The sequence below is a fragment of the Dermacentor silvarum genome, chromosome 5 (genome assembly GCF_013339745.2).
Source record: "Dermacentor silvarum isolate Dsil-2018 chromosome 5, BIME_Dsil_1.4, whole genome shotgun sequence".
In the NCBI taxonomy this organism is placed as follows: domain Eukaryota; kingdom Metazoa; phylum Arthropoda; class Arachnida; order Ixodida; family Ixodidae; genus Dermacentor; species Dermacentor silvarum.
This window is the reverse complement of record NC_051158.1, coordinates 31,143,038-31,278,492: the sequence shown is the minus strand read 5'-3', so window position 1 is coordinate 31,278,492 and position 135,455 is coordinate 31,143,038. Positions and strand designations below refer to the sequence as shown.

General features: G+C 46.7%; 2 protein-coding genes across 2 annotated transcripts; both read right to left on the bottom strand.

The window, feature by feature from the left end:
* Positions 1-3,721: 3,721 nt before the first annotated feature.
* On the bottom strand, positions 3,722-10,351 carry LOC119453225 (NHP2-like protein 1 homolog). The gene is made up of 5 exons (XM_037715249.2): positions 10,192-10,351; positions 9,233-9,350; positions 8,163-8,266; positions 7,409-7,442; positions 3,722-4,074 (listed from the first exon to the last, which is right to left on the bottom strand). The coding sequence occupies exons 1-5, from the start codon at positions 10,192-10,194 to the stop codon at positions 3,950-3,952; spliced, it is 384 nt and encodes a 127-aa protein (XP_037571177.1). The 5' UTR covers positions 10,195-10,351; the 3' UTR covers positions 3,722-3,949.
* A 14,397-nt stretch (positions 10,352-24,748) lies between these two features.
* Positions 24,749-116,577, bottom strand: LOC119454044 (uncharacterized). Its single transcript, XM_049667646.1, has 3 exons — positions 116,180-116,577; positions 73,046-73,391; positions 24,749-29,956 (listed from the first exon to the last, which is right to left on the bottom strand). The coding sequence occupies exons 1-3, from the start codon at positions 116,185-116,187 to the stop codon at positions 29,795-29,797; spliced, it is 516 nt and encodes a 171-aa protein (XP_049523603.1). The 5' UTR covers positions 116,188-116,577; the 3' UTR covers positions 24,749-29,794.
* Between the last annotated feature and the right edge of the window lie 18,878 nt (positions 116,578-135,455).

The following is a 135,455-nucleotide window of genomic DNA, read 5'->3' as shown; positions in this document are numbered from 1 at the left end:
ACAAAGCTGCGACGAGCCCGATGCTATTTCGGATTAAACAACATATATATCTGTCAGTCTGTCAGCCCTGGTGGTTTTGTTGCAATTTTATTGTCCTGCAAGATCAAGAGCAAGGTTAAAGAAAAGAAATTGTCTGCATGCTGGCCTTCTTGAAATTGTCTGCAAGTTCAGTCCAAGATATATGTTCCTTCTGTGTTGATAGAAGAGTGGAGGATTGTTCGAGAGTACAAGGGGTTAGCAGTTAAATTGAAAGGGGTCAAGACACGGTCGTCCAACTATTCTCCATTTATTATTGTAATTCAGGGTAGTGCGCTAATGTGGCTATGTATAGTTGGGAGCAAAGTCTAGCGACCACGTGCAATGACAAAAGTTTAAAATTTATTCTAGCACCGCCCTGCAATGCGAAATTGCCTCAATGCATTACACTGCTGTACATAGGCTCTACTGCTCGATTTCAGCCTGCATGCCTAGGCTACAAAGAAAAAAAAAAAAAAAACATTTCTCACGGAATCTGTGGTCTTCAGATTTCTGCTTGGGACAGTACAGAAAAAGTGGGCTCGCAATGTGCACTTTAACCTGAAATTTCACTTTGAAACCACTGCCTCCAAGCCCCTCCCACAAATGGCGACCACCATTTTGGCATGGCTTATGTGATGTCAAGAAGTGTGGGGCCAGTATTGGGTTTTCCGCTCTGAAACACTTAGAAACCATTTGCGCACCGTGCTAAGAAAGGTGCATGCCCACTGCTGTGCGAGTGCTTCACCAGAAACCATTGACCGCCGAGAAGTACGTGTGAAACAGAAACCACACATATACTGTGCACATAGGTGCCGTCCAAAACACGGTGACCATAGGTATGTTTGATGCACCTGCACCACTGTGAGCCAGTTCATGGCAGGGCACGAGATGTTCAAAAATTGTGCAGCTCTATTTCAGTTGTACAAGCACAATGCAACGTCGAAAACAAATTCCGAGGTTCCAATGTGGTGCAGGCCTTATGCGTTGTCTGCCTAATGTGTGCTGTCTACTTAAGTTTGAGAGAGGTCCCTAAACACAGGTATGGTCGGTTTTTGAGGTGTAAACAACACACCCTACATTGTGAACACAGCCAGACGCATGTAAGCAAAGTTTCAATGGCACCTGCGCTTGCGTGTTGGCGTCGTCTGTTGCACTCCCGCTTGGCACCTGCACGTCTGCAGCAAGTCGACACCGTCAGTAAGGAGCGTGCACAAAAACTATGAAGCAGCCCTGCACCTTTTGAAACAAACGGCGTGGTTCAAAGGACACCATTGCTGCACCGACGAAATGAATGTCTTGTTTTGGGGTGACCTAGAAGAAGTGGAGCCAGAAATCGGACAAAGAATTGATAACTCAATAAGATCATGGCAAACCCCATCACAAACATCACAAAGCCGCAACGAGCCTGGTTCAAAATCAGTCCGCCCGATCCGCTGGAGCCACACTTGTCGCTGGGCTGCATTATCTGGTCCCCGCAGAATTGAAGAGGTTCTTTCCGCTAGTGTGCCTATTTTTGCTACCACTAGCACAGCAGGTCGGGATCCCGAAACGTGCACAGCCACCGTGCTAACAGATTCAGACAGGTTCAACAAAACTAAGGAAGACGCCATGCCCTGATCAAGGGGGAAAAAAAATAACTGACGGACACTCAAGGTGGCGCTTTCTCGACTTTCTGAAAACATAGTGCGTAATGTTTGAAACTGTGCGATTTCTCAGCGCCGCCGTACTTACCCGGATGTCCATTTCCAGTGCAGTGGTGCTGCCTTCAGTAGCATCAACGCTGAGCGTGTCTGCACGCAAACGCATTCACGTCCGGCCCTGCTTGTTTGCTGGGATGGTTTTTCTCAGTACAAGCGCTTACTTGACTTAAATCTTCTATCACGCACTTCCATGACACGGTGTACCTCTAAAATAGTGAACAAGTCGTAACCGCACTGTCGGCAGAAACTTCAGTTTAAAGAGCCTAAAAAATACCTTTCTTTTTAACGGGTTTTATGTCATGCATCTAAAGACAATGCAAGTACTTCTGCTTATTGACTGATTGAATACCGTATATTCTTACACTTTCAGGCACGACGCAAATCACACCCCTTGTTTCTACGTACATTCCATTGCCGTACTCGACGTTACCTTTTTGCATTTTTCCTTCTCTTGAACCTCTCCCGATACACCTCTGCGAACCACACCGCCCTGCTGTGCCCTAGCGGGATCATTGCACAAGCCCATCTATCCGGCCAAGCACCACTCTCGACGAGCTTTGCACCTAAACTAACTTCGTTTACAATCTACAGAACGCACGTGAGAGGAGGTGCCTGCACATGTACATGAATGGCGCTACTTTAGTTTTTTTTCCAGGGGCTTTACTGGGGTGTGGATTTGCACACCACCTATCGACCATGTAGAATGCACTTTATTTATTCACCTGTTAGTGTTCAACAGCAATATAAAAAAAAATTATATACTGCATTGATTGTGCTCAAGTTTTGTCAGCTTACTGTGGGATTGACACGCAATGCATCATTCAAGCTAGAAAATTTGGTGTCGCGGCCAGAAACATCTAGAATTCTAGATTATCGTGGCAAGAACAGGAGAGCCATCGAAACTACATTCCACAGCTCAGCGTTTTTGGAGCAAGGTGTGCCCCCACAATATGTAAATGGCTTCAAAGAGCACTTTGCACAACTTACGTACCGCTGAGACAGGAATGCACGTGCACGCACCGCCAGACACTGAACAAGCCAGGTAGAGGTACGACTGATGAAAATAAAAGCTTTCCCCCAGCTTATTTGTAGTGTGGTGCACTCTTGATGGGAACACCTAAAGCCCAGACCACACGTACGCTTGCGGACGCGCGCAAGCTCGCGTTTACGCGCCTTGCGCCTAGCGAGGAATGGCGGTTTGCATCCACAAATACGCGCGCCCACTGGCCTCACTCGTTGACGCCTTGGCAGACGCCACTTCGTACTTTGTTATTGACAGTGTTTCGAAATGCTTCGATATCTATAAATGTAATTGTTATATCTTTAGAGCTGTTAGATCAGCACAAAAAGTGAAGAAGCAGCACTTTCTTGCATGGTATAAATCTGCTTAACTGATGAGAGTTGAATGTACTGCGCCGTCGCTGCGTAGCCAGGCGCACCGACGCGAGGCAGCTCAAGCACGCAATATCAGAGAGGAGCTGATCACCGAGATCGCACCGCGTTTCGATGCGTGGGCGCGCAGACGCGAGCTTGCGCGTGTCCGCAAGCGTACATGTGGTCTGGCCTTAATTGGTACTGAAACTGAACATGTCAGCTTCACGAAAAAAAAAGAAAAAAAGTGCTTGATGTAATGCATTGGGTGCATCTGTAGTGGCAAAAAATTGTTGCCAAGGCCTTTATGGAAGAGCTGAACTGTAATCTGTTCACAATGCTAATGTGGAGTTCCCTTTAATAGTCACCCACAATGTTCATGTCTGAGGGCGCCACTTTCCAACCACATAAGTAGAAGTGCCAACAGCCCATAGAAAATAGCTTGTACTGCACACCCAATGCACGGTACCTGGGTGTTCTTACATTTCATCCCCACCAAAATGTGGCCGCCGTGGCCGAGATTTGATCCCGTGCCCTTGGGCTAAGTAGCGTAATGCCACACGCCACCATGGCGGATAGCTACTTGCATCTTGAAAGCAATGCTAGGCAATTAAGCAAGACATACACAGCCGGGAGTGTATTAAACGTTTATTTTTAGACCCCCCGGTCACTTGTAGAATAAAAAAATAAAGAGGGTTTTCAACAGCTCATGGGAGCACTGTCTCGAAGCACACGGCAATGAGCAAAAACAGAACGGTGTGGATAATGTACAACAAGCGAAAGCACGCTTCAACTATGGAAAAAAAAAAAAAAAGAAGGATGAGGTGCAGAGAAGTTCATTTCTGTCTCATTCGTTTCACTCAGACGAGCAGCTTTTCAATCTCTTGCTGGAGACTCTGTATCTGAGGCTTCAGCTGCGACCCCTCGTTGACCGTGACCGAACACGCGACGACTGGCCGAGAAACTCCACATGCTCGTCCCAGGGCTGCGAAAAGAAGAAGCAGAAAGGAAACCCGGTTGCTATGAACACCCAGCCACTGGTTGCACGCTGCTGGCAGCCAGCTGGAAAGACTTGGGAATAACGACTGTGCTATCGTGGATGAATGAAACATGAATTGCAATAAGGCACCACTCCAAACTGATGCGTACAATCTGTAAATCACGCTGACAGCACTGCAGCCAAAGCAGTCTGCTTCTAAGCTGGCCCTAACCTGTTTGAATTTTGTTTGTCTACAGTAGTACAGAGGCTTAAGTGAACTCAACAAATGATATATAAACAATAGACTTTCATTGACACCCCAGTAGCACTTGCAAGTGGTTCGAAGAAACAAATGCATTTGGAATTTGCCTGAAATTAACAGGAGTTCCTTGGTAAATGCGGTCTAACATCCGATTTGCATTCAAAACTGTCGATTGCCCTGGGAAGTTATGGCTTCTTGCAATCTCTCAACAAAACGGCGTTTTGTATCCCCGAATCCACAACTTGGCTAAGGAAGGTGCTACAACCATCTGGTGTTTCTTTACGTGCACTCACAGCTTCAGGCAGACAAGCATTTTTGTGTGCAACACTCATTGAAATGCAGCGGTGATGGCTGGGAATTGAGCCCACAAACTCATAGTGCTCAGCAAGAAAGCACTGTAAAACACAGGGCTGATGCGGCAGCGACTATTGCGCCGGTAAAAAACGAAGTAGAACACCTTGTACAACCTTGTACACTTAGCGCGTGAAAAATATGGGGGATCTTAGGGGCTTGATTCTTATTAGCCAGAACCATATAAAGAAACAATGAATCCATGTTTATTTGAAATGTGTAAATAATATTTTTGTCTTCTCTACAACTTGGCTACTTTTGACATACTTCATGTATTGCATAGAGCAGTTAGTTTTTTTTTTGCCCTGCACACTAATAAATATTTGTCTCTGAGGCTACTTAAAATGTACTACTACATCCGCACTCGAGTCAATGACTGAAGTTTGTCTGTCACATCCACACTGACGGACTCTTATTACTGTGGTGCTGACCACTTCGTTGCAGCTTGGCTACGTTTGGGATTTCTTTTTAGCTATTTATTGAGCTTGGGACTTGTATTCATACCGACAGCGATAATCGATAATCAACTGCACACGATGCAGCAAAGGCCATTGGAGCCGATCAGCAATTTGAGCTGACTTGTGTTCCAGAGAAGGGGTCATCCATAGTATACTATTGATCCTTCCGTGTTAAATGAGGCACTACAGAGGAACACTAAATGAATATAGACTGATAAAGTATTATTCTGTCAGGAAAGCTATCTTTGTTAATTTCATGGTAGGAGATTTATTATTAATAGAGAAAGTGAAGGTCAAAGTTCCACTTTATGAATTTTACGCCAAAACACCAGCACCGCTACGTCAGTGCGACGTCCTGGTTTTCTTTCGTATTTGAACCGTTGTGGCATAGTAATTGAAACTTGCCAAGTTCAATGTCTGGTATCTTTACGAATACAGTAGAACCCCGCTGTTACGTTCCCGGGTGCTGCATTTTCCCGGCTGTTACGTCGTTTTCGGCCGGTCCCGGCACAGCTCCCATAGAACCCAATGCATTGGTAACCCCGCTGTTACGTTGCAACTGTGGGACCGTTCCCGCATCATACATTGCGAACTGCCACACCGCGCCGGCCCGAGCGGCCATTTTGACTTTTCATGTCGCTTGGCTTGGTTGCTTGACGATGGCATTGGCCGCCCAAAGTGCTGGGGGTGACATTTATTACGTATTTTCGGTTTCCGCCAGCAAAAGTATGGCCTTTGATATCCGCTTTTGCTATCTAAAGATGATGTCTATGACGCGTTGCGGCCCTAAAATTGGTTTTGGCTCATGGATGTTCTGTATAAAGTCCAAGGGTGATAACGCCGTCGCCGCGCGCCGTATGCTGTATGTGCGAGTGAAAGCGTGCGAGGGGAGCCGACGATCGCGTCTCGCGCGCGAAAGAAAAGCAGGGAGGAAGCGCGCCTCCTTCCGTTGCGCTCGAGGCACCAGCGAGGGAGCGAGGGAGGAGGATAGCGGGCAGCGTTGTGCTCTGACATCATACTGCGTGGCGGCGCGCCGTCCCGCGGGCCGTATCTTGAAAGCGATCTGCGTGGGGGCAGATTCTACGCAGTGTAGGTGCGTCGGCGGCTCGTGGCTTTGTGCGTGCTGCGTGTTCTCGGCACTCAGTTTGGGTTGAAGCGATAGACAACAGCACGAAGGTCACTTCGCTCGCTTCCTCAGCGGCGCTTAACTGCGCGTGTCCGCGCTCATCGAGTGTAATGTGTTCATGTTTGCCTGTGGGCGCTGACACCATGTTTGTTAATTAGTTAATAACCGAATGTTTACAAGTTTATACAGACGATAAAACTACTATTCTTACTTTGTATAGCTCATCGCAATCGATACTTCGGCTGTCGGGCGAAACTACTTTTTTTGTCGCACGTAAGAATTAAAATAATATTGTGTGCAGTTCAACACTACTCCCATTTCTCACTTTTTCCTGTTTCCTGGCTCTTGCGTTTCTCGGCTCTTACGTTTTTTTTTACGGTCCCGTGAAAAACGTAACAGCGGGGTTCTACTGTAACAATCGAACTAGGTCCGAGCGTGGACCACCGCACAAAATCTATGACGTCAGGGTCAAGCTGGTGTGAGAATTGCAAGGGAGCGTTGTCACCAGTCCTCTGCTTCTTTCCTGGCTGATACAAAGTGCCTTCTCACGGTAAGAGTGACTTTGGCATTGTACAAGGTGTAATTTACTGACACAGCTCAAATCACACTTCTTGTTGATGTGCTTCGAAACTTGCATTGAGTCAGTGTTGCGTGCAGGGTCATAAGGATGACATGATCAGAGGCAGACCAAAGAGGACCCCCGTCTTCTGGTTAGCAGACACAAACTCTTAGCTTTTGCTTCAATGCACAAAGCTGGCAAGACGGAGTGTAGCCCCATCTATCTGAAATCCAACCAAGTTTCCCAGTAAAAGAGCCATGGGTTCCTTCTGGAGCTCTCGAACACAGCTAAAGGCAACGCAATTCACCAGGTGCCCTTGCCTTGGCAATCGAGTCAACAAGAAGTACTGCTGGCTGGATTGCTTTGACAATAAAAATTGTTCCGCTATGCAAAGTAGTAGAAAACACCTGGAAAGAAAGACTCACGTGATAACAGGTAATCTGTTGAGTTACTTGTCACTGTTAGTTAAAGCAAATGTCCTGCAAAGCATGGTGTTGGGCTGGATGGTGCATGGGAGTCAGTGTTTGTGGCGCAAAAGGTAACCGAAACAAAGAAAGTCCTGGTTCAGGCAAAGTACTACTCACCGTGCTTAGACCGCACAAACACGTATGGCACATTCTGCAAGGAGAAAACAGACACTGCAATTAGCATGGAAATGCATATAAACGGAGAGAGAAATGTAAACTACATCCATCTCTGTACATTCGCTGGTGGGGAAGTCAGGTAAGTCTGCACTTTATTTAGGCCTCAATTTGGTTGCGCTTTCTGCACTAGTTCAGGGAGTGCAGCACTCTCGTCCTCGATTTGACAGCGTAGTGCATGCCACCTGCACTCCACTCCTTGATATCATGTTGTGCAGGAACAAGTTGTGCATGAGTCCTAGATGTTTTCACACTCGCTGATTTGGAAGCACAGGCTGTGCAGACGTGCGAGCTCTTTGTAGCAGCAAACGACATAGAGCTTTTTTTGTGCTTTAATCAAAGTAGTCCATCCAGCTAATGGAATGAGCTGATTATATGTAAGAGCTTAGAAGGTTGTGCCAAGACAGGTTTGTAAAGATTATAGCATGCTGACTTGCGTCCATTTGAGCAGTTTCGCGTTAGGTTTAGAGTGACAAGGGAAAACGTGCTTCGCATTGCTGCGTGCATCCACGATAGATGCTCAATCGTTCGCAGCAGACGACGCAGCTCAATTGTCACTGCACTTTCATCCGCAATTTCATGCAAGTGTTGGAGAGCTCTCGCACAGTGTGAACTCAGTCTCACGAACTAACGCCAAATTTAGGAGACCTCCTGTTACCACGTAACACATTACTGCATGAAGCAAAGTAAAACCTACCTTGTCTTCACAAAGAAGTGGCAGGTGTAGAACGATTTCCAGGGGCGTCGCGTCGGCAGCCATGACAATGATTTCGGCGAGCCCACGGTTCAAAGCCTTCGTGGCTGAAAAATAGGCACATACAAGTTATGCAAATAAAAAATCTTTATCAACTTCCATCTCATGACAGTAAACTGCTAGAAAGATCTGGTGGTTCTAAGATATGCATTGTTTCCTTATGCTGCTGAACTGCAACGCATCAACAAGTGCTAGAAAGATCAAATTATTGCACTGGAGAAATCACTCGTGTGAAAGTCCACCTCGCCTTCACCACAAACACATTACATACTGTTCTGCCTTTGGACGATTACAAAGCTGTGTGCCATATCTAATCTCATGAATCAGCCTTGAAAATCCTGCCTACTTAGGCCGGTTGCACTTTCAAACATTAGGTCTTTTTGAATAACCACGGGAGGCCTTTGACACATCTATAACCATGAAGATTGAACCAACCGCAGACAATGACTCCTTAAAATTTTTCTTTTTTTTTTTTTCAGTCTCATAAATGCAACAATCATTCGGACTATCAAAAAAAAAAAAAAAAAGAAAGGCTAGGAGGGCAGCCATCACTAAAAAGTCTGTTTCAGTGTGATAAACACCGACAGCAACTGATGTCAGAATGCCACAGTAGGTAATAAAACGGATAGTGTCGATCAACATTAACGCAACAAAAGTAACTCCTTTGTGAAAGTAAAAAAAAATTGTCATCCACCCGACTGTAACACGAAGCTACCAAGGAAACCCGCACGGTTTCTCTTCTGAAAGAAAGCACCGCACTTCAATAATAATTCGTCCTGGCCCAGGGATCCGAAACCGGGGTCAACGTCTTCTCCCCCACCTCGCGGGCTTCTGCAGAACTGATTTGCCATAACTCGATTCAAGAAGAGTCAACTTTAAGGAAGCCGCAGCAATGCTCAAAACTACTTCGTTCACGAAGGGCTCGAATTCTTTCGAAAACGAAATTGACGCCTCCAACAGGCAGGCAAACAAACGCGCCACACAGTATCTGAAACGTCGGTAGAGCCGCTCACCTTCGTTTGCACCTTTCCTCATCTGCTTGTAGTTGGTGGCCTGCTGAACGATGTTCAGGATCTTCGCCGTCAGCTCAGGATCGGCCAGCGGGTAAGCCTTTGGGTTGACTTCGTCGGTCTGGGGTTAGACATACAACGAAAAGCGATAATAAATTGAAGAAAATCAAACAAGCCGGTGCGCGTCATTCTATCAGGAGGTCTGTCTGCTTTAGGGATATCTAGAAGCCGAAGCTGCATTATGTGTAGAAGCTTTACGTCGCGATTTAGTGGTTAATCACGCAGAACCGGCACTACTTGTTTGGTTGGTGCCTTGTGCTATGGCTCAACTCGCTACGGGGCACTGACACTACTTTGTCGTGTCGAAATTCCGCGATATACAAGCCGCGGCAACCGGTGGAACGTACCAGAATGATGTAGCCGAAATATCGGAAATCAAAGCAGGGAATTCATATAATGCGCTACTTGAAGGTAGCGCATTATATGAGCGCTACCTTCAAGCGGACACGTTTCCAGGTTTTACGTCGCGATTTCTTATTTTGCTTACGAATAACAAAGTCGTGCTGACTCGCACTACTCAGTCGCTCGAGTTCGACCATACTACCCGGCTCACCGTACGATTGCACTCAACAAATAGAGCGCAATAATGCATCGCATTGAAATACGCGAGTGGCGCCAAAGAACACGCGGTGCATGTCACGGCATCGCTCCGACGACTTGACGTTTAGCGGCAACAAAAGTACGTCGTGAGGTCGCAGCCGATCGAGACTACACAAGACAAAATAAAAGTTGCAACCAAGGCGGCTTTACGCGTCACTGTTGCAGTTTCATTTAGCGACAAATTAAAACGCTACAAGCAGCAACCGGTGCCCAGCGGCAATGCGCATGTAGGCTTACGGCACCGGACACCGGGATTTCGCGTAGTTGGTTTAACTGCGGGTGCGGTTCCGCTGAGAACTCACCATTTTGGAAGTTTGTAGTGGCTCCGAGCCGTCTGTTTCGAATAGCAGAATTGACGTCAATGCGAAAATTGGAAATAACTTTGATCAACGTCTCGTGGTTCCCCGGTGGCACCCACGTGTTGTTTGTTAGCGTCGCATTCGTGGCGCCGCGCCCTCTTCTAGCGGCAAATCAAAGAACTATGATTTTGGTGGCTAGATTTCTATAGGTTAATGCTATATTTAGCTAAGCTCTCCAAGTGATGAAAACTAATCTTAAAGGCTATACTTTTGTAAACTGCAAAAGCAAAAAATATGTTTAAAACATGGCGCTCATTACGTATTTTAGTCGAATGCAACGCCAGAGCAACAAAAACAGATCTCAAAGGCGATGCTTCTGTAAGCCGCGCAGCCGCAATGTTTTGAGCACTCTATAAGCCTATAGAAAAAAAAAAAGACGGTCTTTACGATTAGATTTTTTACTTCATATTTACCTGCGCTATCAAAGGAGGTTTAAAAAATTTGTTTTAAACCTCCTTGGTGCTATATTGTGCGGTGGCCATGACGTCAGTGGTAGTTTTTGGCTCTTGCAGTATGCAAACACATGGCCTTCGAGATCTGTTTTTTTTGTTGTGTCGTTTCTAGAATTTGCTTCGCAAGTACGTTATTTCTGGAGCGTAGTATTGGTGGTAGCTCTGGTATTTTACTGTGGCTAGAGTGTACAAAATAGGTTGAGTGAGTACAGCACGTGGTTCAGCGGGAGCTCCCCGCTAAGGCGTTTTTTTTTTTTTTTTCTAAATTAAAATGTTGGTGGTGCCACCGTCGCTTTCACCTGAACGGTCCCGCACTTCCCCGTGCGCCGGCCGGAGGTCGCAGACCGTACCGCAGCTGCATGGAGCTTGGAAAGGCTACGGTGGCTAGAAGGGGTAGAAAGGCGTTTTCCTTGCTGTATCTCGTTTTGCTACCCGGTGGCGGAAACAGTGATTTTTTCCCCAGCGAAGTTTACAGAGAAAACGGAGAAAGAGCGGCGGAAACGACGCTAGAACGATGGTGCGTCGAGCAGACGACAGCGACTCGGCCCGCGAGCTAATGGGCGTAGCCAAATCAGCTGGAGCTCCAGGGGAGGTATTCTGTAAGAGTCCGCCTAGTGGACATGTCCATTTCCTCTACTGCTGAAGTGATCATTGGCTGTCGCGCGTGGCGCGTGCTAATGCACCACCAGCCCAGCCAATCACAACTTCAACAGCAGACGAAATGGACATGTCCACTAGGGGGACTCTTAAATACCTCCCCAGATGCAATTTTTTAAGGCGAAAGCCTTAAATCTCTGTTTCAAGGTCACGCTGTGAGGTACAGAAAGTCACGTGACCCAAGGAAGGTCAGAAGCAAAGCAAAGCATGTCCAGTCGTGTATAAGAGATGATTAATGATTAGCAAAGTTAATTAATGATGGATGAGTGGTTGGATTAAGGTGGATTAGGGTGCATTAAGGTGGATCAAGGTCGATGAAGGAGGATTAGGCTGGATTAAGGAGGATTACGATGGATTAAGGTGAATTACAATAGGCTTTACAAGGCTTTCGCCTTCGCATCTCTGAGGCGATAGCTAAAGACACCTGCATGGATGATAGATGGATTGATGATATGAGCGTCCCCTTTGAAACGGAGCTGTGGGTTGCGCCACCAAGCCCTTTTTCTTAGTTTGCTGAATCTCTTGCCTACCTTATATTCTTTTTTTTTTACTAAATTTTTGCAGCATCGAACTTTCTGAGCCATTTTCAGGAACTTTGTTATTGTACGCCTCCGTTGTTTGTGGTCTCCCTACTTTTCTGCCTCTAAGGCTCTGACCGCCTTTTACTAATCTCTATTGCGGCGATGTTTACTTTTTTCCTGCTATCCATATAAAAGCTAAAACTCAAGGGCTTCAAGGAAGCCAACAGAGCCTAACTACCAGCTGGTAGTTACATTCTAATAAAATCCTACATCTTACAATCTTACAAGTTACATCTTCACATTCTAATAAAACATGTTCCGTCGTTTCCCTAGCTTTACCGCATCAAGCACAGCCGTAATTTCAGCGTTTCTGGTGTCACTCTCGGCGCTTGCCGTTGCCCCATTCTAGTACGCTCTGCCGTGGCTGGTTTTTAGGCCTAGGCTGCGCACAACTTGTCCCCCCCCCCGTTTCTACTTTATGCGATACAGTCGAACCAACGGATATACCTAACCCAGATATAACGAATTACTACTGCGTATAACCAAACAGCTGTAAAATCCAATCGCAAATTTTTGTATAAAATCTGTATTTTATATATCGAATTACTTATATATCAAACTTTCTTGTGATCCCCTTGAGATTCGATATATCCGGGTTCGTCTGTCTTGTCTTTGGAAAGTGGGCTTCACTAAACGGTGATGCGCTTTGCAGTGAAGATCGCTCGCTGCTCTGAGCGTTAAGGCTTTATGGGCATCCGTCGAAATGGGGTGTCTTGGGAACAGCTTTCGTGTATTTAGACCGGAGCTTCCGAGCTAAAGCTTCCTCTGATGGTGCAGCGTAATCCGTGCTCTTCAGCTTAGTCGAATTTAAGAGGAGGCTGTGTATTCCATAAGAGAAATACACGGGAGTGGAGAAATCACTTTTCTCGGCAACCACAGTACCGAATTTGAAGTTTGTTGCATTTAAGAGAGAAAGTTAGACTCTGATGACTGTAGGAAGCAACTCTGTAAACTGCATCTGGTACACGTACAGCTGACAAATTTGACGTATTTACACCGCTTTGAATTATGTCATTAATTGCTTAAGAGGATTTCTGCGAAACCTTTGCGAACAGTGTAACATTTTCGCCTGAGCTGTAAATTCATATATCAAATTTGTCCGCTTTAGGTGCTCTAGCGGATGCAGTTTACTGAACTGCGATATCTGTGTTTGGTGCATAGTTACTGATTTGTGAACTTCATGCTCTCATTATATATATTTTACTTGCCGAATGTCGGCAATTCTTGCAAAAATTATTCCAGTCTCTGCGTAGAAATTCTGCTTCCTACAGCAACTAGAATTTAACTTTCTCAACTGCAACACATTTTATTCAAATCGCTCCTGGGGTTGCCTCATAAAAGCATTTCTTGCATTTTACATGCGTTTGAATATGCGGCATCGAAGTTGGCATCGCAGCTTCTTTGTAAGTCCTAGATTTCTTTAGAATGAAGCGCAGTCCTTCCTTGTCGATACATAAATTACAAGTAGACCCAATCAGATGCTATCGAAATTCCTGACTTCGTCTGCGCTACTTCTGTCCTTTCTTTTGTCTCTCGCGATCGTTTGTCTGCATACACGATAAAGTTTCACAACGCTGAACCAATATCGCCTCTTGTAATGATCTTAGCCAGGTTAAGTAAAAAAGTTAAGTTAAAAGGCATCAGCAGAGAGCGATTTTCATCAGGTTTCGACTCAGCGTAATGCGGCAGTCGCAAATTCTGCATGAATAGATATTGTTACGCGAACGAAGGATTGAGTACTGGAGACTATTTACAAAATATATTTACACAGGATAGCTGCAGCGCTGGCCAGTTCAGCCGACAGCTCGAGAGCCAAACGCAATTCGTCTTCTTCGTCTGGGCGCCCGCGCGCATCGTCCATAAGAAACACGCAATATGCATGTATCATTATCCCCGGCGGCAGAAGCACCGTCCCGGTGCATCTAAATGTCAGAGGGTACAGGAGGGTAATATGGTTTTAGGCGTGCGACATGCACAACGTCAGTGGAAGTCGGGGCAGATGGGGCACTGGTACTGACTGGGGCGATTTCATACGTAACTGGAGTCACGGCACGCAGCACTCGATATGGGCCTGTGTACCGAGACAGGAGTTTTTCAGACAGGCCAACGTGACGAGTCGGTGACCACAGGAGTACCAGAGATCCAGGCGAAAAGTGAACGTCTCTGTGATGTCGATCGTACAAACGCCGCTGGTTCGCTTGGGAGGTCAGGAGGCGAGCGCGGGCAATTTCGCGAGCTTGGGCAGCCCTGGTGATGGCGTCAAGTGCATATTCGCTGGTCTCTGCTGCGGCGGTTGGAAGGGATGTGTCCAGTGGCAATGTGGGTTCTCGGCCAAACAACAGAAAGAACGGGGAATAGCCGGCAGTGTCGTGGCGCGAAGAGTTATATGCAAATGTGACATACGGTAGGACGAGGTCCCAATCAGTATGGTCAGACGAGACATACTTTGCAAGCATGTCTGTCAGGGTTCGATTGAGACGCTCCGTGAGACCATTGGTCTGTGGATGGTAAGACGTAGTCAGCTTGTGCCTGGTTGAGCAGGACTGCAGTATGTCGGCGATGACTTTTGAAAGGAATGTCCGACCACGGTCAGTGAGCAGTTGGTGTGGAGCTCCATGCTGCAGAATCACGTCGCGTAAAAGAAAATCGGCGACATCTGTGGCACAGCTTGTTGGAAGCGCTCTGGTGATGGCGTAGCGCGTGGCGTAATCTGTCGCCACAGCGACCCACTTGTTGCCAGACGTTGATAGAGGGAAAGGGCCAAGTAAGTCCAAGCCAACGCGAAAGAACGGCTCCAAAGGAATGTCGAGCGGTTGAAGGCACCCGGCAGGGAGCGTCGATGGTGTTTTCCGCCGCTGGCATTTATCACACGCCGCAACGTATTTCCGTACGGAGCGGGCGAGGCCTGGCCAAAAGAAGCGTCGGCGAATCCGGTCGTAGGTGCGGGAGACGCCGAGGTGACCTGCCGTTGGAAAGTCATGAAGTTCTTGGAGAACAGCTGACCGGAGGTGCCGAGGAATGACGAGGAGTAGGGCAGGACCGTCGGGGCGGACGTTGTGGCGGTATAATACACCATCCCGGAGAACAAACAAATGAAGGGACGAATCAGAAGGCGAAGATTCCAAACGATCAATGATGGCGCGCAAGGAGGCATCACGGCGTTGCTCGTCGGCGACTTGTGGCAGCCGAGAAACCGAGAAAACGCAAGCGTCGGCATCGGTGTCAGGGTCGGCGGGTGGTTCGTCCACTGGATAGCGTGATAAGCAGTCGGCGTCTTGATGTAGGCGGCCCGACTTGTAGACTACCGCATAGGAAAATTCTTGTAGCCGCAGAGCCCAGCGACCAAGCCGGCCGGTAGGATCCTTGAGTGAGGAAAGCCAGCAGAGCGCGTGGTGGTCCGTGATTACAGAGAAATGCGTGCCATACAAGTACGGGCGGAATTTAGAAACCGCCCAGACGAGGGCCAGGCATTCACGCTCTGTAATCGAATAGTTGCGCTCCGCTGCTGTGAGGAGGCGGCTAGCGTAGGCGATAACACGATCGCGTCCCTGGTGGCGTTGGGCTAAGACGGCTCCGATACCGTGACCACTGGCATCGGTACGGACCTCTGTAGGGCAGGACGGGTCAAAGTGGGCCAGAATAGGCGGCGTGGTGAGAATGTTGGTCAGGTGGGAAAACGCGGCAGTTTGAGCGGGACCCCAGGTAAACGGCACGTCCTTCTTCAGAATATCCGTAAGTGGTCGGGCAATCGCTGCGAAGTCTTTAATGAACCGTCGGAAGTAGGAGCAGAGTCCTACAAAACTTCGGACGTCTTTGACAGACTGAGGTACAGGAAAAGACGTGACAGCACGAATTTTCTCCGGGTCTGGTTTAATACCGGAAGCGTCGACGAGGTGGCCCAGCACTGTAATCTGCCGACGACCAAAGTGACACTTCGAGGAATTTAGTTGGAGCCCAGCCTCGCGAAAGACTTGAAGAACAGCTGATAAGTGCTCGAGGTGTGTCTCAAACGTAGGTGAAAATACGAGAACGTCGTCGAGGTAGCAAAGGCATGTTGTCCATTTGAACCCTTGAAGCAAAGAGTCCATCATACGCTCGAATGTGGCTGGGGCGTTGCACAGACCGAATGGCATAACTTTGAATTGATAAAGACCATCAGGGGTGACAAATGCGGTCTTCTCTCGGTCCCTTTCATCCACAGAAATTTGCCAATAACCAGACCGAAGGTCTATTGATGAGAAGTAGTTGGCACCGTGGAGACAATCGAGGGCGTCGTCAATGCGAGGCAAGGGATAGACGTCTTTTTTAGTAATTCGGTTTAGATGACGATAATCTACGCAGAAGCGCCACGTGCCATCTTTCTTTTTAACAAGCACAACGGGCGACGCCCAAGGGCTCGACGAGGGTTCAACAATGCCTTTGGCAAGCATCTTGTGCACTTCATCTTGAATAACCTTACGCTCTGAAAGAGAAACGCGATATGGCCGGCGATGAATAGGACTGGCATCACCAGTATTTATGTGGTGCTTAACATTTGAAGTCTGGCCCAACTGTCGATTGTTGAGGTCGAAGATGTCGTGGTACGAAACCAAAAGGCGACACAGAGCTGCTGCTTGTTCAGGCAATAGGTCCGCAGCAATCATGGGACTAAAGGTTTCGTCACGGCAAATAGCATCCTGTGGACATGGTGAAGACTCGGAGCAGCCGTCGACGGAAAACGCCGTGACGAGGTCATCTCCTATAGCGCGCAGCGTTGCAACCGATATGCCTTGGGGTAGAACTTGCTTTGTTAGTCCAAAATTGACGACGGGAAGGCATGTCCGGTTATCGGCGACGGTTACGACGGAGTGGGGCACAGTGATATCGCGCATCAAAAGGACATCAGGAACAGGAGTAGCGACGTAATCACCATCGGGCACAGGGAAAGATGATAGCAAATCGACGAAAGTCAAGGTTTTAGGCGGCAGGCGGACGAAGGCGGTCGGACTAAAGTTGTTCGGCAGTTCAGCACGAATATGCGCGAGTAGAGGAAGTTCGAGGCAAAGGGTATCGGCAGAACAGTCGATCAAAGCTGAATGCGCCGTAAGGAAGTCTAGTCCGAAGATTAGGTCATAGGGACAATTGGTCAGCACTGTAAAAAGAACGGGAATGTGGCGGTCGGCGATACTGATCCGGGAAGTACACATTCCAGTGACGGCAACAGCGCAGCCATCGGCGACGCGTACGGCTCGTGTAGTAGCAGGCGTGAGAACCTTTTTCAATCGACGACGGAGGTTATTACTCATGATGGACACCTGGGCTCCAGTATCGATTAACGCCGTCAAAGGGACACCGTCGACGTGGACATCAAGTAAGTTCTGGTTCGTTGGGAGCGTCAATGGGGGATTTTGACACGACGAAGATAATGCAGCGCTACCCCCAGGAGCTGCATGGTCTAGTGTTCCGTCCGGGAAGACCCATAATTGGTCGGCGACGAATAGCGGCGTGGCTGGGGCGACGGGGACCGACGGCGCAGAGGTGACGGTGAGCGAGCGGGACGACTGTCATCGATGGATACGTCAGAGGTAGAAGGCATACGGCGAGGCGAGTAGCGGCGAGGGTCGGCATAAGGGCGCGGAGACGGGGAGAAGTAGCTCGAATACGGCGAGATCCAGGAGGTGCGGCAGTGGCGAGCGACGTGGCCAATGCGGTGACAACGGAAGCAAATGGGCTTGTCATCCGGAGTTCTCCACTCTGTAGGGTTGCGGTATCTGGGAGGGGAATACAGATTGGTGCTAGGCGCAGCTGTCGGCACCAGTCGGGCGTCAGGTCGCGAGACGGAGCAGGCAGCAGGAAAACCGAGGTTGGCAAATTCTTGCCGCACAACTTCCTGAATGAGGGAGATCGCCGGGGCTGGTTGGTCAAAGGTGGGGTCAACTGGGCGTGGATGGAACGGGGCAGGACTTACAGCCTCGAGCTCGCGGCGAACAATACGTGTGACGGTCTCATTGGACGGGGGTGAAGCGGTAATGGCGACGCAGGAGGACGTCGCAGCCGTGTTAGGGAGCCGGGAGAACTGCGGAATGACGCGGCGGCTTTTGGCGAGCTCAAAGCGGCGGCATTCCTTGATAATGACGTCGATGGTGGACACATTGTTGAATATCAACAAGTTGAACGCATCGTCCGCGATCCCTTTGAGAACGTGGCCTACCTTGTCAACTTCGACCATGTTCGCGTCGACTTTTCGGCAAAGAGCGAGCACGTCCTGTATGTACGAGACATACGATTCAGTAGAAGACTGCACTCGAGTAGCAAGCTCTTTCTTTGCAGCCAGCTGCCGACCGGTCGGATTGCCAAAAAGGTCGCGGAGCTTCTCCTTGAAAGCATCCCAGCTAGAGATCTCCTCCTCGTGTGTCCGGAACCAGACACGAGGTGTTCCGTCCAAGTAGAAGAGGACGTTCGCGAGCATTATGGTAGGGTCCCAGTGGTTGTTGCGGCAAACAAGCTCATACATGCCGAGCCAGTCATCAACGTCGACATTATCTTGACCGGAGAATATGCCAGGATCGCGGGGAGTGGCAACCGTGACGTACGTTGTGGTTGGAGTCGGAGTAGTAGGAGCAGACGAGGTCTCGTCAGCGGGAGCCATGGTGGAAAGCTGGACGGTGCGGCCGCTGCGGAGCTCCGTGGCGAGGACGGGGAACGGCACGCTCCACCAAAATGTTACGCGAACGAAGGATTGAGTACTGGAGACTATTTACAAAATATATTTACACAGGATAGCTGCAGCGCTGGCCAGTTCAGCCGACAGCTCGAGAGCCAAACGCAATTCGTCTTCTTCGTCTGGGCGCCCGCGCGCATCGTCCATAAGAAACACGCAATATGCATGTATCAATATAAAAAGACCAGACGGATGGCTTGTTCATTCGTAGAGGTTCTGGAAGGTGGCGTGAGGTAAAAATACACTGTGCAGACAATGTATAGTTAATCGTGTATGTAGTCGTTCCGTTCCACTGGTTGTGGAAAACATGTATTGCGCTTTTCGATGTTACGTTAGTGCAGTGAAAGCATTGTAGCAAACTATATTGCGTGAGCCAATCAGAGTGAATCAATGCGCACAAGTCTGTGACGTATCACTCCGCGTCTGGGATGCTTTCTCCGCCCTAGTTCGGCGGACCTGCGCAGCGGTCAAGACCAACGGGGTCCCGGAATGAGGGACTCCATCCAGTATTGCAAGGGGCGCGACCCACTAGAGTAGGCAGCCTACATGCAAGCGCTGTTCTAAAACAGCGCTTGCATGTATAGGCTCCGTACACTAGAGGCCTCTCCCCGAGCGCCTCTCTGTATATATAGCCCAATAAATGCTTTTCACCACAACGACCTCCTCCTCGGAGAACGGAGCAGACGACACGGCAAACAAATAGTGCGCTTGATCGTCCGCGGTAGCGTTTGTCACGACGGACGTGCTCAAATAATTAGCGCATGTGCAGCGTCGAATCAGTGCTGAGACTCTCTCCAAGCTCCTATCTCAATCCATAAAGCACGCTCAGCGCTATCTGCCTTGTTGGACTCGGATAGGAAGAAGGTTAAGAGCGAAAATGCGGAAAGCCGACGAACGCCATCGCAGCAGAGGCGAGTAAACCACAGAGTAAGCGCGGTTTCTGCTCATCTGAAAGGGACACATCATGAAACGCCGGTCGGTAAGCCCACAACGCGTTCACGGCGCGGCACAGATTGATACTTCCCAATACAGACGCTCGGACGTAGAAGATGAGTATGAGCTAGGTGAGTGTTTGCTCATCTCCAAGAATGTGAGTATGAGTGTTGAGCAATTTCGTGCACACTGAATTTTTTTCGTCTGGTTGTATTGGCTTTGATTGCTTGCAGAAAAACAAAGAAACCTCATTTTTGTTTGTTTGTTACTACGCGTGGAATTTTCGCGTTTGGTTGCTGCCCGATCGAGACACCGGATGTGTAGCAGACGACAGAATGCGCGAGCGCCGTCCGGCTGGCTGCGCGCCACATTTTCGCAGCGAGGCTAAAGTGTTCTAAAGTGAACACTTTAGCGAGGCTGTTAGTCTCTAGTTGGTCGGGAGTTTTCGTGGCGTTCTCTCTCCCCCCCCCCCCCCCCTCACTCCCACAAAAAAGAAGAAAGAAAAAAAAAAGAAAAAAAGAAAACGGTAGCTGGAAAAGGGCTTTGTCTTTCAGTTACCGCGTAGCAGATTTATATTTCCTCGTATATATTCGAATAACAGTCAGAAGTTATCACGTCTGGAGCAATTGTGTGCAAGTCGTACGTATACTCATACGCCTTTTCCGACGCAATTTACTTTTAAACATTGATGTAGTTCAATGAGGCACATTGCGCTTGGCGGACGGTCTAGAAGAATGATGATGTGTACTGCATTTCGGCACACATGCGTCGCACGGGTGACGTATGTCGCGTATTGTGGTGGTGCCTGTGTAACGTCGTCTGACGTCGGTCGGGGTGGAGGTACTTGTCTAACGTCCGCACCAACTTCGCTGTACATCCTCTTTCACAGGGTGGAATGAAGGCACATTTTTTTCTTTTTTTTTTGAATGCGTTACCATTACGAGTGTGGAAAAAAAAAGTGTACGTGTGTGAAGTGCGGCAAGCCGGTCACGTGGTATAGAGGTAGAAAGCTTAGAAGAGCGTGTATGTGTGCATACATATACTACATTACAACTGACGGTGGTCGAATCCTAATGCATTTCTATCACATTTGGTGCAAAATTGCCACTGATCTTTTTGCTTTCTTTATTTTTTTCTTGCGTTTTTTTTTGCTAGGCAAAAGCGTAGTGACAACCGCAGCGCAATTCCAGCTCAGTACTCCGCGTCGCAGCAAAGTATAGTCCGCGACCTGACTTATTTATTAAGCTGTGATTTAAGAAGCTCTGCAAATATTTATGTAGCGCTTGACAGTAAAACCTAAATGTCTCTGCCGTATAACCGAGGCCAGAAGCACGGAACTACATTCTATTGCGCAAGCTGTGCACGCGGATCACGTGCCGGTGCCTTAGCACGCCTCGTAGCTTTTTGCTGTATAAGTTGATTTTGAGCCGGAATATAGTCTACTAATATAGTCTACTTTGTCTGTTATTTGATCCTAATCATCGACAAAGTTCTGTCTACACGGACACCAAGTGGTCGGTGGTGTCCGTAGGCAAACACGTGGGAGGCGCGTGCAGCGTGCGCCGCTGGTTTCCTTGCAGCACCAGCAGATGGCGCTCGCCTCCGTGCACCGCCAGAAGACGCCACCTTATCACGCGCCCTGGGATTTCGCTCAGCCGACGATGCCGCACCAGACAACGGGGACGAGGCGCTGCTGGCTGCTGTGATGGTGACGAAAAGACGACTCTCCGAGTGGTGGACTCTAGTGCGCCGCTAGTGAACCTTTTTATTTTACAACGTTGTCCTCTTTTTTTTTTCTTTTTTTCCCTTATTTTTTTTTTGGCCTGAGTATGTTTGAATACTGCTCACCCATTACAAAGGGTACGGCCACAAGTTCAGTTCAGTTCAGTTCAGCGGCGTTGCCGGCCGTGCTAGGAAAGAAAAAAAAAAGAACCAGAAAGCTCGCCTCCGCGCGTAGCCTTCACTGCAAATGTTTCCTGTTAAAGATTACGGTTGCATAAGTTGGAGTTTCTAACTTCTATAACTAGCGATGAAGTTAGAAGGGCATTGCAAGACATGACCAGAAGAAAAGCTGCTGGAGAAGATGGAGTAACAGTCAATTTAATCAAATATGGAGGAGATATCATGCTCGAAAAGCTTGCGGCCCTTTGTACGCAATGCCTCACGACTTTAGGCGTAACAGATAGCTGGAAGAACGCCAACATTATACTAATCCATAAGAAGGGAGACGTTAAAGAACTGAAGAATTATAGACCCATTAGCTTGCTTTCAGTATTGTATAAAATATTCACCAAGATAATTTCCAATAGAATCAGGGTAACACTTGACTTCAGTCAACCAAGAGAGCAGGCTGGCTTCAGGAAGGGATATTATAGGATGGATCATATCCATGTCATCAATCAGGTAATAGAGAAATGTGCGGAGTACAATCAACCTCTCTACATGGCTTTCATAGATTATGAAAAGGCATTTGATTCAGTAGAGGTACCAGCAGTCATAGAGGCATTGCGGAATCAAGGAGTACAGGAGGCATACGTGAATATCTTAGCAAACATCTACAAGGATTCCACAGCTACCTTGGTTCTCCACAAGAAAAGTAGAAAGATACCAATCAAGAAAGGGGTCAGACAAGGAGACACAATCTCTTCAATGCTATTCACTGCATGCTTAGAAGTATTCAAGCTCTTAGACTGGGAAGGCTTACGAGTGAGGATCAACGGCGAATATCTCAGCAACCTTCGGTTTGCAGATGACATTGTCCTATTCAGCGACAATGGGGACGAATTACAACAAATTATTGAGGGCTTTAACCGAGAAAGTGTAAGAGTGGGGTTGAAGATTAATACGCAGAAGACAAAGAATGTTCAATAGCCTGGCAAGGGAACAAGAATTCAGAATCGCCAGTCAGCCTCTAGAGCGTGTAAAGGAGTACGTTTATCTGGGTCAAGTACTCACATGGGGCCCTGATCATGAGAAGGAAGTTTACAGAAGAATAAAATTGGGTTTGAGTGCACACGGCAGGCATTGCAAAATCCCGACTGGGAGCTTACCACTGTCGTTGAAAAGAAAAGTGTACAATAATTGCATTCTACCGGGGCTAACACATGGGGGAGAAACTTGGAGGTTAACAAAGAAGCTCGAGAACAAGTTAAGGATCGCACAAAGAGCGATGGAACGAAAAATGTTAGGCCTAACGTTAAGAGACAGGAAGAGAGCTGTGTGGATCAGAGACCAAACGGAGATAGCCGATATTCTAGTTGTCATTAAGCGGAAGAAGTGGAGCTGGGCAGGCCATGTAATGCGAGGGACGGATAACCGGCGGACCATTAGAATTATAGAATGGATACCAAGAGAAGGGAAGCGCAGTCGAGGACGGCAGAAAACCAGGTGGAGTGATGGAGTTGAGAAATTTGCAGACGCAAGCTGGAATCCGCTAGCGCAAGACTGGGGTGATTGGAGATCGCAGGGAGAGGCCCTCGTCCTGCAGTGGATATAAATATAGGCCGATGATGATGAAGCTGCAGTTGCCGTGAACCTGCAACTGTAGCATACGAAGTAGGGAGTGACGTAACTAAACTTTCGTATGTAAAAGAAGAAGGCGCATAGCAAATGATTTGTGTTGTGACAGTGCTGTGGGAAGGCCACCACGTATAGTGAGGACTCCGGAAGAGCAGCGTGCATACGGTGCACGGCGAATGTGCGGTTAAGTGTATTTCTCTTGTCTCTGGTCTACTCTTTGTCTATAGGTGCACGAAGTAGCGGCGCAAGCCAAGTCGCAGGCCGTTGAAACGTCTTAGGCTAATAATTAGGTAAAGTGCACGTGAATGTTGCCATGTGAATAATTTAAGCTACGTCGCAATAGGTATAATCGTTCTAGTTGTCGTTTACAGCTTCGCTGTCCAACCACCTTCACAGCATGGATTTGAGACCAAATATTTTGCTAAACATGGTATGCTTAGTGACGTCAAGTCACCTGACGTTTTTGGTATAATAAGCTCTAGCTCTGGGAGCCGGGCCTACTGTACGAGTAGAGCTATGGTCTCTACACCCATTACTAATCTTTCAGGATCTCGTCTGGGGAGTGAGAATTTGTTCTGAGCACCTCCAAGATGGTTTGGACAACATCGGAGGAAATTCTTAAAGATAAGAGACTACTTTCGAAGTGTGCTGAATGAGTCTAACGGCCGGAGGGAACTATGGAGCTAGACGTTTTTTCTTCTGCCTTTTTAACAGCGGAGCTGTTTAAGCCTGCCGTAAGTTGTGCCGCGAGCCGCAAAACATCGCTGAGCGATGAGTCAGCTAGGTTGCCTAGCAACCACCTCGCGGAGCGGCGTGCACCTCGCCTCCTCTTCGTGCCGTGCACATGTTGCCTTGACAAATGAGACGTTAAGGAGAGGGAAGGAGAGCATGCGCGCGGCGTGCGCTATGCTCGGGAAAGGGAAAGAGAAAATGAGAGAGAGAGAGAGAGGGGGAGGAAGAAATTGTAGCAGCCCCAACGAGGCAACGCACACAGCTGCTGCCGACGCCGCCCGCGTTTCCCCGTTTCCCGCGTTCGCGCCGAACGCGCGCGGTGTCCTTGACTGCAGCAGGCGCCTCTGGCGGCGGCTCGGCAGGTTTCGACCAGCCACGCCCCGGCAAGTGTGGACGCGCATCTTGGCCGTGACGTCACCGGGGAGATGAAGCTCGGACGGAGCCGCCGCGACGGCGGCAGAACTCTCGTTTATTCTATGGCGACTTCATGTACCCTTGACATGGGACTACCACAGAAGATCTGGTCACCCGAAAACGAAGCCGCTCATCTTGAAGCGCAGCCAAGGGAGGGAGCCGATTCGGAATACCGTGCCAAGCAGCACTCAGCATTTCTTAGCAAAACTTAGCCAAGCCTAGTAAAACCTGGAAGAAAAGCTAGGTCAATCACCAGCTCTGCTGTTAACTCCAGCCTTGCACCACTAGTGCAAGCTGTCCACGTTTTTTTTTCTCCTTGCTTTATGAAGTAGCTTTCGTCTTCAAAGCCAGTTCTTAAGCGAGCCTGGAATGAGTGGGCCGGCTTAAGGATCCCATGGAGGCGAAGATGCTTATGCATCTATTGCTTTCATAAAAAAAAAAAACACGTACATTCGAGGAGTTACTGTGAATAGCCGCATCTGCGGCATACACGCGTACGTTATGCACGAAAATAAAAAGAAAACATTTTTTTATTGCGCAGAAAAAAATGTCTACAAACGAAAAAAAAAAAAGAACGATGGCAGAAAAGTCACAAAGCGCGCAGGTCTGTACTTGGCGCGGTCGACAGTAGTACCGCTATACAATATGAACACAACGCGATGCACACAATAAAAGCGAATAAAAAAATAATGAAATAAAAAAAGCACTGCTATTTCACTGGCAAAACTCAAAACAGCTTGTGGCTCGCAAGTGTTCCTTCTTGTAGAACTCGTGTCGTGATCCATCTTGGTTCTTGCGTGCAGTCGTAAAAAAAAAAGAACAGAAAAAAAAAACACCGAGAGAACAATACTGCAGATCCAACAGGTCAACGATCGGAAATCATGCGAGAGGCAAAACCATTTTTACGACGGCCACATATGTAAGCGTCCAAGACCACTGGCAACAACCACACAATCACACTAGCATGAATCATACACAGCAAAAAAACACTTTCAGAGTGCAAGTATGTGAAACGTTGATGACAGCACCTTTCTTTGTTTTTTTTTTGTTACAAACAATCTCACAAGCATCCCTCTGTCTTTCATTAACCAACCATTTATACGCAATCACTACTGTCACAATAACACAAATGCCGACAGGTTTGAAAATCCGGGAGGCGTAACATAGTGAACTTCCAGTTTTAGTGAAAAACTTCGCAGTTCAGTGAAAAACTGAGACAATTCAGTTTAAGTTCTTACATAAATTTGCTTGAGAATTTATGTAAGAATTGAGAATTCGCTTGAGTGGGCACAAATAATTGTACGGTAATCGTCAACCTGTTACATAATTAGGCAAAACTCACCAACTTAAAACTTTTGTTTTCACTTTTGTTAAAAAAAATACTAAATATAACGCACACGTTGAAATTGGCAAATCGGGAATTGAGTGAGTGCTCGAGGCTTGTCAGTATTAGCAGGAATTCTGATACTAACACTACACATTGAACACGGTAATGTTTATAAATGTGCATATCGGCAGTCTTAGGCCCAAATAATGGTAATGTTATCTGGGCAATGATAATGTTCTCTAAATAATACTAATACGAGGCCTAAGGTAATGTAAGGCATAATTTTACACCAGTCTGAGCACAAGTTTGCAGAAGCCAAAATTACGTAACTGTGGCGCTATGTGCAAGTTACACCTAGTTACACCGCTGTATACATGTACAGGTATAAAATGACCCCTTGAGTTGATGTTTGGTGTATATAGTTTCGGCAGATTTTAATTGCGTTGATGGTCCCTTTAGACCTATCGAGAAATAACTGAAATGTTAAAGCCCACGCTGCTCTTTGTGTCATTTACGGTAAATAGCACAGTTTACTTATAAAAATATAAAAATTTACATGTTTAATAAAAGTTACAGTGCTTATTGTGCATAGTTTCGAAATAGGCCTTCTCCAAAGTCGTAGGCGAATAGATTGGCGTTTGAAGTACCATTTTGCCACAAACAGCCTTCGTTAACGAAGTGTGGGCTAAAACTACGTGAAGCATCGATACGTGTATTTCGCGGCTGGGATGGGGAAAACGAGTATTTCAAGAATGGTCTCGAGAAATCAACTCGAGTCGCCTTGAGCAATCGACAGCTTCGATTCGACAGTTGAATATGCGTTCGAGTCACTCATTTGAAAATGAATTACTGAATCTTAGTTAGAGAGCTTACTCGTGGATTATCACACAATTCTTGACGCCTACCACCACGAATGACTACAGAAAAGAAAACCAATTACACGCAATCGTACTGCTTTTCACAACCATACCTAAAAGCGTTCGGCTGAAACAGCAAGCCATATAAATTTTCTAAAATTTATTTTCACTCCCGGGGCAAGCATCTACGTCTCGAAATGCGAAAAACCCCGTTACGATTTCCCCTTGAATTCACATTTATATACAGTGCATGGATGTTGTAAATGCGTGATAGTCGGAACAATCCTTGAACCCTCAACTACGCCACGGCTCCGAAACATTCACAACATTCGCACAGCCGTTAGATTATGAACCACCGACCACTGGCAACAAAATCCCCATAAAAAGCGGGCAAATGAAACCGTCGTAACACCTGCATTCTTTTTTGTTTGCTCTTCCATAATTGTTATAGCCTAACCAGTTAACGCTTTTGTAATTGCCTTTTGTAATCATGGGCAACACACTGAGGTCAACTTTAACAGCGATAAAGTTAGCCTAATGACAGACCTACTTTTAAAGTTGTTGTTTTTCTGTTTGTGGCACAATCACATAATTGTTAAGTTACCGTAAGCTAAATGCAGAGATTTTACAAAGTAATACTGTAATGACGTTATCGGCATTACGGCGACACCTGCGCTAACAAAACAAAATACGCCTGCACCCTTACACTCTTATAATGTATATCGTGTGAAAGTACGCCTTTCCTACACCCTTGAACAACTTAAGGGTACGACATGGGTGTTTGGTTCGTAATTACACCCTACTGAATACGCATCCATAGTTAAGGGTGTGCCGAGGAAATTTTGCTCTACACTCTGCCCATAAGGTGTAAATTATTTTTCTGCACAGAATTCACAACTCGAGACTGCCTCAGTCTAGCACCACAATAACTCTGTATGTGCGAGTTTGCGATATCGTACAAAGCTTTCAGCCAGACTCGGAATCTTGGCATTGATGTTCGTACTCAGCACATCGCAAATATTTGAGCTATAAATGCTGTGCCCGATGCTTGATGTCGCCACGGCTGCTCCAAGTTCACCTGGTTAAAGGCACACCGCAGAGAAATTTCGCATCGCTGTAAAAAAATAACTGTATTGATATAGTGTGGCAGCATAGTATAACGCTCAATGCAAAAGGTGTGCGAAATGCCAACGAGTGCATCATCGGAAACAAACGCCCCAAAAAGTCCATGTTTTTCGTGCCTAAACTGAAAAAAAAAAGCGCCGCCATTGCAGCTCGCAGGAAGTGACGCAGAACCCAGACACGGCCTGACCCGAGGTGTCGTAGGTATTGTCCAGATCGCATCCCCCGTGAAGGCTTTCCCGGAGTAATGGACTCCGATCTCAAAGGCCATGCGTTTGTGCACTACTAGCGCCGGAAGCAATCGTGGGAGCCGGAAACACGACATGACTGCCATGTTTTGGACACCACACATTCTGAACACTCTCAAATTCCGCCATATTGTGGAACTCTACAGTGGCGGCGCTTTCAACCAATCAGAGAAGCCATGTAGCAGAGTTCTGAGCAAATAACGTCCGAGAAGATGGCGAATTCGCCACTATGACCGAATTTGCCAATGTGCAGCACTAGCATACAATGCAATAGCACTTACTCATACTGACTTGCCCATTCTATTCTGAACATGTGTATAATATACCTTACGTGCGACTGCAATGGAAAAACGCCTTACACGTATAAAAAAGAAAAAAGCAGCTCGCAGCGTTTGCTTGTGATTCTGGGGCTGACGTCATAACCGCTTCGCGTGGCACACCGCTAGGGGGGGTCTGTCGTCTGCTATACGCGACAACGAAATCTGCGCAACAGATATAACCTTGTCGTTTTGGCCGCCATTACATTGGCGACACCTACGATCCGCGTTTAACAAATTGAGCTCAAGTGGGATTTTGTTGCAGCTAGTCTTTGAGTGCATAAAAAAAAAAAAAAAAAAAAAAAAAAAAAAAAAAAAAACAGGGCGACGTCGGGGCACTTTGTTATTTTCCTTGCAACAGCTGCCTCAATATGGACGGAAAGCCGGGAATAGAGTTATACCCTGTTCAGATTTGTGCAACGGAATGAACTCAACGAAAGCGTAATGCAACAAAGAAATAATGTCTTTCCAATGACCGGCAGAAAAGCAAATGCGATGTATGCCATACGAGAAGTCTGTAGCGGGTGGAAATATATTCTCGACACAGTCGAAATTCGCTTATGTTGAGTCCTCTGAGTGAGCCAGTCAGAGAGGGCATGACAGCCTTCTGAGCCAATCAGAGCATGCAAAATGACGGAATGACAAAAAAAAAAAAACGCGAATATCGTCAGTATGCATGATGACAGTCCTATCATGGGTGGTGACACGGAATGTAAAGAGACAATGCTCGAAAAAAAAATAGCGAAGAAACGCTTGCAGCGGTAAGTCAGGTTTGGACGGATCATAGTCTCTTAGCTGAGTGCGCCGCTCAATGACACAACCTATGACCTTTAGGCAGTATCTCTGAAGTGCTTACCCGGTAGCGAGCAATAACTTGTGACATCGAACCGTTGCTTTCTATCGTACAGAGGGCAGCACAATTTGCATAAGAGCGTTATAGCTTTGTAAAGAAACATGGCGTGGTCGTAGGCAATATGAGAGAACTAGCGCTCCACGATTTAAACGTAAAACTAATTGAAAGAAAGCCTTGGTTTGAAAAGAAAGCTCATTATTCACATCGGCTCTGTCTTGTTTTATTAATTGTCGTTTGACTTGCATTCCACGGCTTAAGTAGCATCACGTGATGGTAATCAAAGGCGGCTGGCAACTTTCAGTGTCTTCATGAGGTCCGTGGTGTTTAAATCCTACCGTTCCAACCACGAAAGCCGTGACATCATTTAATTATGCGCAGCACAATCGCAGCTCGTAAGCCTCCGGAGCCGAATCTTCAGTCGGAGTCACCCAGATGGCGCCACCACCGCCAAGGGAGTATCTACGCCATCGTCGGTTCAATGACGTCACAGCGCGGCGTGTGCTGATGCGCCTTTTGTATACCGCCATTCGCTTTATCAGACGAAGAAAAAAAAAAGAAAGCACTTTCACAAGAGAGGAAAAAAACAAGCGCAACAAAAATGAAAGATAACACACACGCACATATCCGCATTGCAAATACGTTTTCACTGCGGTCCGGCCATGTCGCTACCGACGGCCCGCTGATGACGTCACGAAGGGCCCACCTCGCAGTGAACCAGTCCAGTTGTTCACGTCACAACTTGCGGGTGAGTCCAAGACACTCGGGCGAAATCACTAGTGACGCGTGAATGCTGCGTCGTTGTCGTCTTTTTCTCTTCGTGCGTGGTGTCCTTGTCTATATCCGGAAGTAGTGGGGTGGAGTCTTGATGACGACGCGTCGGCGCGGCTTCCCATTGGCCAAGAACTTGATGGGCATGAGGATCATCTTGGAGGCCTGGTAGAGCGACTGTTTCCGGTAGGGCTTGGAGTAGGGCGGCTTTCGGATACCCTTCACCACCTGCGCAAGAAAAAAAGGCAGAGAAAAAGAAATTCGTGAGCCATTACACTCTGTGAAGGCGGATGACCAGCGGAGCTGTTTAGCGCACGACACAGAGGTGAGACAGAATTTTGAACAAAGGTACGAACATATTTATTGTCCTCATCGGTGGTCATCGTGACGATAAGTATGCACACACATACGCGTATCACCTCTGTTATTAAACTTGTCCGTCACGTAAGACGGACATACCCCCTTAGGCAGTGGCTCATACGCCCGTAAACGCGGCCTCCCCATTACGACAGAAGAAAAGTGAAATTATACGCTGGAATGATGAGCGGCAACGGAGACGACGGCGACGAACGCGTGAGCAGTGGCACGAGCGCGTTCGCGCGGTTGCGCCGAGGGGCGCAAACCCTTTCCCCTTGGTCGCTTTATCAGGCGCACTCTACGTCACGCACTACGTCATACATTTACAGGGACACAGCGTTTTAGACACAGGTGGCCGTTAAACCGAGGTCCGACGCGAACGGCGATATGCGTTAGCTGTCGTTGTTTCACTCTTCCTTTTCACTTCGTTTCACTCTCCCTTTTTAGGAGATAATTTTTCCGCGCGGACCCCATAAAATCCCGGATCCTAGCCACAGACAGCTTCGCTGTAAAAGATGGTCGTCACGTAATGATATCGAGCCATAAATTTGTAATGCCACAAATGAAGTTCGAGAGGGGCTTGTTGGTGTCTGTTCCTATTTCCTTCTTGCATCACGCACGAAATAACGGATTGAAAAAAACAATGCATTGAAATATGTGACGTCGCACTGACGTCAAGAGAAGTTCAGTTTGCGTTCTCTTCGTTGGACATCAACCATTCAATATATAGGGCACGAAAACAGAGTTTCGAGGAAACACATTTGCATATATGCCTGTCCGCATTGACATGGCAACCGCCATGGTGACTAAGTGGATTGAGCACAAGAACGAATTCGATCCAAGAACGAGGCGGCCACGTTCCAGTCAGGTCGATCAAGCGTGAAAACACTCGTGTACTGCATTTTGCTTGCACCTTCAAAGGTGTGCCGCAGAAGAAAAAAAAAAAAAAACAAAGTCGAGCTAGATTGATAGATTACTCGTCTATAAGCCTGTCTTCGTTTTCTGTGTGCCAATATATATCACTTCGAATTCGTTGCGTGGAAAATTGCCACCGAAGGTCCCGCTGCTGGTCCTCGATTTGAACCGCCCGCGCCAAGACGGACGAAAGACGTAATCTACACGTGACCTCCTTCTATGCCGCTGTCTGCGAATCAGCCAGAGCTGACGTCACGTGAGAAGTACCATATAATCCATAACAGGTGGCGCCACTCTGATTTTTCCTTTTCCGTCATTTTTGTCGCTTACAAAAGCGCTGTTCTCGGTGTACGAATGACGAATTCATGATTAGAGAAGCCTAATCTGTCTATCTAGTTCGGTTTAATATTTTGCTTTGCTGTTCCTTTAAAGAATCCCAAGGTGACGTCATTCGATGCGATTGTGGCATTGGTCGTACGCCGTAGCCGCTAAGTCTGACAAGAATGGCGCAGCCTTATCGTAAAACGCAACTCGATCGGCCTGCTTTATCGCTGCTGATAGGACCCGCCGTCCATTGATTTTGGTCATTTAAGGAAACGCCTACCAAGAAAGATAGGACTACATCTTGAAAGCAACTGCAAAGAAAAAGCCGATCCCACTAAAATTCAGGCTAGCAGGAAAATGCCCTCGTCAAAGTTTTTCACCTTTTACTCAAGAAAATACATAGCGTAACCTACGATCTCATGATCATATGAGATGTTACACATATATTACTGGATGCGGGGTGTCGAAGCGTATGATATATTGTTTATGCGATTCCATTTTGACAATAATTAATGAATTTATTTAAGGTACCCTCAGGGTGTCCGCATTACAGAGGGGAGGGTCACTGTGCAACACATAAGCAAGAACAATGACAATAAGAGCAACATTAGAAATAACATAAATAAAAAACATTATTAAAATTAACAATTAATGTGGGGCAGTTAGGATAAAATGAAGATTGCAGAACAAAGCACAACACACTAAAAACTAACTGTAGTATAGATAGAGAGCGCACGACAAAAATTAAAAAATTAGTATGGGACATCATGGCCACTAATTTAGCTGTGAAATGGAAGTCAGTAGATTTCAGGCAATAAACCACAAGGGTGCCAATTACGTCATTCATTCCTGTAAAGTGATGCCGGTAAAGTTTTCTGGTGTAACCAAGCTTAATGTTACGGTCAGACTGGCATAACTGAGAGCACACAGATGTGATATACACTGTAAAATAATGCACACCCTTAAAAGTAAATTAGAGTGTAAATCGGTTTATAAGTCGCACCCTTATGCCCAAAGAGGGTTTAATTGTGTGAGTTTTACACTGATTTAACCGTTATTTACTTTTAAGGGTGCACATAATTTTACAGTGTACACAAATTTCGCCTAATTATTCCTTGTCTAGTCCGAGCAAGAATGTGTCAATACATTTCGCCGCGGAGAACCGCCTCACTTCGACTACCGTTACTCGTAAAACGAGTCACGTCACCTGCAATGAAAACACGTGACAAAAAAAAAAGGGGGGAAAAAAGAAAAACGTCAGCTTCAAGCTCTGGTGACGAAGATAATATGCGGAGCCTTGCGAAACGGCGTGATTGGTTAGTCCGGCTTCAGGGGCGACAGATCCGCCATAGAGACGATGGGAGGGAGTCTTGTCTTGTCTTGTCTCGTCTCGTCTCCTAATACTGGCTCCCGACGCATTCCGTCGCAAAGGAACGCGGATCCGGCTATAGCGCGCGGATCCGAATCCAGGCGGATTCCGGATAGCAGCAGCTATACCTCATCGATTCTGACTCATTCTGACAGACAAAATTACCGGAGACGAAAGAAAAAAAAGAAGAAAGCCTTGGCTCGGGCGCGAATACCGCAACATGCGTACCGGCTCAGCGCCAATGACCGCCGACGATTGGAAAGCAATCATCTGACAATCAGCAGCCGGTTACGTCAGGTGAACGATTAGGACGTAGCTGTTTGCGCGGACTCTGAGTCACGGAGTGGGCATTTATATCCGCAACGAGCGTTTTGCCTTCCTTCGTAGTGAGTCATCCGCATAGTGTATAATATATATATATATATATATATATATATATATATATGCCCAAGGACTATCGGCGACGATCCTCTATGTACGCGAATAGTCGAACGCTTCTAGAAATCTATTCGCTTTGTTAAAGGCACGACGTGCTTGAAGGCGTATATTTGTAGCAGTAAGGATATTTTGGCAGCGACTGTCGTTTCGTTGCCTAATTCCGCAGATAAGAGAACCGTTAACCAGAACACCTGAAGCGGTAGGGCGATGCCGATTCGATAACTTTTGTGTTGTCTCCCGCGCCTGAGGAGAGGAGGATGGCAGACGCCATCCTCCTCTCTCACAGCCGCCGCAGGGGCTGCGGGCTGAGGTGGCAATGATGAAGGTTGATTGAGGATATTTGATCGGCCATTTCTCGTTATACAGCTTTTTAAATCTGTCTCACGCTACTTTTGTAGCGCTGCTAAAGCGCATCCGAAAAGACCAGTCGAATTTCGAACCATGAAGTCGCCGGCCACTTTTTATTTGTGTCCGGGGATATACACTGTAAAATAATTTACGCCTTCAAAGAGTGAATAAGGGTGTAAGTCTGTCCATAATTCACACCTTAGCACCCGGAAATGGTGTAGAGGTACGAGTAATAGAGAGTCATACAGCATTACTCACCTTTAAGGGTGTAGATTGGTTATAAGGTCGAGAGTTGCAGATCGATTGACACCATTATACATTTGAAGGGTGTGAACTACGTTACAGTGTGAACCCCCGGACACAAATGAAACGTGGCCGGCGACTGTTTCGATCTTCGATTGGTTGTTTTGGAGCGCGCTTTGGCAGTGTTACGAAAGTCGCGCGAGACAGATTTAAAGCCAATCACCCTTACACCGAAAAAGGGTGTAAAGGTGTGAATTATAGATTAATGTATACCCCTATTCACTTTCAAGGGCGTAAATTATTTTATAGTGGTAGTACAGTCGAACCCGGATATACCGAACCCACATATAGCGAATTATTGCGTATAACGAACGGCTGTAAAACTCCCTTGAAAATTTTTGTATAAAAATCTGTATTTTATAATCGAATTACCTTACACATGAAACTGCTGTGATCCCCTTCAAATTCGATATATCCGGGTTCAACTGTATATACGATATCGAAAGGACATTTTTGGATGCTGCCGGTCTATAGCTGCGTCGCGGACGCTTTATGAAATGGTTTATGATTATCTATTACTGTTTGAGTGCAGAATCTGCAAAATAACAAAGGGACACGAACGGGACATTCTGCGCTAAAACAGCAATAAGTATGGATTACCGTAGCTCGAACCAACGGTTTGCTCTGTGATTATTTGACTGGTCACGAAGAGTTGACTCGGAAACTGGGTTTGCTGCGTCCCGTTTGCCTTTTCATTTGAGGCGTCGTCGTGTTTATCCTGTCGCCGTTGCCAACACACCTTGTACTGAGCTGCACCTTCTCCCACAGGACCCAAAAAAAAAGAAGAAAAAAAGAAGAAAAGAAAAAGTTTGCCCACCGCCAACATTGTACTTCGTAATTATTAGAAGGAACTCTATGCGTAATTACGTATTAGAGGGAACTCTATGGTACGGTCGATATACAAACTGTCGGGAGAAAAGGAATTGCCGAGGTGGGCTTCTCCGTACGAGTGCTCTTATTGTGGGGAAGCCTGAGTTGACGAACGGTTAGAAAAAAAAAAAAAAACGTGAAACCAACGACCGCATGGTAGCCTCTTACGACCCTCTGTGTTTCTCAGTTCAGTGTCGTTAATACTGTATTTCTTAATTGTAAGATCCAAGCGCGACGCTTTTGAAGTGTTCGCGAACTAACCAGCCATAAACAGTTCTAAGCCGCTCGACGCTGTTTGTGTCGTGTACCGAGGGTCATTCGTGTGGAGTCTCACGTCACTATATACAAAAAAAAGATTAAAAAAATCAGATATAAAGGTGCCATACCCGCGGGTTGGCCAAGTATTTTGCGCGCTGATCTTCTGTTATCCAGCCTTTTGAGAAACACCCACACACAACACAACACACACCACACACACACACACTATATATATATTATATATATATGTCTATATAAGTATATGAACAGGAGAAAGGGCAACCGAGTTGGGCCGATTTTATTATCATTCATAGGAAGCCAACAAAAACAAAGGGAAAAACAAACGGAAATTACTGCGCTTACTAATTGAATTAAGAACTGATAAATTAATGCGAACAATGAAAATGGATGAAAAAACAACTGGCCGCAGGTGGGGAACAATCCCACGTCTTCGCATTACGCGCGCGATGCTCTTACCGTTGAGCTACCGCGGCGCCGTTTTCCCATCCACTTTCTGGGGTATTTATGTTGTACTACTATATAAAAAAAGTTATAGAACTAACCCAATTAAACTTGCCCGATTTTTTTTTCAGCAGACTAATTATAGTCCGTTCGCAATGCTGCACCGGCTTCTTTAGGTACCAATGAATAGCAAATATTTCATCCGTATAGCATCAAGGATATAACTACCTTCCATTTTGTGATGTTAGATTAAAAGATTATTTTAATTTTGCAATTACCTTGCGCTTACAAGTCTACAATGTCAGTGCGAATAACCTAACATATATATTGAGAGAAGAATTAATGTAGTTGCCAGAGCAAATGAGGAGGCTTTCAAAGGTATCTCATGTCTTCTGTGACTAGAAACTTTGGCTCCACTGGTAGTGGTCGCTGCAATTGCTGGCCGAATGAATTTCAAGGAGGCTATAGTGCCCACACTACCGTATTCTTAAACGAGCCGTCCAAGGAGGTTACATAGAAAACTTGCAGCCCCAGCCGCCGCCTACGGGAGCTGAGCGAGTTAAGCCGGCGGACGGCCATATTGCTAAAGGCAAAAGAGCACCGTTCCAGCATAGCGCTCGCTTTGTTTACCGTCCCGCGATGAAAAATGAAAAAAAAAAACAATTGTCCGCTATCCCGCCCTGCGAAACGTGAATGTCCAGCGAAGCTGTATCAAACACCACACATGGTCGAGCATTGTACTACTAGAACTAACTCTGGGAGTGGGAGTGGCGGCGCTGGCTAACACTCCCAGAGTTACTTCTAGTAGCAAAAACATAAATGCCTCAGAAAGTGGATGGGAAAACGGCGCCGCGTTAGCTCAGTGGTAAGAGCATCGCACGCGTAATGCGAAGACGTGGGATCGTTCCACACCTGCGGCAAGTTGTTTTTTTTTTTTTCATCCACTTTAAATTCCAGTATTCATCATTTCTTTAATTCAATTAGTGAGTACAAGTAATTTACCCTATGTTGTCCTTGGTGTCCATGTTTGTTGGCTTCCTATGATATATATATATATATATATATAATTGAGGAGGTCCTAAACAAGGCCCCGAGACGGGAACCCACCTACCAACCACAATATGCCGGAGATGGTGTGGCGCACTGAGTTCGCTTCGCCTCAGCGCAGCAACCACATGCAGTGAAGCTTGAGTACACGACGGCGGCCAATAAAGAATTTTTTCCTTTTATTTTTTTTTAGTTTCGTGAGAGAGAGAGAGAGAGAGAGAGAGAGAGCAACTTTATTTAAAAATAGACCCCAGTCCGGGCCACTAGTTTCGTGAGGATTCCCTCTTACTTGTGCATCGTTCACTAGGCACTGCAGTGCAGCCTAATTTATACCGGTTTTGTGCCAGGTGGTGTCGTTTCTCTTCGGCTAGCTCTGGTAGCGCGCTCGTTTATTACCCGTCATTAATTACGTCGACTGTGCAGTTATTACTGTGGCCCTCTTCGCTGCAATGCTTTACCAGTCCCCATGACCAGCAGTCAACTCCTCTATGCCTAGTACCAGGTCGCAGGTTCGGTGACCAACCGAGTTCTGACGGAAGATGTTTCGCAGAAGAGGTCGTGCCTTAATTTTATTGTTAGCTGCCCGTTAAGAAAACTTTGGGCTGTCGAAACACTGTAGTTATATAGCACAAAATCACTATAGCTCGTGAAGCTGTGCGTTACGTTACGTCCGCGATATATCCGATTACTCTTTGTTTTTTTTCAATATAAATCCTTGTATTTCGGCTGTCATTTTTTTGTCACTCTTACAGTTCGCCAAAGGAGATGTCGAGACACGTTTTAACACGTAAACACCTTGTGTCTACGTTTATTGTCGTTTGTCTTTATTGTGGCTCCAGTCGAACCCGGATACATTGAACCCGCATATAACGAATTATTGGGTATAACGAACAGCAGTAAAATCCCATCGAAAATGTTTGCATAAAGTTTTTATTTTATATATCGAATTACCTATATATCTAACTTTTTTGCGATCCCCTTCAGATTTGACATATTCGGGTTCGACTGTATAGATTTATGCAAGCACCGAGAATCCCGAGCTTGTTCCTGGGGCCACTTACTAACCCGTGATTCGATTGTTTGTTGTTGCTTTGGAATTTGCGGACCGGATAAACCAGTGGTCTATTGAAGCAATAACAGAAGTGGCGCCAAGAAAAGGGAAGCGCAGTCGAGGACGGCAGATAACAGTATAGGTGGCGTGATAAAATTAAGAACGTAGCAGGCATAGGATGAGGGGGTCGGCTGACGCAAGACCCGTCAAAGTTGCCCAGTCGCTTTGGCGTCATGCAGCCGCGCACGAGGCCTCGACTCCCGTCCGCGGCGGCCGCATTTTGATGGTAAAAAATTAAGCCGGAGTCCCCCACTACCGCGTACCTCATGAGAGTGCAGTTTCGGGACGTTACGCCCCGCAACTTCCCCTAATTTTTTTTTTGCCAGGAGAGGCCCTCGTCTCGCAGTGGACATAAAATAGTAGACTGGTGATGTTAATTATCACAATGGCCATGATCATGATTGTGTCCAGAGCGTTCCAACGACGACACTTCCAGCTCGTTTCTATAGGTGCTTACCAAAGCACCCATGTTTCGGTCGACGCATTTATGAGTTAATCGATCAATTACTAGCGCAGTTTTCATCATCATCGGCATCAGCATCGCAATCAACCAGCAAAGCGCCGTCGAAGATAACGCGCTGAATCGGATGTGGGTTACGTCGGACGCCGCGAGGGCCGACGCACCGTCCCACTCTTTTTTTTTTTCTGGCACGCCGGCGAACGTCCTTGGCACGCGTCTGAGACACGCAAGGCCCATCTTTTCTGGAGGACCAACTGTTACGCTCGCATACGCGTCTCTGTTGTGTACGCACCTAGCGCGCAGCACCACCACGCCAATAACCTAAACAATAACCCGCAGCCAATGGAGGAGGAGGGTCTATACGTGGTAGGCGGTGGCAAACGGCCTGCGGTGGTCATTGTTGGCTCAGACAAAAAAAAAAAAAAAAAAAAAAAAAAAAAAAAAAAAAAAAAAAAAACAACTCCCTTTGTCCGGACCGCCGCGCCTCTGTTGCACGTGTCTGTACGTGTGTGTACAAACGTCAGAAAGAAAGAAAGAAAGAAAGAAAGAAAGAAAGAAAGAAAGAAAGAAAGAAAGAAAGAAAGAAAGAAAGAAAGAAAGAAAGAAAGAAAGAAAGATCGCCTGAGGAATTCGGTCTTGCCTATGATGCCGAGGCCGTTGTTCGTTTTTCTTGGCCCACCAGTGGTCAGCGAGGCGGAAACGCCGCTCGGCGGTGGCTGGCGCGCTCTGACTCGTGGAAAGAAAAAAAAAAATTATGTAATAAGACGTGCAGCGTCGTGAAGGGTACGAAGCGGTGTGCCGAGAAGATTCCTCCGTGTGTGCAGAATAGACCAGTAATGCCTGGTTTCGGACAGACTTTGCGCTGCGCACACCTTTGCCTGTTAAACGCGATGGCTTTATCGGAGCGCTGTTAACGCGGTGTCCCGGATACCATGCACCAAGAAGAAGAAGAAGAAGAAGAAGAAGAAGAAGAAGAAGAAGAAGAAGAAGAAGAAGAAGAAGAAGAAGAAGAAGAAAAAAGCGAGACCTATTACATGTGGATGAAAACAAATGTTATGTTCTTCCTAATTACTTCTTTTGCAATAGCGACACATTTGCAGTCTTTGACTTTGGGACCCTCGTCTGTATATTATCTGTAACCGATTTCACTGTATGTTAACCGAGTAGTGAACAGAAGTTGAATTGTTTTCGGAGCGTTATCTCTTGCGTGGCTTCTTTTTGCGCGTTTTAAAGAAAGCCCGTAAAATAGAGAAGCAGCCGACCCGGATTCTCACGACCGCGCCTCAGCAGCGATAACCTTTGGCTGATTACTAGATGGGTGTTCACTATCATAGAGCATGGTCAAGCACCGACAATGGGCTTTTTTTTTTCATATGCACTTTTCGTTCACTGCACCGGAAGAAATGGTTGAACTTGGGGCGTCAAGCATCATCGTCAGCAGACCAATAATGTTATCTCACTTTCACCGATAGTATATCTATAGTGCACTATACCGACAGGGAAGGTTGTGAACGTTCATAAGAACTACGGTATCTCCAATGGGTCACTCGAAGGTAAAAAAAATTTCCAGGAGTGCCTTCACTGTCTTGCGGTGTGACAAGACAGTCACACCACCATTTACCTTTACCCTTCCTCCAGTATACAGGGTAGCAAACCAGAATCTCGTCCGGTTAACCTCCCTGTCTTTCCCATCCCGTTTATTTCTCTCTTCGACTTTCGCCGACGACATTACGATACTTCGGCATTCACAGAACCCCGTAACAAACCGGACCCTGGCATCCTCCCCCGATTAGATTGGTACGGTACAGCCCGAGCTCGCCTGTGCTAAACTTATGCGTCACACTCAGCCACCATTGTCATCTGCCATTGGAACAGACTGCCAACTGAACTCGCTTCCGAGAACAATCACGACGCATTTGCATACTGATACGTAACAAGATGTTGAGGAATTTATTGATATTCTCCTGTTTCACGGTTAAAGTACACTGCTTTCTTTTGCGTGTTCTCATCTTTCCCTCGTATGGCTGTGTTTTCAGTTCATCAGTACACCAGGATTGTTTCCTTCTTGTTTGCGTACGGTGCTATGTATCTATATGTTCACTTTATTGTTTATTTTTTCTCAACCATCTATGTAAAGTCCGTAAAGGGCTTTTATGCTACACGAATAAAAAATGTATTTATTGACGTAGGACTGTACGTGTTCATTTACTTATTGTGGAGTAAGCACATTTGCACACAGTGAGGTAAATGTCTGCACACTTGTCTATAGTGTCGTCATAAAGGTAACATATCACTATATACGAATATTCTTTCTCATAGCTAAGGGACTTGACTGTATACATAGTCACAAACGTCTGCTCGAAGAGCAAGGCTGCTTCCTGAGTAAGGTCAAGCTGCTGTACCTTACAGCTACATTTTCCTTTATTGATGAAGGAAAGTAAACTTAACTCTTTTGGGGACAGTGAAGAGCTAAAAGTTTAAATCCAAGCTTTAGCACTCGTAGGGAGACTGCTGCGCGTTCTTGTTCATAATGGACCAGGCTGTACGTGGCCTCGCGCTAATTCTCGAACTGTGACGCCGCTTTCGCAGGAAGTGAATGACAAAACTTGGAGCCCGAACTTCAATGTCAGTCCCTGGATCGATTCTAGGTAAGCGTTCTTTTTTACAATGAGCAAGCTTGTACGTGGTTCACATGCTCATTCTCGAAGAGCGAATCTATAGTTCCGAAACTTAGTAAAAACAGGAACGTTTCAACCCGAACTAGAGGAACAGTCGGTGGTAATATATCAGTGGTAAGCGTCTTCTTTTCGTTATTTGACAGGGCTGTAATTGCACATTAGATTTCAAGAAGCGAAACTAGCACCATTAGACAAGGAAACAACAACGATAGCACGGAAACTTCAGGGACAGGTGTTAGATGTATACCAGGTAAGTGTCTCTTTTCATAATGTACCCGACTGCACAGAGCACTCCAGAATAACTTCTTCCTGGGCGATTTGTGTTTGCTTAACATGATACCTTGTAGCGCAAAATCTCGAAATAAAAGATAACAGTGAGAGCGCTCGTCTGTCTTTCCTCTCGCATCTCACTGTTATCTTTTATTTCGAGTTTTTGCGCTACAAAGTATCATGTTATGCATGGAGCAACACGTCTAATCTCGTAACAGCAAAGCTAGTTCCGCAGGCAGCGAAACAACAAACGGTTCAATCCAGACTCCAGGAATGCTCGCTGAATGAATCCAAGGGAAGTGTATCATTTAACAATGGGGAGGACCGCATGCGGTCACGTGCTTATTTTCGAAGAGCCCGACTATAGCTCTTTAGACATCGAAGCAGAAATGTTTGAACCGGAATTTCAGGAACTCTCGCTGGGCCAGCGCGAAGACTAGTGTTCTATTCCGTAATGTTCAAGACTGTACGTGGTCGCACACTTGCTATCAGAGCGGCCAACTATAGTTCCGCAGACAAAGCAAGAGGAATGTTTGAACGCAAACTTGATGAAGAGCTCTCGCTGAATTCAATCCAAGGTAGGTGCAACCCCTTCTGTATGTACAAAACTGTGTGTGATCGCACACTATAGGAGAGCCCAACTAGTTCCGCAGATAGCGGAACAGGAGGTTTGAAGCTAAACTTAAGGAACAGTAGCAACTGGTTCCGCGGATAGCCGAAATAGGAGTTTTGAAGCTAAACTTAAGGAACATTAGCTGGATCCTAACGCAAGGCTAGTGTTCCCTTCCACACACAAGGAACCGGACCGCGTACGTGGCCGTGGAAGAGCACAGTACATCGCTTTCCTTCCGATTGGCTGACTTCCGAGCTTTGTGCAGCTTCGGCACGCACTGCATCGTATTAGGTAGACGACAAACGCGTAATGCACTTCGTGTTTGTACGCGGCGCGTCACACTCTTCTCCGCTGTGCGGTTTCTGGCGCGGGATACGTGCATCCTGCTTGTGGACCGTCGTCTCTCCCTCTTTCTGCGTCACGGTTACGTCGTGTTGGCTGATTGCCTCCACCTTTTTGGCGGCTCCTTGTCCTCGGGACGGAGACGGATGCCCGCATGTTTGCTCAGAGGGTTTGCCAGTGGCGGTGATTCTGTTTTCCTTTTAGATGTATTGGCAGTGTGCATGCCGCAAGGCCTTGTATTTGGGTAGGAAGAGAGTGTGTGTGTTGAGGGGGGGAGGGGTCAAGGGTGTATGGTGTTTGGAGGTAGGTTCTTTCTTTCTTTCTTTCTTTCTTTCTTTCTTTCTTTCTTTCTTTCTTTCTTTCTTTCTTTCTTTCTTTCTTTCTTTCTTTCTTTCTTTCTTTCTTTCTTTCTTTGTGCCAGGAAGGAAGGGACGGAGTTATGGTTCTTTCTCGCGTGTAGCTTGTTTTGCGGGGAGTTAACGCAATACACGGGATAGGTGCTGGTGGTGGTGGGGAGGGGGTAGGTTGACGGAGGAGTGCATTGTGCGTACATGTTAGTGGTACATATGGCGGTCGTTGCGTTTGGTACAAACGGACGTACAAGCCAGAGGAAACGGACAACAAAATAAAGCGGAAATTTCTTAGCCACACAACGCCGTTAACGACGCGTAACTTTACATTAGATATACTTAGAGTCGCTCAGGAGCCCCTCTACAGGGTCCTCCCCGTTAAACAACCACTGATTTCATTTGTGGTCTTTTTGACAACGTTCGATTCTGTGTGCACAGAAAAGCCACGTGGAACATGCCCCCCTCCACCTTCTGCACTGCTACTTTCTTCTTTTGTTTGTTTGTTTGCTGTGGAACGAGCCACGAATGTTTGTAAATGCCGTGCTCTCTTTCCTAATGTCGGGGTCTGTATGTACACAGCTGACGAGCGTGCAGGCGCTCGCGTTAGAATGTGGTCTCGGCCTTTCATTTTTTTTTCTTTCGATGTCCGGATGTACGTCAAACGGATGCGTAGAGCACGATGTTGGTTTTAAGTGCGGGTCTCCAAGCACGAGGACCTGCGGAATCTTCTTCGCTACGGCCGTTTCTTCTTCTTAATAGTTGATATGCGAAATGCCCGTAAGCAGGCTTTCCTACACGTTTATCCAGCCCTTACCAAGATGGCTCCGTTCCCGCTGGTTCCGCGGTTAAAGGTGACACGCGCTTTTTTGAAAGCTTGGATGGTGCAGGGCATGACATGGAGGAATGAAAAAAGATAGGAGGGACCACCTTGGGAGGGAGCATCGTGCAACACAATTGAAGCCAATAGTGTCGTCCAAACACGTGGTGAAAACGTCAGAGCACGGAGGATACGTCAGAGCGCGCGGTGGGTTTTAGTATTCCCGGTTGATTTTTTTTTCGATACCCATTCGCATTTTCCTTCCTCTATGCCCCTTCGAAACCAAATGTTTCGTCAAATTTCGATTCTTGCTCCGTGATCTCGACGCAAGAGGTCACGTGTTGGGCCGACGTTGTGCAGAGGGACTGGCGTCACGGAGCGTTCGCTTGCCAAGGCTGGATGCGTGACGTAATGCTCTCTGCCAACTTTTAAATGCGCAAGCATTTCTATGGTTACCCAACCAGAAAAGTATCCGTGCATCCGTCCTTCACCTATAAGACGATCCCTTTCAAGATGGAGCCAGCAGCAATGTTTTCGCCAACTGTGGAAGGAGACGACGACGAACGCGCGAGCAGTGGCTCTAGCGCGTCTCTGAGACCACGTGACGTGTGCAATCAGGCACGCAATAGGCACACATTTAGCGCAAGCCATAACTGTGGAGCAGCCGTGGCTTCGGATCGGAACGTCATCAGCGCGCCTTGCGCCACCACCTGCAGTATAGTTTGCTTGCCTCATCAGTTCACGTTGCGCCGCCTTCCGCAGCAGTTCGTGTCGCTGCAGCGCTGTTGCATGTACCGTAATGGCGTCAAGACGACCGCAGCCGCTGAGCAGTGCTAGGATTACCAGCAGTGTTGAGTTTGAGCACTCAATACCCCATCGTTACTACGAAATGCTGACGCATCGTTCAGATACCTCCCTGAGGAGATTCTACGTAAACTTTTTCCTTCCTCCATAGTGCGGTGACCCAAGGCGGCAGGAATGACGTCACCAATGACGTCACCAATGACGTCACCGACCAGCACGTTGACACCTCACTTGCGATCCCGTACAAAAATGACTGTTGATTTTCTATTGACGTATTGTTGGGGTATTGTTGAATCAACGGACTTTCAACAAAGTCTCTAAAGTCTTTGAGTTCGCTCAACAGTTGCCCAATGATATTACCATTGAGAGCTTCTCAATAAATAATTTATTGAGTAATTTGTGTTGATTTTCGTAGTTGTTTTTTTGTTGTGTAGCAGTTGAGCTTAGCATATACTAATTAGGACTCGCATATGAAGGCGACATTTCAAAACTTTATTAAGAAGCAATCTTTGCCTCATTTTTGTCACTTTGCGGTAGGTAGGTAGGTTCTAGTTTGGGTTCGCTTTCGTAAAAAGAAAACAGTGTGTGACCGACTTTGGCACCGAACGTTGACCTTCGAGCGCAGCAGCCCGGTGCTCTAACCTTTGGCCACGAGCGCACGCGTACGTCTCTCGTTGCGAAACCAGTAAGCGTTTTGAATGCTCGGCGAGCGCGCCCCATGTAACTTCCTCGTCTTGCGACAGCTCGCGCTTTGAGGCGCCATGTTAGACTGTACTATGTCCGGGACCAACCCGCTTTCGTAGCCGTTTACGCTACGTAGAAACTGCGACGTTGAACCATCTTCATGATCGCCCACGAGTGACTTGCTCGCCGGCGTACAAATGCCATCGTCGTTTTAACATACAACATATGGCATAGCCATAGGTGCGATCCAAAATGCGCACGTTTTAGGGAGCAAAAGAATGTGAAATTCACTTGCAAACACGGTGACTGCGTGCATGGGGAGTTCCCCAAAAGTAGACACGGCGGCAGCGCGGATGGTGGCGATAAGGCAGGCGCCGACAAGCGACGACGCTACCTTTGAGCATCGGACGCGCTGTGCGAGCCGTAGGATGCAAGCGCGCACAGGCTGTAAACATACACTTCAGAGGTCTTAGAATTTCCTGTGCCACACCCTGTGTCTCGAAAGCATAATACATTTTTTTATCCAACGGCCGTGGTACTAGATATCAAACAACGAACGCGCTTTGAGAGCACAGCGCGTTGAAAGAGTTTCGGATTCAGCAACAGCCGCAACATTACGCAGCTAATCGCTGTCTCAGCAGCTGCTCCCGACACTCGCCTTGCAGAAGCATGCGATAAAATTCTTGCCATGGAAGCCTCCCAAGCCTGCAGCTCTCCTATGTTCAGTGAAACAAACGAAGGCCAAAGAGAAATGAAAGAAATCAAACAACAGTTACGCGCCCACGTTATACCTTACTGTTTACCGCGTCATCTTCAAAGACGCTGCAAACTACTTAAACAAGTTGTTGTTCATACAAATAAAGATATTAGTAATAACTTTTACTCACAGGTGACGCAATAAACGCCAAACCAGTGTTTGAGCATGAGTGTTTAAGTGTGTGCGTGCGTGCGTGACTTTATTGTGAGCAGTCTTTTGCAACGGTATCCAGTGTGCCGTTAGCTTCGTAGTCGCAATCTTGTTAATCGTATTATTTATTTTTTACTCCACAAATTAAGTTTTCCTTCAAAATTTATTATGTTTTTTATGAACAAAAATTATTAATTATTATTTATGGATTTTAGTGGTTATATTTAGTAGGAACGATTTTATTAACTTAATACGATACTGAGGCTGTGTGACCGCTTTTCGACTCTGTCACTCGTCTGAACTTGTGCGGTGGTTCGTGCCGCGCGCGCTTTGTTGGAAGCATTTTTCTTTTGTTTTTGGACATCATGACGCAAGTTTTAGTGAAATTGCTCTATGATGATAAGTGGGATGTTTATCCGTTGAAGACGTTTGCTGACGCAGCTACTGGTCTTCGGGTGATGTTCGAGCCTGGCAGTTTTGATGAGTTGCGCGGCAGAATTCATGATGGAAGGAAGGCGAACAAAGCCGCAGTCTGACTTCTGCACACAGGTAAGTGATTTCGTTTTCTTGAGCACATAGCCGCGTTTCTTTTCTTTTTTTTTTTTTCACTTGGACGATCGTCAGATGTTAAGCACACCGTTCACTTTCTGCAGGCAAACCGCATGCCCTGGAGCGAAAGCGCGCGAAGCTAGCGCTTGCTGCCGCCGCGCACATTTTCTCGCGTAGTCGTTAACTGCGCCACTATTTGCGTTGTGGCTAATGTCGCGGTGTGCTGCAAAATATATTTCGCCTTTTCGGTATGTGCGGAGAACAGCCTACCGATAAGTCCTGCATCGGCGCAATGATTACACGGATACACATCGTAAATGAACAGTGGCGTGGTGGCGACGTCGGCAAAGCCGCCGACGGGCTTGCCTTATCACACATCGCCACCCCAACCGCAGTAAGCATATTTATCAAACGTGAAACGTGACGTGTTGCCGTTTAAGGCGTACTGCACGCTTTTAATAGGCGATAAGTCAAACGCGCCGCCGTTCTCTGATACCTCTTTGAGCTGGGCCGACTCGAATGTGCGTTGCTTGCAGAAACGAAAGGAACAAAGACGGCTCATCGGCGCCTCAAGCTAAGCGCCGCACTCGAGCACCGTTAGCGCGGCGAGGAATGGCACGTTCATGAAGATAGCTCACTGCACAGACGCAAGCGTGCAATGCGCACAGGACGCGTACGCAACGCGCGGCACACAAATCGCGCGGAATGTTCTTAGCCACGCAGCAGCGGATACTAAGCTTCAAAGAAGCGGTGCCGGTTCTCACTAGCACGCTCGCGCGCGCATTGCTCTCGGCGAATTTTTAGGTCTGCCCTGCTGCTCCCGAAGATTCGGACTGCTGCTTGGTATCGGCTGTGTCTTTCGTGTTGTGAGAGAGCCGGGAATATATTTCACCGGTGTGAAACAAACATCGGTGTGCGTATCTTTGGTAACATTTACTGTAACAATCCATTTCATCATTTTCGCGACCGCCCTCTTGAAAGAGACGCTAATTTTTAATTGCCAGTGTAGTGCGTACTAATATTTAGTGCGTGGTTATGTATATTGTGTGAGATTTTTAATTTGCATTATCTAATTCTGTCTACATTCCCTTCTCTACAGGTTACACATGCACCAAATGCCCAGGTGCTAACGTGTCGTTCGTCAAGAACAGCTTGGCGTCGTTTCTCGCAAGAGACATCCATTGATCTGCGGCTGATTCACCAGGAAGCTCGCATCTCTGTTGCCACTCTGCGTCAAGTGGGATTTTTAACTATTTTTTATTCTGCCCTGTGGTGTACGCTGTGACTCTGTGAAGACTTACTTTCATGGACGCTGTGAAGGCTTACTTTCGATGTGTTCTGCCTTTTAGTTGTAAAGAATTGGCTACCTTGTGAGTGGAGGTAGTTCCTTTTTCTTGTGAGAATGTTTATCAGCCTAACCAAGTGGTACATGCGTACTTGAAACAGCAGCACAGACGAGGATAATGAAATAAGTAGGAACACATACAAGCGCCGACTCAACTAGAAGTTTATTCTTGAAGACAGGTTGTAAACACATTGGAACTTGACAAAGATAAGAAACCATGTATGCGTGGCCTTTGTGATTAAACAAAATTGTGTTTTGTGCTGTAAGGGGTAGAACGAACAATTGTTTCATCACAAAGACCAGAACACAAGAGAAATTATGGAAGCCTTATTTATTGATTGCAAAGAAGACAAATGCATAAGCTATCTGTTGTTCTTAATGGGAAAGAGTTGGGATTTTTAAAAGGAGCTCTCCTTGTTTGGTGGTATCACTTATAGGACATCTTTCACTGTTTTTTTTACCTGCATATTTATACTACAAAACATGTCTTTCGTTCCTTTTTTTGTTGCACTGGGCTGTGTGTCACGCATGCATGGCTATTTCTTTGTCAAGTTGGCCAGTGTGCTTAATATCTTTGTCGTCACGAACAAACTTCTAGTTGAGTCAGCATTATTGTGTGTTTCTACCTTATTTCACCATTCTCATCTTTGTTTGAGCTGTTTGTAAAGTATGTACACACACCAAATTACCAAAGTATCCGTAAAATTGAGATACATGAAGTTATTTGCACTATTCATTTCTGCAAGAATGGTATAGCTTCTCATCTCGTTTGTTCTTAACGTGGTTGTACAATTTTTGTAATATATAGCTTGGAAGGACGTTTTCTGTCAGATTAAATATGCATGTATGTAACTTTCGATATTTTTTTTCAACATGGGTAGTGCAGCTCCTTCCGTCTTTCAGTTACTGCTTTGTCGCAACTTTTATATATTTTATGCAGCGAAATGCTGGTGGAATTATATATATTTATGTGCGCAAGTGTGGTAAATGGTGTTTTGTATGTGCATTTATTTGCGTTTTTTACTAGCTCTCTAATCTGGCTGTACAGTTATTGAAACCTTTTCTCATGCTTTATAATGAGTCGTTCTAGGCTCTTTGATGATGCAGGTGACCATTTATTTCACTGTTGGGAATTGCGTTAGCTGTGTGTCACTCCAGTTGTCTGTGTATTTTATGTCACTTCATTATATCATTGAAAGTGTTAGCCTTGCATTAGCTTTTTATTGACCGAGGTACCAGTCAGTTGCTGTGTAGGGTGAAAAAGGCCCAAAGGGAAATGATTTCATTAGCGTTGTTCAAGTCCAGAAAAAAATTCACTGATGAGCTCACTAAATTAGAAAATGCCACCAGGAAACTCTTTCGCACCCAAAAGTAACACATGAAATTAAATACTGTTCACACTCGAGAGGGAAACGGCGCGAAAAAACTCGACAAGAAGGGAGACACACACCAGCGCTTCTTGTCCCTTCTTGTCGTCTTGTGTTTATTTGCGCTGTGTCTCTCTCGAGTATGCACTGACTAGCCCAAGCCTCTACTGTCTTGAAATACTGTGCAGTTCTTGACTTATGCCAGGGAGGTAAGCTGCTTTTACAGCACAAATGTTTTAGAAGTTTACCTCTGAAAAACACGATTCAGGTGCTTTGTATATATATATATATACATGAAGTCATTTGTTTCCAGTTTACTTGTTATTTTGCCTACTCACAGGTAGCCGTAAATCCTTCTGTGAGTGTTTACTGGGTGTGTGAAGCATTTTACTGTACGGTATCCAGTGGTCTTCATTTTTGTATTTATGCATGCAAGCCAAGAGTTCATGTGTTCAAAGTTAGTTACAAGGGTATGCTTAAGGTCTGCCGTTGAGTCACTTGACTGTTGTTTTTACAAAATATTTTTTTCTGCTGTAATTGTGAAATATAATTCTTTCTGCTGTAATAAACTTCAAGTTGAGTGAGCATTCGTGTGTATTCTTATCTTAATTCAGCGTTCGCATCTCTGTTTGAGCTGCTGTTTGTCAAGTCTGTACATACACGAAATTGCCAAAGTGCTCGCAAAATTGTGACACATAAGGCTATTTGCATTGTTTATTCCTGCAAGAAGGCTATAGGTTTCCATCTTCCGTTTGTTTTTAACATTGCTGTACATCTTTGTAGATCAAGTTGAACGAGTCCCTTAGGTAGCCAATAAGAGTGATAACTTTGTAAAATTTATCAATTTCATCCATCATCATCGTAGTTTTAAACCCACTAAGTTCTACTTTTCAGTTCTCATGACCCTGCTTTGTGCTGGGCTGTACAGGCACAGGAAGCTTTTTTTATGCTGTAAGTGCAGGTGGTGTTGTATATCTTCCAGAAAAAATTGTTGCGAGTTTAACTAGGCATGTGTACGCTTTTGCTACATTTTTTCAGCATGTGTGCTATATTTCTGCTCCCTTACACTTAATAGCACTGTAGGCACTAGCGTATGTCTTCAGGTTTCATACAGTTGTGCCTGATATACTGTAATAATGTGTCATGTGCACGCTATATTACATATTAGGGTACATGAAATATGTCAGTCGCTCCTTTGCTTCCGTTCGGATTAGGGAAAGTTATGTGAAGAGGCACCGGGGCATGCAAGTGCAAATAGCAAAGCAATTTCAAAATTAAGTGCACTAAAATGCCACAAGCCCAACAAAATATCAATGATATTTCAGTGGCAATTTTCGAAATATCAATGCCATCTCAACAGGCGCACAATGTACTTTTCAATGCTGTGTCAATAATCACTCAACAAATTGTCAACAGAACAATCACAACAGCATTTCAAGACTGCATCAATGGAAACCCAACAGAAATTCACCAGAAATTACACTATGATATGTCTAAGCACAATGTGCTTTCAATACTAACTCAACAACTATTCAACATTGACTTGCCCAATTGTGTTTCAATAAAATTTCAGTGGCCAATATTCAAGAGCCCTCAACACTTTGCTCAATGATATCCCAACAAACTCCCAATGAATGCTCAATACGATACTCAACATTGACCAATGATATTTCAATGCATTCTCAACAAAAATTTTTGTAAGGGATTCTAGCTCGAGGTCCGCCATATTGGTTAGGTCAGACAAGGTTTGTGGGGAAGCGCCGCTTGCAGAATTTCGCACATCACCCTCGTCAACTTCGTCTTTCTTGTCATATTCGCCTTTTGTTATCGCGAATATAATTATCGTTTATTATCATCATAATCATTTGCACCACCACCATAACCACCACTACCAATATCACCATCATCATTCCTAATCTTAACCACCACCAACATCATTACAAACTACACACCCGTCAAAATCATCATCCCCATTAAAGGGGCCCTGAACCACTTTGGAAAAGACATTTGAAGTGAAGATAGGCTATTTCAGAGATACTTTGCCGCAAAAGTACTTCAATACGTTCAGCAAAAGCGGAGTTATTGGCAATTAAACACGGCCTCTGCTGTGCTCCCGTTCCTACTTCAATGCCTTTCACTGCGAAGGCTACGGCGGAGTGGGGCGTGGCCAAAACGCTCCCCATTCGAAATGTCACCGTGGCGCGCAGTTCAGATTTCATTTTGGATGTTAACGTAGACGCCACGACTTCCGATTTTGGTGCCTACGACGCGCTAAACGTACGCCAAACGCGGTTGTCCTCAGCGAGCCGCAGTGCGCTTGGCCAGTGGACTCGTGGCGGCACCCCGCGGCGGCCGCGGTATCTACGCTACGTAGCCGACCGCAGCTACCAATAGCAGCCGCATGCGGGAATGCGCTTTATTCCGAAATAAAGCGCCCAGAAGAGAGTGAGGAACATTGCTTCTGTTTGAAAAAAGAGCGTTTGAGAGAAAGGTGACTTCGCGCTCCGCTTGCGAGCATGGAGCAACGCGTATGCGACAGCAAACCTTGGCTGATATGTTCGCAGCAGCGTATATGCTACCCGCGGACTCTGTTATTTCACCAAGCCCGAAGGGGGTGGTTCAGGGCCCCTTTAAATCCTTCTTCCCGCTGTCATCCTCCGGCAAAACGAGTCGTGAAAAGCGATGCTTTGCCGGATTCGTCGCGCCCCTTGGTTGCGGTGTCCACGGAGGTTTCACCGGTTAAACGTTCGTAATCAGCGGCGTGACTATTTGTTGGCGCGCCGGTTACTATGATTAGTTTTTTTTTTGGTTGACGCAACGATTCCCCACCTGCGTGCCAGGCAGGACGTAAATAAACGAACAGAAAGCGTCACGCCGGGTTCGGCCGTGTCCAAACGGTTCGACGCGGTTAGGCGAAGGACCCCCCGTCCGGTGATTTCACGCCTGCGCGGCTCTGGTTTTCTTGCTTTTTCTCTCTCTCACATCTACGTACCTTTACCAGACGTTTACTAAACCACCTGACTGGTTGACGCTTAAGGCCCCTCCATACTACTACTGCCGCTGTCAGTTGATGCGTAAGCTCATGAAGAAGCCTTAAGTTCACGCTAAGAGCCTGCAGAAGAAACTTGTGTAAAGAGAGAAAAAAAAAATCTACGAGATCGTTCGTTTTCGAGAGCGAATGAGATGTAATGGCGCGATATAGCCGAAGCGAGTTGAGCCGCGTTTTCTGTGATAAATGTGTTTACATAAGCAGCTGACGACGCCTCATTTACAACCTGTTGACACGATAGAGAGTAGACAGTTTTAGCTTGTTCGTAAGCGTATTATTGTTTGCGGAGTGCCAGGTTACCGGAGATGTATGCGGATGCAATACAGACACTGATAGCGCCATCCTGTGGCGGGAAGTTCAACCAGAGAGCGCCAAAGGTGATAATGCCGTGACCTATACCATATTCTACTTAAATGCACTGAAATACACAAGTGCAATGCAATCCGTTATTTCTTAACGGATTGCATTGCCCTTGTGGTCTAGCTCTGTGAACTTGGATTGCGAACCAGTAGTTTTTGCGTCACGAGTTGTGAACGACTAGCGAGAACTCGTTTTTGAGTGCTTTTGCATTGCTCTATAGATTTGTTATCCGAACAGTGTGCATCTCTTTATTGCACGTCTCTTTAATGCATAGATTTTGTGATGACATAGTGACCGTCCGACCGACCGTAGGCGCTACCCAAATACCCGTTCTCGATCTGTATAATGGCTGTCGCAGTTAAAGAATAAAAAAAAAATGTGCAGAAACCATCGACGATGACTCTCAATTTGTAAGCGAATAGCCCAAACGAAATAATTATCTTTTTCTTGCGGAATCCGACCATGGACCAACCACGAAAACTGGCAAAAGAGGCAAAGACAGCTATTCGCTTTAAAGAGAACAAGAAGAGGCTCGTGAAGGTTTTGCATAGTGACGTAGGTTAATCGTTCTGTACGTCGACAGAAGGGGTTTAGAACGCGGCGAGAAAGGTGTAGCATTGGAACAAGCACACCGACAGACTAAAAAGAAGTGCGCAGCACTTTCGACAAACTCTAAAACAAGTCGGAACGCGACGGCTTCTCGTCGTCATCACCTTTATGTCCAGTTCCGGGCGAAAGCCCCTACTAGCGATCTCCGAGTGCATTCGCTGATTCCATTCAAAGCGCAGATGTTTTCTAATACGTTCCCCAAGTTTTCTAATCTTCTGGCGTCCCTCACTGCCTTTCGGTTATCTCTCGAAAACCGCTCTACACTACTATAACAGACCATCGCATAACTTCTCCACGCCATCACATGACTTGCTTAACTCAACTTCCTTCTCCTAATCTCAACTATTTATGACGTAGTTTATTTTACTTCAAGCCTGCGGACCACCGCCACGTTGAAGATCCTCCTGGTTATCGATCGATAGGAGCGTTGTAACTGACCACTACACTCGCGTTGTCACGATGCCCACAGTCTTCATCTACCGCGTAGCGGCTAATCCCATATCTCCACTCCAGCTCGGGCCCACGTCAGCGCGCCGACTGGTGGAGGGGCAATGCAAATTAAGTGATCCACAACAAGGGAGAAAGAAGCGAGACAATCGCGTCGGCAATCACACCCTCGAAGACTTCTCCGCAAGCGGATGTTATATAGGATGGAGTACCTCGTCGACCGCAGGCAGGTGCATATGCAAGCGTACGACGATTAGAGAGTTGTATACGTCCGGGACGCGTCTCGACGGAATCCTTTCCCCGGCAAATCTCAAGACAACAGCGCCGTATCACTCAACGCACCGCGACCGCGCATGTTACTTCTCTATTTCAGCTGTCCCGGCATTACGCAACGACGGCGCCAGGAAGGAACGCGCGAAACACGTCGTCCTCTCTCTCTCTCTCTCTCTCCAAAAACGAAGCGCGTATATAATGACGCTAAGAAAGTCATTACGTTTGTTTCGCCGCTCTCACGAGGTCCTCGTTCAAACCCGCGCGGTGTGGCGGCTGGATGTAGGAACTAAGAGGCTACGTATATACGAGCTGTCACGAAGCATCAACTTGCCCGCGCTTAATTACCAGATACGGTAGAAGGGGCGAACCCTTCCGGGAGATATCATTAAGAAGAGCTCTATCTTCCATTCTCTCTTGGGGAGAGCAGAGGGGGTATACACGCACACGCATTCGACTATACGACGCTGTACGGTCAGTATCATCGCAGCGGTAGCGATGACCGCGCAGCATATGCGAGTACCCGATGAGGACCTGCGGGAGTACCCAAAGGGCTCGAGACAACGAGAGGTCGTTCTTTTTTTCTGTCTTGTTTCCCAGTGCGGATAAAACAATCTCGCGACATCGTGGCCACTGAGAGATTCGAAGAAGCTTCCGCGGACTGAATTATGTATACATAAACTCGTCCCCATGTCTTCCACCAGTCGAGTGCGCGGTTGACGCGGCGCGCTCTGCAAGATATACGAAGAGTATACGACAACGGCGACGTGTTCGCGAATACGCGCTTTCGCGTACATATGCCGTGCTTTCCGGGTTGTTGTCCGCTCGCGAGCTATATATATTTATAGTGTCCTGAAACGCACGGCTTTCTCGAACGTTGCGGTTTCTTTACGTGGTCGACTTGGCGCTCTCGCGCTCCACACTCGCTGCTTCACGAAGACGCACTGGTGGCAGGCTATATAGACTATTTTACGGAAGCGTTTAGGTGCCGCCATCTTGGGCTGTTAACGCTGCTTGCTGTTTTCTGTCTTTAACGACGAAGTGTACGTCATTACAGTCGATTCGCAAGCATGAAAATAGTAGTATAAATGCGTTCAGCGTTTCGTGACCACGTTACGCGAAATTCGCTTCTCATAAATCTTAGAAAACTGTTTGTGTAACAGCCCAAGATGGCGACGGCCATGAATCGAATATAAAATCGTTGATAGGCCGCTTGCGGCTGAACGCTTAATTGGTCTGGGTTCGATAGCCCGACGACCGATTCCAATGGAGCTGGAAGGCGGAATTCAATGCACTGCGCTAAAGAAAAAAAAAAAGTGCAGGACGAACAGCGCAGAGGGCACCGCACACAGTGTGGCGATGGGCCGTACCACGTGGCCCCCGAGATCGCAGCGGCGCACAACTTCATTAGCGCGCTCATCTCGGAGGCTACCCTCTGCGTGCTCCAATTGCGTTTCCAGAGCTGCATATGTGAGTTATGCGGTGCAAACAAGTCCAAGTATCTGTAACCCTTGCGAAATGCAGGAACGCCCGTTTCGTGGCATCTAGGTGCGCGTTACAGTGAACCGCAGTTTGTCGGAACAAAGATGGCGTCATCTACTACATGCTTTTATCAATAGAGCCAAAGTGGTGTTTCGGCAGGGGAAAAGCTATGTGGAAATCAAATTGTATAAAAGATAGATATAGTGATTGATAGATAGATAGCTAGATAGATAGACAGATTTATTTATTTGACTACCTTAAGGACCCGTTAGGGCATTACATAGGAGGGATGGAAAAAGTTAACCGTAAGTGCAATGTGGACAATGTAAATAATATAGATATATATAGACATATAGATAGCCAGTTATATATATATATATATATATATATATATATATATATAGATAGATAGATAGATAGATAGATAGATAGATAGATAGATAAATATGCCATTTGATTTCCACATGGTAAGCGTACGTGCAAAGCAACAGGCAAAAATTCTACCAAGAACAAAACCATGGCCGCTTCAAGGAGGTCATGGTGCGTTGTAGGCATTATATTTCTTATCTTGGCAAAACGGTACTGGCTATAGCTTACACATGCTTCCGCTTCCTTTACTAGATGGTATGCCTCAATTATTTCCTCTGCGTTGGTTATCGCCGTCACGTTGAAGTTACCCTGTTCTCCTCGGTAAATATATTTCAGTTGCTAGCGCTGTCTGGCATGTGTCGACTTTCGTATTTCGTCTCTCGCGCGATTCCGAAGACGAACCATAACCAACTTCGCCGGACCTTCATTTGTACTCCGCGTGCACTTTGTTAGAAGCCACGTTGTACACGCCAACAGTGCCATGTGTTGTATTTCTTTCTTTTTTCTACGTATAGTTTCTTCGCCACACTGCGGACAGAATTCCGAAAAATTCGGTATACCTGTGCCGTCCGACGACGCACGACCCTTTCTCTGATCTTGCAAGATCTTCGACCCCGCCCAACCCTGACTCTGTCCCATTGCAGTACGCGCGACGCGACCTCAACGGAGAGTTCAGCTGCGTTTGTCCTGGCTTCAGCGATAAACCGTGTACTGCTTAAATCGGCCCACGCGAGCTTGTCGGTAGATTACGGTACATACGCCAGGACAGGCCGCGTCGGCGCCTTTGCACCGAGATTATCGAGAATGTTCGCGAACCGGTTCCACAATGTGACTACAGAGGACCCCGGAGTGGCTTACGCGGGCTACCTGAAGACGCGAAACGCAAAGAACTCTCGATAACTTCGTTTCTATCTTTCTCTTTTCTTGTTTGTTTCCACTGAAACTCTTTCTCTGTATAACGTCTCTGTTCTGATTCGCGATACGAGTCGGCAGGCTGCGCTTTTTTGGGGGGGGAGTGAATCGTAGTGTAGCGGTACACGCGCAGACACTGACTGTGCAGGAATTGCAAATCGCTCACGTCTTCATGCGCGCGGCTTTTTCTTTGTTTCGACAATCTCGCCGCCTCGATAGAGCTAATCGGGAACACGCGTATGGTTGCCGTTGGCAATAACGTTGAGGCATTCGTGCGATTGACGCTGCTCATCCCGGACCTTCTCGTCTTGGGTCGCGTTGATAGCGTGAACTTTCTCAGATGGAAACAGTTTCAAAGCGAATCTTCTTTCTTTGCGGAACCCTACCGGGTTTTCCTGACCGTGGATACTGCTGGGTTGTGCTGTCGTGTCGAATAGCTCATACTTAAAAAAGGATGAAAAATTGAATTACGCGTACACGATGGTGGGATCGATGCTCGGTCCCGCAGTAAAGCAGCCCGATGCTCTATAATCATTAGGCCACAATATTTCTGTTTTTCTTCTTTATTGCCGGTTTTGACCTGACAAAACAGAGTTCAATGGCTAAAACGAGCCGGCCTATCGCTACCAACGCAACTGGATTAAAATTACGCTCCTCGGTCTCCACAGCTTGTGGAAAACTCGTGTGCAAGTTTGAGACATGGTGGTGTCATTGTACTCTTAGTGCGTGAAAGTTTCATGGAAAGCGTGTTGTGAAGTACATACAAGTGTGTATGTATATGGCGCTACCTGAACCGCGCCTGATTGGATTGCAGTGCTTGATGACTTGGCTGCGTTGAAGAAACATTAGGCCACCAATTTGCCAGCCGGGTCTTTGAGATGATCGCCGCGTGTGTCACGTGGCGTAGGACGGACACGCGTGAGGGTATTCGTGCGCGCGCCACGTTTCCCTTGCGCCAAAGATGCCGGAATGATATGAGTAAATTTATGGCATAGATTCCAAGACGTGTGCCGGATCTACACTATTGAACACGACAGCGTTAAGGGCCAGGTGTCGCAAAAAAATCCGGTGTCGGCGTCCGGCGTGCGGCGCCGACCGTCTCGTGAGCGATAAATCATTCCGAACCACGCATACCGAACCAGGCCGGCCCTCCGCGTGGCGAAGAGGCGCTATTGAACTGATTAAATTTCTTAAAGTAAAATGCGGCAGAAAAATCGTAAAGTACGACTTAACCACAACCTATACAGACATGACAGCGTCGGAATGTAATTTTGTACATACGAGAAAACATAATTCTCCTACGCGGAAACTCAAACACAAACCCCCTTTGCAGCGTTTCTGCCATTCATAGAGCGGCGCGCCCCGCTCGGTTCTCTGCAACAACACCATCCAGATGGCGCTCGCCTCCGCGCATGCGCGGCAGCGGCGCGCAGAGGCGAAGGTGGAGAAAAAAAAGGAAGTTGTAGTTGTCGGGAAGCGTGACAAGCAGACAGGGGTCTTTGAATGATATCGCATTCCACTCTTAATAGCGAAGCTTAAGCGTCCTCCAATTTTTTTTGGCGTCGATGTTAGAGGGCCACTAAAGAGAAATTCTAAAGCAGTATCGAGTGATAAATGATTCTGCCAGAACTCTACTTTCGTTAGTTTCGCGTTAAGAGGTTGACTGCTAAAAGAGAAACCGAGGTCAAACGTCTGTATTTTTGAATTTCGCTCCAAAACTCCAGCGCCGGCGCAGCACTGTGACGTCAGGTATTTTGACGCGATATCTCGTATTTGGGCCGTTGTGGCACAGTAAATCTTCTCGAATCTTGCAGAATCCAGCCTTTGGTTCCTTTAGAATACAATGCAGTTCACTTGTACTGTAACAAATCAACTACATCCCATCTCGATCGTAGGTCGTTTGGAACGTTGCCCAAGGGTACGAGGCGTACACCCGCAATATCCTTGCGCAGCGGAATATAGTTCCAGGCGTAACCGTCTGATTAATACCGCGGTTAGGGAGTTTTTGTTTTTCAAGCGAAGCTTGCATTGCCTTTCAAGGGTCGGCGGCGGCGGCGGTGGTGATGGTGGTGGTGTCACACTAAAAAGTGGGCCGATCCTGGCGATAGTGCAGAAAGGGTCTTAGCTCAATGGCACATACCCCTGTGGGCTCGGGGACCTGTAACGCGCCCTTGAACTACCCTTGTCACACGCGGGACCCAAAGAGACGAAATCACCAGCCCTTCTCCTGTCGAGAAAATGGGGGTAATCGAAGCTTGTCGCCTGATTCTAGCGTGAGGGCTTCCGAAGCCCAGGCGAAACGTCAGCGAAGAGCCGCGGACCCCGAGTTACGGCAACGCGACGTTGAGGCCGAACGGGCCGAACGTCAGCGAAGAGCCGCCGACTCTGAGTTTAGGGCAAACGAAGCGGAACGCCTGCGACAGCGTCGTCTGGCCACAAGCTTCGCTTAGCCCCATTTTCTCGACAGGGGAAGGGCTTAGAATTTTTTTTTGCTTGGCACATGATACCTTGCAGCAATACGTGACATGTTAGGACCTTTGCACATGTGCGCCGCATACGGCGAATTACTGTGTCGGTGTCCAGACGACGCGGCGCAGATGGAACACATCTTGGAGGGGGCATTCGGCCTTCCCATTGGCTAAGGAGTCCCGCAGCTTCCACATTGCGGCAGACGACTTGTGAGATGGAGTCATAGGCCCGAGCAGACGGCGTCAAAATTCATCACTTCTCAAGATGGCCTCCAAGATTTGCGCGCGCCGCCTGGTGGCGCGCGCAAATCTCCCCGTAGTGATGCACTGCGCTGGGCGTAAGTTAGAACTTCAAATTTTGTCGACCCACCATTTCCCACTGCCCAATTATACTTTTCGGGCATCCGTTGCAGTCCCTTTTGACGTTTGCGACACGAAGCTGCTTTCGTTGAAGCTATACGGGCATGCGGCTGATTTGTTGCGAGATACAAGGGACGCCGGTGTCCTTCTGAGATCTATAGAGACAGCTTATAGACGCAATCGATTCTCATATCTGTTGTCGTTGCCGACTGCCATGTTGTGAACTCGAAAAAACAACAACAACAATATTTTGTTTATAAGCACCCCGATGCTGCTGCTGATGATGATGTTGTTTATTGGCATCCCGACCGAAGCGGGGTGGTGACAAAACGTCACCTAGCCTGCTTGATTTAATCAGGTTAAACTACATTTATCGCCTTCTATAGCCTTTTGTCTATCTGGTCTCGATATCAACTTTCGCATTTAAAACATCTGTAACTTTATTGTACCATTACCTACGATTGCAATGACTGCGCTTCTATCAATCTCCTCTCTGGTTTTCTTCCACCAGCTGGAGCGCTGGTGTCTCGCACGTATCTCGACTGCTGGCCAGTTAACCCTTCTATCTTCTTTGAATCCCCAACGCTTCTGGAACGTGGACACGTTCCTATGTGGCTCTCGCTGGGTGAATATGTTGGCCTTACATTACGATGTGTCCAGTCGTTTCAGGGCGTTTGTTGCGACATCCGGATAGATGCCAGTATACGTGTGTGCATGATGCCAATGCCGACCTGCACGTGCGTGGACAAAGTAACCTACTTCACCTGTTTCTTGCGATGAAAACACCTCTTTGCTTAAACACAAGAGAATGAAGATGTAACATCATGTCGAGAGACGCCAAAACTGGTGCCTGCCAAGTCTTACGATTTTATCGTAAAATGCCCCGATTTGTAGAGCTTGTTTATATTGTGGTATTGGACACCAATACGTTTTTTTGTTTTTTTTTGTTTTTACGTATGTGCGCCAGTTTTGGGCAAAACTCGTTTCAGAAGAATACAAATACAGTCGCCCCACCGATATTTCGGAGGCTGATTTTCGGCTGCGCTCATTTATTCTGACCTACCAGCAGCGTTGTCATTCTCTCGTAAAACCAGTGCATAACAGCAACTGAAATTTAGGCCTCCGTTCTGTGAATATTTAAGTAAACGTTCATGGGACATTTCCGTTTGTCTGCGGCGCAGATAATTCTGCTTGCGACTTTATATCAGTATGCTTGTTCAAAGTATGCCTACACTGTGAAATAATTTGCATACTTAGAAGTGAGTACATGCGTAAATTATGTTGCAGTGAAGAGAACGAAGTCTGTGACGTTTTTTTGTATGCACAATTAATATCCTGACTGTACTAAACCATTTTAGTATTTCGCACCAATATTTAGTATTTCTTTGGCTTCGACTGCAGCATTTCTCAACTTCTAAGGTTAGCAGGTCTGGCATGTTGATGCTGCATCCTAGACTTCAATGCCATCTCCCGGTATTCACAGGTGCGCCTCGAAATTAATTTTCGTCGTCTGTGCCGACAAAACGGTCTTGGTGATATTGGCGTCAATTTTCTCGAAAGGTGGTGGCAATAATATGATGAAACCGCTTCCATACTGTTCAGCATGTATGCGACTTCATATCCATATAGTAAGCGGGATGGCTATATTACGCAATCGCTTGTGAGTCAACTTTGAAAAGGCTTGAAGGGAATGTGCAATGTAATGTACTTGGGGCCTTAAGGGTATTGAAAGGGTCTGAAGGGAATGTGCAATGTAATGTACTTGGGGCCTTAAGGGTATTGAAAGGGTCTGAAGGGAATGTGCAATGTAATATACTTGGGACCTTAAGGGTACTGAAAGGGCTTGAAGGGAATGTGCAATGTAACGTACTTGGTGGCCTTAATTGTAAAAGGCTTGAAGGGAATGTGCAATGTAATGTACTTGGGGCCTTAAGGGTATTGAAAGGGTCTGAAGGGAATGTGCAATGTAATGTACTTGGGGCCTTAAGGGTATTGAAAGGGTCTGAAGGGAATGTGCAATGTAATGTACTTGGGGCCTTAAGGGTACTGAAAGGGTTTGAAGGGAATGTGCAATGTAAAGTACTTGGTAGCCTTAAGGGTATTGAAAAGGGGCACCAAATTTCCGTTCCTTCGATAAAGCTCCTACTGGCTTTAAGGCTCCTCGCATTAAGCCACGGCTGGAAGGAATTGTGATAGCGAGGTCAGGTCTTAGGACAGCGTTGCTAACTAGGTGAATATATTCTGTGTATCAATCCAGACCACCAACGTGAATGCAAAGATGGTAAACAAAATGTTCCCGTGATTTATTTGCTCCGACTTTAAGAGAAATTGGCACAGTGGAGAAAGAAAAGAAGAACACTGTATATGACAGATGGGTTAGACGCTGCCATTAGCGTCCCGGTCATCCAACAGCTTTCGTACTGAAACTGCTTTATCCGGCCTCCCGTGCCCAATAAAAAGAGGAAAAGAAAGAAAGGAAGGAAGGAAGGAAGGAAAGAAAGAAGAGAGCCGCTACGTAGCAGGCGGTCATCGAGTTACCTTTCCATTGCCTCCGGCAGCCATCGGCCACCGGGCTTGTCTCTATTTAGAGTGTTACGCCAGCCGCGCCGCACCTTCGTACTTGAGAGGAACGAGCGCGCCCTTGTTTTGTATTCAAACGCGATTCACATTTGCCTCGATCTAGGTCTGGCCCGGTAGGCCCACCTCTATGGATCACGTGCACGCGCTCTCACTCCGAGCGAGGAGCGCGGCGATATACGAATAGCCTAATGCGTATAAACACGCGCGAATGTGTGTATACCTCATCTTAACGCACACAAGTTGCACCTTCGAAACGGGACAAAAAAAATGGGTGCCGGTCCTGGACAGTGGCCTTGATAAACTCGGCGGTACTGCAGTTCCGCTCAACGTGAAAGCTGGGGAAGTGCGGAGCGGTGATTCGCCTGTGTTTACCTTGTGTTTTCCTTGTGTTTATCTTGCTTTATCTTCTGTTTATCTTGCGTTTAGCAATCCATCATCCGTTCTGACAACTGTGCTAAGGCGCAACTGGTGGGAAACCGCCACGCACATGGAGCCAAACCAACACGCACGTGGAGCCAAAGCCTTTGCTGCGCATGACCACGACGACATGAGATCACATTACAAGATTTTCACGAGATTCTGCTAATTAATACGCCTAATGCTTGCTTATTCATATCTTTTACATTATTCCGAATCACGCTAGTTCATTGTTAACATGTAAGTTACTTGTGTTGACCCTGATTTTGCGCGTGAACACGACGACATGACATCACATTACACGCCGACAGCCCGGGCCCCTAAAGGGCTTCGCACTTAAAATCTTGCAAGGGCGCGCTTTATACGTCGCAAGAACGATAGGATACAGGGTCATGATCTTGGATCGAAGCCGTGGTAGTGGTATAGAGGGGCTTTGGGTTTCCGGTCGAGACACCAAGAACATACACGCGATCCCAGCCGTTCACAGCGCAGTATAACAGCTAACGTCAGCCATTTTACGACGACAGGCAAAGGGTGCCACAGTAAGATGAAGGTGCAGTGACAAATAATATCCGGACCAGGGAAGCCTTCAGCCTGTAGGTAACGTTTCGATCGACAAGGGCACTTGTCTTCGTTAGGGCGAAGACAAGTCGGCTACAAGACGTCTTTGCATTGACGTAAAGAAGACTTGTTGAAACATTGGCTGCAGGTGGAGGCCACTCACTTCCCTAGTTCGGCCGCGATCTTGATGACAGTCATCATAAATAGACGAAAATGCATACACTTTCCACGATAAATTAATATAGGGATCCCTGGTGCTACGGTTGTTCCGCTACAATGGAAATTATCGTTGTCGCACGAATTTGTCTGATATTCGTGCTTGTGACTTAACAAGTGCCAGTGACGTTGTCTATTACTCTATTATTGTTCTAAGTTTCCAAACACAACAGGGCAATTTATTCTCTAGCTACGTGCGTAATCATGATTGCGAATTGTTGCATTTATAACGGTATGTTTTGTTGAAGATGATCAATTTGCAAAGCCGCAAAGCCGTTTGAAGACAAAAAGACGAAGCTTTGGCAAAAACATCGGTTGGCACCGAGAAGCGGTAAAGGAAGATTTCCGGCACAAGTCTCCATGCATCCAGCAGAGCGCTTAGACTGATGATGATGCCGATGGTTTAGGCTGATGTTGATCGTGTTATCAGTTGGAATCTCCGCGTAGAGGGAAGTATTTGACTGTATAATGAACACTGTAAACTTGAACAGATTATGTTCCCAATACACCCGACACCGGCGCCGCTACTGGCCATTCGTCGAAACCTCAGTCAACCTTGTCGTTAAGGGCGTCGTCTTCTGGCCCACCGGTACGATTGCTCGAGGTGGACTCGAATAAATGTTACGCGGCATATCATCCACGTTCTATGCATAAAAAAATACACCGACACAGCATTTCCACGCATCCTGGTTTAGGGGTCAGGGCCTGTGCGCCGCGGCGTACAGTGCTATGACGCTGCGCAGCGCTTCTCATCACCCTACTCCGCGGATAAAACAAGCGATAATGCGGTACGCTCACACGCACGCGTTGTCTACAATTACACCTCGACGAGCGTCGAACGACGTTATTGGAGCGGTCGCACAAATACGCACGTGCGCACAGATACGCGCACAGACACACATACACACGCAGACGCACACCGCTGCATACATATACTCATAAAAAGAAATTGTACACACATAGACACGTACCGCACAGTCCATACGAATACGCAAAACACCCACACTCCCACGACCATATCTAAGCATTTAAACAAGCACGTACACATGGTCACTCATTGCACGGACGCATAAATGCATTCTCTCTCTCTCTCTCTCTCTCTCACACACACACACACACACACACACACACACACACACACACACACACACACACACACACACACACACACACACACACACACACACACACACACACACACACACTGGCACAGAATCGCACGCACACAGCACATGAACACGCGCTCACGCGCACTGCACAGAGATATCACACGCACTAGCTCTCAAGCCCGTACACACGCGCAGACAGACACACACACACACACAAACAAGCACACAGACAACACGTACACCCGGAGGCGACGACTGGCCGCGCCCCCGTATCGTATGGAGAGAGGAAGCAGCTTATACGTCGGCGATCTGGGTGCTCCCGCTGCATTGCCGCCCGAGCCGTGGAATCGCGACGACTCCGCTGTTCACGGGCACAGCGCGTCGAAGGCCGCTCATTACCCACGCCCACTTGTGTTCGACGTGAAGACCGGGTCTGTCGGCCAGCGCGGGGTCGCCGGTTTGGAAGCCGTGCCTTACTTTAGGCGGAGCGGCAGAGGCGCAAGCAAGCGCCGCGTGTGTACGTACGCGTGTCACGCTGCCGCCAGCGCCGAAAATCCGCGGCGGCGTCTGAAAACGCGCCATGACGTCTGTTGTGGTACACGCGCCAGCAGACGACGACATTTTCGTTCCACGTGGAGCTGTTGTATGATACGAGTTGGGAGGCTTCCAGTATCTATCTATCTATCTATCTATCTATCTATCTATCTATCTATCTATCTATCTATCTATCTATCTATCTATCTATCTATCTATCTATCTATCTATCTATCTATCTATCTATCTATCTATCTATGAATGAACGAATAAACATTTATGTCAAAAAAGGGGACGCCTCTCGGTAACTGTATATATATATATATATATATATATATATATATATATATAGAAAGAGAGAGAGAGAGAGAGAGAGATATTGATGAGAGAGGCCTCCGTCCTGCAGCGGACATAAATATTGAGGAATTCTGCCCACGTAGAGGAATTCTACAACATGGCCGGCCGCACTTGAAAAAGTCCAGAATCGCACACCTGAGCTGCAATGATTGGCGAGCAACTTATTATGGTTGGGGGGGGGGGGGGGTGAAGAGGTGACGACGATGATGATTTATTGGCATCCCCTTTGAAACGATGCGGTGACAATTAGTCACGTATAGCCTGCTTGAGTTGCTCTGCAGGTATGCTATACGTGCTTCTCGTTCTAGCATTTGTGTATACATCTTTGTGTACATTTATAATCAACTGGTATGTTGGTTCAATGTTCCTGGTTTGTAGGCTTCACATGGAAAGTGACGCCTGTATATACCAATGCATTTCCGTGACGTTTTGGGGACGGAAATTGCGAGACAGGTCGCTATGGTCGCAGGATTGCTGTGCAAAGTAACGCCTTTGCCCGTCGAGCACTCACCGGCCTCATTCTTGCTTTTAAGTGTTCGCTGAAGTAATAAATAAAATATATTCATTGAAGTATAGTCAAATGTTTTGTTGGCGTTACCACACAATTCCTGACACCCCTTGGGTCGAATGTCATGTTGAAGAAAAAAAAACAACAAAAAAAACACGCTTTATGACTGCTTCCTTGTTTGCGAAAATTACTTAACGTCTTTCACTGCACAGATGAATTTAGACACACCAGAGATTGTCTGTATAATATTCGGAGAACACCTTGCTTTCTTAACAACTTGTTGTTTTTGAATATGAAAACTACCATGTACCGTCTCTGTACAAAAAAAAAAAAAAAGTAACACGTTTTTTTCTGTTAGACTTTATTTTCATTCATACATTTCTGATCGGGTCGCTTGTAGAAGGCCGATGGGCATTAGTCGAAAAAAAAAAGAGTTACGGCTATAGATCCTCAACATTCTGAGTGTATAAAATTTACAGAAAAAGAGAAAATGTCTACGTACTTCCTGTATCTGCAAATTTCCAAATTTCCTGATTTCATCACACCACCCAATTCCTTGCCGAAATGAGGAAACTTGCAGGCATAAGTTGGAAGTCAGCCCTGGTGTAAGACAGGGGTAATAGGAGATAACAACATAAATATCCTGATGATTAATGAATTTCTGTGTACTGTCGAAATAAGTTTCCTGCAGCAGCAGCAAAGAACTCGGAATCGGGCTAGCATTTATTTGTCCGCCAGTACGTTACGCCGTAGTATCCCCAGGCCGTCTTCTCATCGTCACCATATGGCGAAGGAAGAACAAATTGCTCACCATCACCGGCGATAGAACTCATGGCCCTGCGACAATGGGCGATGTCGAAAACACGGCGTCCATGACGTACTTCCGGCTCCCGCAATTGCTTCCGGCGCGCGTATAGTCAGCAAAAGCATAGCCTTTGAGATCCTTTCCCTGTACAAGGCCGCTAGCGCTCCTGGGGCGATGGATTTGAACACTACCTATGCACAGTTGGGAGCCGGGCTCGCTAACCATATCATTTCCGGCAAGATTCGCTACAGATAACCCTGACGCTAGCGACTAAGGGTCGCTGAACAGCCAGGATGCAAGGAATGATAATGAATGCATCGATTCAAGTGGACTTCGTCTTTCTGGCTTCAAACTACTTTATCGCTTTGCGAATTGATCATTTTCAAGATACCATTGCTTTGTATAGCGTGTGAGCTTGGGCGAGTTGGTAGTTTACAGTAAGCTCGCCAACTTCATAATATTTCATGCCAAGCTTGCGTAGTGAAACTTGCGCGTGTCCTTGACCTTATCGAACAAAAAACTCTGGTACCTTGCGCATGCGGGGCCTTGACCGTGTTGACGACAACATTATCTGTTGCGTCTGCATATTACCTTGATCTTCATATTTTATATATTCTGTTAGCCATTTTCATTGCCTACGTACCGTTTGTAACGCCGCCCTTTTGCAACTTTAATATTGCTTTATAAGAGCAGCAATTCGCAACGAATTTGCGTGTTTGCAGAGTCTATCGCCTTCTGCGTTTAGAAAAATAGCATCGCCTCGAAAGTTGGGCCAATAAAGGCAAGGTAAAAAGAAAGCCGCAAGAACGTCTGAAGTCACAAGCACGAAGACTAGATGAATCCGTGCACTAATCATCATTCCCATATCATAGCCGAACGATCGCGGTGCCAGAGCTATCTCTCTAGTGTGATTTTAGTGGGGCACTACATGTCACCAACCACGGGACCCCAGCGCAACGTTCGCGCCTGGTAATTTGTTGCGGGGTGTATGTGCGCCACAATACAGACTCCGAGAGTCATGGCGCCTGTGCACACATCTCGGAGGCCACTGCTGAAAAACTACTTCCTCGCTGCCATCGTCTCCACTTTTGTTGTTGCGCTATAAATCGCCATGTTGGGTCCACGACACCGCTCTTCCAGCCTGCTTCTTTCTCGTGTCTCCACAAAGGTCCTTGGTTTCGCTCCCGGGTTTCGGCACCATTTTGTGGTGACCCGCTATAAGGAGAACGCAGCGGTCGACGGACAGACATGGCGGTGTCGTGGGACAACAGAAGTGATGACGATTACAGCGGGCTAGCGAGGAAGAAGTTTGAACAGCCACAGCAAGGCAGTGTCATAGCACGAAAATTGATATTAACGATTAGTATTCATTTAATATATGGAGGTCAACAAAGAAACTGGAGAACAAGTTAAGGACCACGTAAAGGTCGATGGAACGAAAAATGTTAGACCTAACGTTAAGTGACGGGAAGAGAGCGGTGTGGATCAGAGACCAAACGGGGATAGCCGATATTCTTATTGACATTGATAGGGAAAAAATGGATCTGGGCAAGCCATGTAATGCGTAGGATGGATAACCGGTGGACCATTAGAGTTACAGAATGGATACTAAGAGAAGGGAAACGGAGTCGAGGACGGCAGAAAATTAATGGGGTGATGAAGTTAGGAAATTTGCAGGCGCAATTTGGAATCGGCGAGCGCAAGACAGGAGTAATTGGAGACCGCAGGGAGAGGCCTTCGTCCTGCAGTGGACATAAATATAGGCTAATGATGATTCATCTAATATATCATTCTTAAATTAAAAAAAGAACTCCTGTTTAAATATTATTCCCTTTTATACCTACTGCCGCCCGATTCATGGCCGATCCCCCGTAGTGGGTTAAGTGTCATACATATAGGCACAAAACTAAACTAAACAGTAGCCGATGAACACGATTTCATGCCGCATTGGAAAGAATAAGTCGGTCTTGAGAAGCTGTGTCCGCTTGTGACAGCTCGTTGCTGTCGCAGTTAAATGATTTTCAGATCTGGAGGGATCACTGAAGTCTATTTCCTTTTTATTTTCCCGCGAGGCTTTGCCGGAAGATCCAATATACGCCTGCCCTGAATGCAGGTCTGGAGATTCCGAACTGGCGCGCTCTTTATTGCGAGGGCAATGTTTATTCCGTGCCGTCGGCGGCCGGCATCGCATCGGCGGAAGCGAAGCGGAACGCGAGCACGAATTGCTGCACTTGGGAATTGCGTTCAGAAAAAAAGTAAAGAAAAAAGAAGCAAGGAGAAATGTGTGCCGACGTTCATCTTGATGGGGCGGCGGTGTTGCGTGCACTGGCAGTTCTTTCTTTGAGAAGTGAGAGGCTGTAGTAAATATATACGATGATGCAATAGGACCGATTTCACCGAGGGTTAATTTCGCATCAGGTCGTCGCCACTGTGGTCTCAAAAGTTGTCGGTAGCTGTGTAGCCTTCTTTCTTTTATCCTCTATTGCGGCAGTTTGATTGACAGGTATACGGTGAAAAACTTGTATGTTTGTCCAGTGACAAAATTTTCACTCATCCCATACCTCGCTAGTCGCACATCAAAAAAAAAACAAATCAGCTTCCAGGACCTTGCTACATTGCGCCGGAGGTGATAGTGCAAGCGTATCGCTCATTTACCGGGTTAATTGTTGCTTCTGGTGCGTCTTTTTATAAACGTTATATAACGTTTTATAAACGCTGAACACCATTCACAGCGCACGTTACATATAGTTAATAATGAAGCCATCATATCAGTGTTTTATCAGGGTAGCTGTTTCTGTTTACTCCGCTTTCTGACGGTGACGTCATATGTGGGACAGCCGGTGCGTCCTATGAAAACCAAGTCAAAAAAAGAAAACAGCTTACTCGCGTACTACAGTCTTTCTGCTTGACGTCATGGGTCAATGCATGCAAGCCTTCTGTTATACGGAAGGGGTTGATTTGGCGCGCTGTAATAACCTTTCGACGATTGAAACAGCTGCCAAAAGTAGGTACTAAAGACGGGAGTGCGGACTGTTCGCTTTCCTTATTAAGATTAGAAAGAGCGCGGTAAAGCAAGAAATACCGGCGATGACATCACTTGTGACGAGCTGTCAGCAGCCTTATTATCGAGAAATATGGAAAGGAAAGACCTTTGTTGAAAACGGAACTTTCCTTACCGTCATTCGAAAAAAAAAACTTGCTCATCTCTGGCACACGTCGTCTGGTCCGTCAGCAAGTCGCTGACGAAACGAGCCGAACAGACAAGCGGAAACGAAACAAACGCAAGAACAGACGAAGAACGTCTGCTAAACCGCCTCGAGGCTTCCTGTGCGCACAGCAGCAACCTTGACCGCGCCGATAGAAGGTGGGCATACTTGTGCGAGAAGAGCGTGCCAGCTCTCTTAAACACAGGGAAGGCAGGGTCAGGGCGGCGGCGGCGAGTGAGGACTTGGAACTGAACAGGGGGGGTGCGCCGGCAGTCAGACGGATTTTGCCAGCAGACGACGCGCTCAAAGCAGACGTGCCGTATGGCAGACGACGCGAAGTGCGGCCCACTCGGAGCAGACGACGGGATGATCGCCGACTCCCGCGCCCTCTGTCCGAGGTGCCGGTGACGGCGCTAACGAGTCGATGCCCAACCATGGAGGAATGTTTTGCCATGTTTTTAATTTCCTTCCTCCATGGGCCCAAGCTCGTGGAGCGAAAACGCGACGAACTTTCGGCGGCCGGAAACGGCCGCCCGCCCAAGGAGAACCTCCTTGCGCCGCCGCCCGACGTCCGAAGAGTGGCAGTTCGCCGCCGATCTACTCCCTCTATTTTTTTTTACAGCCGAGCTGTTATACGCTAGTTTCAAGCGGATCGCTGCGTGCGTAGACCGGGAACGTAGACTAAAATGCCGTAGCCTTGATACAAAGGAAAAGCATATCGGCGGTGTGCCCCAGCTGCGTTTAATAGATGGCTTGTACTGACGTCATTGTAGCCGCCATGTTGGTGCACCGACACGATGATAAGCTGGGTCCGTAACGTCACGTGAAAGCTTTCAATAAGATGGATTGGACAGAAGTGCTCGTAGTCGCCATGTTGGTGCCCCAAAACGGTGATAAGGTGGGTGCGTGACGTCACGTGAAAGCTATAAATAGCAAATGGGTGTGTCTCTTTGGCTGGTGACGTCACGCACTGCGTAGGCACGTTATCTCAGTTGCGGTCGTGTAATGGGTAGGCCGCGTATTGTGCGGACCGAGGAAGAACAGCACGCCTACGAAGAACGACGGCGTGAGCAGAAGCGGGAATGGCCTCGCGGGAGGAACCAAGCGAATTCGTTCCGAGCGCTCGGCTTCGAACAAAACCGACCGTAATACGCACCTCAAAGAGTATACCACCTACAGCATATAGCGCTCGAAAGCCACCAGTGGAATGTTTCTTTCGTATTCCATTCTATACTGTTGATTGATGTGTATAGGATTCAGTGGTGTGAAAGGGCTGGTCTGGCCATTGAGTGCCAAACAAGTGGTCATGAGTTGTCAATGAAGAAATGAATTGCTGTTAGAGGCCTGAATTTATATGTAATAAAATGAAGACAAAGGCTTGTGAGGTGTGCTATGAACTTAAAACGTATGCTTCGAAATATTATATATATATATATATATATATATATATATATATATATATATATATATATAAACGTGTCAGTGCCAGTAGCACAACCACCTCACCAGAACCTCTCTTTAGTGTCACAGAGTAGATAACACAGCGTGCGTATTTACAAGCATTGAACAATCCCGCAGTATTCCTACACAACTGTCCTACTTTCTGCACAGCTGTGTTGAAGGAAACAAGGCTAAATATGCCAAATGTGTACGGCCTCACGCTGCTAGGACAACTAGACATACCTATAGAGGGTGCACTTGCTCATATCTTCGCGAGAGCGAATGTACATCAGTGCAGCTTTTTTTTAAGGCGAGAGCCTCAGATCTCTTACGGTTCAAGGTCGCGTTGTGAGGTACAGAAAGTCACGTGACCCAAGGAAGGCCAGAAGCGAATCAAATCATGTCCAGCCATGTATAAGAGATGATTAATGATTAGCAAAGTTAATTAATGATTTATTAGTGATTGGATTAAGGTGGATTAGGGTGGACTAAGGTCGATTGAGGATCAAAGCGGATTAAGGTGTATTAAGGAGGATTAGGGTAGATTAAGGTCGATTAAGGTGGATTTGGGTGGATTAAGGGGAATAATAGAAAGCCTTTACAAGGCTTTCGCCTTCGCGTCTCTCAGGCGATAGCTAAGGACACCTGGATTTTCTTTTCCGTGAGACCATGTCATACTGGAACGCTCTGCCATCCAGTGTTTTTGACGCAAATGACTTCGCACGCGAGAAAGAGCGTTACCTTTATCGTGATTGTAAATGATATCGTATGTTTTGCGTGCTATCCTCTGCATCCTCGTTTTCATTTTTTCTCATTTTGTTGCTTGCCTGGCTTTTACTTCCATGGCCCTGGAAACACTTCAATGGCATATCGATGGCCATGCAAGTATTTCCTTTTCGCGTCATCATCATCTTTTAAACTTGGTGTCTTCCTCGCTTTCTCCCTCTCTTTGGTTCCCATATATATACACGTATATATAGTTAAAGATAAGAGTTCCTGGCAACTGCATAGCAGTATTTAAAGGAGTCCACGTTGCAAAACACAACAAATTTATTTTAGATGACTTTATCAAGAATTCTTTAACATGCGTAACGAGCCGCTGTTTTATACATTTCGGCTAAAGTCTTGGTGTAACATTGCGCAATTCAGACGAATATATATCCCATCCTGCATAGACCACCCAGTGGTCCGCAGTATGATCAGACAAATAATCGATAAAATACTGCACACTTTATTTTCCATTAGCCGAGTGGTTTCCTTTTTCTTTTGTACTAGATTAACACTTGGCTGTTGTCCATGTTGTCCATGGCATCGTGTATGTATACATTTATGTTTGCACGCGAGATTTGGTGCTCCTGAAACCGTTAAAAACTGTTTCTGTGCCGTTTTTTATTACTGACATCCCCTTGTATAAATCTGAGTGCCGTATGGAATATTTACGATGGTTTCGGGACCTCTGTCAGGCTTTTTCTGCCTTTAGTCCCAACTTCTACTCGGTTTGACAAGGAAGTAATATAACCCGCATATGCCTCATGTCATATAGCAAGGCGTGGTACACACCGCATATACATACAAGCCCCATGATGCATAGTTGTCGTCTTGTACTTCATATTGTTGCACAAATACGTATATTTACAAATATTTACAGCCGAGTAGCACAGGCGTTGCAGCAACCAGCCAAGATGGCGAGGAGCAACCTCTACCTCCTCTTCTTCAGTTCCGGCCTAATGCTGACCTGATGATGATGATGATATCCTCAGCACATGGCTCGTACCCACTCCGGTGGATTGAACCTGTGCTTAGGTGCCGATCTCGGTCTTCTTCTTCTGTCTCGCGGCAATATCATTTCTTCCGAATTGCAATATCTTGTAATCTAATATCCGAGATCACTAGTTTTATACTTACCTCTATCTTGCTGTTATGTGTTTTATTGTTATCCTACTTTGCATATACTTTTGTATTTGACCCCCCCCCCCCCTCTTACACGATGTATCTGTTGAGGCCTGTAAAGCATATGTAAATAAAACAAATATAGCATATAGCAACCTAAATATATACGAAACCTCACGGCGACGCCGACGCTGACGCCTTACACAATGCATCTGTTGTGGTATTCATCTGTAAGGCATACGTTAATAAAATAAATACATAGCAGACATATACCCAAATATATACGGAACCTCACGGCGACGCCGACGGCAAAAATTCGCTCGGAGTGTCCATACAATCGCCGTCGCAGTAAAAAAACAGATGAAACGAAGTGCACTCACGTCCAGCGGTCTCGCGTTGGACATGAACTCGATGGGTATCTTGAAGAGGGGCGACAGCACGGCCGCCTGCGCCTGCTGCTGCGCGGGCGTCTTGTTGCGCACGAACGTGCTGACGTAGTAGATGGGAGAGTCGCGCATCGAGTTGCGCATCGAGGCTCGCATCGACGCTCGCTTCCACAGGGAGCGCAGGAAGGAGGATGCCACCAGGGCTCCCGCGCCGCCGCCTCCGCCCGAACCGGCGCCGCTGCTCCCTCTGCCGGTGAGGAAGCCCGAGGCACCGTGGGCGCACAGGACTAGCAGGAGCGCGAGGAACAGGCCCAGGGACCACAGCTGTGAGGGCTTGCACCTGCAACGAACGAACGAAAGGTCGGGAGGAACTTTAGGGGGGAGTACGACGTGGACCTCGGTTATACGCCGTAAGCTCCGGTAAATACATTGAAGAAACCGATCGATTAACACTTTGGGACTTGTTTCACAGCGCAGCTGTCCATCGCTAGGGTTCTATGCATCTTTTCGTGTCCGTCAACAGATCTGCGTGTGCAAAAAACTCAGCCCCCGAATTTGATGCAAGATCGCTTCAATCTGTGCAGAAGCTTATACGCCTCATCACTTGGATATGCATTTTCAGTAGATTATAGTTATCAATAGGCACCGTTTTCAAAAGCAGTAGACTCTCAAGTTGACAATAAGGGTTTCTCAAAGATTTGCCGCTGCGCGACCCGCGTCGGCCATGTGTACGCTCGCACGCCTTCTCTTTGTCGTCGTTCCAAGCGCTTGCGTGCCTAGTTTCCTTCCACTGTCCCGGCTTGGTGGTCGCGTCGCGGGCGTCTAGTTTCTTACGGCTCCCCGAGGTGGCGGTAGTCTTCCACGCGAATTTATGCCGCCGATCAAGACCGCCGATCAAAATAAAAGTGCGTGTGTCTTTCTTCGAGATGACCGCCGTCACCGCTCAAGAGAAATAAAGGTTGCTCATACCTTTGATCTAAATTATGTGTTGCCTATATGTCGTATGCTAAACTGCTTCGCTGGTAATACACCTTCAGAGCAATGGAATGTCGCGTGATTTTTTACTACTTGCGCTTGGGTGCCTACATATGATGAAAACATAATCTTCAACCTTAGCAATGTTACAAATCTCTCTAATAATCTCTTTAACGTATACTCTTCTTTAAAGAAAAGCATTTTCTCGATTTTGGTTTCGGCGAGAATCTTTCTGCCTATGTGCGGTGAAAAACTGTCAGCACCAGCACTGCGCGAACACTCAGATGGCAGAGTGCATGCCAGCTCCTGGTAGCACGTGCCTGAGCACGTGGCTGGTCAATACAGTACACATACTTAAGGAACTTCATTTCGCTAAAACAAATAAAAGATGAGTACGCAATACAGTGACACGTGTAACACGACCAGGGCAGGAAACACACAAACATGAACGCGATTTTAGAAAACACGTAGGCCATCTGAACCAACAAAGTCAGTTATACAAGAGACGTGAAAGCCGTATGAACTTCTATGCCTTTTGTTTTCAAGAAGATTGTATAAAAATTATTTAGGAGGCAATACAGCGAGTATAGTCAAGCATTCATTGCATCATCATCATCATCATCATCATCATCATCATCATCATCATCATCATCATCATCCTATATTTTATGTCCACTGCAGGACGAAGGCCTCTCCCTGCGATTTCCAATTACCCCTGTCTTGCGAGCGTATTCCAACTTGCGCCTGCAAATTTCCTAACTTCATCATCCCATCTGGTTTTCTGCCGACCTCGACTGCGCTTCCCTTCTCTTGGTATCCATTCTGTAACCCTAATGGTCCACCGGTTATCCATCCTACGCATTACATGGCCTGCCCAGCTCCATTTCTTCCGCTTAATGTCAACTAGAATATCGGCTATCCCCGTTTGTTCTCTGATCCACACCCGCTCTCTTCCTGTCTCTTAACGTTAGTCCTAAGATTTTTCGTTCCATCGCTCTTTGTGCGGTCCTTAACTTGTTCTCGAGCTTCTTTGTTAACCTCCAAGTTCCTGCCCCATATGTTAGCACCGGTAGAATGCAATGATTGTACACTTTTCTTTTCAACGACAGTGGTAAGCTCCCAGGATTTGGTAATGCCTGCCGTATGCACTCCAACCCAATTTTATTCTTCTGTAAATTTCTTTCTCGTGATCAGGGTCCCCTGTGAGTAATTGACCTAGATAAACGTACTCCTTTACAGACTCTAGAGGCTGACTGGCGATCCTGAATTCTTGTTCCCTTGCCAGGCTTTTGAACATTATCTTTGTCTTCTGCATATTCATCTTCAACCCAATTCTTACACTTTCTCGATTAAGGTCCTCAATTCGCAATTCATTGCATCACCCGCGCACAAATTGAAAACGGTAAATATGTATGGATATATATATATATATATATATATATATATATATATATATATATATATATATTGTGAGTACAACAACGAAGCAGAGTGTATAAGGTGACGAGTCTATGCGCTTCATGTAGACATCTCTAGGCTTCATAGCGAAACACAGGGAAACCTCGGTATAACGAAAACGGACAGAATTATCAAATACAACGAAGTAGTAGCTCTAAGCTGTTTCTCTCCGATATCAGCGAGTCACGTAAATATACTTACAGCAAATATCCGCTATGAATAAAGTAATTTTTGTGCAGGATGCGACTTCGTTATAACGAGGTTCGATTTCATCTATAAACTTTCGATAGACAGTCCAAAGGAAAGTTTTGCGAAGGTGACACGGGAGCACAGATCGAGCTCACGCGGACGTTTCGCTTCTTCGCATAAGCTATGCGCGTAACGAGCGTAAGCTGCATCGGCGGCCAAGCGTGAACGCACCGGACCCGTACGTCATCCCTCTCGCCTTATATGGCACTGCGAAGCGTATAACACAGGCACCCGTGCCACTCGAAGTTCCAGTCGGTGTCCCCTGTGCAGGGGCTATTGCTCGGTGGTACGGCAGAACAACGTTGGCGCCGGGCGGTCCTCACGCGATCGGCAGATCCCGAGGCTGAACTCGGGCGTTGGGGCCATCCTTCTGAGGGCCGGAAACGACGAATACGAAAGTGTCGGTGGGTTCACGTGACCCTTGCGCACGATTCTCGCGTCGGAAATGATGGAGTAGTTCATTTTCGTTCCTTCTCTTCTTCTCTGAGGTGCGGAGGGGGGGGGGGGGGCATTTATACTGTAAACTCCCAAAAAAGCCACCTCGTTGCCCCGCATACGCTCAACTACTCATGTCACTCTCACTGGTCCTGCGTTTTTCTCCACTCACTTTGCTGTAGCGACGACTCTAAAAGGCAGCGAAGGTCTGCTGTGAGGAGAGCGCGGCAGTGTGCAACTTTGAACCTTTACACGTTGAAACGTGATGTGCATTTTGGGCCCCTTGTAGTAATGAACTTATACGGTCTATGGGAGTCAATACTACGCACTTCATAAGAAACAACTGGGGTGCTGTTCTGAATGTTGTCAGATTTCACCGTACTGCCGCATTCGACGCTATCCTGTCAGCTGTCAGCGCTTGTCTTTGTTTTTTTTTTTTCCCCGTGTGAGTCGTCTCTTTTTGTTGTTGTTGGCGCCTATTTTACTCGCCCGCCGTGGTCAGCTGTGATTTGCGCACAGCGCGGTTACGCCATCTCTGATTGGCTCAAAGCGCCAGCATGGTGGAATTCGACAACATGATAGAATTTGACCAATGCCCATAATAGTACCCCGGCTAGTACGCCTCGTAAATATTTTTTGCTACTATAAGGTCCATACATACTATACCTATACTATATATAAAGCCTATATGTACTTAAGGAACATTCTGCCGTGCATGTTTACACTTTTTTTTTTTACTTAAGAAGGATTATTGCGAACAGTTCTTAACCAGTATACGAACCTTCTTTCATGCATGTTGATCATTTTCGTTGGTAACAAATGCACGAGGACATTGGGATGACGTGGAGCGTATGACGCCGACTGTATAACGTCAACCGGATGGCGAAGCTGGAATGACGACGATGGCATGACGATCGTATCAGATTGGATATAGATAGATAGATAGATAGATAGATAGATAGATAGATAGATAGACAGACAGACAGACAAATAGATAGATAGATAGATAGATAGATGGATAGATAGATAGATGAAATAAAGATAGATAGAAAATAGACAAACAGACGTACATACAGATATATAGTTAATAGATAGGTAGATAGATAGATAGCTAGATAGATAGATAGATAGATAGATAGATAGATAGATAGATAGATAGATAGATAGATAGATAGATAGATAGATACAAACTAAAAACGACTGATTACATTAAACCGACTTAGTGTTGAGCAGGCTGCTAACGCGCTGGTCGGTGCGGTGTGCAAGTGCAATGTCTGCGCGCTGCAAAGTGTAGTCAGTGTGAGTTGTTAGGTTCAGTGCACGGAACGTGGTTCCTAACCTGTTCGTAGACTCGTTGTCCGGGTCTACGACCGCGCCGGTGGGTCCCAAGCGAGTGAGCGTGAAAACAGTGACGCCCTCTAGAGGGAAGATAAAAAGAGGTGTCGCGGTTCTCGGAAAAACCTGATGTCTCTGTTTCAGAGCTCTTTTTCTACGAAAGTGAGTGACTGCCACGGCTGAATGGCTACCGGCAACGCGAGGAAAAAGAAAACGAAAGAACGGGAGCGAAGCCTTATGCGTAAGGTGGAAGCAGACGACAGGACATCCGTTGAACACAATGGACATTCGAAAAGGAACAGCGAGAGACAGTCAAACGTACAGCGGAAGCTGCAGAACGAAAAAAGAAAAAAAAATGCGACTAAATGATTCACTTTCTCCGCTTTCGGAGCTCGTCCACGCAAACAACCCATCTCAGGTTTTCCTCTGCCTCCTTCTTTCTGGCGCGAAAGTTGTTATTAAACGGCCTCCGACGGCCAATGCCGCTGCAGTCGTCTGTTTTCGAGCGGTTGACGTACGGGACCCCGCCCAGACGAAGCGGCGCTTGTCGTCTGCTTCTATACGCCTCACGTGACACGCTTGGCTCTCCGAGCAGACGTGCGTAAGCGTTTCTGCCAAGCGTTAAATGCCGTACGAACTTATTTTTCTGTTTTCTTCTTCTTTTCTTTTGGAGACGTCGAGAAGCATTTAAAGAAGTGTCTACGCCGGTGCTGTTTAGTATGGAAGGAGGATACCAAGCCGGTGACATCGCGACAGGTGGGGGGGGGGCACTCACGTTCGTCACGCCATGGTTTCCGTGGTTACGAGCAAAAGGGTTAAAGAGAAATGGAGCGTAGGTAGGATGAATAAAGAAATGGCGGGAAGGCGGAGGGACAAAATGGGAGGCGGTGTGTGGGTGTTTCGCGGAGTCTCTAAAACGTAGACGGCTGCTTTCTGGGAAAAAACTCGTCTGCTACTTACCGACGACTTCGTTTTGAAAGAAGTCGTCTGCTACTTGCGATGGCGACGAACCGCTAGGGGACGCACCGAACCGTGAAATGACCGTCACGCGCTTCTGTCATTGCGGTCAAGGCACATCTGTCGCCGAAGTTAGAGATCGAGCTATTCTGTTTTTTCTTTTTCGTTATCCAGAACAAAAAGAGAGAAATGAAAGAAGCAAAGTCTGGTTGAGAGGAGATGCTCTGGTAGCGGTTCGTAGGTGGCGTAGCTATCAAATTGTTATAGCTGCGTGAAGTTGTGCGAAACAGTGTCTTGACTGTGAAATGAGCGTTGTCTTTAGATCAATTTTGGATATTGTAAACTGAAAGTAATAACCGCGTATTATCTGTGTATTACACAGCAATGTGGCAGGTCTAAAACTTTTTTATTTTATTAAGCTGTATTAATATAAATTAATCCATCATTTTCGTTCACTCCGAAAAGAAAAAAAGAAGACGTTGAAATTGTGGTGTTTACTTACTAGAAGAATGTGACCTATATACGCAGACGATATAAATTCATATACAAGAGCAGATCATAAAAAAAAGCCTATAGGGCAAATAGAAATCTCAGCCAACTTTCTTACTGGTTACTTAGGAACAAACAATTCCAAACTTATCCAAAAGCAATTTTGTTATATTTCCTGCCCCAATCAGTGAGTGTGGAGAATTGCCTTTTAATAGAGTAGTCCTCCAAAAGGGTAACCAGACTATATTTTTAGTTATACTACTACAAATGCTAGAATTAGCTATAGACCAACATCTTGTACATGGCACTATTACGTACATGAAGCAATGAGGAAATACCAAAAAATACCCGAATGTTTTATGAACTTCCGCACCTATTGCCGCTACAGACGCTTCTTCTAACATTTTACCGCAGTTGTACAAAATCACACGTCTCATATTGTATTTCAGATTGTAGACTATCGTATCCAACAACTCTAAGGCTAATATCCAAGCTGCTTAGAATTACCGCACTTCTACGAATAATTAGTTTTTGCTAAACGAACTGGATCCGTATCATGTTGCCTATCCCTCGCACACCTTATCAATGCGTAATCACATTCGTTTACGCGTCGCAGTTCTTACTTTCGAATTTCTGAGAAGCGTTATACGTAGTCCTTCTATAGCATTAGTACATATCTACACGTGCCACAGCACTACAAGATTCTCGTCATTTGAGTTGTTAGCCGTTTCTCGTGCGCGTACAATTTTTGGGGCGTCCTCATCCACGAATACCAGCTAATCTCCGGATTGCCATCTGTCATCTGTCTTGTCCACATTTCCTTTCTTTTAACGCAGCGCGCCCGCTACAACCAGGCCACGAACGGCATGCGTGTTATCAGCGTGATGTAGCATTCTTGACAGGAAAGCAGCGAGCGCAGAGTTTTCAAGGAAGGAAACGCAATGGCAGTGTAGATGACAGTTATCGGTGTGGGACAAGATAAGACCCCAAAGAGTGCGAGTATTTTTTTTTTTGAGAGCGAATGTTGTATTTCAGTTTCGTATTGAAGCAGCAATACGCGTGAATTTTTCTCTCTGGTGACAGTGTGTTACGCCGTGCTTCTTTCTTTGTTGTGCGACATTTGTGCCCGGGTGACACAGTAGTGTTACGCCGTGCTTCTTTCTTTGTTGTGCGACATTTTGTGCCCTTAGTATTGGTTGTGTTTATATCATCTAATGGTGTGTTTCTTTTGAACCTGTGATGACCGATGACATTTATATGGATGTTTTTTTGTTTTTGTGCGGAAATGAGTAAGCGACATCCATCTATTTGTGCCAATATCTTAATTATTCGTGTCAATTACAAAAAAAAACGCGCAGCAACGTGAGATTCAAAACCTCAAAACAAAACACAAAAATACTCGTCCAGGTATCGAGTCTGTACGGCGCTTCTTCAGTCTAGCTAGGACGTCTGTTCCCACTTCGATCTCTGACTTATACATACACGCGTTTGTACGCACACAAACGGATGCGCATGCCTAAACAGAGACGGCACTGACCGTTCCTCTCCGCGGACCTCTTTCTCTTCTGACCACAGGCTAATCTAGATCCCGAATCGCGCCCTTCCTTGTGGGTTGTAAAAGAGACGCCAACACCCTTCCCAGGCGACTAAGTTGGCAATGAAACGCCGACCGGCAGACGAAACCGCGTCGCCTCGGCGGTGCTCTTTAGGCTGCCACCCCCGGGGTCGTAAAAAGCAGGGACGTTTCGGCTTATCGCTCTCCTCTCTCACTACGCGGCGCCACGATCTCGACACCGGCCGACTCCTCGGACGTTCTTCCCTCTCCCGCTACGAGGCGCGCTCTGCGTCGCAGAAGTTTCCGTTTACCAACCTCTTTAGTTTTGCAGAAGTTTCTCAGCCCCCTTCGCTCTCGCCTTCCTCCGCTGACTCGTCCTAACGTAGTTGTAGTGGAAGTGGCGTGGTTTAAACGGGGTGCTATCGGCACTGTCCTCGTCTCCGAAGGCATGCCGGTATATATGGCTCGCCGTTGGCACGAGATCGTGCACGTTTGGGTACGCGAACGGGTGCCGTAACTTTCGCTTTGCGGGAGCGAGGTTGTTAGGGCCGTGAAACAGACACGCGCTTGCTGAAGACCTTTTGCGGCGAAGCTGTTAGGCTCTGGTTGGTCGGGATTTCTCGTGGGATCGTTTCGTGCTAAAACAGTGCCGCCACCTAGCAGCAGCGGCCAGTCGGACAGACGTGAAACGGCAGCTGGAAAAGGGGCTTTCTCTTCGAGTTTTCCCGTAACAGAATTATGTTTTCTCGTGTGTTCGAAGTACAATCCGAAGCTATCATGTCTGCAGCTTGCGTCGTACAATTACGAAGTCTCTGACGCAATTTACTTTGAAAAAATTGAATTAGTTCGATAAGACACTTGCGCTTGGCGGAGGGCCTAGAAGAACGAGGATGCATGCTGCACTTCTGCACACGTGCGTACGGGCGTGACGTAACGTCGCTCGTGGTGGTGGTGCTTGTCTATAGTGTCGTCTAACGCTGCCAACTGCTTCGCTGTACATCAACTTTCGCAAGGTGGAATGGAGGCGGATTTTATTTTTTCTCTCAATGGTAATGCGATAGCGTTCTCTGACAACTTCGATCGTGTCGCTTCAGGCTTTCGCGATTAAACGGTGGCCATCGGAATGCATTCTCGGAAAATAGAACAGTTGCACTTCTGAATCGATTAAATCTAGTATAAGAATCATGAACGTAAACGGGCACAGACGCAGACAACTTCGATCGTGTCGACTTCAGGCGTTTCGCGAGTTGAAACGGGTGGCCTCGGTAATGCATTCTCGGAAAATAGAATCAGTTGCACTTCTGAATCGTAGTAAATCATAGTAGAATCATGAACGTAACGGAAGGACGCAACTTTTAAGGTGTCGCCGAGGTGTAGTGTAAGATCTCTGGGAATTTTCGTGAAAATGGGCCCTATTTTTTGTGCAGGTGAGGGTTTATCATGATATTTAACGTCAATAAAGTAAGCCACAAGGTTTTTGCTAGGTAGTCTGCAAAAGTTGTATAACCGGGATCTCAGATAATTATTGAGGGATCGTCAGCGGTAATACCTTTGCGTTAGCTTTTTCTTGCAGAAAGTTAGAAACGAATTGTTTATTTATTTATTATCTATTTACACTCTATGCAATTGCCACAGAGCATTGTGTAGGGGGGAGGAGAGGGTAGCACAGAACATAACGTAGCACAAGTGCAAATAATGAACATCGTCTTTGTTCAAGATACGAAAAGATAGCCAAATTATGTAAAATTATACAATATATACATAAATTACATAAAATACGTTTTAAACAATAAATATACATCGAGAGAAACAACCGCTGTCGACATTACCGCAGGGGAGAGAAGAAAAGATGATTATAAGTTATGGTAGCAATATCGCCTAAAAGCCGGTTCTTTTCCCGTTTTGTTCTGAAGAAAAACGATATTGTTGCTTTTCCTCAAGGCAGAGTGCCAAGCTGGTGGTGGCGTAACCATTGTCTCGTGTACTTCTGTTTTAAAAACAACGCATCTGGGCACTTTATATACCTGTTTTGAGATACAAAATGCAGATCCGGCTCCCATGTTGAAACCGCGAGCAACAAGACAAGTGCCGGGATGCGCATCGTCTTCATTTGAATAACGACAGGCGCCAATGTTAGCTTGGCAAATGCGCGACCCGGCGATGCGCACTTGCAAATTGGGAAAGAGCTGCTCCTGAAAACGAGGTTGCCGGTTCGATTCAAGATCGTGGCGGCCGTGTTGCGAATTCCCGATAGCAATCGAATGCAAAAAAAGAGAGAAAGAAACTAAAATGTACTTGGGATTTATAGACTTTCGTTAAAGGAACACAGATTCTCATGAAAATTAATCCCGAGCGTTCACTGCACCCTCATAAATTTGTGTGTAGACATTTCATTGATTGTCTATAAACTTCTTGTAGACAGCATCGCCTCTTTCTTGACTTCTTTTTTGGCTGTTCAAAGTCTGTACTGTATATTGTATATAGACAAAATTCGACAATAATGAATCCTACTTCCTTTGTCTATTATGGTTCATAGACCACATTATTATGCTGCACAATACGCTACACAGTGTCATGTGCGCCGATCTTGACGTTCTTTTTCGCGGTGCTGGTACTTGCATTTTCCCAGCTGAGCTAAGTTCAAAACTATGCGATCGGCTTTCTCAAGCACGGTTTACAGCCTAAAGTCGAATCTTTATCCTGCACGACCTTTCTTTGCGAGGCAAATCATCCACGCCAATCAACAAGTGCTATTGGAAATCGTAGGATGTCGTTAGTTCAGCCCTGGTGTGTCAGACGTTCTCGAATTCTTTATTTTTTACATTTTTTTTGTCTGGAAGGAAGAAGAGACAGGAACAGACGACATCAATTCTATATAACTTGCTCGAGGAGTACAGACTGCTTTTTCAAGCGCGACAGTGCAGGTTTTCTGCCGGCCCTCCCGAAACCGTCTGGAAATGCCCGTGGTGCAGAAGCAGACGACACTGCAGAGACTTAGCCCTATTTAAAGCAGACGCGTTATGCTTTTCTGCCCGACAGACGGCGTTCCAGCGAATGTTTGCTGCCTCCAGCGGTGTTGTATGATAGAGAAACGCAAAAAATGTGCAACATGAAATATTGAAATATTCGCTCTGCGCTAACGTCCGGCCAAACGTTGTCATAACCCCCACCCCCCTTCAGTTCCCCACAAGTGGCCGATAGCATCCATGTGCGTAAACGCACGCCGATACCGGCGTGACATCTCGGCTCCAGGTGCTAAGCGTGCACGTTATTATTAATATCGCCCCGGCGACGCCATAACTTAGAAAACGATCCGGATCGGCCGCTGGCATCCACCGGAGAGCATTGGTCGACGTGCATCGATAACGAGGTCCCCTTTTCCGCGTGTAATCGCCTGGCAACACATAAATCCACCAATCGCGAGACGGCAGTTGGAACGACGCCAGGCGCGTGGGCGCCTTGCGGGACAAGACTATAGCCAAGACGAGACAAGACGAGCATCATAAGCGTGCAGACGTCCACCATTTCCATCGGTGTGCTTGGGCGCAGAATCGGAGGCGTAGGAGAACGCGACCGCGGAGAATGTACATAAGTCTGGGGACGGGCTCGTGAATTTCAAAAGCCTGGGCCGCCGTGGAAGTATAGAAAGGAATTTCAGTGAAAGCATTCGGAAAGGTTTCGGTTCTAAAGAGAGAAAAAAAAAAAAAAACGAGAAAGAGGAGTGAGCGAATGCAGAGACAAGGCATCAAGAAGCGCTACCCTTGGTGGGACTATAAGCCGCCACCTTTTTCTTAACTTCTTTCCTTTCCCGCAAAGAAACGTCTTGAGATTAGGGGCGAGAACAAGATCTATCGGCGGTACTCAATCACGCCTGGTATTGCTAAGTCGACGTCCTCCTCTTTGGAATTGCAAAGCGTCGCGCAGGCGTCGCATAGGGGGGCCTCCGTATCGGGGGCATCGCAGGCGGTCCCTCGCCAGGGGAAGGACTCTCGTAGACGACCTTGAGAAAATATCTTCCGAGAGACGACCACGACGCCGGATCTGGTCTTTCCACTCAAATGCGTCCGCTTTGCCTACACCGCAGAAGTGGTTCGTCGCTCGGGGAACCACCATGGTTTATGGTGTTTGTCGACGCTTAATATAGCCAGCTATAACCTCTTGGGTGTGATCCGGAATGGACGTGGCAGCGTGTGGTCAAGGCCAATCTCTGTAGGCCATGACCCTCCGCGGTCCCTGTTTAGAGCGAGCACCGGCTTACGACTTTAGCCTGGATTCCCGACTTTTGTTCCGTGTGGTTGGAGCGAGGCGGAGTCGTGCGATGCCTTAACGTGGTCTAGAGAGCGCGGTGATCAAGCTTGACACTTAAGATTTGAGCAGGGCCGTCGATGGTATGGCCGGGATTCTTGAGGCGCTCGGAGCTGACCGGCTTAGTCTGATTTGTGTTCTCTCATATTCAGCCGACGAAGCATTTGTTGCTATCCAGGGATTACGAGGACTCAACCTATTCACAGTGTCAATCAAGAGATGGAGGGAGAGAGAAAAAAATTGGACCATTCGTGCACACGCGTGAATAAGTTTGCTTAAGGTGATCGATTTCGCGCAGGGCAGTTTGGTCAGGGTGTAAGACCATTGTTTAGGTTCATCCAGACGTCTGCTAATGCGCTGCCGAAGCTCGCTTTTGATCTGTTTCCTTGAGCACCGCGTGAATGTCTGCCGCCGTTTCGGACACTGCAGCAACATATGTGGTTCACATTGTCAAGGGTTCGAAGAAGTGTCCTCTGGTCACTGGCTTCACGGTCAAAGGCGATAACTGCAGTCACTGACCGTTTCAAAAGTTGGCGAGCTTGAAAGATCGACGTTTCCGAATCCTGACGACTTCATCGTCCACCGTCGTGTGAACAATGCCTACAGGAACAGGGAACAGTGAATATCGCCCATGTGGAAAGTACACGAAAATTGTCGGCACGAAACACGCAAGGATTTGAAAAACGCCAACGATTCACTCTTCTCCCCGAACAAACTGGTCAGCAGGTCCTTCCAGACGAGTGTCAACTTTTCGGTTGGTGAGTGGGGGAAATAGACAGTCAAAGTCACACACTGCGATCACAGCGATCAAGTTTCACTCTATGTGCTTAGAGCAATCTTGTAGGCACCGTATGTTCCCAGCGTTTCTTCGTTTGTTCCGAAATCCAGGACTGTTAGTGGACTTTGGCCCAGGAATGTTAGTGGGTGTACGAAGTCAACCGCGGAGGACCTAGTGAGCAAATATGGCTGATCGAGCCAGCAGCGTCACGTGGGGCATGGTGTTGAGAGCCCGAGGACCCTGTGAACTGCACAATGCGCTCTGGCCCCGCGCCTACAGCGTATGCATACCATCCCTCGTGGCCGTGTCCAGATACAATGTGCGTACGAGAGAGTGTACACTCAGAGGTTCGGGATACGGACAGACTATAGCCTGAAGACTACGCGTGGTTGGACAATCAGTTCTACGAGGCACTCCAGTTTTCTGCACGAAGCAAAGTTGCAAGCGCATGTTTTACGACTTTTTAATACGCCGTTCGGCAATCCACGCGCTAATGAAGAAGGCGCGGTGCGCGCCTCTGAAGTCTCAAGAACCGACTTGTTTGGCACGGCTTCTTTCCTCTCTTTGCCCACAACGGTGCGTTTCCTGCGTTTTATGACACTCGCAATTTCTTACGAGCTTCGAGATGTTAACGACAGGTTGTGGAATAAGATACGAACTTCCGGCCGATGGTAGCCGATGAGCTCTAGGATGTTAAACATGTGAATGACACGAATGATTGATTGAATAGATCTAACGTCCCAAAACAACACAATGACTAGGGGAATCACTGTAGGGGAGGGCTTTGGACTAGTTGTGACCATGTTTGATACGCTTCGCAATTGCTTCAGTTTTCTTTATTGTTCTCCTACTTATATTATAAACAAGAGATCCCAGCACAGTGTTACACTAAATAAGGGACACCTTCCTGTGTTTTTGTACTCCATCTGTAGTATACTTTACAAGACCATTATCAATAAACTGGAACTCAAACGTGGGGTTCTTCAACGTGCATCCAAAGCTTTAAGTTGGGCCGCCAGCGTTTTTGCATTCCGCACCCATTGGAATACGAACGCCGCGGCCGGGAATGAAACCACTGACCTCGCACTCAACAGGTGAACGCCATAGCAATTGAGTCACCACGGCAAAACGTCCTGTCTCTGGGGCCCTCATGCAAATTCACGAGTGTTACGCGCTGACTTCAACTGTCACGAAGAGAACCATGAACGTTGAGACAGCTGGGACGCGGTTCTCGGCGTTACAATCGCGTGTCTTGTCCCAGCAACATCGTCAATTATAGTTAAATTTCTTCATTGGCTTTTATGATTGCGCTGTTTGGAAGAGATGCTCCGATAGTGACACTGTGAAAAGCGCCGCGTATTGGGTGCACGGTCTATCCACCGCGTTTCGAATGTACATAATTTGTGGTGCGTCGCAGGGACCATTCTATGGGCGGAATGTCGCCCGCTTGAAGTGTATAACAGACAGTAACCGGTACCCCGGTGGATGCGTATGCAGTCTTCATCAAAAGTTTCGATGACATCACGGACGTGAACGTCCCTTCATCAGGACGCGTCAGTGGCGTCCTTGTACATCTTTTGTTGTTCTGTAGTCGCAGTGGTCAAAATTTCATCCTTCACAGAAACACAAGACTTGAGACAAAGAGAGTGTTCCACGAGTGCCGCAAGAACCACGGCACAAGGCACGGCGAGACATGTTGTCACTGGCGAGGCGGCTTGGAAACCTTTGACAAAGACCAAAGCGTCCTCAAATTCTGTGGCGAAATGCATTGATGCCCCAGTTTACTATCACCAGCACTGAGAAAGAAAAATGAAGTGCTGATTAACGTTAACTCTGCGAATTTTGCCACAGAACGTGGGGACGTGTTTCTCGAAACCGGGGCTATAGAATGACCGCTAAATATACGATAATTCTTTACCGATCGGCTGCAATTGCACAGTAGGAACATGTGAATTAAAATGTTCATGTACACAAAGTAATTGACATCTGCTAGCCAAATCGCAATTGCACATAGTGTCCACGCCTAATCAAGCAATCCAGCTGTTATGCGCAGAATAACGCTAATTGCCATAGGCGATGCCTAAGTGCCTGCTTTCACCCCCCCAAAAAAGAAAAAAAGAACACATGGCGTATTCGCTAGGCCAGCCGGCTTCTTCTTTGTCGGCTTCTTTAAAGAAGGACTCCATATAATAGGCGTTTCCTGGTTGCGACTGAATTTTGAACACACGGCCCGCGCATGCCAAGACTAGTTTAATGAGGGCGGCTTCGGCGACTGACGGCGCAATTTGCCTAAGTAAGACTTTCGAAAAGTAATGGTCGACTGTAAGTTGCATGGCGCACCGTACTTTGTCAGGGAGGAGCGACCTCAGCAAAATCCTTTTCTTTTCCCTTCAACTTACTTGCAAGTCTTTCGCAACTGTTCGCACCTTGAGAAATATTTCTTTCTTTCTTTTTTCTTCAGTTGACACTTGCACTTCCGACGGAGGCAGATTCATAGCCAGATCCACTCAAGTATTTATTCAGTCTTTTCAGCCTTCCACCCGGAAGCGACGTTGGGTACTCTATTTCCAGATACCACCGTGAGCCACGGTTAAAAGCAAAACTGTTATCGAAAACACATTTGCAAACTGTGGACAGAAAAATTTGTTTTCGAGCAAACTGCGTACATAGCTCTTGACTTCAACGATACAGCGAGATAAGCAGCGGCAACTGAATACATATGCCGCCAAGAGCAAGGCGCTCGGAGATTGCGAAATAGGTCGAGATGCGATTGGAGGAAGCGATTGCGTAAAGGCGCAGTCACGTGCGGTTTTTACAACCGCGCCGAACGCGAGCTGGCTAATCTCGTGTACTTGTGTCGGCGTTTCCTTGGAGTCTATCTAGCTGGCGCCGAACTCAAAAAGACAGCCGCCGCGATTCTGCGACCCCGGCCTTGCACTAAAAAGGGGCAGCGTTCCGAAAGCTGCGACCCCGTGGGAAGCGGACGACGCCGGCAGTGCTACAGAAAACACCACCAAGCGTCGGATATACCATTGCACTGCGAAGAATCCACCGTTATACTGCCGGAAGTGTCACAGAAAGTAGAGTCGAGTTTGGGCGGGTGTTTCACTTTGTTTGCGTTGCTTTCTAAGGCCATTGCTGATCACGGTATGTTCAAAGTTACGTCGCGATAATCTGCAGCGTCGTCTGCTTGCTTCTCCCGAAAAGCAGACAACGCGATCCACGAACAGGCGGTCTATAAAGAGTGCCTGCCAGACAACAAGCAGCAACTGGCCAGCAAGTATACCCACTTTCGAACTTCAAAGCTCCTACTCGCCAAGGCACTCCGATATTAAGCTGCATGATTTTACAATGTCGTCTGCTTACTGTTCTCAAACAGCAGATGACTTGACACACACAACAGTGGGCAGGGGCTACAGAAAGTAGTGTCTATATAGTATCGACCACTATCGCATTATTTATTCGTCGCTGCTCGAAACGCCCCTCTCGTGATAACACTGTACCACTAGGCTACACTGTTTTACAGTGCCGTCTGCTTTTGCTTTGGGGCTCCTCAGTGTCGTCTGCTTACTGCTCCCGAAGCGCAGGTTATGTCAACAGCAAACGAAACAGTCAACAGGCGCGACAAAAATAGAGCCCTGTTTTGACAGCCCCTACATTTCCATAATCGTTAATGCTCGAAGCGCCCTCTTATCAAGCCAGTCTTCCACTATATTTGCCGTTTCTTTCTGCACCACCTGTTCTTGTTTTGCAGCATTACAGTGTCGTCTGCTTGCCCTTCTTTAGTTGCAGACGATGCGATCGCGTAGGCGTATGCCGCAGTCAAATGCGGTGCAGCCGCATATACTCGCTACTTTGATTTGATTACACTAGCTGTAGCTTCCGCCAGGCTGCGCGGTACTAGTGAGAAAGGGCGTGCACTTGCAGGACCTGCCTATACGTGCAATGGACAGAGCACCACTGCTGTGCTCTTCGGCGGAAGAGATAGTACTGAGCAACCGAAGAACGTCCAGAGCACCCGCGAAACGAAGCTCTGCAGGTGAGGTTTTAAAGCCGATTTCCTCCTGGCGCATTTACTCGGCGGTTACATCGCACAACTTAGCATTCTCGTGGCTGTGATAACAGCGGGATGTGATAAGGATTTCTCGAGCGTTCGTGAGACGGCGCGCCATTTGATCACGTGTCGGCGACCGCCTTGTATCAAGCTCACCCATGCCGCTCGGACGTAAATCAAATTTTGTTTCTCTTGATGTTCGTTTGAGGTGTCCGGTGTCGGTCGATCGGCGAAGGAGAGCTTACGAACACAGCCCGCCCGAGTGCAATCTACGGGACCGCAGATAAGAATATGTTGGAACCCATCTTTCCTTCTTCCTCGAACAAAATCCTGCGTATACTTGTAGAGAAGCTTGTGTATGTTGCGCCGCTCCCGATTGCAACCGACCTGTGACTTTTACGTGACGTTAGAAGTACTAACTCTTGTGTTTCATGCCCTGCAAGTGTCGATTACAGACGGGTGTACGCTTTATAGTAACCGCTGTTTTATCACGCCGGTTACCATGGCTAACCGCGTAGTCCTATGTAGGTCAGGGTGCGTGTGCTCCGTTATCTATAGTACCAAGAGATCTCCGATCATACATTATCGGCCGCAACGTTGTGCCTAGCGTTTTCCTCTACACCTCTCGTTGAGTGGGCCTCGGCTTACTTTTCTTGTAACCTTCTCGTCTCTGAGCTTAAGCTTAGCGCTGACAGAACGCAGATGTTTTATACTATATATTCCGCCATATTGCATTCCGAAACTATACTTGTCCGTGCATAAATCGATACAACAAACCGTTTATGCATGCACTAAACACGACTTTGTGTCAGGCGCAAACACACTACCCAACTTCAAGTATTCAAGCCAACGTAGCTTAAAAATATCTGCAACTTCATATTGAAAATGTGTTTGCTATGACACGTGAGGTAGACATCTATTGATACAGGAAGCTGTTCTCCGGACCTTCTGTTTGGAAACTCAGCTTTTTCAAGTTCTGGGATACTGGTTAAGTGTTTCCTTTAACAGTAAGCAATACTTTACATCAAGAGATGCGATCATCTAAACCCAATACCACCTATAAGAGCTATTGTCCGGGTTCAGTGAGCGACTGAACCCGGACTATACTAAAGAGTTGTCTAAAGTGTATCTATGGGCCTTGTGGTGACGTAATGTGACGTGGTTAGAACTATATACCGAAGCCGGATATCTGATCCCTGGGACGCATTTGTATGCACCGTATGTAGAGATGTTTCTGAAGTCCTGTACGCATGGTACATGTCGGCGACAAGAGCCTCGCTATAGCCGTGAGAACGCGACGGAACGTCACGCAATGGCATATTTGCTACGTCATCGATAACTTTTGCCACGACGGCGTTGTTTGTTACGTGGACGTAGCAGCACAAATAACGACTCGAGACGCAATAAAAACTGCGCGACTTGCGCGGTGAGTTTTACGTTTCGTCGGGAGTGGACCGAACGCGTGGTTATAGCCTTCCTCGTGATTTATATCCGCGGTCGTCATCGAGAGCCCGGGGCTTAAGACAAGTTGAATTTAACGGCGGCAGCTGGCTGTACAATCTGTCCGTCGAATCGGGGATTGCCCGTAAGGATTTCGCTTAAAATCAAGATTTATGCGCTTATTTGGGTAAAACAAAAGTTAAACTTGGCCGAGAAGTACACTGGGAACGTTTCTGTCACGCAGGCGATAACTGGTGGCAGAAGACTGACTGCATACGGTGGCATCGTTTTAAGCAGATGGCAAACTACTAAAACGTTAAGAAAAAATTTTTTGTTGTTGTCGCTGCTTTCCTCTCGTCATACGATCACACACGTTTCACAATGATATAATTTCATTTTATTACCTTACCTACCCCTGTAAAGAGGTTCTTACGTAAGCGTGTGCGTCTGAAATAACTAAAATAATGTTTCATTTGCCTCCTTACATACAAATTATTACATAAAATGTAGAAAAAGATGGGAAGGTAGGCGTCCTGAAAGCCGTCTATCTCGACCATAGAGTTTCCTACAATAATTACCAGAAGGAACTAGTTCAGCCACCACGGGAATGACGGGTAGTAGACGTGGATTTGTCTGATCTTCGTGCTTGTGGCTTCAGACGTTCTTGTGGCTTCGTTTATTCTACGCTTTACCTGCCTTCATTGGCCTCAATTTCAAAACAATCTATACTGATTTAAATGCAGAATGCAATAAGACTCTGCGAAAACGCATAAGCGCTGCTGATTGCAGTGGTTCCTCTTGTCCACGCGTTCGTGGCGTAATGGTTTCAATACAAGGCTTCTGTGGTAGAGGTCCTGTGTTCGAATCCTGCCGTCGGACGTTCTTAATACTGGTTATTCAAGTATTTTTAACGCGGTACTTTCTTGAAGATCATCAGTCTGCGAAGTCACGAAGTCGTTCTAAAGCCAGAGGGAAGAAGTTTAGCCAAATCCATGTACTATAGTACATGGATTTGGATATACCATGACATGGTACATGGATATAACCATGATTTCTATGATGACCGAACCGTCACGCTTGCAGCGTCTGTAGTCACTCGCGCACATTTCCCTCCAGTGATTGTATGAAATACTATGAGCTCGACTACACAACTCAAATAACGAGTGAACGAAGTAAAAGAGAAGAAGAGGAAAGTAACTTTTCTTTTGGACTGTTCGTAAGAACAATGAATTGTTCGTAAGAACAAATTCCAGCCAAACCTGATGCTGGGCATGTTATTACCCAATATTCGACCAGTCAATAGCAAAGAGCATTTATGTACGAAAAAATTTGTGAATTCGACACCTGGCGTTTGGTCGCTGCGATGATGGTGGAACCACTGACGGTGTAGCCAACGCGACCTCCCAGGAAAGACGCCTTCGGACCGTTACAGCCCGTACGAGTGATCAATAAATCCTCACGACAAACAACACGCGCGAGCGGTTTGGAAGCTCTTGCAACGGCCCATGCGTCGGAGCCTCCTCGAACCTGGGCTTAATCTGTGTTCCGTGAAGCGTGTGCAGTTTCGATAAAACGGGGTAAAAGCGGTTTTACTTCCAGACGACGACCCAAGCGTAGAAAGCGGAGAATGAGGGTTACGGCGAGGAGGAACGAAAGTGGACGTAGAACTTGCGACCTGTCCACTCTTTAGCCGGATGTCAACGCCGTACTTGTAACCAGTGTGGTTTTCGCTCCCGGAACAGAAGTGAGTCGCCACCAATGAACCGAAGCGAGAGTAGAAGAGAAAAACAAACGGTGATTAAGAGATGAATTAGACAAAGACTGTACGATCGAAACGATAAAGCCGACCCGGAATTGCACTTGCGTCCGGGTCTTATTTGTGTTGCGAGACGATCGCATGCAGAGGAGCCCGTTTAAAGCGGATGAAGTTAAGAACCTGACGAGAAAGCATTCAGCAGACGACACTGATGAAAATAAAAGCAGACGACATCGACGGAAGAAGCAGATCAGACTAGTTGTGTAGGGATGGGAAATGTGGCTTCATTTGTGCAGAAAAAAAAAAAAACTATCCAAGGCGTGACAATCGCGGCTTCGAAACTGCACGTAGTGCGAGAAACGGTATAAGATATTTCCAAGCGTACGTGCTCTGGGTCTGTCAGCGCTCATCGGCAGACGACATCGACGGAAGAAGCAGACGACACTGACGGAAAGTGCTATAGGATGAGCAGACGACACTGCGACACTGCTGGAATGAGAATCGTGGCTTGATTTGCGTGGAACAATTATCGAGTCGTAAAATGCAAAAAAAAAGTACTGCAAAAATAAAGTATTACAATATGTTTATTTCCTTCATAGATTTTTTTCTTGAATCTAAAGGAAAGTCTGAAAAGATGCCGTGGGTGCGCGATGGTGAAACAGTTTTTGAGCACTCAGAAAAACAAAGCAAACACGCTCCATTCCAGCTGTCCTTTATGTATATATGTTATGAGGGTGTATCGATATCACAATGATGAGGTCGCGTGAAGATATCCCCGACAAGGGCTTTTGTGCCCTTATCCCACCCCTTGTGCAGAGTGGCCAACTAGACTCTGGTTAGCAATCTAGTTAACATCTCTGCGTTTATCCTCATATGTCTCTCTCTCTCTCCCTCTCTATAGGCTACGTTGCCATAATCCAATGCATCGGATTTCGAAAACGCGGTCATTTTTCAACTTTCCCGCTTCATCCGCGGTTATATAAAGCCGCTAACAGGACGATCGGAATTCCAAACGCAAAAAAAAAAAGCGTCGAAATCTGGAGCAGCTGTACGTCAAACTCGCCAGCCGGCATACCAAGACGATTACGAAGCCTCGAATAACGTTACTTCGCTCGTAAGAAGCTATGCGTGTTGACCTTTTCCTTTTTGTGCGCTGCCCTTCCGCTTATTACTTTTTTCCCACTGCGCCCCGTAATCCCTGCAGCAGCAGCAACAAAGCCTCACGTGATAATCCTCGAAGGAACGGAGCGAGAGCGTCTCCTAAGCATGGGTGACCTCGCGGTGGGCTTTAATCCCACGGGGAGGCTGAGAATCGACCCGCCGCCTGGTGGCAAACAGGCGAACCGAGGCGCTAATCTCGCATACGCATGCTGACGCAACGGAGTCACTTTTTCCGGCAACCCAAGGGCTTTCTCGTTGCATCGTCCCAGGCGTGTTGTTTACTTGCTTCGTGATTGCAGAGTCGGCGGTGATGGATCGCCCAGGTGTTTGCGGGGTCGAGTCATTCCTATTTTTTGAGCCGGCGCGCAGCGCTGAGGTGTTAATGGAGGTATGCAGGTGCTGTGGTGCTTCCGTATTCACGAGTTGCGGACGGCCCCGTACAAAGAAGACGCAGGGAGCGAGAGTCTTTGAAAGGCGGCAAACATTGGCGCTCACGCGATTTCACCGTTCCCCGTTTGCAGACGGTTACTGCTACTGTGGTGGTGGCGGCAGTGGCCTTTTCATTTTCTCTTATTCTCGGGGCGCGTTTGATGTTGCAGAATTTCTGTTGGTTTCAAGCCTGACCACAATACGCCGACTTTCACGAGTGACAAACAGAAATCACACGAAGTTTCACCACTGGCGGAGCAGTCCATCTGCCGAAGTAGTGCAGATGACAACGTGCAGACGACACAAGTGCGGACGACAAAAGTGCGGACGACAAAAGTGCACCAGGTCTTCTTTGTCCGTTGTCGTCTGCACTACTTCTGCAGACGAAGTACTCACCCAATTGTGAAACTTCGTAATATTTCTGTTTGCTACTCGTGAAAGTCCGTGTATTGTGCAAACGACAAAAGTAAAGAAATACCTGTTGAAAGTAGTGTTTTTCGAGTATCCTTCTGGCCGCTCACGTTCGTTTTTGCAGTTTCCAGACGATAGCTGCTTCTGGGGTAATGATGATGTCGTTGACAGTGGTGTGGTGATGCTATCGCCTCCAGACAGTTTTGACCCCGAGAAGTATGTATACTCAAGCTCCTTCCTGCCCAAGTTGCCCTAAGGAAAGTGTCACCGCTCGTCGAAAAAAGACAGCAGACTTCAGCGATCCCTTGAACTCTCAGCTCATTCACTGCGACAGCGGCATTCTCCCACAGTGAAGACAACCATTTTATTTTTTGTTGCCTTTTTTCTTCCTCAAATGATTGGGTTCACTCACTACTACGGGAAAACGCACTACGGGCAAATGCACTACGGGAAAATGCACAAGAACATATCGGTTGTAACGTGCTTTCTAGGGGGGACGGATGTGGTCGTGTAAGAACTTGTCAGAAATAGAAATATGTATTATAATATTTAAAACAGTAATATAATTACGTGATAGTTCAGAACGAATAGTGTGGATTAGACACTGATCTCTTCTATGTTTTAGTACAGATCAGTGGGATCAAATTCAGAAGCTCTGACTTGTTCTTTGCATTGTACGCAACTTCGTTTTTGTACGATGACATAGTGATGCATGTATTGTGTAATTCGAATTACACACATCGACAGACCTTACCATTCTCAGACTTTCTCTGTCTAAGGGAGCTATATTTATTCAGTTAATATGCATAGCATTATGAAACCTTTTGTTCGCAGCTGTACGGCAAAAAAAAAAAAAAAAAGGAAGCATGCGTTTTTTAGGTGGTTCTACATTTCTCTTTTTGAATACACTTGATTCAAGTAACCTTTCTACATCATGTTTATTTTCGTGTGTTTTGTGTAAAACAGTCACATTTATTTGTTTTCATAGTTCAGCAGGACAACAACCAAGCACCCAACTGCCCAATAGGACAGCAGCTTGTCATTCGAGATGACCTTCAAATTTGGTCTCCTTGCAGAACTTTTAAATCAAGTTTTATTTTTTTATTTTTATTTTTTTGGAACTGGATGTTTAGGCCACATGTAAAGAGGCTGCTGTGTTTAAAGGCTGCATGCTTTCTATACGCCCGATAACTCGTTGTAAAGTTCCTACCTGGGGATTCATAAACTCTGAGGCCAAAACCTTTACTAAGATAACGCAGTGCCACCAGTGTTACTTTACTAAAATAACGCAGTGCCACCAGCGAGACATTGAGCTAATGTGTAGACAATGTGGTGTTTTCGCTGCGTCGTCTCTGTTGGCATTGACGTTGTCGTTGCCTTCGGCGTCGTTTTGCCCGAAACCCACCTTACTGTCGGCGGCATCCGCTACTGTGGGTGTATGTGTCATGTTTGAGGGTTATCATAATCATTGTCATGTACGCCTCCTCTGTGCATGCCGCCGGTGCTGCTTTCGCGAGCATGACAATGTAGAGAACTGCACGCAATGACACCGCCGTCATGTCGATCAAGAAGAATTCCTATGCGATGTAAATACAAATGCCCCCACTGTGCTTACAGTGTGATTCTTCGATTATCAGTGCCTGACAATCCCGGACAGCTCGGACAAGCGCAAACAGCTAGCAGACGACGGCTGAAAAAAGATGCGCGCGGCGTCGGCCGCCATGTTACGAAATATGCCATGTGCTCCTGCGTACTTTGCTCGTTTCGGACGGCAAATATTGTACACTCAGCAGTCACGTCTCGTACACCGATGCTTTGTGGGCCATCATGCGAGCTTTTCCTGAGCCGCGTAATTCTGCAGCTTCAGTCTTCGTGTTTCATTTAAGAGACAAGCACATCGATCAGGCGCACACGCTTGCTTTTTCTTAATTCGCTTCGCGAAATCTGTCGTGCTCATTACTAAATGTGAAGCAAACAGGTGGATTTCGCCTTTCATTTGAGTGGAGCGGGTGCGCGAGGAAGCGTATCCTATACTGCATATGTGGATGTTTCTCGCCGGTAGTTGGGATGGTATACAATCGGAGCTTCTCCGGTTACTGCTGACATATGTTCTTCCCTTGTGTTACGGCGAAATGACGGGGAGGATTAGCAGACATTCTGTCCCAGACGCGCGTCGGGCCTTTCGTAGATGGTCTCACGAGCTTTAAGGATATCGGCGGGCGCTTTCTGCGTGAACTGTGACGTGGAACGATTGCGATTTTGCCTATGTTTGCGTGGGAATTCCGCTTAAATTTCGCAGAGAGCGAGAGCGTGACGTTAAACTGCGACGTGGACTCCGATTCTGCACCATCTTGGAGTAGCTACGATAATGAATTCGCCGAGTAGTGCTGCTATCTACGAGTAGTTACCGCGGCAACCAGGAGACTGACTTCCGGTCACGGTGCTTTCGAGTGAAACCTCGCACAGTCCCAGACAGCTGGATCACGTGACTGTGACGTGCCCTTCTGTGAAGGATAGTCATACCGGCAGCCGCGGACGGTTTGCAGACAGTTCAGGACTGCACTATCGGAGAAGCCCACTAATGCTCGTTCTGGCCTCCGAAATACGTACAGGCACAGCCGCCACTACCCCCAGAGTCTCTGTGAGGCGGTAATGCCTTGCAGTATAATGCCCAGCACCGTTGTGTTATCAGTGGTTAGCGCGCTCGACTCCCAAATGCACGTGGCTTCACTGGCATGGGTTCCAGTCCCAGTGTAGGCATTTGCAGAGAAGCTTTCTTTTTCTTCATGCTGTGCCAATGGCGATGCAGGTGACAACGAGGTGACGACGAGGTGACTTGATGACGCCATAAATCATCATTGTGCCTCGTCAATGACGACAAAGGTCGTCGTCAGCCTAACAGAATGAACGGACGGACGGACGGACGGACGGACGGACGGACGGACGGACGAGGCAAACCAAATTTGGAACACTCAGCTGCTGTCACAGTAAGAGTTCCACATCATAGAGAAATGAAAGGAGACGTCTGTGTTGTCATCTACTAAAGCAGGAAAGCCTCTGGGGTGTCTCTGCACTTGGTGCGGTTTTTGTGTGTGGAATATCGGCCTTTTCCTTGTGCATACCTTGTTTCGAATACTATTAATCGCCCACTTCGCAACTACCGTGGGGTTCTTTCTCGTGGCCGAATAAACCACATCTGTACTGTGTAACATATGGTTTGGACAGATTGAGAGACGCCCTCTGAAATGGAAACGCACCAAGTTGAGGCATATGGTGCCGATCATTGCTCTGGCGTGTATGGAAAGAAAGTCACCTTTTTGTAGCATTTGGTGGAAGGTCAAAAAGATAGACCCGAACACAACGTTTTTTATGATTTACACGCTTCAAGTCGTTCCCGTTATACTTTACTCCGAAAATGGCGGTTTTCTTGATACATATGCTCCACGATGCTGCCGTAATACTATGGACCATCGTGGACCGATGCCATGGCACCGTGGTCCACATATGCTGCCAGAGGGTCCACGACACTGTCTACATGTTCAGTGGCATTCTACATGTAGACTTGTAGAATGTTTTCCAACATCACATAATGTAGACACTGTCTACATTCAGTGGCAAAGCTGCCGCTATAGATGAACACGTGCATCAAAAAAAAAAAAACACACAAAAAAAAACGGGAAAATGTGGTCAAGCACCAGTGGCACAGTTACCCTAAAATTTTCATATTACTGTCGGAGCTGGGTCATAAAAAGAATTACGCTCCACTAACGTCATGCTCTAATGCGTAAACAAGAGCGCCGTACCGCGGCCGAAATGTGCAGTTCTTGGCAGGTTCGTACGTCTTCTGGTTAAAAAAAAAAAGAACAAAGAGCTAGCAGACGTTATGTCGTCTGCTCGCCCATGGTTTTTTGCGATGTTGCCACGAATCACTGTTGTACGGAATGAAAGCCCTGCAGAGTGGTTACGTTTGAGGCGCATTGCATGCTGCGCAGCCATGCAGCTCGTCTTTGAGCAAGTGAGGTCAGGTGTGAGGTCAAGTGCACTCTGAAAATCGTAAAGTAGGCGCCGTGAGGGCTGTGTGTTGCTCTCCCCGTGCGCTCGTTCGTCTGCTAGCAGCAGGAGCAGACGAATTTGCTTCGGCGACCGACGCTACCGCCACCTGCAGTGTAACGCGGTGGTCCAATGCAGACAACTGGAGCAAAGCAGACGAAAACAAGAAAACATGCGCAGAACAGACGAACAGACGAGAGATGGGTGCACGTATACGGGAGTCGCGAAGCCGCAGCTTCTGCTGCTAAAGAAAACTTGTAAAACAAGAGGCGAAAAAGGAAATAAAACAAAGAAAGAAACGACTAGCGCCGAGAACTTCTTTGGGAATGTAGGGGGTGTTCCTCACAGGATGTTACGCCTGCTTGGTTCCACCGCACGCGTCCTGTTGCGGGGCGCGCCGCCTCCGTGTGTCGTCTGCTTCTGTCTTGAAGCTATTTTTTCTTTTCGTCTGCTGCTAGTTTCGCGCGACAGACGACACGGAAAACGAGAATCGAAAGGCGCAAAGAAATGCGGTCAGGAACGCATTTATTCTGGCGGGCTGTAGGGTCCTTAAAGCACGAAGTGCTCCCGGAGAAACGAAGTCAACGAATGCAGAAACTATGCAGGCGGTGCCTGGCGAGGCAAGAAGAAAATAAAAACAAAATGTCGTGACGAAAAAAATAAAACGACCTGCCGACACTGGGAACCATGTAGAGCGCGGTCCTCACAAATGTATTTCGGTGTCGACAAACCTGTGCCTGCTTTCGAGTTATATAGTATACGCACAGTGGTTCTTAACCAGACGACTGGTGAAGCAGCTTGACCGTATTAACCGTACGTAACTTTGCGAACTGCTCAACCGTCAGTATCTTTTGCACTAACCGATATCCATTTTTAACAGCAGCGACGGCGTGTAGTTCACGCGTATATGTCGAGCCAGGCACTGGTCGAGCGCATAGTTATACACCTGATATAAATATCCCGCGGCCGGGATATTTGCTGGAAGTACGCTCCGCGCTTTGGAAAGGGCTTGCTTCCGTTCTCCTCCGCTCCGCTCATGAAACGTGTTTTGCCACTGTTGCTGCCTTAATACAACGCACTGTGCAGATTGCGCCCGCATCAAGTGAAAACTATAGTTTCGGATTGCAAGTTTAAGCCGCCTGATCTGCTCTGGTGTTCTTGACCACTCCTGGATGAGCTTGGCTGAAGGCTATTTTGGCGAACTTTTCCGGGACTCCAAGACAGTGATTTGAGAAATGGCAGTCAAGCATCACAGTCATACTCTATTGTTCACGCTGTATCGCACAACACTGAAAAAAAAAAATCTGCAGGACTAGCACCTCGTAGACGCTTGTCCGGGAGGTGTTAGGAGGACGCGTTGGCATCGAGAGCGGTGCCTAAAGAACTAGCAATCTTTTGTAAACAGAGATGGTGTTGACACACTGATTTACGGCAAGAGACATATAGGAACCCGTTTCTGGAGTGCTAGAAGAATTTCGTTGATGAACTCCTTTCGACTAGCGGAAAAAGCTATGTATATAGGACCAAAGGAAGGCGCTTAAACGACAGGTTGCGGGAGCATTGCAACTCCCGTTAAAACGAATAACAAGCAGAACTTTGCCTTCGCACTTCAACACCTGTGGGCTGCGCACTATGCAGAAATATCGAGAGCACGTGAGATCTGGAAGGTGCATGTCCATTAAAAGAGATGGCTTCAGCGTGTGTGAGCGCGCCGTCGGTTTTATTACTTGGCTGTAGGTGATTGCATGTCTCGACAGCTATATAGTTTCGTTTTTGGTTCTTGCGCACCCCCTGTCACTCGCACTTTTTCTCCCCTTTTACCGCTGTCGCATTTACTTTCCCGCGTTGCTTTTGCACGTGTATCCGACTGCCTCTGGTCATGTTGAGGCAATTTCGCGGTCTAAATCAAACGCGCGATCACAGAGACAACATTGAGCACACAGTAGCCAGTCACGACAGAACTCACTTTGTATAGGCTAGAGATTTGGCATCCTCATTTGAACAACGCTTCCGCGTGGAGGAAATTTCGCGACGCCCGCCGGTTCGAGAATTGACTTCACATTCCTGTCGATGCTTACTATGGGCTCGATAGATCGCCCCGATAGCGCCCTGCCCTTACGAAAGATGCATGGCCACATACTCTTACAACAGCTTTCAGCAGCATCGGTGGCTCCAGCGGTGAGATGTGTAGCCATTCGGTGTCCTTTCTCTGCATGGGGTAGCCATTGCGGAACGCCTACACCCTCGGGGCGCAAAGCGTCGCCGACCGCATTCTGTACAAACATCGATGCCGCTTCTCCACGGGCGAAAGTGCAGGCAGTCGCCCGATCGCGGCACATTATGTAACCCCACGTGGTTTCGAGAAGCACGTAAGCTCGGCCCCCGGTGCCTCTTCTAGAAAGCGAAAGTGCGGAGACACATTACGTCACCCCACCAAGCGCGGTATATATTCGAATTAGAACGTTCTATAAGCCAAAGTCAATAACGAACCGCTATATATAGGTACAGAAAGCGGGAGTCCAACGAGTTCTCAAACCCGGAGGGTACGTTTCGGGTAGTTGGAGGTCTCTTGTGCGTGTGTGTGTGTGACCACGGAAAATAAGATGAACGGTTATTGCTGCCGGTATGTGTGCGCGACTCCGACAGGCGCGCCACCGCGTGGTGTAAATAACACACCTCCGGGGGCCCAACCGCACATGCAGAGCCGATAAAACCAGCGGCGCACCCTGAAAAAATGAAAAAAAGAAAGAAAAAAAAAAACGAGAAAAAGAATAAAATCACCCCCTGGTGGTTGGGTGCAACGTCCAATCAAGGGTGGCAGGCCAAGTCCGCGGCGCGATTCGTGGGGGCATTAAATCGACGTCTGCTCCGGGGCACTTGCTGCGCGTCGTCTGCTTCGGAACTGCTGCTGCTGCTGCGCGTCGTCTGCTGGGGACAAACTTCGGCAGTGCCGCTTCCTTCCTTTCTTTTTTTTTTTTTACTTGTTTCCCTTGTTAATCTAAAAGCACGTACCGCCGCACCCGCGTCGCCTCTCGCAGCGCAGAAAGTGAGCCGTTCATCAAGCGGCGGCCTCTTTTTACTTTCGTGTTTGCAATTCCGGCGGACGGCGCCATCTTGAACCTCTGCAGCAGCGCGCAAACAGAAGACACACACGGCGCACGGCTGCAGGAGACGTCGAATGACCCCCGAGGCTACATCGGTGCTTTTTGATTCGGGCCGGCGGAATTCCGGGATCTCGATCGGCGCGTCTGTGTAGAAGGGTGGGTGTAGAACAGGGTGGCGGATTCGTCTGCTTTTTTGTTTTATTTTCCTTCTGTTCGTCGGTTCTTGGGTGGGTCGGCGTTAGGCGGCGTCTGCAAAGCATGGCGGCGCACTGAAGCCGTCTGCTCTGAGTGCTGGCTGCCCTCAGCGCCAATACACACTCTGAACAGACGACGGCTTTTGTACAGACTGCCAGCTTTCTACAAACACTGTAGTGCAGCTTGCCAAATAAAAGGTCGTCCGTTGAGGAAGATCTCCGGCTTTTGCAGAGGTCGTCGTTCGTCCAGTTAGAAAGTGTCGTAGGGCGTGCGATATGAACGGGTGCGTGAGCTTATACGTATGGATTTGGAGGTGGTACTCCAAGAAAAAAAGAAAAAAAAAAAGCAAAACTAACACACGTGCCGTACAATGCGTCATCCGATCCTGACTTTCAACGCACAGACGTCTCAGTTTGAATCACGCCCTCACTTTTGGCCACGTACGCTGAATTAATGCAGGTTGATGCATGCCTGCAATGAACAGTGCCCCCACATGTAATGTCTCACTCGAACATGCTCCCATGTTATCAAGAAACACACCATTTATAACACGCGAGTGCCTCACGCTCCCGCGGGGTGGCGCCACAGTTCATTCATATCTTCGGGGGTCGGGAGGTCTTCTCAGCCGTTTACAATTTATCTGGCCGTGGGATTGCCACCGGGTGCAGAGTCGAATCACCGTGAAACGACGGCATCGCACTAAGAAAACGGTTGGGTAATTTCGCGCCTTCTTTGGGCAAGGTATAGAAGGGTACATGCAAGGGTACATAATGCATTTACGTTTGATGGAGCACCGGCTTTTTGACAGCGTACAGAAGGCACCGAGCGTTAGAATAGCAACGAAAACATCGCTTATCGGACATTTCTCGTTACAGTTTCTGCTGTCAAACCGCCCCGTGCAACATACATGTATACACTGCATTACTTCCGTAAAAAAAAGGTGTGTGGAAATTAATCTTCTAGTATCGAGAGTTGTACTAGAAAACGTAGAATGGTGGTATGCAGGCAAAAAAAAAAAAAAAATCTCGAAAGGGCTGCGAACGCTGTTCGTCTGCTGGCGTTGTCGTCTGTTCCGGAAAAGGTCGTTGATCAAACGGGAAGTAATTAATAACGGTCGACAGGCAACGAAAGGGTACGTAGCTTCTGCGGTGTACAGCCACAACGTGCTCGGGCTAAGGGTCCCGAAGCTATAGGCGTCCGGTTCCGGCTATGAGTATTAATGTGTTTTTTTGCTTTCCAAGTGTTACAAGCCATACAGTGGATACAGAGCCCAAATGCTAAATGCCGTGTGGGAAAGATGGATTCGGTACACTTCGTTCTGGGGCGCGCAATTATTTCGACGCCAGACAGTAGTTCTTCTTAAACACGACTCGTTTTTCTCTCTCTCTTCCCCCTTTCCCCCCAACTTCGTCCCGTCGCCTACCGAAAAAGAAACATTCTTGGCAGCCCCTTGCGTCCAGTATTAATCACTTAACGGAAGATTATAACAACCCTTTTAGGCACGCTTCATTTGGCCCGGAGAAAGCTCTCGGCACGACAGCTCTGAGATTATTATTAACGGCTTCGGCATTTCGCGGGGCGCCAATTAATTATCGGTCCCGCATGCCTCGTGATGGGTGCTCCTTTCAGCACAACCCTTCTCACCCCCATCACCCACATCCTCAGCTCGCTTTTCTTATGTTTTTTTTTTCTTTATTACGTTGGAGCTAAGTTCGTTGCCGTGATAGAGTACGAACTTGAAGCTCGACTTCCGGTACCCTCTCTCCCTATTTATTTTCTTTTTCAAATATATCGTGTCGTTTAATCTAACGGAATTCCATCAGGAGCCTGTCAACACTCGACAGCGAACCCTTATCGTCTGCTTCAGTGTACGTCTGCTCGTGAAGGAAGCGAATCGTCTGCCGGTGTGAGGGAATCGTCTGCTTGCGTCGTCTGCTACATACGAGCAGGCGTGCGACAGTTCTGTCGTCTGTTGTTGGTACTTTTGTGGCTGTTTTTTTGGACAGCCAGGCTATTAACAGGGACACGGGCGAGAAGGCAATTAATATAGCGCGTCGGAGATAACCATCTTTCTTCTTTTGCCGATTCTTATCACGGACGCGTTACAGCAGCCGGCTTCTTAAGAAGAGCCGTGCTGGTGGCATCTGGCTCAACCGAGATACTTCTTCGTCGAACGCTTATATATTGGCCGGGTCTTTCTTAGCGGCCAGAATGTAATCGAACGTGCATGCCCCTGCCGATAGGGGTCGCCTCGCCTTCTCTTCCATACGCGTTAATTAGTCATGTCGTGCGCCAGAAAGTGATAGTTACTCGACCTCTTCATCAGTATATATATATATATATATATATATGCCCCGAAAAGTCGTCTCCGTCTGGCACGTGTGCCTGCGGCTGCCGTCTTATTTGCATATTGATGCGCCAATACTGTAGCCCTGCGCAATCGTTCGTGAGACCTAAATTACACACGCACACACAAAAAAAAGAGGTATTAGCTTCTCTTAGTGCACTGAGTGGAGTAAATAGGCGTCTGCTACTTCGTATGCCAATATTACATAGCTCGAGCATTGGATGCTATTCAGGACGAAGGCATTTACTAATTAAATCAGCGCCATTTAGCGACTGATGCTGTTTGCGAGACAGCCACCCTATCGTTCTTGTATTCAGTTCGGCTGCGCATAAAGCTGCTGCGTCAGCCACAGCTGTGGTGCCAGGTATGGCGTGATGCCTTACCGTAGGTCAACGAGGAAAACAAATTTAAACAAACAAACAAAACGAGCAAGCAAACAAATAAGCAGACAGACATAATTTTCTTTAATTCTCCACCACAATAAACTAAATGACGAAACAAACACAGTCAACTTCAAAGCTACGCCTGGTCGGTCGCCGTGACATCCTTTTTTCTTTTCTTCTCGATTACACGCTTCAATACTGAACGCCCGTTTTGGACACCGTCAACGTCCGCCACCCCTACTGAAAAAAGAAAACCGTATTCCCCATAACTCCTATATCCAATAACATCACATGACATATAGGAAAAACTGGTTTTTATATGGGATCCTATATGTTTCATATCTAATTATTGGATATGGGAGTTATGGGGCGTATGCATTTTTCAGTAGGGATGTTGACGTTTTGGGCCAATCAGAGTCGATAAGATGGCGAATTTGACAGCATGGAGGAATTTGACACTCTCTAGAGAACAGTATAGCACACGACGCAAGTAGTGCGAATATTATAGGGTAAGATCGACAGGATCTAACGGCCCAAGGCAATGCTGGCACGGTGTAGAAGCACCTTACTGAAGAATAACAGACTGATATTAATTCACTTAAGAGACTTTTTTTTTTTCTCGTTGGATTTTCTTTATACACTTGAATGTGTCACTGGATTGTGGCACTTCAATATGTACGCGAACGTGTCAGCGTTCAATTTCTATCCAGAATGCTGGCCCCGCAAGCGGGAGTCGAACCCTAGATCTTGTACTTAGAAGGAGAAAACACTGTGCCGAAGCATGCTCTAGAGAAAAAGGAAAACGTATTTTCATAGCTGCCTCTTCTAACATAAAATAATAAAAAGAAAAAAAAAAAAATAAAGAAAAAGGAGCCACGCTATTAAAGTACGCGAGTTTACCCGAAGAACTCCAGGTGAAAGCAAGTCCTAGGCAGACGGCTCTTCTCTGTACACAAACGCCTGCGTTTTTCTATTCACGTCATAAAAAAAAAAAAGGAATCATTTATCACTTACCGGTGCTCTGTTCTTGTGAAATTTTCGCAGCAGGACTGGCCTTTTACGGTCCGGATCGAACATTTGTCATTGTTACGTGTCTCGTTTATCAAGCTGAAATAACGATTCGAATTTGCCTTCGTCTGCGCTCTCTTGACGTCTACATCGCACCCTCCCCAACGAGAACAGGCAGCTAATCTCGAAGGCCACGCTTAGCCGCACTGCGGACGCCGGAAGTGACAAGGGAACGTCATGGCCGCCATGTTCGAAACATCGCTCACTGCGAGGGAGTGCAGTCGAAGGCAACTTTCTTTCCGTCGGCAAACCAAGCAAGTAAAATTGTCAATTTTTATATTGAACGATCCGGACCATAGAATCCGACCTTGTTGCGAAATTTGAGCAAGAACAGAGTAGCCGTAAGCTCAAAATGTTTTTTTTTTCTTTTTTTCTTGTGCGTTGCGATGTGAAGGGGAAAACGCAGGTCTTTATATATCTTTTTTTTTTATTTCCTCCCGAGAAATGATGCATGGTCTCTTCAGTCAAGGCGTGAAAGCTTTTGAAAGTGCCACCCTGTAATCATGCGCAATTTGGTCGCTCTTAGCTGATGCAATGCTTAGCATGCGTCACACCTTCTTTCACGTGTCGGGTCATAAGGGAGGACTCTAAATTGCGCTTCAACTTTATTCTATAAACGCTATGCGGAAAGGCAGTTTGTCTTGTGCGCGCATTCGTCTTGTCCTTGCTTTTCCTTCTCCCTCAACTCTGCGTTTTGCAACCGCCAATAAAGTTTCGTCATGCATTTATTAAGCTTCTTAGCGGACAGTAGAAGTATGCCTGGTTATTGACACCGCAATTTGTTCTTATTTTTTTTCTGTTCCTGTGTATTCTGGATTTCATTGTATACTTGTTCTTCCTGTTCTGGCTTAAAGAAAAGAGTAGTTTACAGTATGAATTGTTTGTCTTTAATTGTTAATTTCCCTCTTCATTACACAAGTGTCTGAACGCATCCACCACACTTGTCATCGATGCAGGCGGGTCGACGCGGAATGCTTTCTTTGTTTTCTTTTTTAATTTCCTTTTGTCATTTCTGTTTGCTCATTGACAATAACATGTTGCAGAAATGCTGGCGCCGAAAGTTGCAAACATTTCTGGTATCAATTACTTAATCACTCGGTAAATGAAGTAGTGAATGAATGAAGGAATCAATCAATCAATCAACCAACCAATCAATCAATCAATCAATCAATTAATTATAAAGCGGTCGGTAGAACAGACCGAGATCGGCATCAGAAAGACGAGGAACGCATTGACAGTCAGTAGCACAACAACTTAGCGTAGCAGCAGACGTGAAAAACGAAAAAAAAAAAAAAAAGAACAGTGGCGACGTTACCCTAAAGTTTTCCGCGCCAGAACTTAGTCTTGTTGCACTTTAAAAAAGCCTCGCGGCATCTTGCATTGTAAACCAATTTGCACACTTGAGGGTGTTTAATGGTGCTAATCGGTCTATAACCCACGCCATTACACCCGTAAGGGTGTAGGGTTGCGAGTTATAGACAGAAAACACCCTTAAGGGTTCAAATCGGTTTAGAGCGTGGTTGTACGAAAAGGGACGTACGCCCAAATTACCGTCAAGAGGCCGTAGTTACTAAAAACACATGCCCAGGATAAACCGAATAAAAATGCGCCCAACGAGACCAAGTGTTCGAGTGAAAGGCACGTGTATGTTAGCATCTGTGCAAGCATTACGATATTAAGGAAATCGTACATATTGAGCCGTGAGATTCGAATTCACACATCTCAAGTAATCTTTGCTTGAAAGCGAATTCGACGTTCCTTGTCACATGTTGCTCACCACATTACACCCTGTATATCAACAAGGTGGCTTGAGTACGAGTCGGCCTTGCGAATGTTTTTCAGCGAAAATACTAGGATGCCACACCGAAACGTACGAGAAAACTAACTTTATGAAAACGTTAGGACCTAACCGTACGGTTACGACGTGAAACATTCTGCGCAAAATAAATTTGACTGTTGATGATCGACTCACAAGTTTGTAATGTAAAAATTTACCTGGACTATGAATTTGCGGATGATCGGTATGATGTGTATGGACTGACTGAAGAAAATTCATCCCATTATTGGGCTGATTACAGCAGCATAAAGAAAGAAATACACACACAGAAAAAGAAAGAACGAAGACAATACAAACGCTGTTAGTTACCTATAATTCTTAGACTATACACATGGACAGCTGATATACATATAGCCACAATGTGTTCTTCGGGACTTGAACTTTTCATCGACAGTCGTCTGATATGTTGATATACTAACTGCATCCAAGGTAAATTAGAAAGACGTCTATGGAGGGAGAGAGAGAGAGAGAGAGAGTCTAGATATCCTTCAAGATACCCCTCAGATTGCGTTCAAACTTTCGTTCTAAGCAGGCGGCTGCTACGTGTCTCGTCTGGACGTCCTTATCACGTGACCTAAAGCGCATGCGTATAGTTACACCTGACCGGCGCATCAATGCGAAGACACGCACAAACTAGATCACGGCGACCTAGATTATACTGTAGAATGAGATAAATGCAGAAAAAGAACAACACGCTGTATCGAAGGGTTACGTCTTTCACACATTGACGACGCAAAAACGAAAAAAAAAGAAAAAAAGAAAAAAAAGAGCTCGAAGAGGGATCCGTTCCACAATCGTAAGTCTCACTACACTACTCACCTCTCAAAAATGCAAGAAAATAGCAATATATCGCTAAATCATCGGTCCGTATGCTATAACATTGCAGGATGCGATTGGCCGTGCAAAACGAAACGGCGCGTACAAAAAAGAATGAAAGAAGAAAGTTGCCGAGGCAGAACTTTTTCTTTCCCAGAGCGGGGCTCTTTTTTTTTTTTTTTTCGGAACTTCTTTAACGCATTCACGCATTTACGGGTACTTGCGGTCTCGTATGTGTGCTTGAATATGAATAAATGTGAACGTTGCGGACATACCAGCTACGAGGCGGCATGCCACGGCCTTTTTTCTATAGCTTCGTCTCGCATATACAAAGAGCAGACGATGCTACGGCAAATAGCAGACGATATACTTCGGCATCACACCAGAAGTACCAAAAAAATCGCCTCGAGGGGGCACTGCAGCTGCGAGACGCACGAACGCGCACACACCCTCTCGCTATATACACGTAGCCAACACAATCCAACGGCCGATTACTGCCGCACCATCGGCGGATAATGCAACGCACGAGTCGTCGACGTACTGTAAGAAAGGGCGACGCAGAAGACGAAAAAAACGCAGAAATGTGGCAGCCGCCGGGGGGAGGCTGCATGGCCGACGTGGTTTCCCGTTACACAATGGCCGTGACCCGATGCTGTCAATCAGTTTGGGAAACGGTTTCTTGGTTTTGCCTCTCGACCCGCGCACCACTGCCGGCATCTATAACAACACCAAGACCAACCAATGCGCGTGCGCGCGGAAGGCGAGGACGTGATAGAGAGAGAGAAAGAAATAAAGGCTAAGAAGGAGGTGCGAAACAAGATCGTTGCTAGCAGACGACAGGCGTGCGAGAGATGCGGCGCGCAGATAGATGGCCGCGCGAGTAAAGCAAGCAGACGGAGACGTGGAAAAAAAAAAAAAAGAAAAACAACATGGGCGCGGACGATGAGCGGTAGCAGACGAAAAGCAAAGAAGCGAAATCGTCTGCTGCTCCTTTTTACGTCGTCTGCTTTTATTCGCTCGCTTCTGAATTTTCATGCGCGAAATTTCCCGCATCGCTTAAGAAGAAGAAGAAGAAGCTGGTGAGGCGAGATGAGAGAGAGAGAAACACGGTAGGAGGCTAAGGTTGCGCGTGCGTCCGTTCCTTACGCCCTCAGTGAGTGATCTCACCGGGCGCTTTCTTTCTTTCCTTTTTTTTTTTTTCTTTCTAAATTTTTCTTCGCGTGGATGGGATTCGGGCGCGTGGAGCGGAAACGCCTCGCAAAAAGATAAACACTAACAAGGCAAGTAGCGGTGAAGAGCTTGGGTCAAGGAATGTCGGCAATGCGTCCCTTCTTTCGCAGCTAGCTCCACGGAAACGCCGCGGCGGCCACCTTCGAGACTTGGCGCGAAGGGAGAGACGAAAAAAATAAAGGAAATATAACCCTGAGAAAACACCTCGCGCTCACTGCATTACGTGCTGTAAAACCCCGGTAAGTTGGAGAAAGAAAAAAAAAAAAAAAAAAAAAACTAAAACAGTCAGGAAGAAGCGCAGAATGGGCGGATATGGGCCGAGCGAGATCCGTTGCTTTAACGGTCTCGGAAGGGCAAAAACATCGCCACTCCAAAAAAGCGTAATGGATGGCGCGTTTGCTCGACGCCCGTGAAGCAGAAGAAGCAAAAAAAAAAAAAAAAAAGAGAGAGAAATGGCGGGAGGGGACAATTGTCGGACCTCCGCGGAGCGAGCTCCGGAACGCGTCACGAAGCTCACATTTGGAAACAAAAACACAAAAGCGTCCGGGACGGAGGCGTTAGCGACATTAAGGAGGCGCGAGCGAAGACAAAGGAGGTGGAAAGAAGACCCGCCGTGCTTCCGAGGGCGCGCCCTTCGCACGGTAGCAGACGACGATATCTCACCCCCGCGGATGCATGCGCGCGCGCGTGCGCACTCATGACGCTGGGTCGTCTGCTCACACGGTAGTGACCGACCGTCGTCTGCTCTCCACGATATTCGAGGATACGACCTTCTCCCACTTCCGCAGTGCTTCGCAAGTTCGAAAAATAGGCGGCGACTGTGACCGTCGGAAGATGCAGAAGTATGAAAGGTTACGCAGCCTTCATGGGCTGCGTAACATAAAAATACGTAGTTTAGAAACTACGAGTCATCTAACGAAAAAAAAAAAAAAGATTGGTAGAAAGAAAGCGAGGGAGTGATGTAAGTGCGGAACTCTTGTAGCTTGCAGTGGCTTCTCGCACGGTAGTTGACTGATGATCGTCTGCTCCATATAGTAGAGAGCAGCTCTATACTATAGTCAAACGGACGACCTTCCCAGTGTTGTTTAGTCTGCAAGGTCGGCGAAGGCGGTGGCTGTGACAGCCCAAATATGGAGAAACGTCAGCCATCACGCGACCGGGGCTAAGCTAAAGAGAACAAAAACTTTAAAATCACGATTGGTGTGTTAACTGAAAAAAAAGGGGAAAAATAACAAAGAATGTGAAGAAAGCACGGGGACTCTTGTAGCTCGCAATGACTGTTCACGAGTACGTCGGCCACTTTGATATCCGGTTTTATTTTCGTTAACCCGCAAAGTGCTTAACGTGTTATGTCAATGTCCCGGAGATACGCATTAGCCGTGACTTTAAGTCGTATAAATATGTGATAAATTTGACACCCACCTCGATGTGCTTGCGCCATTCTGATCTCTAGAATGTGCTTATCGCATCCGTGCTGTATGCAATCTTCCATACCACGTGATTTGTGCAATTGCTGCGAACCCTATGTCAAAGGGCCCACTGCTGTAACATTAACAAAGACCTCAACGGACAGCATAGCTTCTTACGGCTACAACATCGTTGTTTGCTATACCGCCAAGTTTTGCTTTATACTTGATGTTTTTTTGATAGCAAACGTGACGAACCACACTGAGCAGCAAGGGTCCAACACCACACTACGCGAAAACAGCTTGAGTGGGGATAGAGCAAACGGATGTACGTATTTCTGAAACCAAAGCTCGCACGACAGGCAGCGACACTTCGCAAAACCTTTCACAAATGGGATCACGCGCTGACACATTCAGCGATCAGAATGAGCTCAAGAAATGTTGACTTGTGCAGCCGAGAACGATTTTATAATCGCAGGCAGCCAATCGCGTGAGCCTGGCCAAGCAACCCTGCGTGTCCTCGCAAAAAGTTATTTCGATTCTATATCAAGTCTGTAGTTGTTTAGCTGTCAAGTCTCCAGACAGTTTATGGGCAGCCTGTGGAGCTATGGTTTCGCACGTTTAGTTGAATGCTGTTCACAAGACTTTCTACAAACAAACTCGACAGAGGTTCAATGAAAGATCGAGGCTTCAAGTACTACTTAGCAGAGGTCGAAGAAGGAATGTCGCTGGGGACAACGTTTTGACAAGTGACGAGGACAACTCCTGGAGCGACAAGCCCACTTGTCGAAACTTTTGACTCCAGCAAGATTGCTTGCTCGACGACTGTAATTTTCATTTGAACCATTCTTTCTTAACATCTGCTGAGGGCAGGAAACGTATGTATCATATAGGAGCGTGTTTCAAAGTCTAAATCAGCAATTAAAAAAAGAACATTTGGGTTCAACTTTCAGGTTTCAAGTATTTGGACTTACTGCAAACGACTCGTTTGTAGGTTTGCGGATAAAATTAGGCCTAGGAATGTGGGCTCGCTAACTACTTTTATACGAACGAACGATGCTCTAAGAAGGCGTAGAAATCTACTTAATGTCTATCTACAAAATGTTGACTGCTTAGCTTCATTTTTATGTGTTCTGAACGAAACGTTTTTCCAGACTTTACACACAACTGTTCCTGCGCGTCGTTAATGTAGGTGATCCTGCGAACTTTCCGATTTCTCATCGTTTAATAACATATCAAAAAGGACTTAAGCATACTACGATTCGTTTGTAAGTACCCTGTCTTTTGCACGATCGTACTTAAGAGAAAGAAGAGAGAACAAAAATGCTACAGTGTGTTGGTACTTTTTTCTGAAGATCGATCGATGTAACGGACACCGCATCCGAGGTTCCTAAGAAAAGACACAAGGTTAAGATGATCTGATCACTTAACCAGCAGATATACTGGCTGTACGGTCCAATAAGGCTATGAAGATTGTCTCAAAAAGCCAAGACGAAGCAAGATCGGCCAAACAAGATCTTAGCAGAAAAAAGTATCAGGACGTATTAGTTACTGAAAAGGCGAAAGTAAAGATCCTTATCAAGAACAGCGACCACTCCTCAAGCCGTTTCATAAAGTTAAATTCTATTCCAGACAATAAAAATCGCATCCAGAGGCATGGGTGAAAAGGCGTGAAGAATTCCTGACTTGGGTGCACTATACTTTGACAGAAACTGAAGTTTTCGAATGCAGTGAATTAGGAAACAAAGCACGCTGTGATGAATTTGAAACGATGCGGCAGATGAATGGCATACAAGCAGTGAAACTTGTACGCTTGTGGTTACTGTGGTGTGTTAGATAATAGCTAATAACACAACATCCATGTGAGCAGTCTTAGACGGACAGCACGATACAATGGGAACATACAAGAGCGCGCCATCAATACGAAATATTCGTAAGAAATTAATACGGCAAATTTGTTATTCGAAAATCAGTCAGATGAAGGAAGTTTCAACGAAAGTTAAAAAATTGTCATCTATCCGTGTGTAGCGCAAAGGTACCAAGTACAACCATGCTGTAATAGCAAGTGCAGATAGTGAATGCAATAATAACAAAAACGTTGCAGCTTCGCCCGAAGGGCGAACCACTCACAGTGACAGCAAGGTTTAGCGTGGCAGTTGAACTTTCCAGACGGTGTTCTAACTGTGCGCGGTTGCGCCAAAATTTCTGGCGTCCTTAAAATCTTCAACAAGCCGTATAGGACCTGTAATGTCATCGCATAAACGCCACTGCTGTGCCCGTAAGTAGCGGTGCCAGTGAAATTACATCATTTTCAGATTGTGAGCAGCAATATTCTTTGCACTTTCTAATAATAGAAGGTTTAGGATAAAAGACAGGTGCTGTGCATGAAATGGTCCATTACTTTTGGTTGTGTGCTGCATTTCTAAAAAAAAAAAAAAAATCTGACGAACAACTCAGTCAAGAACATCGTCTTGGTTTGAGCAACCTTGGCGGTTGAACAGTATAACATATATTCTGCATATCATCATCATCAGCAGCATCAGCAGCCTATATTTTCTCCACTGCAGGACGAAGGCTTCTCCCTGCGATCCCCAATTACCCCTGTCCAATTACCCCTGTGCATATACGGCCTAGATAAAAATATAGCACACTTATACATAAATACATACGGAACGTCACGGCGACGGCAAAAGTTCGCCCGGAGTTTCCATATAATTGCTGTCGCAATGATATATCCTGGAACAGTTCTGCGTGTCCAGTACTCAGCCATGGAGACAAAAAAAGTTGAAATAGAGAGGACAAAAGCGTTTTTATTCGTTTGAGCCCCCTACTCTAGTTCAAATACATTCAGAGGAAATAAAGCTGCTTAAGTACGGGTTACTACCGTAATTGTTAATTTTTTTCGTCCGCTTCTTACCTCTTCTCTTGGTGCCAACTTGAGATAATTGCCCACCGTTTACGTATTATACGCAACAGAAGGCGTTCTAAAGGCCGTTGTTTAGCGCTCTGCGGTAGTTTGCTTTCATCTGCTTGCGACCCCATCTCTCGGGTGCAAACTTTAAGTACTGTCGTCCACCAATTACGCAATATACGCAGCAGACGACATGCTATATAGAGACTGCTCTTCTGCGCGGTGTCGCGTTTCGTCTGCTTCTCACCCTAGATCCTTGGTTGAAACTTAAAACACTTTTGCCCACCATTTACACATTATAGGCCGCACACGACGTTCTAAATGCCGCTGTACCACACACAGTGTCACAATGGCGCGGTACTGGAGTGTTTTGGTGGTCGCGATGCTGAGCAGACGGTGCCCTAACGCGGAGGAACACGCCGCGCCAGGTCAAGTGCATTCTCGTGATCGCGCTCCTGATTGGCTGACGTGCTAGCTGTAGTTTCCACTACGCTGCCACATTACTTTTGTAACGTAATACTGGCCAGTATAGTGGTCGTTGCTTGTGGCGCAAGTCAAGAATACGCTACGCGCTCAAACAAGAGTTGCACGGACTGAGGTCATGTATAGCATCCTAGGAACTAATAGAATGAGTTTCAGTCTGCTGGCGTGCTTACGTTTCGTTAAGCCTAACGACAATGTCATGACCGGAAGCTGCATGCAACTAACGAGAGACTGTAAGATGCATGTTCCACGAACGCTGACGGTTTACTAATAAACCAGTTTCGTTTACTATGCGTTGCACGGTTTCCTGTATAGGTGCGGTGGTTTGTGCGCGGTTAGTGGAGTACTCCTGTCGCTGTCACGTGTGAGAAAGGCTGCACGCTGATAAGCTCAAAGCGTTTTGCAGCGTTCAGCTTTCGGGCTACGCACTATGCACGTATGTGCTCGCGTGAGAACACGGGAAATCGACACGTTCTGTTTCTTTTTTTTTTTTTTTTGTCTCCTATAGATCGTGTTCGATCTAATAATGGAATTTTTGGCGGAGAGGTTGGGAATTGTGGTTGAATTCATGAAAATTATCCCCTCCCTTACCAGAGCCGCGAATTTACATATACGTTGCCAGTTATTAAGGGATGTTCCAGAACGCCAGGAAACAATGCTAGTCCCTACACTGCTACTTATGCACGGCATTGCAACTTCGAGGGCACGGTTTCTTTATTCTTGAGCCCATTAAACGTGGTGGAAGAGCTCCATATCTAAATCAATTGCGAGTATGCTTCTGAATTACCTATATAAGATATCAACACGCTAATTTATATATATATATATATATATATATATATATATATATATATATATTATTGTCACATCGTATTATTCAGTGGAGGCAGCGCGGCCACAGAAATACTCTCGATTAGCCACGATGTATACAAGTCGGAGCTTTGTCGAGGCATACAGGAAGCTTTTCGATGTGCAGAAGGGCCCAGCGGTTTATACGGAGTCATTCTAAGGTTACTTTTGCTTTAGACGACCCAAGCCGGCTTACTATAGCCTCACTGCGATCCGACTCACGATAACGAGTGTCTCGCAACTATGCACCTGCCCTCTGAATACGAAATAAAACTTTTTAAAAATATTACAAAAATAAATGCCAAGGAAACGAAGAAACCAACCCTGCCATTACGGACTCAAGAGTGGGTCAGCCCACCCTCGGAATGGCCTTTAAAATTATCGCTCCTCCTAAAAAATGCTGCACGGCTTGTCAAGTCACGGTCACTACGGGCAAAGATCGACCGCCGCCCGCCTAGGGCGATCCAGGGCACGCAGCGATTGATGCGCTCGGAACCAGTCATCATGTGATCGCCGGACCAAAAGACGGGGGGTCCAAAGGGTCAAGGCAGGAAACACACCACACGCGCGTGTTCTATACACAATGGCCAGAGACTCATGCGCACGTGTAGGCTTGAAAGGAACGAGGAAACGGCCAGACGAATGGCACGCCGATATCTTACCTGAACATTTTCGTCTGCTGGTCGTCTTTTGCGCGTGCCGTGGATGCGTCGTCTGGAACGTCGCAGACGACCGACCGTATACGGTACGGAAGAAAAAAAAAAGTAGAAATAGAAAAAAATATAAACTCCACACAGTTGCCTCTCTCCTCGTCTTCTAGTCGTGTTGAAGACGCGCACCAAGAAGTATAGTTCCGAAAAAAAAAATTGGGCCGGGCAAAAAAAGGGCTTCCACGGAACACCACACCCACACCAGTCGACAAAACTCCGCACAACGGCTGCACCAAACAACCACCACGGGCTTTTTGGAGGCAAGCAGACGACGGACGCGCGAACCGCTACTCCCCGGCGTAGATGATGCCCCGCTCGCGGAGCAGACGAGAGGATCTCCCGGAGCAGACGATGCGCTCGCGGAGCAGTCAAGAAAACTTCTCGGAGCAGACGACGCGTAGCAGACGACGCGATGCACGCCGGCCGGTCTCCTCCCAGGCGCTCTCTCCACCAAGGAGTGGTGCCCTTTCCGTCATCCCTCTGCCCTCTCTGCAACAAACGTGTGGCCATTTTTGGACGCTTCTTTCCCACCCGCCACTTCTTCTCAACGCCACATCCTCCTCAACGCCAGTGGCTCGCAACGAATGACCCCCGCGATTGGTCCGGCCCTGGCCGTGACGTAGATGCGATTCGAAGCACGCGTTTTGCTCTCGTTTGTGGTTCGTGACGGTGTGGTCGCGCATTTCACTCGAATTTAGCAAAAACTTCCAAGACGGGGGCCGTTTCTTCTCACTGGGACACACGTTTGAGCCAAAGAACCACTTCCCCGACTAGGATGTGCCCAGATGGGAGTCTGCAACGCGGAAGCGTAGACGGTGTATAACGGGACGTGGTGCTTTTTATCAGAGTACCGCTTCATGAAGGCACTGGAGCGAAACGGTGCGCTCTAATTTGGTTTAGACCTTGTTAGTGCGCCTTCCTCTTATAAAGTTATTCGCGAACTTTCTCACGATCAGCGTCTCGGCAACCGCTGACGGGGCGTGTACCCTTAAGGGAGTAATGACACGACATTTCCGACTTATCTTTCGTGCGCTCAATGAAAAGTACAAGCTTGTTAAACCGCAGGAGAAATACTGACAGGCGTCAGAATGTTCTAAATAATTTGCTATGATACCTGTTTCTACGAACCAGTTTCGGTTTTGGTACCCGGATGTGCAGGTGCTGTGACGTCATGATACACCGGCCAGATCTGCGTTCCTGCGATCGTCGCGGCTGCCGCACGCGAGCGCAGACAGACGAAACGCGCGCAGCACTCTAGTTTCTTATCTTTTAATGAACAACGTCGTCATACATAGCCTTATTGCTGAATGACGTCAGCAAAGTTTGCTCCGTGTCATGACGCCACGATGATTTTGACGACTGCAGGCCAGGCCTCTCGAGATTTATTTTGGTAACCAATTAAAATATCTTATAAAGGTTTCCCCACCGTCATACTCACTAAGTTCAATCTTTGTACGTGATTAGAAGAATGGGGTAGCGCTTCTACGATTTCCTAAATTTGTGTTGGTGCTCTTTTAAACCATTAAACAGTAAGCTGTAGATGGTCAGTGACACTCTGAGGGATATTGTAGAGACATCTGGAATGCACCATCCCTCAAAAGGAGAGGGATGCCATCTTTTTTTGTCCATGCCATTCAGATCAGCAGCGACGTTGTAGAATTATTGGGCGTTGCATCTTCGAAACGTTTCATGTTCAAGTTACGTTCATGCTCGGCATGATAGAGGTCACCAATAACTCAGAAGCTTAAATTATAGTTGCATCTGCGTAGAGTAGAAAAAAAAAAACTTTTTTGCTTGTGCTCGGGATGCTTTGTGAGACCCGCCGTGGTCGCTTAGGGGCTAGCTTAGTGCGCCGCATAAGCACGAGGTCGCGGGATCAAATCCTTGGCCGCGGCAGCCGCATTTCATTGGAGGCGAAATGCAAAAACTCACGTGTGCGTGCATTGGGCGCTCGTTAAAGAACCCCAGTTGGCCGAAATTAATCCGGAGACCCTCACTACGGCGTGCCCCATGACCATCATCCTGGTTTTGGGCACCTAAATCCCCAGAATTTAATTTTTTTCTTTTCTTTGGGAATGATCGTTAACTGGACACCGTATAACTGTTTGTTCTCATAATCGACCTCATAATGGTGTGGAATGTGCATTTGAGACAGCTTGTCAATTCTAAGTATAGGCTGCAAAATGACTTCACTTTGTCCTTTTTTCTTAAGTGACACAGTTGAAGCCTGAATGTCGAGGTTAATAAATATCAAGTTGAAGAATCACATATTCTGCTGATTTTGAGCTGGTACCTTTACAATGAAGAAGTTTGTTGAAAGGTCAGTTATCAATGTCAAGAATACTTCTGCGCTCGCTGGGCCATGAACTATTTCGCTGGAAAACACTCTTCGAGGTGTTCGAATGCAGAGAATGTGAAGTTGCGTCTTTATCGTTCTGAGTAAACTTGAATGTACAAAGCACGCCCTATCTAATGGCAGACGTTTTGCATATTGTGAACCTTGTCAACTATTTTAGGCAGGACCTGCAACTCACTCACCCTCTCCCTCACACACTCTCTTCTCCGCTCACTCACTCACTCACTCACTCACTCACTCACTCACTCACTCACTCACTCACTTCATGCTATCACCCGTTCACTCAGACGATTCCTTCTCCACTCACTCACTCACTCACTCACTCACTCACTCACTCACTCACTCACTCACTCACTCACTCACTCACTCACTCACTCACTCACTCACTCCTCACTCACTCACTCACTCATCACTCACTCACTCACTCACTCACTCACTCACTCACTCACTCACTCACTCACTCACTCACTCACTCACTCACTCACTCACTCACTCACTCACTCACTCACTCACTCACTCACTCACTCACTCACTCACTCACTCATTCGGGTAATCAGAAGCGAACACTGCTTGTCGCTCTGTTCCCGTTGCCTTCGCTCTGCCATCTTGGCATATTCAACACATACAGCTTCGCACTTTCACTTTCTGCGTAACTTTCTTGTCATGCCCCAGTGTCGGGAAGAGGACGAGCATCATCGTTGTGCTGAAACGCAGCAATGTATTTACAACGTTGCGAAGGGCACGCCACTAATTTCAGGGGCGAATTTCCTATCACGAGTTGCTTTCCCGCTTTCACATCGTCAGTCACGCAGTGATGTACGACACCCGGTCTTGCCTGCGCGCTCTGGTCTTGCACAACTACGCAGTTTATGCCCCGAAGGCACCAACGGTGCCGTGTAACGCGTGCTACGCGCCAAACCGTAAGCTGCGTATAGGTTCTAAATTTCGGAGGCAAATTATAGACTGGTTTTTGCGCCGCGCACATCATTCGGCGAGTTGCCACGCAGGGGCCTATTGAGCCATCGTTGCAAGAAACCGCTGCTCGTTGACTCAGCGGCACGAGGAAAAAAAAACAAAACAAAAAGAATGCGTAAGAAGTATGAAAGGCGAAAGGATCCTGCAGCCCGTATAAGCAACCATTTTCCATTCGCACGCACGCGTACGTGCGTCACGATGCCAGGATGAACCGACGACCCCTAGCGGTGTTGAACGGCAACACTCGACAGACGATCGGGAACGGACTCGTCCTTGCAGACACGACAAAGAAGCAAATAAAAGAAAGCAAGAAAAAGCAGTCGGAGGGGTGAAAGCTGCGCAAGTTCGATTTCTGCGGGGCGCCCTTCCAATCGTCCCGCGTGTCTAATGCGTAAAAAGGCAAGAGCACTGCGCATGTGCGGCTTGAATATTTTGCTCAGCACGCTTTCGACGAGGTACGAAACTGAGGTTGCCGGCTGGCCGGCACCTTAGTCCACCAAGCGGCGCCGGTGCACCTGAGTCGAACAGACGATTTTCTCAGTTCCTTCGAGCAGACGATGCACACAACGTCGTGCAGCGATTGCATCATAGCGACGTGCCTGCAGAAGAAGCAGACGAGCGGATGCGTACGACGATCGAAGAGCCGTAGCAGACGACGCGCAAGATTACGAAACTTTCACGCCCCTCCGTGGATCTATTATGCTCCCGATTGATTATCCCCTCCGAGTTGGATCGTGGGGTGAAGGAGGAGGAATCTGTGATTGGCGTTCATGTTCGCCGCTCACGTGAAGCGCCTTTTTCACTTATCGGGACGCCTCAATTACGGGACTCCATTTGGGAAATGTGCCCGCGTCTATGAAGATGCGGTTTGCCGCGTCGACTCGGGCATACCGACGCTCATGCGAAGCCCGTTTCGTGCGCAGACTTTGAATGACAGGCGGCCGAGGGGGTTGCAGGGGTTCCACCGGACCAGATCACCTCTCGGGCGGGACGAACGAACTTTCCCAAAGCCTGCTTCGAAGCTTATACTTACCTTACTGTGCACAGTGGGCAAGGAGTCTCTGAGTGTATATATGCAGAACTGTTGATTTGAAATTACTTTTTTTATATCTCTCGGTTTTGTTCCCAACGCGCTTCAGCTAGCGTAGAGGTCATGTTCCTCTAAGCCTAAATTGTTCATAGTCCACAACGATAGATGAAATTAAAGAAACTGTCGGGACAAGCTTCGGGAATTGCTCGAAAAAGGCTCTGGCACGGGAATAAATCGCAGACGCGAGCGCACGCATACAGATTCGGAGCGTTTATTCTTTCGAGTGAAGTAAAATATCCAGTGAAAGATGCCAAAGTTGTCTGTGGCTTGGGAGAGGTAAACATTGTAACAGGTTTAGTCGCAGAAGGCTGAAATGACAGGGTTTTATTTTTCTTTTTACAGCGAAGCTGTCGATGTCTAGGCTTCTATGCATTTTTCGTGTCCGTCAACAGATCTGCGTGCGCAAAAACTCAGCCCTCGAATTTGATGCAAAATCGCTTCATTCTGTGCAAAAGCTTATACGTCTCATCACTGGGAATGCATTTTCAGTAGATTAGTTATCAATACACCATTTTCAAAATCAGTATGCTCCCAGGTAGATAATAAGTGTTTCTCAAAGATTTGCGCTGTGCGACCCGCGTCGGCCATGTGTACGCTGGCACCGCCCTCTCTTTGTCGTCGTTCCAAGCGCTTGCGTGCATATTTTTTTCTCCCTCTCCCGGCGTGGCGGTCCCGTCGCGCGTGTCTAGTTTACTCCGGCTTCCCGAGGGGGGGGGGGCGGTAGTCTTCCAAGGCGAATGTATGCCGCCGATCAAGACCGCCCACCAAAATAAATGTGTGTGCGCGTGTGTCTTCGGGATGACCGCCGTCGTCGCTCAAGAGAAATAAAATTTACTCATACCTTTGATCTACATTCTGTGTCACCTCTGTGTCATGTGCTAAGCTGCTTCGCAGGTAATCCACCTTCACAGCAGTGGAATGACACGTGATTTTTTTCTTGGATGGCCTTCTGAAAGGGGGTTTAGTATGGTTCGCGCGATGCGGATGTGACCTTCTGTATTAGTACAGAACTAAACGGAAAAGTTCGCTTGAAGGAAATTCCATTACGTGAAATCTTCCAATCGCTTCTTACGCAATTTGTAGCATAGAGTTTCATAGAAAAACGACTAGAGGAAAATGTAGCGCTGGTGTCTACGGAAGCTGCATGGGAATTATGCTTTGTTAATGGATTTGCCTAAACTGGCTTCAAACGACTTTGTGGCTTGACAAACAAACTATTTTCAACAAAACATTGCGTCATAAACGAAACAATTCTCAGTGATTAGTGATGTGCGCAGAGGCCTTCATGCATTTCGAAGTTTATTTCTGCTTGTAAATTCAGAAACATAAACCGTAAGAAATAATGCCACAAGAACGTTTCAAGCAGCAAGCACGAATATTAGCATACGACACGTACTATGCATCATTACCACGGTAGCTGAACGATCTCGGCTCCATAGTTTCCTCTAGTAACTTTTTTTTAGGAAGCTGTATACAAAGCCTTCGAGATCTGGCTGCGTGCGACGCGACCCGCCCGATCTCGGATGCCACAATTTATGCTTTGTATAGCGGCCACGCCATCGTACTCCTGCAACTTCTAAATGAAGTGAACGGAACTGCGCCTTCGCGTTATCTCGCTATAGGCCTAACCGCGCGAAGCACCAAAATATGATAACAAAGGCGCAAGAAACGCGCGTCTGCCACGGTCCAATTTACCGGCCCATCACCTCGCCACAGGAGCACGGGCGTCGTAAAACCGAACACGCTTTCGCTTTCAGACGCCCCGCGTCGTTACTGCGGTTATCCAACGGACAGGAAGACGTGCAAAAAAAGTCACAACAATAGCAGCAAGCAAATAACCGAGCTGCCAAGCGGCAGCAGTGAAAGCCACCAAGTGCGGAGGATTAGCGAGCAACGCAGAAAACGATCTCGTCGCGAAAGGCATGTGGTTATTTTTTATTGAACTCGTCTTCCCTCCCTATGGAGCTCATAAGTGCGCTCGCATTTGAACACGCCGACGACGCTTGCCTGAAGAAAAGAAAAAAGAAGAGCGCCTGAAGTACACAGGGAACCACATAAAGAAGAGAATCACAGACACGCTGTGCACACAATCCAGACAATTCCGTGCACCTCTGTAAACGCTATGGCGCTGGTATAAGCGCTTCGGTAGGCGTAGCTTATACGAGTCCACCGTGCTTTACAGCGAAGTGTCCATCTGCGCCGTCGCGTCATCGTCTGCTCTCAACAACGACGAGCAAACACATTTTTTTTTCTTTCAAAGCCGACGACGCTAAACAGACGGCATCGCTCTGCCTTCTGCTGCGAAATACATATTTGGAGGTGCTGCAATATTGCGGTCCAAGTGTTTCTTTCCAAAGCAGACGACGTTTCTTTGCCTTCTGCTGGAAAGGACACCTATAAGCAGACGATTCAAAATACGCAGAGGTCGTGTTTGTTTCCAAAGCAGACGACGCTAAGGTCTTCTCTGCTGCAAAGGACATCTGTAAGCAGACGGTGCAAAATGCGCAGTCAAGTTGTTTCCTTCCAAAGCAGACGACGCCACTCGCATGCCTTCTGCTTCCGAGGGCATGACAGACGACGCGCTGGCACAAAATGCTGCTTTCTGGGATTGAAAAAGGAACAGAAAAAATAAAGAAAAGAAAAAGAACATTGTCCTTCTTGTGGCACATGCATGAAGAATGCTATGTTCACTTGTGCATGCACATGTTCAAGGAACGTCGAAACGCGACGCCATTCATTATCAGCTATAAGCCGTCACCTCACTACACCCCATAAAGCCTTCTATACTCGCGGACAACTTTCTGTGGCAATGAAAGGAAAGCTACGGGCGCGTGGATGCTGCACATGTGTTACCGCGCCAAGTAGTCCGGCAGTGTTTGACAGTTGTTTTTGGTTGCTCGGAAGAGACGCTGAATCGACGCAGCTTCCACGTGCGGCGGTTTCGCGTTTGCCCAGACGCGGAAGGGAAAAGCCGCAAAATAAGTAAACTTTTACTCTTATTGGTGTGCTTTGTTTCATTTAACTGTTGCTAATAAGCTGTTTATGTTTTGTCTTCCCCTGTCTAAACCAACGTGGATTAAAAAGCGTGACTCTTTTCAGAAGCGCTCTCACTTGTGCGCGCTTTGCCTCCGTAGCTTTCCCTTCATTGCCACAGAAAGTTGTCCGCGAGTATAGCATCCTGCACGGTTTTAACGATACACTGTCGGGGGGCCAGGTGATAACCAGCAGGCCTTTCCCCGTTCTGTCGTGAAAACGTCATTACCCTCGTATAAGCACTATATATGCAGTATAAGGGGCGTCGTATTTATGACTCCTGGCTACGGACCGCGTAAACACGTGCACCTTCCGCCTACCGCTATGCATCCTAACACGCACTGCATCTTGGGTGTTATGTGTTTTACTCCGTTCTATCTCTTATCTCACGCTTCCTTCCGCAATTTCTCCTCCAATCTCATTCCATCGTCAGTAGCGGGGGCATACTTTTATTATCTCGTGTTGCTACGTTGAAAGATAGCTCCGGCAACGCCTCTTCTATTTGTGCTGGGCCGTTCGCGTGCTTTCGTTGTTCCACCCGTCTACAAATTTCGCGCATTCCTTTAGTCACTCTATTATAGGATGCAGCCATGCTCATATACCTATCGTACATAATAGCCGCGTGGCGTGAACGTTACAGTAAATCTCTCTACCCCCGTGCCTACCCAACACTCTATTCCTCTTGGTGTGTAAGTAAGACGTAAATTCACGGAACGCGCGTATCCGTAGACGCGACGGACAGCTACACGGCGCTCTTTTCGTCCCTATCTCCGTGTAAAATCAGTTTGATGCTACGGCGATAAGCGGCCCGCGGACTGGTTTGCGTTAGCGAATCTTCGCGCGGCTGTCCATTTTTCTCTAACGCGCGCAAACCGCAATCCATTATGGGAGCGAGAGGGGTTGGGAGAAAGGTGTTTTCCGGGCTTATCGCGCACATTACGTTAAGCGCGACGACTTCATTAGCAACTGCGAAGAGAGCGCTAAATAGGTGCGCGTGATAGAGGCTATTATTCCTTTTCTTTTTTTTTTTTCGTTCTGCACTGCGTAACTCATCGCTCGTGCTGCTTGCGACGAAGTCAGTTTATCTTACTTTCGTGAGCTTTTTTGCTTGTTCGCGGCAAGCAGTCGTGTTGAAAGAGGTAATGCAACATCAGCGACTGAAACGGTGGCATTGCTCGTAAGTCTCAAACCGAGTAGTTAACGAGTTGCATTACACCTTAAAAGTGACAGGAAGAAAATTATCCGATTATTCGCGCCGCTAGCGCCAATGAAGAATGGATGTTAGCCAAAATTTTTGGTCATGGTAGATATAAAGTCATCATCGGGGTGTGTGTGTTACCCCTTCGAGCTTTATTTTGTGAGCAGGAACCAAATGAAAGTCGTACGGCGGCTTATAAGAACCCGAACCTAATCTGAAGTAACCCAACGTAACATAACCTATAGGTAGCCTAACCTAATCTAGCTTAATGCCCAAAATAACATAACCTACAGGTAATCTAACCTAATCTAGCTTAATGCACTTTAATTCCAAAACGTCTATTGCACCGGCGTACCCGCGGTGTATAGTGTGCAGTGTGCTTCGATAACAACCTTCGACTATTTCTGAGGTAAAATTTAGCTTACCAGGCACCACCACGGCCTAGCTGACGCGAACTTCACAACCAGTTCCTTGCCGAGAAGCACGCTGATTGAAATGCTCCGACTACTTCAGATGTCGGTGCTGGCTTATGTGTCCGGCGCAGTCGAGGCAGATCATCGAGTCAAGGACCGCTTGTGCACACAGAATCAGGACACATGTTTGCTGATCCACCTTGGACGTATTTCCGATTACAGCATGCAATGTTCTCAGTGATGCCCTTCGCAAACCGGATATGACGATAAAAAGCTGACTCTGTTGTGCCATTGTATATTTCACTTGTCACACTAATTGCAGCGTCATTATTCTTTACACACCGCTCTTCGTTGTGCGTCAGAAGCGGTTTTAATTTGAGCGCGCTTCCTACCTTGTTAGAACGTCAAATCCCGTGACCGAGATGGCTGTAACGTTAGCCTGCGTTAATTACCTGCTGCACCGTTGTTCCCACCTTCAACCGTGAAGACATTATTAACTTATATTTGCCAACTTTTCCTATTCAGGGCGCCGAAAACACTACAGAGCGGACCGGCGAGGTCCTCCTCGAAGTGTAATATTCGGAAGGGTTCATCCGGCCATACCTGCTGTCACGCAAACGAAGCACGTTCGGCGGCCTTTTTTATAACGCCGTAAAACAGGCGAGTCACGCTAAAAGTGCCGCCTACGGTCGCCATTAAGCCGCGACCGCGTCAGAGCGGTATCTTTGTCTCCTCCCCTTGTCTTCCCATATAACTAACTGTACATCCTCTTCCGCGGTGCACGCAATTTTCCACGGGAGAGCCGCTATCTGCACCGGCAGATGGCGCCTGTTACCGCGTGTGCGTTTTACGTGTGCGGAGCCCAGCGCCTCAGGTTTCACTTGTTTGCGACGTGGGACCTGCCGAGCACAATGTAGTGTTGATCGTTCCCGGAAAGAAACACTGCGGGGCACTGCATCGACATGGGAGACTGGCCGCTACGCCATTTCGGAAGCCCCCTCCCCCCCCCCCCCCCCCTCCTAGGCCCCCCAGCCCCCCTATCCGTGTTCCCTTAATTTTGTTCGTGTGCCCGCTTTCGTTACAGACGGCGGCCAGAGAGGTGTTTTAATTTCGTTCACGCCCTGGCGCCCGAGAAATGCAGTGCAACTGGTTCGTAAAACTTCCGCAATCTCCCCGTCTCCCGACCTTGCGTCGTTTCGTACAAGGGAAGGCGGACGCGAAAATTTATCGTTGCCTTTCGCGCCCTTTTTACTCGAGCTCTCAAACTTTCTATAGTTGGGCTATCGGTAGCAGACGCGCGGTGTCTTCTGCTAGCTTCTTGTCACTTTCACCCGAGTGCGTCGTCTGCAAAGCATTTCTTTACGCTATAAGTGGCATCATTATTTTACCGTACGGGTCCTACGTCGACGAACTGCGTATAGTGACCCGAAGGCCAGTCTCTTATTTTGGAGACTGAACGACTTGATGGCCCTATTGAAGTTCTCCGTCCAAGACAGTCGCTAGCAGACGATATTCAAGCCGGTAGCAGACGAAAGCGGGCAGCCAGCCTTTCAGAAAGCTATTATGGGCGTGAAAGATGCAATGAATTTAGCTCCTATGTCATGAACTGCACAGTAACGAAGACGCCTAAATCGGCGTTGGGCGAAGTTTCACGAACTGGAATGGTACACCGGAGCTCTTGGCACCCAGAACGCGAAGCTGCAAACACAATCTCTCTGTGTCTCTAGATATCTGACAGATGTAGCACCAACTATAGGTGTTGTTACCGGCAAGGAAGGAAAAAAATTCCCGTTTTCGTGGATTTGCCCAGAAGCAATCGACAGTGTGTGGAAAGCTTGAAAGGTTAAGTTTCTTCTAGCGTCTTCTTTTCGCTGTTTATGAAACGTCGTTTCTCTGCTATATACCCTCGCGTACCCTTGCGTTTTATGCTATATAAAACATTTTGGGGCAAAGCCCTACATCGAACTCGCCTGCTTTCTTTTCTCTGTTGTCAAGAAACATGACGTTCAGAAAGCGCCAAAAGTTGTCGTTTTATGTTGAAGCAAGTGGCGTTTACGATAGCCGCTCGTGTGCTCCGTCGTGGCATGATAACGCATAGGAAAGCCATGTTGAGGGCCCGATCATTAGCGCTGTCTCGACTGGCGTTCTCTCCATATTTCTAGCACGTAGCTTGTAGAGCATATTGTATCGTTTCCTTTGTTTTTCTTTGTCTCCGCAAATGAATAAGTATTATGAATGAACATTCGCAGAGCTTCTCGAATGAACATTCGAGAAGTAAACGAAGTGCGAGTCAGTTATTTTATTATTAAAGTGAGAATAAAAGAAACAGATGTAGTCACCCAATAATGGTGACGGTTACTCTTTTTCGCATAGCAGAAAGAACATTATATATATATATATATATATATATATATATATATATATATATATATATATATATGAGTGTGTGTGTGTGTGTGTGTGTGTGTGTGTGTGTGTGTGTGTGTGTGTGTGTGTGTGTGTGTGTGGTAAGAAAAGGAAAGGAATTAACATTAACGTCCCACGGCCAAACATCCACAACACGCAGTCTTATACACACACGAACATATAGATATAAAAGGCGAAGGCAAGTATTTGTTTTTGGAAGTTGCGCCTTCCGGTGGTGAAGTGGCAAAAAAAAAAAAAATGAAACTCGGCTTTTCTTCCTCCTCATCAGGACTTAGCCGCTGGTCTCCAGTGAAACAATCCTTCACCTTCTTGCTGCTGGATTCGTTCGTTCTTCTCCAATTTATAGTTGGGTTACCCCATTAAGAGGCCTCAATCGCGCTATACTTGAAGAAAACAAGACGACACCAGCACCATCCAGTAAGCATTAGAAGAAGCTAAGTGCTATAGAAGAAGAAGACTAATGAAGACGAAGTAGATGCGCTCAATCATTGTCATCACATGTAGAAGAAACAAAAGAAACTTAATTTAGGACCGCCTCCGCAACTGGGATGCCGACGTGATAGAACACGGAAAAAAAAATTGACTCGCCCGCCATCCCGGCCCTCTGCGAAAGTGGATGTCCAGCAAAGCTGTTGAAAGCCAACACTATAATTGCTGCGGGGGAAATGCAATGCTTTATGGCTTTGGAGAAATGGTAGTAATGCTATTTCAGAGTAATGGGAGTAATGGTAATTTTGACAGCACGCCGCCGGCCATAGCGGTGCTGCAACAACATTGAAATCAGTTGATAGGCTGGTCATTTTATTTTCTTTATTGAGACATACGCTGTCATGTATGTTGCACGCGTGATTCCAAAGAATGTACGCGCTGTGCGCTTCCCTTTGCTGAGTGCTTGTAGCGTCTGCCTCACGGGGGTATGGGTCATTGCATTTGGGGGTATGAGCCTACATTGCATGTAGGCACAGGAGCGCCTTATCATCAATTATGTGACTCAGATGCTTGTTTTGAGCTTGTTGTTTATTGAAACGCATGCTGTTCTGTATGTTGTACGCATTATTCCAAAGAATGCATGTACTGTTCGCTTCACTTTGCTGAGTGCTTGTAGCCTCTGCCGTACAGGGGTATGAACCATTGCACTTGGGGGTATGAGCCACTGATGATGATAGTTTTCTGTCTACGCTGTGCCACGAAGAAATCCCGGGTTCCTAGCCATAGACAGCTTCGATGCAAGAAGTGCAGGCGCTAGCTCTATCCATGTACACAGATGTACATGGTTAGAGGTGTACACAAATGTAAATGGACACAGTATGATCCACGTACACAGCAGGCTCTAGTCAATCATGGTGTAGCTGCTGGCGCGGTCGCGCTCTCTGTAGTATCACTATTCTCCGCTGCTGTATCATCGGCAGAGTGCCTTGCAGACAGTATCACGTGCTGCCAATCTGTTGGTCATAAGTTGGCATCCTCGATTCAGAATGAAAATTTTTTCTTTGCAATTTTCTCGCAAAGGATTTTGGGGATTTCAGCGACGGCACCAGCGGAAGCCGGTGTACATGAAAGCGACCAGGAGAAGCGAGCCTATATAACAGCTATCGCTGTAAGACAAGTTAAACATTGAAACTTTTGACTTACATATATCACTAGCTCTGATAGTTACCGTAATACGTAAATCATGCGTTCAACGAAGGCCTCCTTTTTTACGTCTTTCTGGGAAATGAGTCACGCATGATGAAGTTTTTGGCCTTCAATTTATACTTGTTATACTGTATATGCAGAATGACTATAAGACAGTACGGGGTCGTTTGGTCTCGCGCTATTAGTCGAGCAATGTCTGCAGACTTGGCAAGAACGTTCAGAAAGTCTGTGCACTACATTCAGTATGCTGAAGGAAAACGTTGACTTGTCGACCAATTTCGTCGCCCATATCAAGTCCATAGATTCTACATAGTCAAAACGAGAAGCATCTTAGAATACAAAACGCTCTCCATGAAATCTATAGGACATCTAGAGACTCTATGAACTCGTTTTTACAGGAACTATGCGAGGAATTTCGTAGCACGCTTTGGACTCCAAAGCTCGAAAGAGCGAGCAACAGCTCGATCACTCCTACCTTTGTGGCCTCGGAGCAATGGCAGTTTCATAGTTGCTTAGTATACGGTGTGCACTGGACGATGATAGGTCGCCCGCCACCCGCGTAGTGGCTTCGAAACTTTTGACAAGGACTGCAGCGAACGATGATAAATGATACGTGCTTCATCTCGACGACATGCGTATCGAATGGTCGCATAGCATCTGGAAAGGTCGCGTCTGGTTAGGCTTAGCACATACCATAACGAACACGAAGGAAGACTATTATACGGCTCGCCATCAGATTCAGTAATTAGACGCGGACGGTAGAATTACTTCCGGCATTTTGTTCTTTCATCTGCGTGAATTGTAACCCAGACCTACATTCGCATTGAGGTTTGCATCGAGCGCTTCTATAGTCTTCTGTTGATTTATAGCGTTTGTGACCGAATATAACCCGAAGGGGGTAGGACGTGTCTGCTGCATAAATGCCGACTAGTGAAAAATGTCCGCGTTTGGTCGTCTTTACTTTTGGCGTCCTGACCCACAACCTGGAAGCGGCTGCAGGAAGCCTTATAAATGCATACCCTTCTCTTGTTTTCTTTTTCTTTTTTTGCTTATTGCGATGGAAACTCTATCACGTACAGCAGCTTCGCTTCGTCTGTCTGGCTCCACATAACATCGTTAAATTAATCGCATATTCGAGACGTAGAATTTATTGAATCTGTCGCCTTAGCGACGTCAGCGATCTGATTAATTTTCGCCTAGGCTGGTATTAGGCCTACAGGTAGAAAGAAAACGCTGAGGGGGTTTGCATATACCAAGGGGCGGCATGCGGCAGAACCGGGCGCAGAGTTTTTTAGTGCCCACTGTACCCCGGTCTGTTCTGTTACAGAAAGGAGAAGTAATTAACTCCGCCTTCGTAATAACATGGTCTCTCGGCTAATCGTCTGCTATACGCGGTGCGTACACCAGTAGCAGACGAACGAATTGCAGACGGCGCCGCGAGATTCCAACGACGTTGACTCGTTTTGGTCTTGTCGTCTGCTATAGCTGCCGTCTGGCGCGACTGCGTGTTTCAAGTAAGCCGGTCGAAATTGGCTCGAGATGACCGTGTAGCCGAGCCCGTGAACGAAAACCACGCTTGGAACGGGTTGGTCGGATGCGTTTGGGCCCATTTTGTAGCGAAAGTAGCTCAAGGAATGAAAATAAAGCGGAAGATGAAAGCATGAATAATGGTTCCACATTTATTCCCTGACCCTGATTGCAGTTCGGGCGTTTTTTTTTTTTTTTATTCGTGTCCTTACGTTGACGCCGTGTATCAGTGCTTGTATATATGTTTATATCAAATACCACGTGCTTCTCCTTTGTGATTTCTTCTGTGCGACTGGTCGATGCTTTACCAACACAGCGGCATTATTGCCATTTTTGTTACTAGTTTCACCGCACTTTGTGAGAACATGCTTTGTGAGAAAGTGCAGGTCTGTTGCCCGAATTCACCGTCTTGGCCGCTCGGGTAGCCGTAGGCCTGTTATTACCTACTTTCAAGATTGTCAAGAGAAACAAGAGGTATTTGCGCAATTCGAGTAAACTGGTGGCGGCAATATTTTTTTGTGCAAAATGATTACAGCCAGTGCACGCTGCGCAAGAGCCGCTTACCTTGGGAAAGTGCGAAAACTGAACGCTACAGCAAGAAACGGGTCACTGTTATCCATGACAAGGTCAAAATTGATGCTGAACTTTTTTTTTTTTCTGAGTAGATGCAAGAAATGCGCTTGTGGCCCTTCATCCGCAAGCTATAGGCTCAGAATGAAGCTCACGGCAATCAGCTCCCCCAAAAATGCAGAGTGGTTAATGTAAGCGGGCAAAGTTTGTCGAATAAAGTTCATAAGCTCGAATACCCCCTTCTCACCTACGGACCCTCGCATTGCAGTGATTACAGAAACTTGGCTGCACGAAGGTACAAACGATACAGTTCTAATTCCTTCAACATACCATATTGTTACGGTAGGAAAGCAGACAATGTCGACGACGGAGAAGAGGACGAAGTGCTTTCAGACGTGACCAGCCTACTGGAGAAGTTGGTGTAGCAATAGTTCTGTAAAGGTGGCATCAGCGCTATGCTCCCAGAACAAATTCCCGACCACGAAAGCTTATTTCTTAAAATAATCTGCTGGGGCCATTCCTTCAGGGTGTGTGCCGCCTACAGACCACCTTTATCAACGACCGAATGTCCAGCTATAGTTATGTGACCACATGTGCCTGTTCGAAAATGATCGGCTGGTTCTATAGCAGGAGATTTGAACTTACCCCAATGTTGACTGGCGCGTTCCCGATTCTTGCTCTGACGTAACCCTGAGCCCGCTTGCTGACATTGCTTTGATGTGTAATCTTGTACACATTGTTACTGAGAATGCACCAGAGAGGCTGGCAACGCCCGTTCTACACTCGACTTAGTCTTTTTTTTGAATTCTAACGTATCTAGTTACGCAGTCCCCGGCATCTCCGATCATAAAGCAGTGTTTTTATCATTCCGTATTGCTGAAGCAAAAGTGCACATACAGGAAACAAGACGTGCTGTTAAGGATTATTCAAAGCCTTACGACCAGGCCATTTCAGATCATCTGTGGCTTATATGGGATAATCTTCCTTCTAATGCGTCCCCCGTTTGGAATGAAATAAAATCTACCATACATTACTGCACTGATACGTTTGTGCTGAGCAAACGTGTTAGGTAGAACAGAAATAATCCGCGTGTTACTAGTTGCACCGCAGGCTACAAAGTGCGATAGAGAAAAAAAAAAGAATAATCCACGGCAGATTTTTTTCATAGAAGGCTCAGCTTGTGGCTCGGGTAACCGAAGCCCCCCACAACTGACGAAGGTGTCGTTTCTTTGTTACTGAATCTTAAGACTAAATCTTCTGTCGGTCCAGACTGTATACCTAACGTATTTCTACAGCGGTGCTCCTAACCTGTTGCACACGGTTTCACCCATCTCTTACGTCGTTCATTCAATGATTAAATTCTTCCTGGTGATTATAAGCTAGATATGGTTCAAGGGAGAGCAGCGTGATTCATCTATAACGCTTATCGCAATCTTGATTCGCCTTCATCACTGACGGCTAGTAACGACATGCCACTTTTGGAACAGCGCAGAGCTACCGCCAGGCTCAAGTTACCTTTCTTGGTCCAGACTAGGCAGTTTAATATCAATCCTGGTATATACCTTCCTCCCACTTTTTCCCGACAGACCGCACATAATCACAATCATGACATGACACCATACTTCGCACGTACTAACCTTTTCAAGCACTCGTTTTTTTTTTTTTCGCGAACCATCAGCAATGGAACGCACTGTCTTCAAATGTTTTTTTTTTCAGAACGTGGCCTTTCTGACTTCAAAAAAAAAAAAAAAAAAAAAAAAACATGTACCATTTCGTGTTGATAACGCCGTACTTCTGTCTATATTCTGACAACTCGTGAACTAACTTGCGTTTGCTTTTTCATTGTGCGCATCAAAGTTATTTTACAGAGTCGAGCAATTCTTGTCTTCAACGTATTTTTCAATCATGTTTGTTAGTCTTTGTCTTTGAGCGGTGACGCTTGCTTTATTTTATTGTATAAACCGTTCAATTTGGTTCATTATGTTCATTTTTTCGCCCCTCCTGTTTGATCTTAGAACTGCAGTATGTACTAAATGAAAAAAAAAAGGCGTTGGTATGGTATGGTATGGTATGGTAAAACTTTATTAATAAAGGTCCTTCAGAACGCGCGGATAGGCTCCTGGCTAGGCTCCTGACTCCGTGGCTAGGCCCCTGTGGCTCCAGTGAGATCCATTGTTCGATCACTGTTTTTGGATGATAAGCAGAAGTTTCTTTCGGATGAAAGAGCAGCGCCGTTTTATCGAGTTCTCGTCGTCCAATGGTGTCAGTTTGTCACGTAATTAGGCTTGCCATTTGAAAACATGGGCTCGAAAAGATTTGCGGCGCCTGAGCAAGTCTCGCGTCTTAACAGGCGCACTGCCTTTAATAGAAGTTGCCTCTGACTTGTATTGCCCATTCGCTCACTAGCGCCTTAACGCCGATTTATCGTTTTTGGACGCTGTATAACACGTATATCGATGAAGGCTTAAGAATGCGGAAGTCTTGTAATGAGTCGTTTGTCCTGATGCGGAGCTACAGAACGTAGTTTCGTATTCTGTATATACGCTGATTGGAATCGCCTGTGGCGAGTAATTTGCTTCGCGATTCGCGCGCTGTTTTGCAGGGTAGCGCTGCTGTGACGTTGCAAAGTGCACTGTCCGTTTCTGCGGCAGAAGAGGCAATTATTATTCTGTGAATATACTCATAAGAGGAAGATTAAGCTCGGGCCCAACACCGATGCCGCCTAGTTCAAATATACGTAAAATACAGAAACTGCCTTTAAGAGACAACCGCTTGACCGATTAGAATGAAGTTTGTTCCATGAGAGAGAAAAGGTTAAATTATAGTGACAACAGGAAGCCGAATTGCCATTTAGGGCCCGGGTAGTTACGAAAAAAAAAAAAAGCCAAAATCGGTAAGTATAAGAACACGAAGAAAAGTCAAAGAAATAGAAGCACGATATTTACACATCCTTAATAATGCATCAAAAAACATATCGAATTCATGTAAACAGCATCCGTTAGAACATCTGAAGGGGACAAATTTGATGTATAAGTTAACACTACTTATGTGAAACTTATTAGAACGTTTGCAAGCGTTTTGCAAAATTCCTACTCACAAATTTGTAGCATCTTTCAGAGCAGTGTACAATATATCAATTTTGTCCGCTTTAGAAGTATTATTATCGTGCAGTTTACAGAATTATGATATCGTTTTTTCATTGCTGAGTTAGAGTTGTAAATTTCAGTGTTGTGTTCAGAAATGTGAATGTGAATTTTGAGAGTTAAAAAAAAAAAAAACCAAAAAACATATTGCCAGCGCAAATAAAAAAAAATCGCGTCCTAGAGTCACTAGATCTTAAGCTTTTCTCCTAAACGCAATAAAATTCATAAAATTCGATTTAGTGGTTGCTGAGAAAAACAATTTATGCGTTCCGGTTTACTTAGAGAGGAACGCCCGAGCTATAGCAACCATCAGAGGTTGTTATAGCTCACATTAGCGCCCCGAAAAATCTTCCGCAACTTAGTGGTCTCCTTCGTAGTCTTTCAAGACCGTTACTTCGTATAACACGAAACTTTAGCTTGGGGCCAGCAACGATTTCCCGATTCATACACATGTAAAACGCAGAAATGCATTTATGAGACAATCGCTGGGCCGATTTAAACGAAATTCGTTGCATTTAAGTGAGAAAGTTGCGTTCTATAGTGGCTGTAGGAATCAAAATTTTGATATGAGACTTTAAAGATTTTTTTTAAAGAATCGCCGAAAATTGGTAAGTTTAAGAAATCTAGAAGTACAAAGTTTACAAATCGATAACTCTTCACTAAAACCAGATAGCGTAGCATCCGTTAGAGTTATCAGAATTATGGCCCAGGTTGATTTGCCTCGATGAAGGGCGCAAATGTCAGGGGTCAGTTGTTGGTTTGGAAGTGATAGCATTTTTATAACCGCTCCATGAAAGCTTCGCTTGCAGCATGTACAGTGGATCCGCATTATTTTTTTTTTGTCTTCTCAAAAAGCAACGT

Excerpts from the sequence above, each read along its gene's own strand:
- LOC119453225 (XM_037715249.2), bottom strand. Across the intron at positions 8,267-9,232 it reads GAGGAAAGGTGCAAACGAAG|CCACGAAGGCTTTGAACCGT; the intron begins GTGAGCGGCTCT and ends CCTATTTTTCAG. Across the intron at positions 4,075-7,408 it reads GTTTGTGCGGTCTAAGCACG|CCCTGGGACGAGCATGTGGA; the intron begins GTGAGTAGTACT and ends TTCTTTTCGCAG.
- LOC119454044 (XM_049667646.1), bottom strand. Across the intron at positions 29,957-73,045 it reads CCAACGCGAGACCGCTGGAC|GTGGTGAAGGGTATCCGAAA; the intron begins GTGAGTGCACTT and ends TTTCTTGCGCAG.